General features: G+C 37.1%; 5 protein-coding genes and 1 long non-coding RNA gene across 6 annotated transcripts; all 6 read right to left on the bottom strand.

Moving 5' to 3' along the window:
• Positions 1–4,841: 4,841 nt before the first annotated feature.
• LOC121420781 (cell adhesion molecule 2-like) lies at positions 4,842–14,296 on the bottom strand. Its single transcript, XM_041615416.1, has 5 exons — positions 14,209–14,296; positions 7,740–7,823; positions 6,897–7,247; positions 5,590–5,922; positions 4,842–5,199 (listed from the first exon to the last, which is right to left on the bottom strand). Exons 2-5 carry the CDS (start codon positions 7,786–7,788, stop codon positions 4,847–4,849), a joined length of 1,086 nt encoding a protein of 361 aa, XP_041471350.1. The 5' UTR covers positions 7,789–7,823; positions 14,209–14,296; the 3' UTR covers positions 4,842–4,846.
• A 275-nt stretch (positions 14,297–14,571) lies between these two features.
• On the bottom strand, positions 14,572–17,402 carry LOC121419588 (nephrin-like). The gene is made up of 4 exons (XM_041614044.1): positions 17,330–17,402; positions 16,349–16,678; positions 15,733–16,077; positions 14,572–15,008 (listed from the first exon to the last, which is right to left on the bottom strand). The coding sequence occupies exons 1-4, from the start codon at positions 17,400–17,402 to the stop codon at positions 14,668–14,670; spliced, it is 1,089 nt and encodes a 362-aa protein (XP_041469978.1). The 3' UTR covers positions 14,572–14,667.
• An 11,812-nt stretch (positions 17,403–29,214) lies between these two features.
• LOC121420780 (synaptogenesis protein syg-2-like) lies at positions 29,215–40,074 on the bottom strand. The gene is made up of 5 exons (XM_041615415.1): positions 39,892–40,074; positions 32,111–32,461; positions 30,772–31,104; positions 30,042–30,386; positions 29,215–29,741 (listed from the first exon to the last, which is right to left on the bottom strand). Exons 1-5 carry the CDS (start codon positions 39,938–39,940, stop codon positions 29,500–29,502), a joined length of 1,320 nt encoding a protein of 439 aa, XP_041471349.1. The 5' UTR covers positions 39,941–40,074; the 3' UTR covers positions 29,215–29,499.
• A 4,289-nt stretch (positions 40,075–44,363) lies between these two features.
• LOC121419933 lies at positions 44,364–46,892 on the bottom strand. The gene is made up of 3 exons (XR_005970667.1): positions 46,736–46,892; positions 45,268–45,351; positions 44,364–44,706 (listed from the first exon to the last, which is right to left on the bottom strand). It is a non-coding gene; the product is annotated as an uncharacterized LOC121419933 (long non-coding RNA).
• A 3,053-nt stretch (positions 46,893–49,945) lies between these two features.
• LOC121419587 lies at positions 49,946–62,966 on the bottom strand. The gene is made up of 6 exons (XM_041614043.1): positions 62,579–62,966; positions 61,469–61,801; positions 60,777–61,118; positions 51,544–51,669; positions 50,313–50,612; positions 49,946–50,028 (listed from the first exon to the last, which is right to left on the bottom strand). The coding sequence occupies exons 1-6, from the start codon at positions 62,964–62,966 to the stop codon at positions 49,946–49,948; spliced, it is 1,572 nt and encodes a 523-aa protein (XP_041469977.1).
• Positions 62,967–63,778: 812 nt separating this feature from the next.
• On the bottom strand, positions 63,779–90,009 carry LOC121419586 (synaptogenesis protein syg-2-like). The gene is made up of 3 exons (XM_041614042.1): positions 89,697–90,009; positions 66,882–67,223; positions 63,779–65,731 (listed from the first exon to the last, which is right to left on the bottom strand). Exons 1-3 carry the CDS (start codon positions 90,007–90,009, stop codon positions 65,424–65,426), a joined length of 963 nt encoding a protein of 320 aa, XP_041469976.1. The 3' UTR covers positions 63,779–65,423.
• Positions 90,010–104,257: the final 14,248 nt, after the last annotated feature.

Genomic DNA, 104,257 nt, shown 5'->3' with positions numbered 1-104,257 from the left:
AATGGGTAAAAGACAACAATCTTACTTTGAATACAAAGAAAACTGAATTTATGTTATTTGGTTCACAAATGAAATTGACTAAACTTGAGAAAAATATTTCCATTAAACTTAACCAACAGCAAATTTTACAGGTATACACTTACAGATACTTACGAGTTTGGCTAGATCCTTCATTAAATTGGAAAGAACATGTCACAAAAACAAGTAAAAAAATAGGATCGAGGATAGCATTACTTGGTCGTTCAAGAAAATACTTACCTCTGGAAGGATTAAAACTCCTTGCTAATGCATTGATTTTACCTTTGTTTGAATACTGCAGTAATGCCTGGTCAAGTTGTGCTCAGAACACAAAAGATATCATGATTAAACAACACAAGAAAATGGCCAGGATAATTTTGGGAACCAATTTAAGAACTCCTACCCAAATTAATTTAAGCAAACTGAAATGGGTTCCCATCGAAGATAGATGGAAATATTTTAAATGTAAAATGATACTTTCTGTTTTTCTTAATCAAAATCCAGCCTATTTGTTAAGTATCTTCAAAAATTTGAAACTGTACATAGTATTCGTACTCGTAGTGCACAAAGCACAGGATTGATTTTGCCCAGAGTTCGAACAGAAATGGGCAAAGTTTTTCTTTTGCTGGTGCATTCATTTGGAACAATTTACCTATTTTTTAGAAATGCTCAATCCGAATCCTCATTTAGTCTTCTATTTTGGCGTTATAACAGTCTTGATTTATAAACTGGCCCCTTGTGTTGTTCTTTTCTTTACAGTTTGTTTGTTTCAACTTATATTGTACACTGTTTATAGTCATGTTTGTTATATGTTTGTATTTTTGTTGTAGGGCCTCCAAGGACAACAGTATATCAATTATTGATGGAGATACCCTACTAAAAAAAGACTTATAAATAAATAAAGGAGATTATGTTTACTATATTTAGAACCGTGAGTAGAAGTGGAAGCAGTAAACTACTACCTTGCAATTCTCGTCAGGTTTGTCAAATTATACTACATGAATTTTTATTGAATAGTCTTACTATTTTATCAGTTCCATTTTTCCAATATTATTACTTGGTTCTAAAATCATTATGGGATAACAACTCACCGTAAACAATTAGTCTAACTGCTACCATTTTAACAAATAAGGCATCGTCTATATAGGATGAACACAGAATGTGCATTCCATGATTTTTGACATCTGGCATTATGGTTATGGTACTTTCAGTGTCAAACAAAGTGTCGTCTAAAACACTCCTATTACTTGATACATTTGCAGGGATCGAAGTCCTGTCAAGGTCGCCAACTAACCAAAATGATAGTTCGGTCGCTGGGAATGACCCGATGCTTTTACAAGTGATTGAAGTCGGTGAATCTTCTTGAACGTATAGGACTGCTGATTGGGACTGGTTACCTCCAGTTAGAAAGAGCAGCACACTGGCTGGCATAACTGTATGCATTAGAAAATTAGAAAAGAAGGGTGAGGGAAAGAGGGAGAAAGGTGGAAAGAAGTATTGTATGATATGAGACAGGCCCTTTTTGGAAAGCAGTTTAGAAACTTCATGATACCATGCAAATAACAAAAATCAGAAGACGATATGATTAGTCAATGAATGTACTCATTATCCCTGAACTGCTAAATAGTGCTTAGAAGCACCTGGTTCGAAGCAAAATGTCAGCTTATTCAAACTATTTTGGATTAACAGTGTATTACAAAAAACAGCAAGTATACTGAAAACCTAGGTTGAAATACATACCACGAATATTTAGAGTAACTAAGTATTTAATAGTCCTTTGTAGATCTTGGTGTGATACGATGCAGCTGATGATCTTTCCGTGATCGTTTCTGGTGGGTGTGATTGTCAAAGATTTACGAGAGATGTAATATCCGTCTTGAATATCATCAGACTGATCGTGATTAACAACGGTCACATCGTCTGGTATTAGCCATTGCAGAACTGCACGAGGCCTTGCCCGATTTGCTCCACAGGTGATGATGTACGGATCTCCAGCATTTATACTTATGTTAGCGTAGTTTAAGTATTGCCAGCCCGATTGGGTATCAGATACAAAGACCCTTGCTGGTGGAACTGGAGGAAAAGAAAGCGTTTTTATTCAGGATTAAAATCCAAATGTAATATTCTTCTAAATTCCTGTTCTTACATGTCTCATGCTTCAGTTATTCATATCATTAATTGGTTTTCTTGCAATCTTAATTAGTTTCTTTTGCATGTCTTTAACACTATAACTCACGAGTTTTCTTTGATACTAGGGACATATAATAGTTCAACAAATCTTCAGTAGATAGTGAATACCTATACGACTGCATTGTTCAAGTGCTACCCTTGACATGGGCAGTAATAAAGCTACAAGAATGCCCTCTTGAATGGCTTTCATCCCAAACTTTGTGTATCATTGAAGAATGTCAGTGGCATTGTGAAAAGCACTGCAATATTCGATTTATGTCATGTTCATATTATGTATTTCATATGTAATATTCTCTCCCAGAAATATTAATAATTGTATAGAGAGTAAAGTTTACTCCTATTTCAAAATAGAGTGGTGTGTCTTAACATTTCATGTAAAACTTATCTGTGAATTTTCCTTAAAAAAAAAACTCTCAACAAGAATTTATAGATAACGTTAACAAGAATTTCAACGTGTGTATATTCTTATAATAACAAGCAGATAGCATGGCCCTTGTATGAAATGACACTGACGAGATGAGGATGATGGGTTCCTGTAGCAATAAACTGTCCTGATAAGCATAGAAATACACTAAAAGCCACATTAGCAAGAAACGTATAATTAGACCAATCCTGAAAGTGTGCAGGGATTTGATTTCAATATTTGTGTTTAATTGGTGATGAAAAAATATGGCTTCCGACTTCGTTATTACCTGGATTTAGTGCTTCCAAGTGTTCATTTGCTGAACGTTGTCCATCTGTGTTAAAAACACCGCATGTGTATCTTCCATTGTCACCAGTGGTCAAATTGATTATTGTAAGGGATGTGCTGCGGTCATCTCCCAATATCTTGTACTTTGAAGGATCGGAAATAGAAGTTGTACAGATACTCATACGAGTGCATGATTCATAAGCTACCTGGATACCCTCATGTCTCCATTGTACGGTGCGGCCAGTCGAAGGAGGCGAATAGATGCACGTCATCGTAAAATCTTCTCCTTTGACGGGTAGGGACAACCTTGATTGGAAAGAAATCGTTCCTGAAGACAAGGAAGAGGGCGAGCCTGCAAATGGATTGGGTAGGAATTCGTTTAAACAATCATTGTAATGATTAATTCATTGCTTATCCATAGTAATTTACAAGATAGCATCTGTTTTATAATATCAATAGGTGCAAAGTAAGCTCTTCAAGATTCGAACGGATATTTGACTCTAGGGGTGCAAATTTTCACTTTAGTTTTTTTTTGCTGCAGATTTCTTTGTTTATTCATTATACATTTCTACTCAGAAAAAAACTTATTTAGCTCTAGATGATGAATCATGAGCACATATTAATTAAACAGGCTTACAATTGGTCCTTGTTAAAGTTTATACAATTATTATCATGTTCCATGCCCTTTTGTCGGATTTTACCTTTGTGAACCTAATGTTTCCGTTTTTTATGCAGTTTATAAGTCCTCTCCAAATTCATAAGCTCATTAAGGGCATTCTGAGACAAATAGCAGAATTAAGAATGGAAGGAAGCGGGGGAGGGGGGGGGGGTTGAGGGGAGGGGGCCATTTGCAGACAGACTGAATGCAGTGGGTCAAAACCTCACTTCAAATTATCTTACATAATAAAATATTGTTTACTTTATTCATAGCCTATATTTACTACAAAGAGAAATGCTACGAGCCAATATGTAGGCCTATGGAGTTTAATCTTATGAAATCGACTTACCATTACCAAAGAAGAGAAGAGCAAACAAGCACCAAATATGGCATGCCATTTGAAATCAGAGTGATAGCATCCAATTCAATAATCCTGGTAACAAGTTAACATTCATTATCAAAATGTAAGACAGCTACAGTAGGTGAGACAAATTTCGTTTCTAGAAGACATCCACGGTGTGTCCCGAACACAGTGAGGCAATAGTGACGACAATGAAATTTGTTCGATTACTTTCAATCATCCATGCCGTTAAAGCACGTTACGAAAGAACGACATGATGTTTTAAGTTTTCAACGGTCGAAAATGAAAGTACGATGTTGTGTATATTAATCATATTAAGTGTATTGCGGCATTTCATTGATCTGGCGACAGAGTGTGCTCTTTCTCTTATCCGATATGAGGTTGAGATTTGCTTGACCTACTAATAACAAACAATGGAGTTTGATGGCTTCCAGAGAACCGTCAGGACACATACTCTTCAGGATGGGCTCCAAAACGTACACAATCATAGTTGACTCAGTGAAACTGTTCCTTAACACATTTAACTTAATAAGACCTTATTTACTGACTTCATCGCTGCTCCTTCTCAGAGGTCGACACCTTTACATTTTAATACATGCGTTTTATTATATCAGGTACTATAAAAATACATCGAGTATACTCCCAATCAAGACAAAATTGCGTTTGTCTATATTCACCGCCAATCTATTCTTCACTAATCTTTAGTTAAATGTGGCAAGATCATCACCGAGGTTGTTAACAAGAGTGTTCACATGTTTTCTATGTTTTTTTTTAATGGTACTTATTACTTGAGTAACTCTTGTCAACCCTCCCCATCCACAACAACAGACAAACCAGAATGATGAGACAGGTTTTATTTAAATATCCGTTTTGTTTTTATTTTTTTGCTCAATAATCCAACAATATGAGAAAAAAGCGTGATATTACATCATATAGACATATTAACAATTAGTCTAATTGCCAGTATATTAAAAAAATAAGCGTCGTCCATATTCGATGAACATGCAATGTGCATTCCATGGCTCGTGGCATCTGGTCTAATGGTAATGGTACTTTCAGTGTCAAACAAAGTGTCGTCTAAAACGCTCCTATTACTTGATACATTTCCATGGATCGGAGTCCTGCCAAAGTCACCAACTAACCACAATGATAGTTCAGTTGCTGGGAATGACCCAATACTTTTACAAGTGATTGAAGTCGGTGAACCTTCTTGAACGTATAGGACTGTTGATTGGGACTGGTTACCTCCAGTTAGAAAGAGCAGCACACTGGAAGGAGGAACTGTATGCATGGCAAAAGAGAAGAATCGTAAGAGAAAGTACTAGAACGAAGAATGAAGCATTGTGTGATATGCAGACAGGCCCTTTGTGGAAAGCAGTTTTGTAACTTAATGATACTGCGTGTAAATAAACAAGAGACGATCTCAATATAAAAAAAATAAAAATCGTGTGGACTGCGGAATGATGCTTGGAAACAGCTGGTTCGTCATTTTGTAGATATGCATGTAAATAGATTGAAATGGAGCTTAAATCGACGTAAAGTGTTAGCATATTTTGTCCAATGCTTAAGCTATTGTGGATGAATTGAGTGTTACACAATTTTGCAAAGACTGAAAAATCCAGGATTGATTTCAATACGTGTACACGTATTGACTCCCTGAAAGAGACATACCATGAACATTCAGAAGAACTGAGGATCTAAGACTCCTTTGTATTTCCGGGTGTGATGCGATGCAGCTGAGAATCTTTCCGTGGTCATCTCTGGTGGGTGTGATCGTCAAGGCTTTCCTGGAGATGTAAGATCCGTCTTGAATGACATCAGATTGATCCTGATGAACAACGGTCACGTCCTCTGGTACTAGCCATTGCAGTACTGCGGGAGGCCTTGCCCTATTTGCTCCACAGGTGATGCTTAATGACTCTCCAGCAGTTATACTTATATTGGCGTTGTTCAAGTATTGCCGGCCCGAGTGGGCGTTAGACATGAAAACCCGTGAGGGTGGAACTGGAGAAAAACACAGGACATTACAAATAAACACCCCTCATCCCAAATAGTTCCTTACCATTTCATTTTTTAAATAATTAATCCCTGAATGATTTTCTTGTTGGCGAGTATGAACTCATGCAAAATTTTCAAAGGGCTGAATAAACAAATAAATAATAAAAAGTAATAGAACAGTCATATTATTCATATTATGTTTAACCTTGCCACATACATTTATGCCCCGTCTATGTATTCATATTTAACAACTTCTTACAAATAACACGTCGGAAAGAGCCCGTTTTATGAAATGATACAGAAAGCAGGAGGTGACGGGGGTTATGTAAAACTAAAAATATCTACAATCACATCATCTTTCACATGTTTGGTGAACAAAAAGCATCGTCGATAGAATCTTTGATCATGAGCCTTTTCACGCGTTAATCTTGGATTCGTCTTTAGAATCACCGGAGCTTTCACACGGAAGATTTGTACCGTAATTTGGGTGAAAATTTACTGGAATTTCCCTTCAGGAGAAGAATTTGACTTCGTGATTGTGATTAGCGTTCGGGATTCTAGTTTGGTTTCACACTTGTTAAAAATCGGCATTACCCTTATTTTTCACTGGAATACTTGTTCAAATTACTGTTTTTTTTTACTGTTTTAAACTGCGAATAGTCATGAGCTCTAGGTAAAATGGGTTTGGGCTTTCACAACGATTTCTTTTCAGTGGGTAAGAATGATGGTACAATACTGGATGAGTAGGCCTACCCATTCGTAGATATTTGATTTTATAACATCGTGCTCATAGTGGTTAATGCAACTACTTCATAGGGATAGGTTTTTTCATCTTTCTGTAAGAACATGGTTATCATTTAAAAATTGCTAAGATTAAAATGTTATGCGTCGCAAAATAGCGTGCGTGCTTAAACAAAAACAATATTAGGTAGGTGGAATGAAATGTCCCCCATGCTGTCCAACCTCCCTTTTGTTCTTACCTGGAGTTAGTACTTTCAGTATTTCAGTCGTTGAACGTTCTCCATGTAGGTTAAATACATTGCATGTGTATCTCCCACTGTCACCAGTGTTCAAATTGATTATCGTAAGCGATGTGCTGCGGTCATCTCCCAATAACTTGTACTTTGTAGGATTTGAAATATTGGGTGTACATTCACTCGCAGTTGTGCACCACTCAGACGCAATTCGCGTTTCTTCGTGTTTCCACTTGACAGTGCGATCATTCGAAGGAGGGAAATAGGTGCACTTCATCGTAAAATCTTCTCCTTTGACAGGTAGGAACTGCCTTCGTTGAAAAGATATCGTGGCTGTAGACATGGTAGAGGGGGAGCCTGTAAATGGATTGGTAAGGAATATTGTCAATGATTGGTAATGATAGACGTATTGCTAATCCATAGAACTTTACAAGACCGTCATCTTTTTTAGACTAGTATCAAGAGCTGCAAATTGCACCCTTCAAGATTCACGTTCATATTTGACTCAAACGTGACAAAAGGGGTTCAAACTTGCACTTGTTCGCGTTTTGCTACAGGTTGCACCATTTTGCGAAGGATAACACCCTTCGTGCACCTTAAATGCGTAACACAGTCCATATTTTTTTGATCCTGCGAATGGCAAGCATGAATGGGAAAATATGTTTTTTGTCGGCAGTCTGCTTTGACCTTAAACTCACTGAAAATAATCATACAGTAACGGAAGAAGTCATTATTTCTATATTCTTAGTTTTATTAACAGCCTACCTTTACAAAGAGAAGGAAAAAAACCCGCTACAAGCCAATATGTATAGATTCAAGTTTATTCAAATTTAATCAAATTCGACATACCTTTGCCAAACACAAGAAGAGCAAACATGCACCAAATATGGTACGCCATTTTAGATCAGAGTGATAATGTCCAATCCAATGATCCTGGCAACAAAGAAACATTCATTATCAAAATGTAAGATAGTTGCAGTAGGTGAGACAAATTGTTTTTAAGACATTCCGATGTGTCTCAAACACATTGATGTAATAATGATGACGGTGAGGTTTATTCCTTACTTTCGCTAGCCTATGCCGTTAAGCACATTTCAAAAGTGCATGTACGACTTAATGTCTTAGGTTGTCAGCGGTCGAAAATGAAAGTGCGATATTTCATACATCATATATATAGCTGCATTTGTTCGGACGACAGAGTGTGTTCTTTCCCATAGCCGGTTTTATGTCGAGGTTGCTTAACCGAGCATACAATGGATTGGGAAGGCGTCCAGAGAACTGCCACGACGCATATCCTTCGGGATGACCTTATGCAATAACATCATCGCAACGCCATCTTACATGGCTTTTCCTTACATGCCTTGTTGATCTTCAGCTGGTGCAAACCATAACACCAACATGACCAACCATTGTTTGAATATTTGACACATGCGATTCTTATGAGATGACTTTGATAAATTTTAGAAAGGATCTCATTCATTTTACTTAATTTTTTTTCTATAGAAACATTGTATCCATTTGGTGACCCCTGAAAGTTAGATCAGGGAAGTCACGTCTACCCATATGTTTGCTAAACGCAACTGCATACCAGTCAGTTTAATATAAAACATTGTTTTTTTTTTATTCCTACCGAATTAATTTCTACTGTTGGCTGTGATGGCTTCTAGTACCAGCAGAGAAAAAAAAGAAAAGAACTGGGGAACATTATGATGAGATCTGGATATACGATATAGATTATAAACCTATCAGATATTACTGCAGACAACATGGAATTCCTTTTTGCGGTCTATGCGCTAAGGCAAATTACTAGAAAACAGGTATGTTGTTTGATAAATGTTTCCACATAGCAATGCATTGTATATTTGTAAATACAAATTCCGTCAATATATCGTGGTGTAATCCATTTAATCCACTAGAAGTAGAGGGTATACAGGGTAAGATGGCTCCCATCATGCTGTATTGGTGAATCCGATTCATGCTTTTGCCTTCTTATCTTTGGCTCTTTCAAAACAATTTAGTCTGAATTTGTATTTGCGTGTGTCCCGTCTCCTTCATTGCAGATTTTCATTTATTGTTATAAACTTAGTCATTAAACTGAACGGATCCAAAAACGTGCGCTTTGTTTCATTGTACCCGGGGTACCCGTCTCCCCTCTTATATGCACAACGGCTTGCTCTTTTTAAGTTACCTATGTTGTGTGAGCGCAGGAATGACCTTCTTGCGATTTGGACGCGGTCTCCTGAAATCTGATCGCCACCGTGTCATGCTACCGGTCACTCGTCAAAGCATCTCTAATCGTAGTTCAGGATTAAGAAATGCTCATCTACTCCACTTGCCACGTTGCAAAACCCAACGATACAAGAACTCTGCGATTCCCTCCTTAAAGGATACACACAAAGAAAATTCACGAAAGTGATGATTATAGACAAATTATATATGAATGGAAAGGTCTTGTCTTTTTATACACAAATATGTCACTAAAAAGTCTTACAGATGTTGTGGAAATGCAAGAAATGAAATTAATAGAGACCCTTCTCAGCCCCCCAGCCGCCCCCAGGCAGACATTCACGCGATCGAAAACAGTCGAGAATAATGACGTCACATGATCGACTACACACTATCTCTCTGTGCATAATAGTACACTGATACACCTTCCTGGTCTCTATTTTTCTTCGAATTTACCGTTTTCTTCATGTGTTGTGATATCCGATTTCGACATCTTCAGACTATAAGAGAACCAGAACTGTGTTACTTTGTCCATTTTTATTGAATTATGAACTGGAAAGACCGATTTTGTCCACTCGACAGTCTTCGTTGTGTTGCTCTGATTCCAAGCTGTACGGTCCCATTCACTTGCTGCCGATGCAGGTTACGCTGTTTGATCCAGTCAAAAGTCAAGGTAAGCATGTTTGGAAACTGTTCTGTACTTGTTCTGACGATGCATTCAGGTCAGATGACAGATACAGATCTGATATAATTTTAGAATCATGCATTTTGGCATGACTACTATTAAAATTAAAAAGTCTTTATTTTAGAAATAATGTTTTTGCACAATTCCAGCAGATTTTTCTTCACAAAGACTTCAGTCAGATTTCTAAATAAACTGGTCAGGACTCAGGCGATTAAATTATTTAGGAGCACTGGCATGGACCATGGCTGAAAATATGCTGTTTCAGAGGAATGTTTGGCATTATCGTAGTTTTTGTCACCAGTCCATTCACTGCCGTTTATTTCGTCAACGGCGGTGATCCACTCCCATTGACTTTGTACACAACGAGCGCACAAACACCAAATTTCACGATAAGGCCGAATGTTTTCACGATAAGGCCAAATGTTTAAGTTTTTATTATACACAGGTCTAGTACCCAATGCGTTTATGCTCAGGAGGGCCCTGTATCGTATACATCCAGATACACAGAATTATATCACCATAATGCCGATGTCATGAAGCAAGACAAATTTTCAGCAGTGGTTACCCTGATCATGCTGATTCCTGGCCAAAACTAGAGTCTGGTGTTTCTTTCTGATTAGAGTGCTTCTACATATGAATGCGTAGTGCCTTCAACATAAAACAATGAAGATAAATGCACTCTTTGTAATGACACAGAGTACCGTACCTCAAGTGATTCACTACCGCTAAGCGGTAAGTAGAGTGGGGCCTACACAAACATCACTTGAGCATTGAGGTAGAGCACCAGTGTTCTGAGTGGAATTTTTCAGGTGTCTAAACCTACTATTATTTGTTGTTGACCGGGAATTACATGCCACCGCACGTCGTCAATCATCAAGATAATGAAATTCATACTTTGATTTGATTATTTCAATTATTTATTTTTTCTCTCTTCTACACACAGATCTGCACACTTGCTGACTCTGGTGACTTCTGGTCTCTGATCGCTACTTCAATCTGGGAGATTCCATCATGTCCTCTTACTGATTTGGATATAGCCATTTTTTTCTTCACTCTGTCCAGGAGCTACGATGCAAGTTTTTGACTGATAATGATGCAACAGAAAATTTATCTTTATCGATCTTGGAAACGATTTTGAGCACAGTTTTGGAGAGAACTAAAAAAATTGACTTGGACAGGAATACAGCTTGTCGAAAATAAGAACACACAACTTAAAACGAAAAAAACAATTTTAATGTTATTAGGGCATTTTGCAATAAATTTTCTAATCAATCACACGTCCCAAATCAAGGGTAAGTCCTTTGATTAAAGACAAACATGTACATGTAGTTGAACTGCTATTGCAACTCGACCTTATTACGCTTGAATTTGAATTTAAGACTTACGCTTGATTTGCAATGGAACATAAGTTTCTTGCAGTGCCCCATATTTGTGTTTTGTTATCAGATATCTAACGTGCTGATTTTTCTCGAAAGGTACAATATATTTGTCCTTTTAAACGGTATTTGAATATGGCTACGCCTTTTATTTGTTTTCCACAATATTTATTGCATGTACATGTATGAACAGAAGTGAAATATTTATTGTGAAGCACTGAATGTTGTGTGCTGTTGTGTGATGGTTCATCATTTTTTTTTTGTTCTAAGACTGTAAGCCTGGTGGGTGTGAGGAAGTGGCCTGGATGAAAGAAAAGTGAACATGTGCCCAATTACAGATTTGCATATTTTAAGACAATTTTGTTTCTGGATAAATATTGCTATGCATTCCCTACATTAAGAGTAAAGGAGAACTCCACACAATCAAAAATTCATTTGAATTTAAAGAAAAATAAGATATTGCAGGAAATTTCATAAAAACTTTGATTCAAATTTATATAATTACTACTCTAACATTGAGAAATTTTGCCTAATTTATAAAACGATGATATGCTCATCTGTGTCGATGTGCAAATTACACTAACCGTTATGTCACACGCACTAAGTTCTTTTGTATTCTGTTGTTTGATATATTTACATGACATGTAGATTTGATATTTAATTTTCTATTTATTTTCTGAAAAATTTTCAGAGGGATTTTAATTCCTCCAAATAACATTTAGAGTTACAGTTCCGTAAATGTAACCTATTGTGTTCGGATGAAGAAATTCCTATACTCAAATCTGCAAAGAATTAAAAAACAAAATGCCACAAAAAAATTAGAAACGAATGTGATGTGAGTGACAACACTAATTTGCATATCATTGTTTTGTGACTGTTTTGAGTAAAAACAGCAAGGGAAATTACTCTATTCAAATAATTTTTAGTTGATGTGGACTTGACTTTTAACTCATCCTGTACCCCTCCCATCCCAAATAAGAGTAGAATCTAATCAAGAACTTGAAAATCAAAAGCAGCAATTAAATAAGATTCGATAAATACAGGTCTGAATGGGATTTCACAAGAAAAAAAGCTGGGTAGGGACGAGAAGGAATAAAAAAAAATAACCAAGTTAATCCGAGTTTTGAACCAGGGTCCTCGCACACGACAAAACGATGGCCAACACGTTTGGCCACAGACCATTCCCTACATTATGGTGTGCTTTTAAGATATATGAAACAAAGTCCGCTCGCCGCTGTGGGCTAATCATGTTTCGGCAATTCAACTGCAATTTCAATCATTTCGCGTTGGATATTGCCATGTTATTTTGTGGTTCCTGACTTTGTTACTTAATGAAATTTCATAATTTTTTTTTCAGTCGTGACGAAGAATGTCTATGCTTTATACTGATTATAATATCAATTTGTCGCAAGTGTGATTTCTAAGTGAAAATATGCTTTGTTTATTCAAATATATTTCTTGAAAAAAAAAAACATTTTTTCTAAGCTAAATATCGGTTACCAAAATACGTTAAATGTGCACTTTATTTCACTGTTCAGTAAATTCAAACTTTTATCTATATAACAAGACCAATCTTGTGAGGAATAAACAATTCTAAGAGCAAAAAACGCTGATTGGAAAGATCGTCTTCAATGGGCTGCTGTCAGCTCAGCTGCTCACGCTCATTGTGTGACGTCACTCAGCTGGAGCTCGCAAGAGGACCGATGGAAGGCAGAAATATGGCATGAAAATAAATCATTTTTGAGAGCTGATTTCTGCAAACTCTAATGACTATTTTGAAAAGTGAAGTTATATATCTGATTAGTAATACTTCCCCTTTACAATGATGACCATAAAAAGGCATTATAAAATACTTTGGATTCTTCGGGTGTCTCCTTTAACTAGAATGCTAAATTCCAACATGTAGTTTTATGCTATTAATCAGTATATTGTGTTTGCCAAGAATATCCATCTCTGTTTATCTCTAAAAAGTATATAATTGCTTTTTTTGAAATCACACACGTTTTTTATTTATTTCATATGCTTAATTACTAGATAAGTTAACACTTGATGTTTCTAACTATTGATAAATGAATAAATTCCGTATTCATAAACCTTTTTACATTAAAAGAAATCTTACTGCTATTAAACACCGTATACAATATCACAATTAAATACGAATATAAAATTCTTTAATTCCTGAGGATTTAAATATAGATGTTTCTTTTTTATTCACTTTTCATCAATTTTGATAACATCTAACTCAAACGTAGGCCAATTGGATATGCATGCAATATAATACTACATCATGTAGTTTATCTAGCTTTTCATGCCTTATGTGTTTGATGATTATGATAACGATATTGATCTCTATGCAAATGATAACTATTAAATGGTAATGATTATAATAATACATATAGTGACGATATTTTTATATACAGTGACAATAATGATATAATCTATAATGATACAATTTACCGTACTCTATGCCTCCTTTTCCGTATGTCAGATGTCTTACATTAGCATTAAAATATATATATTAAAAACATAATTCCATTTTTATTTCTCAATGTGAACCTTCCACTTTACGATTTAATTTTATATCCCAATCTTAACCTTCTCCCAACTTATAGATTTGTTTATTGAATTTAGTGCATGCATTTCAGTTATCATTACCATATTATAGCTTTTATAAATATCTTTGGAAATAAATTTGTAACGTGCTCACATCTAGAATTACCTTGAAAGTGCAATATACCAACGTCAATTAATTAATTGTTACGTTATATTATTTGACTACTTCATTTCACTTATGTAACAATGAAATTTATGTATACATTGTAATCTTCGTGTGTATCAGTCTCCCAACTGTTTTAACAAGGAAGTATTTTGTACAATAAACCGGAATGAATGAATGAAATTCATTATTTTACCCCCGGAATTCTTTAGCATTACTATCAAATGCATTGGTTTTCATTGTGTTGATATTCTGTTATCCATTTTGTGAAATATGCCAATAAAATGAAATAAAATGAAAGCTGATTCGACCTACCGACATTATTTATGCATGTCCAGCTCTGACGCACCTAGGTTCTCAGGCTGCGAGGATAGTCGAAGATGTCGTCTGGTTTTGATTGACTATGAACCAAAAAGTTGAATCGGGTCTCACTGCTGTTTAAAGTTAATTGATTTAAAAATAATTGATAGTTAGCTAAGTAGTCTATTTAAGTATAAAGTCTATAGACCAAACAGGTAGATTATATTTATCTTATTGGATAAATTCAATTAAGAATGAATTCAAAATGTTTGATCATTAGGTGTGTGTTTGTTAGACGAATAAATAAAGTGACACATATGCAGTTATGTCGTACATGAATAAGCTATAGGTGTTCGAAAAATCTATCAAGTTATACCGGAAAGATACTACACAAAAGTTACAAACATATCCTTACATTCTGCATCACTCTATGGACTTCCTTGCTTCAAAAATGTAATTGGAAAACATCGAAAATCATATTGATACGATACTGAAAAACAAGGCACCTGTTATGTATAAAACCATGCTATCATTCACAGACCAAGTGGTGGATAATGTAGGTAGAACTGCCAGGCATAGGAGATGTTTCCCATGGTCCAACCTCTTTGGTATGAAAGTCAAAGTACTTTCAGCGTCATATCGACCTGCATCATTTTCACTAATATTCAGGGATGAATGACCTGTCACATTTCTTGATCCTATGTACCAATAAATGCAAGGAGCTGGGTACCCATTGGCAACCTTGCAGATCACGGTGGCTTCTATCCCTTCTTTTAATTCAGCAGGTAAAGTCATAACGACCTCATCCGGTGGTGCTGTAGCATGTTAAGAGAAATGGAAAAGTGACACGTTCTATTAAAGCATGAAAATCATTAGTGGACATGGGTTATCTGCTTGATGAAGCTTTATTTTTACAGAAAAATACACATGTCGGCCTAATCAATTACCATATCTTGCTTTCCGAAAACGTCCGTTCTAGAAGATCATTAATATATCAACCTCAACGAAACGAAATCAAATTGTTAAATCAATGAATACCACACACACACGTGCGCACAAAAACCTCCTGGTATTTGTTTTTGAAAGTATTAGTTCCAGTACAAAGCATTTTTAAAAAAATGACCTTGTGCCGGCCGCACAGAAGCGTTGTTAGCCTAATAGAGCGCTAACAGTATGCCCAGTCACATCTTTCGGATTGTGGAGTCAAAACATATTTCAATGTGTACGCAATGCATTGATTAAAACATTGGGCATCTCTGCCACATTACCGGTTGTAATAGGGCATTTGTTAGCGCATTGTTCATGTCGTTAGCGCTAACACCGTTTCTGTGCGGTCAGCACTGTTGTGTTTTGCGTCTGTAATAAAAGGTAGAAAATGTGGAAAGATACGGGGTGAAAGGCTCGAGGTTCGAGCCCTGCTAATAATAGCTTAGGAACTATTTAAGTAAATGTCCCGACACGTCTGTAAAATGCCAACAGAGACATACACATATATGCATGTATATATATATATATATAAGAGATGAAATATCCACGTACCATATGTTGATATTGTAACAAACTGTCGTTCGACAAAATCTTCACCTAGATAAACATAGCACCAGAGAATCAACCCTTGATACTTCCTATACAGATGCAACTTGAAAGTACTTTTGGTATCAAACAGACTGCCGTCTACAGGATTTCGAGTCTTCGACAGACTTTCATTTCTAGGAGGAATATCAGGGTCGTCAATGCTCCATGTCAGTTTAACTGCCGGTCGTGATCGAATACTTTGACAGGTGATTGAAGCCGAAGAACCTTCTTGAACATAAATAAATGTTGGTGATGTCCGGTAGTCTTTGCCATTTCCAGATTGAAAGATTGTCGTGCTAGATGGAAGAACTATATAGGAAAGGTAAAATAAAGATGGGGGAATCTGCGATGTACGGTATGTCAATTTGAATCGGTCTGTGCTTAAAGCAAATACCATTTCATGTCTTGTGTAACGATGGATAAGGGTTAAATTTTATAGGAGAACATGGATTGAATTACAAAAAATACAGACTAATTTGAACAGGACAATATCATTTGCTAATCTCAGCACTGCTCAGGAAAATGTCATGAAAATCACTTTTGTTTTTGGTTTTCTTTTTCATGAATTACGTTAACATACCGTGAACATTTAGGAATACAATACACTGACGATCACTCTGGAGTGTTTGGTGTGACGCAAAGCAGCTGATGTGCTTTCCTTGATCATTCACAGAGGGCGTGATTGTAACAACCTTTTGAGACGTGTAGCTGTTGCCTTTAACGACATCGGTCTGATCTTGTTGGTTGGAAGTAAGATCATCTGGTACAATCCAGTTAAGGATTGCAGGAGGTCTTGCTTGCGATGCTGTACATGTTAGCACATTTGGCTCCCCGGCCAGTATCGTTCTAGTGGAGTTATCGGAGCAAAGACGGCTTGATCTATCGGTAACTATGATTACTGAAGGCGAAGCTGTGAAAGAAGATTGAAAAGGAGGTACTATTAGAGCTATACACAATTATTCACAATTTAAATAGGTTCAATGTGTGTGGGGTGTGTGTGTTTATTGATTTCTTAGAAAGATGAGCTTCACAATCCGGATGCCAATGAACACACGTCTTTTCACGACTGTTGAAGAAACAACTCTTGAATTATCTTTTTTTTTGTAACATCATGGGCACTGACAAAGAGTGTGACATTTTCTTTCATTTTTGAGAGCTACGCTCCTTTCAAAATATGCGATTTGATTTCTACAGCATATATATTATTCATTATCTATTCTTGAAGTATGTTACATTGAATAAAAGTACGTATATACATGTATTTGTGGATGTCGATAAAGCTTTTATCTAATTATGAATGAACACATTACATATATTATATAATAAAAAGTATTTCATGGTTGTAAGGGTTGTGTGCTGATGAATTCGTTTAGCTTTGTTAGTTTATTTCCTTTCTTAGCGTTCAGTTAAGCAGAGTTTAATCGCGTTTCACATACTTCAGTAATCTGTATGATTAATTATTTTCTAAATATCGTGCATGTACTATTTCTAGTCTAAAGATTTCATTGTTCAAATTGGATTGACTTGAATTTGGTCATTATTTTTTAAACTATTACTGCACCTGGTAGTAATGGTGTTACGAGCACGCTCCTTGATACTGTAATGTAGGGAAAGCAGTTTGGCGAACAGAACATTTGTAATGGCCGCTATCTTCACCAACCAGTTGTTTTATCGTAAGATTAGCACTGGAGTCGTCTGCCACCAAGCTGAATTTCCATTGGTCTAGAACAGTAAACCCACAGGACCGATCTTCCCTACAATCACATGTTGCCAGTGATTCACCATCCTTCTGCCACGTGATCTCCATATTTCTGGCTTGTAGTGTGTACGTGCACACCAATGTAAAATCCTCGCCAATCACTGGAAGATACTTGCCTCTGTTGATCAACACACCAAACCCTTCTGTTTCTGTGAGATTGAAAGATAATATTTTGGAAATTAAGATATTTCATTTGGCGTCATTTCTCCTGGACTTATGCAATCAAAACATTTTGCTTTAAGTGAGTTTAAGGGGCATCATTATGAATTATTCATTTGTTAATATCACTGATCATTCAATCGTTTCATCTTCTTTTATTTCTAATCCACTTATCGATTTATTTCACTATTTATTCATTTAATGACTGTAATGCATCATTAATTAATTGAGGCCACGAGTATCTATTCAGAAGGAGGGGTGTTGCAAATATCACCAGATGCTCACCATTTAATAATGGCTGGGAATATTTTTGTCCTTTGGTCATCCTCTAGAGGAATCGAAGGATATTGTTCTCCAAAAAATGTCAGTAAGCCGCTTTGCATATGGAATGTGAGCACATGAAGATGTGTAGTAATAGCCATGTAAAGGTACTTACAATGTACACATAGAGAACCTTTTATAAATTACGGTGCTCGTTTAATCGTTAACGGAAAATGGGTCAAATACAGATATACCGACGTAAACCTACCACAACTGAAGAGCGTTAGAACAAGAACCACAGTATGTTCAAAAGCGCTTGTCATATCGAACCTGACTGTACGAAGACTTGCTTTCAAAACGACATGAAATCCAACAAAGGCAAATATACTCTTATAAAGTCAAACTTGATGAGACTCCCAGATGGTATACACTTTTGGGGAAAATCGCTGGTATTGTGTCAAACGAGTGCTACTGGTTTCCTTTTCAACTGATTCGGTTTCGTGATGTGCTGTTTAACATTTATGACTTGAGTGATATGGTCCAAGAGGTCGCCATTTCCCTTCGCAGCACGATCGTATAGATTACTGCTATTTCAAAATGTTCGAGTTAGACGTTGACAGCTGGTGCTGGTGATAAACTATTTTTTTTTCAAAATTACAATCTGAAATAAAGCACACACACTAGAAATAACATCAGCATCAGCGGCCGCGGAAACGGGGGACGGGCTGATGGGAATTCAGCCCCCGCGCTTTTTCCCAAACCGTGAACAAAAACGTAAAAATTACCATATAATTATGATTCTTTGTATGGATGCAGAGTCCCCCCCCCCCCCCTTCAAAACCGTTCCGCGGCCACCGATCATGCTGATCATTAGCAGTTTAAACTTCAATGGATCAGATAGGTGTCCATGTTTGGATTTCAATATTGGATAATATATGGTTAGAATTTTAATGATCAATGTCAATCATGTTTTTAGACATAAATAGTTAACAGAAATCACCCGTTAGATTTTTTTAATATTTGTAATAATCGTATTGTCAATGAACATTACAGGGCAGTTAACATTTGGAGTGTATACAGCCACATGCATGCGACCACACGCGTGTGGTTATATCCAATACTAGGCACCGCTGAGGATACCGCTACACGCGTCACTTGCACCTATACTCTGCAGCGGCAGTATCGCAAGCGCGTGAAATGACCAATGTGTATTTTGGTATTTCTTGCGACGGTACATGTTGCAAAACTTCATCACAAAGGTTTTGTCTCTCGATTTCTTGGACATACAAACAATTCTCACTAATAAGTTCCCTGTCACCTGCTTGCCGATCAGGTGAGAATGAAATGAAAATATTATATGTTGGCCTAGCATCTATGTCAACATCAGTGAAATCGGGAGATAAAACCTTCATGATGAATCTTTGAGAAAGATATATTTTCTTAATAGGTCAATCCAATGACCTAGCAACCTGCCCAGTTTCACTAAACATCGTTTAAATCTAATCCTATATTGTAACAGATTCCGTTACCTGAAGCACACGGCCAAGTTGTGTCATTGCTCTCTTGCACACAGTTCGGTGGTTAGAAATTTTGACGTAAAACGTAAAATTTATTTTGAATGGTTGATGCCGCAGTAAGGGATTAAATCCTAATTCCAACCTGATGAAGTTGTTTGGTTGAGTCAGACAATAAACTCAGCGCTAAGATCCAAAACTCCAAAATTATTATTATTTGTTAATTGCTATTAACCCTTTTATTGAAGGGCAAATTTGATCAGATATTCTCAGTTCTGCACATTTGTAACACTGGTATTTTCTTTCTTTGCTACACACATTAAACAAAATTTAAATGTCTCTTAAATTCATTTACAAATAAATTAACTATATTTAGTATTATGTTCGCCAATTCAAATGTTAAACTTTATTTATTTCTGGGTGATTAACAAAACACAAATGTAGTATGACTGCTTGCTGAATGCATCGTGTTCTAAAATATTTTTCAATTTTATAAAAAATAGATGGATCTGTGTAATGATTATTAAATTTCTTTCTCCAGTTCAAACCTAGATGCTAAACTTGATTAAACCTTATATCTATATTAATTGAAAGAGAAATTTTCTATGAATCAGTTACTTAAATATATTTCCTCAAAAAACTGCTTGGCTTTCAGTGTAAATAGGCAGTCTAGGTGTACATACATGTCTCTGCCCCCCCCCCCCCCCCACACACACACCTTGATAAAGAAGAATGACTCCTACCCCCTGTGCTGCCACGGGTAATTGCTCCTAGTAAACTAAATACGTCTTTAAAGGCGTCTATGATTACTGCTTCCATATGTTAACATATCAATTAACAATGCGTTCAGCACGTGCCCAAAGGCGCCAAATTCAAGTTGCTTGCCTTCGAAACACAACTACGCCACGCACGACTGTATGCTTTCCTTTACGGGATGCATTCATATACACGTATGCGGCGTTTTCATTTGAACTACTTCACTCGGCCTACATAATTTTGACACGTTAATTTCATTACTTAAGAACCATATTTCAGCATGACACTCGGCTTATCTGATAACATAACTAATAGACTTTAAGATAAACAAATTCTACTCACGTCATTGGGCTCGTATTACCAAATTGAAGAAATTAAGCAACAACTATTGGCAAGTGACACGCTTCCCATGATCAGTCATAATAAAATGCGCCCTCAATCGGTACGCGAAATCTAATAAAAATCGATTACAAGATAAAACATAAACAGTATCACAACAAATTGAGAAACTACAACAACTTCCTCCGTACGCGACATCCATCTTGTGACAAATAAAAACTAAAATGAAAACAGAATAATATTTCACTTGCCCCTTTCACTTATTTTCATTTTTTACTGTTTTTTTTTTCTTGGTCGTGATTTTTTATTTATTTTCATTTATTTTATTTATTTATTTTTTTTGGGGGGGAAGGCGCATTTCTAATTTCATATCAACGTCAGTGGACAATTGACTAAACCAATCATGTACATAACATTTTCCCTTTGAACTGAAGGTAAAAGATAAAAAATGAAAATGTTTTAGATATCTTGCGATTATAAAGCTTGTGCATTTTTTTTTTTTTTTGGGGGGGGGTCAGGTTCATTTATTACTCATCTCTGCCGATACTATAAATAAAATGCTTATACACCAGAAAAGATAATGGCAAGTGCAAAGTATAGATAATCGTAAAACTGATTATAAGGTACAATGGTCACCACGGTCATGACGGTATGGCGGATGTAAGGATAGTAAAGAAATTCCGAAGGCAAAACGAGAAAGGAACTTGCATAATAAAAAACAAGAACAAACACATAGCACATAAAAGGCAAATCAGACAAATAAATGCCTAATAAGCCGCGAGGGGGGGGGGGGTAAAGGGGGTGGACACATAAAGGGTTTATTTTCAGCGGAAGGAAACTCGCTTAACTTCGAGCCATTATTCATAGCCGAAATTTTCAGTATGGCCTAAACAAGGATCTGTCTCGGCTGGACAAATACATTTTTGTATTAATAATTTCAAAAATTTCTCATATGTTTATTGTTATTATTATTATTATTGCTCTACTCTCCTCCATACATATTAACAGTTGATTTCAATATAGAGTGATTTAGGAGGTGATTGTCACCTCCCTTAATCGTAATTTATTTTCTTGAGATATAAGCCTTTATCCATTCTATTCTTGCAGTTTCATGATTGTGGTGGCGTCATAATAAGTGATTGTGACAATGATGTCCTCACGCGATGTTTTTTCTTATTATTTTTCTTATTATTATGATAATTATGCTGTTTTGTGCGCGGTCCTATGACTACCACAATCATGAATGTTATTATTTCAGTTCTTGTCACTGCGAAATGTGTTGTATTCCTGAAGAAGACGTGTGTTTAACGTCGAAAATTTGGACTTCAAAATAAACTCAGTTAAACTAAGTGCAATGCATTACCACTTTGCCTCATTAATTTATATATATATATATATATATATATATATATATATATATATACAGTGCCGGCCGCGGGAAACGTCACAGTGCCCCCTAGGGCGGACGCGGTAGCCCGTAGCGGGCATTTGAGGGGAGCGGACGCGGGAAGACGCCCGCGTCCACTCCCCTAGAAAATTATTGCCCTAGGGAACCGCCCGCGTCTATCCCCGGGGCACTGTGACGTTTCCCGCGGCCGGCACTGTAACACTAAAACTTTTCGAAAACTATCTTTCAAATCGGAAGCAAAAGGTAATAAGAGGCTGATAAAAGAAATAGAAAACTAAGAGACTGAGAGAAGGGGAAAGGGGAGAAAGAGAATAGAGGGGGGGGGGTGAATTGTGATTTCGTTTTATCATTTCCAATTCATATAACAAAATATATTCGAAGGAAAATATTGTTTTACTGAAATGAAATAATTGAAACAATGTCTAGACCCTAAATGATATCCAACTAATCTATCAATATAAAACTGCAGTTCGTAAAAATGATAGGTTAATCTTTACTTCGACGATCATCATATAAGTGTATCAAGGATATTAATATTCGTTTTAAACCCATCTACAACTTTTTATAAAATTGCGCGTAATAAATGCGTTGGACAAGTAATCTTTACTTTGATTATGTTAATTATTATTATCTTCCCAATCCGAATATCTACCGATGTAACTACCACCGCAATCGAGAGCAGATAATGTAATCAGATGTTTTAGCAAAAAGACAAACTTGTTAAATCTGCAACATTGGGGTAAATTTATACTTTTTACAGGGTGGGGGTTTTAAAGACCCGATTTGAACCGAATTGAAAAGAATATCCTTATTCATTGTTGTTGACGCATCAGATAATTAATACCCCCCCCCCCAATTTCTAAGAACATCCTGTCATAAATTGGGAAGCGGATGTGATCAAAGGAGAGGGGTCGGCGTGGACGGGGAGCAAGACTCTCCCAGACTGCACAATAACAAAAGAACCAAATAAAAAAAATCGATGAGCACAACCAGTTTTGCTGGGGTTCGCTTTTTGCGCGTCTACTTTTTATGATGTGAGAAAGAACAATTTTCCCCGATATGAGAGGGTTTTTTTTGCTCCCCCCCCCCCCGGCCCCCTATATACCCCGCTTATTATGATAAAGGTTTATAAAATATCAATACCGAAATGAGATAAAATGACAATAAGTGGGGCTCTTGCCTTCCGTGCATGATGTGATGTCGAAAGAACACACCAACGTCGGATCGTAATCGACAACCCCCTTTAAAGAAATCAAAGAAAGATCGTGGCACAAAAAGGAGGCGGTGAAATATCATGAGTCGACCTCGCGCATGACCGATGTCATAAACACGTCGTAACGTTGTATCGTAATCAACGATCATTGTGACTATTCCAGCGAAAGGAAATGATAAATGAGCACTGAAAAAATGTCAAGACTCGGGGAAGGCCTTCGTCCGAGAGTATATGCATGTATCTATATGTCGAAAAGTTTAGATTCATTGCGATAATAGCTTCGACGTTCCAGCCAAGGTGACCAGATTTCACAAAATTAATAAATACGGGACAATCGGCAAAGCACTACATAGGATCGACCGAGCCAGGCCAAAAAAAATCAACAAAAAAAAAGGCCACACAATGTTAGACTTGTTAACAAAATATATCAAGAAAGGGAAGGGAGGGTTAGTGGAAGAAAGAAGGAAGCAAGAAATGAATTGAGAGGAAAGAAAGAAAGAACAAATTAAGGAAAATTCAAAGGAAAAAGTATGATTAAAACGTTGAAAGAAAGAATAAAGGACAGATAACGGTTTCTGTCATTACTTGAAATGAATAAAGAAAGAAATAATTAAAATTAAGGAAGGGAAGATGAATGAATGTGTGAAAGAAAAAATATATTAAGAGAAAAGTAAGAAAAAAGAGAAAGAAAGAAGGGAAGAACGAAAGAAAAATGATTCCTTCATTATTTGAAAGAAACAAAGACAGAAGAAAAACGGAAAGGAAACAGGGAAGGAAAGAAGAGAAAGAAATAATAAGGGAAAAGAATTAAAAGGGAAACAGAAATAAAAGAATAAAAGAAAAGAAAACAAATAACATCTTGAATAAAAAATTCAACCTACAATAGATCCCGATCACGCTACAGTGCCGGCCGCGGGAAACGTCACAGTGCCCCCTAGGGTGGACGCGGTAGCCCGTAGCGGGCATTTGAGGGGAGCGGACGCGGGAAGACACCCGCGTCCGCTCCCCTAGAAAATGAGTGCCCTAGGGAACCGCCCGCGTCTATCCCCGGGGCACTGTGACGTTTCCCGCGGCCGGCACTGTAACACTAAAACTTTTCAAAAACTATCTTTCAAATCGGAAGCAAAAGGTAAGAGGCTGATAAAAGAAATAGAAAACTGGGAGCCCGGACTGAGAGAAGGGGAAAGGGGAGAAAGAGAATAGAGGGGGGGGGGGGGGGGGGGGGGTGAAGAAGAGAAAGAGGGAAAAGGTAAAATGGAGAAGGGATAAGGAAGGGGGAAATTAAAACAAGAAGAACCTAGAGAGAAAGAAAACAGAGGTGATGAAAAAAAGCGAAGGTGAGATAGAAAGAAAAGAGGGAAGGTGGAAGGCAAATAAAAGAAAGAAGGATAAAGAGAAGGAATAAAGGGTGAGAAATTAAAAAGGAAGGGAAAATTGAGAAAGATGAAATAGCGGGGATAAAAGTTACTGAAGGCGAGAAAGAGAGAGGGAAAGGGACTAAGAAAAGAAACAAGGAAAAGGAAAGAAAAGGATGCGACTATTCTTATCAAAATACTGGAACCCCTCTCTAATTTTCATCATTTTTTATCCCCTTCCTGATTTACCTTTATCTATCTCAACCACTAGCTCTCATCTTTTCCCGATGTTTATCTGTGGACATCATTTTCATATGCACCTCTCATCATCAAATTTATTTTCATTTATCGTTTAGTTCTTTCTCAATCCCTCTCTAAAACTACTCTTTCTCTCTTCCCAACATATAATGCTATGTTAAATTAAGCTACTTATACATTTCTATAGAATACAATAAACTGTTGTTTCGCAATATAACGGAGGGGGTATTACAAAAGAAGGGGAAGGGAAAGCAATAGAAAATAAAGGGGAGAAACAAATCAAGGAGTGAAAGGGGGCACAGAAAAGGAAGGGTGGAAAAGGGAACAGAAGGGATAAAGGAAAGGGAAAAAGAAGGAAAGGGAAAACATATATAGAGGGACAGCAGGAGGGAAAAGAGAAAATATGAAGGGGAGCAAGAAGGAAAAGAGTGAATAAATGGGGGGGGGGGTAAAAAGGAGGGGAAAGGGAGAGAAAGAGAAAATATAGCGGGGGATATCGAGCGTGATGATTAAAGGGATTTTCGACTATATTGTATAGAGGTGAACCCGGACGGGCTTTTATTCTTCAACTTGGCTCGACTAACTCCTTTGTTCCCGAAAAGAAGTTAGGTTTGATAGTTAGCGTTTGCGTGAGCACCCGCTAAAATTCTTAATAAAAGAAAAGAAGGGTTTGTATAGCTCCATTCTTGCTTTGTTGGCAAGTGATAATTAACTCGTTAAGTACCCATTCCATACAACACGTCATAGTAGCTTTCAAAAACATACTTTTGCTTGGGTTTAAGCATTTAAGCTAAATGCGTTAGGAAAGTTTTTAATAGTTACATATATGCAAATAGTTTTGTTGTTCTGCTCTGGAGCACATTGAGCATCTAATCAAGATGGAAAGTGCGATTTACAAATCTCATGTATTATTATTTTTATCTTCCATATAACACTGAATTATGTATTGTACCAAGCTGTGGTTTGGTTTTGTGATTTGGCTTTATCATTTCCAATTCATATAACAAAATATATTCGAAGGAAAATATTGTTTTACTGAAATGAAATGATTGACACAATGTGTAGACCCTCAATGATATCCAACTAATCTATCAATATAAAACCGCAGTTCGTAAAAATGATAGGTTAATCTTTACTTCGACGATCATCATATAAGTGTATCAAGGATATTAATATTCGTTTTAAACCCATCTATAACTTTTTATAAAATAACGCGTAATAAATGCGTTGGCCAAGTAATCTTTACTTTGATTATGTTAATTATTATTATCTTCCCAATCCGAATATCTACCGATGTAACTAACACCGCAGTCGAGAGCAGATAATGTAATCAGATGTTTTAGCAAAAAGACAAACTTGTTAAATCTGCAACATTGGGGTAAATTAATACTTTTTACAGGGTGGGGGTTTTAAAGACCCGATTTGAACCGAATTGAAAAGAATATCCTTATTCATTGTTGTTGACGCATCAGATAATTAATACCCCCCCCCCATTTCTAAGAACATCCTGTCATAAATTGGGAAGCGGATGTGATCAAAGAAGAGGGTCGGCGTGGACGGGGAGCAAGACTCTCCCAGACTGCACAATAACAAAAGAACCAAATAAAAAAAATCGATGAGCACAACCAGTTTTGCTGGGGTTCGCTTTTTGCGCGTCTACTTTTTATGATGTGAGAAAGAACAATTTTCCCCGATATGACAGGGTTTTTTTGCTCTCCCCCCCCCGGCCCCCTATATACCCCGCTTATTATGATAAAGGTTTATAAAATATCAATACCGAAATGAGATAAAATGACAATAAGTGGGGCTCTTGCCTTCCGTGCATGATGTGATGTCGAAAGAACACACCAACGTCGGATCGTAATCGACAACCCCTTTAAAGAAATCAAAGAAAGATCGTGGCACAAAAAGGAGGCGGTGAAATATCATGAGTCGACCTCGCGCATGACCGATGTCATAAACACATCGTAACGTTGTATCGTAATCAAAGATCATTGTGACTATTCCAGCGAAAGGAAATGATAAATGAGCACTGAAAAAATGTCAAGACTCGGGGAAGGCCTTCGTCCGAGAGTATATGCATGTATCTATATGTCGAAAAGTTTAGATTCATTGCGATAATAGCTTCGACGTTCCAGCCGGGGTGACCAGATTTCACAAAATTAAATACGGGACAATCGGCAAAGCACTACATAGGATCGACCGAGCCAGGCCAAAAAAAATCAACAAAAAAAAAGGCCACACAATGTTAGACTTGTTAACAAAATATATCAAGAAAGGGAAGGGAGGGCTAGTGGAAGAAAGAAGGAAGCAAGAAATGAATTGAGAGGAAAGAAAGAAAAAATTAAGGAAAATTCAAAGGAAAAAGTATGATTAAAACGTTGAAAGAAAGAATAAAGGACAGATAACGGTTTCTGTCATTACTTGAAATGAATAAAGAAAGAAATAATTAAAATAAAGGAAGGGAAGATGAATGAATGTGTGAAAGAAAAAATATATATTGAAAGGGAAGAACGAAAGAAAAATAATTCCTTCATTATTTGAAAGAAACAAAGACAGAAGAAAAAACGGAAAGGAAACAGGGAAGGAAAGAAGGGAAAGAAATAATAAGGGAAAAGAATTAAAAGGGAAACAGAAATTAAAGAATAAAAGAAAACAAATAACATCTTAAATCAAAAATTCAACCTACAATAGATCCCGATCACGCTAGTTTAAAAACATAATGGTCTATCACAAGATAATCGAAGTACATGTACATGTAAACATAGTGCAATGTACGTACCCTCGGATTTCCGAGGGTAAGTGCGGGCACGGCCAATATTATATAGCACGCGGGAAACCGCGGGCCCGTCTAAACGCCCTAGACTGCTCCCCTTGAATACCCTCGGTTAGACGCGAAAGCCCCCTAGGCTGTTTGCGTGCTCGGGCGTGACGTTTCCCGCGGCCGGCACTGTAGTTTAATAAAATAATGGTCTATCACAAGATAATCGAAGTACATGTACATGTAAACATAGTGCAATGTACGTACCCTAGGATTTCCGAGGGTAAGTGTCGGCACGGCCAATATTATATAGCACGCGGGAAACCGCAGGCCCGTCTAAACGCCCTAGTCTGCTCCCCTTGAATACCCTCGGTTAGACGCGAAAGCCCCCTAGGCTGTTTGCGTGCTCGGGCGTGACGTTTCCCGCGGCCGGCACTGTATATATATATATATATATATATATATATATAATCAAACTAAATAGAGAATAGTCAAAGAATGCTCAAATATTGAAATATTTGAGCATTCCTTGACTATACTTCATTTAGTTTGATTATTATTTTCTTTCCGTGACGGGGGACATTCTTCGTTATTTCATCGTATATATATATATATATATATATATATATATATATACATATATTTAAGAGGTCATTATGACTTATATAGATATATGAATATAATGAATGTACGGACACTTTCTACTTCCCCGCCAAAAGGTCTATCTTTTTATCGGGTGTCCCAAAAGCACATTTCGTCCTGTCATTATGCAAATTTTCCCTCGTCCCTTAAAGTCTGCTTCGGCATATACATGTAGCTAATTTTGAGACATTGGCTCCTCTTTAATTTTACGATTTTATTTTACTAAACCAAATATGATTATATATGTCCAAATTTTTCACCACACATCTAATCGAATGAGTTGCCAAACCTGTTATGCACGTATGATTATTCACATTTATGTTTGATTTGATTTTTCTTCTACATAACAATATAATATAACATACATAGAACAAGCATATATAGACAATAAATCAGGTATAAATCATTTAGCATAAAATCAATAGTAATGATAAATTAAGAGCAAAATAAATTTATTCATGATTTTTTTTAAATAAATCACGAATCGCCAATGAATATAAATTATCTCTTATTCCGTGACTTATTGACCATGTTGGATTTTGTTTTTTCAAGTCCTTGCAAAGATGGTAAATACGTAGTTTTCATAGCTTCTTAACAAATAAAAAAAAGATTGTTCTTTGTTGTTCAGGGGTTTTCCGGCGTTGGCACACTATTTATGGTATTTGTAAGATTTAGAAAGTGTATTTTTTTCTTTGAAATGATTAACATGACGTCATAGACGTTGAGATTTAGAATTATTGGTTGAATAAATAATCTGAAATTGAATGGGTTTGTCAGTCATTAGGTCAAAATGTAGAGACTACGAAATAAAAATAACAAAAAGATGAAAATATGCATCTTGAATTTTTAGAAAAACTTTCACCCTTCATTATAAGAGTAAGGTAGCCTGTATAACAAAGGCGATTTTTTGGGGTTGGGTTTCTTTTTTGGTGTTTTCAAGATTTTGCCATTTTCATATTTATTAAGTGCATAGCCGCACGTAGCGTCCTCCCCCCCCCCCCCCTCACAAAATTTTCGAAAGTGACACATTTTTACTGACTCCAATTTTCACAACATTTACGAAAAGTGTGCGCGAAATGCCAAAAAATGTCTCCATGACAAGCTTGGTCGCTTTGCTCCCTTACTCCCGACCTTCTTTGAACAAAATATGCGTGTGGACATGATAAAGCGTGTTTAAACATAGCGATGGGGCATTGTTGAATTGAACTGATGTCATCCATCCACATTTCTTTGACGATTATAATTTCATTTACCCGTTTTCTTATTATTGCAATATCTGAATAATCCGCCAAAAATTATTGTTTCATTAATGACATCGCCCCTCTTGGTCAAACATCATCGGTATCAGAGTCAGAGTGCTTTCAGCATCATATCGACCAGCTGCATTCAATGAAGTCTCCAGCGATGAATTATCTGTCAGGTTTCTTGATCCGATGTACCAATGGATGAGAGGAGCAGCATATCCATTAAGAGCTCTACAGGTTATGTTGGTCTCTGCACCTTCAAACATGTCACCTGGGATAGATATTGTGACATCGACCGGTAGCCCTTCATAGAAACATAAAGCCATTGGTCATAGTTAAACTTCAGCTGAAGAAATAAGCATGGTCTTGAACATATCCCGGACAGTTTATGGGGGAATAAAACAAAATAAACGTTAAATCGTCAATAACAGCAATAAAGATTTCGTTTCATAAAGAACTACAGGGGAGAAATTACATTGCAATATACATTTCAGGTTTGCAAATTATACTACATAAATTTCCATCGAATGATCATACTCTTTAAACAATTTACCGTGAAAAATATTGATTGTTAGACTAAAATCATTGAGGGATAACAGCTCACCGTAAACAACTAGTCTTGCTGTCAGTAATTTAACAAAGAAGGCATCGTCCATATACGAGGAACATACAATGTGCATTCCATGTTTCGTGGCATCTGGTCTTATGGTAATGGTACTTTCAGTGTCAAACAAAGTGTCGTCTAAAATACTCCTATTACTCGAGACATTTGCAAGGATCGGAGTCCTCTCAAAGGCATCAACTATAAGCCAAAATGATAGTTCAGTTGCTGGAAATGACCCAATACTTTTACAAGTGATTGAAGTCGGTGAATCTTCTTGAACGTATAGGACTGTTGATTGAGACTGGTTACCTCCAGTTAGAAAGAGCAGCACACTGGAAGGAAGAACTGTAAATATGGCAAGATATAGAATAAGAGTAACATAAAGAGGGATAAATAAAGTATTTGAATGCTAGACAAACATGCCATTTTGTGAAAAGCGGTTTTGGAATTGAATGATGTTTAAATAAATGAGAAATTGTGTACAATATCATATCACCATGATTACTGCAAAATGATGTTTAGAAACAGCCTGTTCGTCTTACATTTAAACGGACTCGGGGACTAGAAAATGGATCTGAAATGCACGTGATATTGCAGCATTATTGGTTCAATTATTAGGTTATTTTCCATAAATGGAATATTAAGAAACTTAGCAAGGACTAAAAATCTAGGATTGTTTAGGCTCATGATGACATCAATACACGTATATGATTCCATGAATGTTACATACCATGAACATTCAGACTAACTGAGCGTCTAATATTTTTCTGTAGTTCTGGGTGTGATATAATGCAGCTAAGAATTTGTCCGTAATCGTTCCTGGAGGGTGTGATTATCAAAGTTCTTCGAGAGATGTAAGATCCATCTTGGATGACATCCGACTGATCGTGATGAACAGCTGACACGCCCTTAGTTGTTACCCATTGCAGTACCACAGGAGGCCTTGCCTGATATGCTTCACATGTGATACCAAACGGCTCTCCAGCAGTTACACTTATACTGGTGTTATCCAAGTATTGCCAGCCCGATTGCGTATCAGTCATGACGACCCTTGATGGTGACACTAAAGACAAAAAAGGGTATATTTAAAACTCATGTCCAACAAGTCTTCTCACTTTGCTATTCATATGCTTCGATGATTAATATAATTGACTGGTCATTTTTTGTAATCTTTATGGCGTTCTTATGCAGCATCGTATAACATACTGATTACTTAACACTTTGCTTTGAGGTAAGGGAGATCAAACATTTCAACGCATAGATCTCAATTGCTATCTTAAGTAGATTGTGAAGAACTACTGGATTGCACTGGCGCTGTCCATGGCATGGACAGAGGTAAGGACACGAGAATACACTCTTGACTGGGCTTCATGGAAACTATATACTTTATACTAGAAATTTTTCCAAGAGACAGGAATGATTTTATTATACAGAGTGAAGTTTATTTCTATTTCAAAATAGTCGTGTATCTTTTCACTTAAGTATGGCTTATCTGAGAATTTTCATCAGAAACACACTGCTCAACAGGAATGTGTAACGACAGACATTTAGTCGTATAAAAATAAACGTGTTATAGCTAGCAAATAGGAATCAGCGGCATTGCACAAGTATGAAATTACGGTAGTAGGATGGGGATTTTGGGTTGGCTGTTGCCTTAAATTTTCCACATAGAAATGCACTAATATCATCCACGATGATGAATGTCTTGCAAGATTTTGAAAATATGCAGGACTTTGATTTTGATATTTTTGAAATTCGCAAGGAAATATAAAATATTCAGAGATGTTGGTAGAAATCACGTTTTTATTTCATCTCATTTCTTTTATATATTTTTAAGCGTTTCATAATGGTGATTTACCAATAAACGAAAATAAATGGAATTATCTTGTATTTTTCATCAGAAGATTGCAAAATTTATTGAGTGTGTAACCTTTTGACTTTGAATTAAATTTCATAGTATGATCTTTCATTTACGTTGTCTTTTATTTTCTTTCATCTTTCATTAACCCGATCTAAGTAACATTGAATTGAATGTCGCTTACATGTTTTACACTCTCCTTTGTTCTTACCTGGATATAGTACTTCCAGTATTTCATTCGCTGAACGTTGTCCATGTAGGTACAGTACATCGCATGTGTATCTCCCATTGTCACCAGTAGTCAAATTGATTATTGTAAGCGATGTGCTGCGGTCATCTGCCATTAACTTGTATTTTATAAGATTGGGAATGTTAGATGTACAGCTACCCGCAGAAGTGCACGATTCATAAGCAATATGGCTGCCACCGTGTGTCCAATGTACCGTACGATCATACGTAGGAGGCGAATAGATGCACGTCATCGTAAAATCTTCTCCTTTGACGGGTAGGGTCTGACTTGGTTGAAAAGAAATCGTGGCTCTAGATATGGTAGAGCGGGAGCCTGTAAATGGATTGGGTAGGCATATTTTCAATTATTGGTAATAACAGACGAATTGCTAATTCATAGTATACTTTACAAGATGGGTATCAATTTTAGGTTATCAAGAGGTGCAAAGTTGCACCCTTCATGATATTTAACCCAAAGGATGCAAAATTGCACTTTTTCGAGTTTTGCTGCAGATTTGTTTAATCAATTTTTTGTTTTAGCTGTATACAGAGAAACCAATCCGATAAATAATGAATACGATCTAAGAGCTGGTTTATATTCGGGCACTTTTAATTATATCATACATAAATTATCATATTGATTATATACATGTACGTGTACATTTCATCTTTTGCTGAATCCACCCTTTGTAAACGTATTTTTATTTATGTATTTATTGTAGTTCATAGGTCATCTATAGATGGATAGGCCTATTATGCACATCCTCATATGATATCCAGAAATGTAAAAAAGTTTCTTTTATGATGGAAAAATGAATACTTACAGACAGTATTGTGCCATAACATCACTTCACATGGTCTTACAAGATCCTGGATGACTTCCTCGTGTAATATTATTTATTCCATTCATAGCCTTTATTTACTACAAAGAGAAATGCTACAAGCAAATATGTATGAATTTAAATCTTTTGAATTCGACTTACCATTAACAAGGAAAAGAACAAACAAGCACCAAATATGGTATGCCATTTCAGATCAGGGTGATACTGACCAATCTAAAATCCTACTAACCAAGAAACATTCGATATCAAACTATAAGAGAGTTGCAGTTTACGATACGAATTTCGTATTTTAGGAGACATCATCGATGTGTACCAAACACGTTGAAGGAATATGATGACAATTTGTTCGATCACTTTCAGTCGTCCATGCCAGTAAACACATTACAACAGTACGACTGAATGTCTTGTCAATGGTCGAAAATGAAAGTACGATGCTATGTCTATAGATTATATTGACTGTATTGCTGCATTTCAATGATCTAGCGATAGAGTGTGCTCTTTCCCCTATCACAATTGAGGTTGAGCTTTGAGGATTCCGTGCAGAAAAATGTCACGACACGACTCTTAGGGATGGGCTCCAATACACAATAAATCCGAGATACTTCAGAGAACATGTTCCGAAAGCATATTGATCCTAATCAACACCATTAACATGCCACTGTAGCCAATCGGCTTATAATAATACACAAAAACTCTTTTAGAGCTACAAGCAATCTTAGACATTGGGACTTAAAGTACTGCTAATCAACCAAACTTCGAAATGAGTTATGCCACCACTTGTCTTTTGAATTATACATTGACGTCATGTAGCGCCGCCATCTTAGAGGCTGGTGTATTTGCTTTACATGCATTGTTGCTCTGCAGCTGGCCATCTTTGACAACTCAATTTACGTGTATTCCTCATTATCCTCTGAGGGAGGAAGCTATGATACTGTGACGTAAAATACATGTACATAACATCTATTCCAACGATGTGACATGTTCACCCATCTTTTCCCATAACCCTATCTACAAAAGCAACACTCCTATAACACACGTGTGAGATCATTTTTTTAAGTTTGTGACCCAAGGTTATTTGCGAAAAATATTCATAGGAATCCGCAGCTTCCAAGGTCCAAAGTACATCATTGCTACATATCGAAAGGATGTTTATTCATTTAACTTCCAATTCATTAAATAAAAGTTCAAATAATATCTACATCCTGTCCACAACTAAAATAAACCCAAGGGATCTATTTTTTTATTATTATTATCACTAAGTGCTTTTCCTACGTTTCCCCAAATTGCACCACAGTAATCAAACATGCTTTGTATCAAACTCTTATAAAATACCAGTGCTGTGGTTTACTTATGTAGTCTGAATCTCTTGAATGGGTACTGTTAAGTGACGTCTTGTTTATTTTTTTCTCTACGATTGTTACATTACCTAGGAATTTGATTCTAATTCCTAGGTATTCCATTTTAGTTACTATTTTGTTTACATTAGTGCCAGTAAAAACATTGGGTACTTCTGTCTGTTTTAACTATCTGATGTCCACTCCGAACTCGCATGTATCTATATGAAACGTTAGTCTATTCTTCGCTAGCAATTTTTAAACTGTAGCAAGATCCTCATTTAGATTATCAACACGGGTGTTTACTTTATTATTTTCTATTTATATTTTGATAACGGTACTTACAACGTTTCGTTATTTTTGTTAACACATTCTCCTGCACTCGGATCATAGAGCTTGATTCTTTCATAACCCTGCTACTGCACAACATCATAATAAAAATGATGAAACGGGATTTTAACGTTCTTGTCGTTTTTTTTATTATCAATTCAGCGATATGAGAAACAACATGGTATAACATCACACAGACATATACATACATGTAGACCACTGTTGAAATAAAGAGACTACACTTGTATTATGAACACTGATATGCTGACCCTTGGTACAGACCTGACGTTTAATGTTTAACATAGAATTTCTAATAAGATGCATAAGATTCACCGCATGGATGGTGAATGATTCATAGAAGTATTATATTTCATATTAATTGGTAGGGGTACTCACTAAACAGCATAAAATTTGATGTTTGACTGGAAATTGAAAGATTTTATTAGCAGAGTCAGTTTCTTTGCGACTAGCAAATAATTACTTTGATCGGTATCGTTAACAAATTGGATACACAACCTCAAAAATCAAATAATTATAATAATGTGATAATAATATATAATGATTTATATAGCGCAGAAACTATGTGCATATATTCTACTGCCCTGCAATTAAGAGCCGGTGAAATGCTTTAGAACAAAATCAGAAAAGGGGGTAAAAAGATGTATGGGAATTATTTAAACAGATAGGTTTTTAGTTTGAACGTTTCTACTGATGGACAGGATCTTATTACATACGGCAAACCATTCCATTATTTTGGGGCTGCACAGGCAAATGCACCATCTCCAAATTTTTGATTTTTGTATTATGAGTGGGGATATGAAGGAGCAAATTATCATGAGAACTGTGCAGGTTGTGAGAGTGTCTGTGAACATTTCTTTGTAAAAGCTCAGAATAATAACTAGGGGCTTGGCAACTTAGTGCCTTGTATACGATAAGTAAAATCTTGAATGATATTTGTTGGCGAACTGGAAGCCAGTGAAGATCCTTTAAGACAGGGGGATCCTTGAAAATCTAGATTGACTACAAATCAGCCGTGCACATGCGTTCTGTACTCGCTGAAGACGCCCAATTTGAGACGAGGGGAGCCCATACAGCAAACTGTAACAATAATCTATCTAACTAATAATGCATGCATGGACAATTATTTTCATGCTTTGAATAATGATACATTGAAAGTTCAAAATATTGTGTATTTCTTATACAGAAGTAAAAAGAAATAAGTAAAACGTTTCAATATATGTTAATTTTGCGTGTCAGACACTATTCTGTATCTAGAGGGCAGAGACCCTAAATGTATCTCTTCAGGGCATTATTAAGGTTAATGTTAAAAACTACGAAACAGTAAATTAATAATCAGTTAAAACGTGCACTTTGGAAATTTCGAACAACTCTCCCAAATCACCTCTTCAATGTGATAGTAAGGCACCCTGCATAACAATGGAGATTATGTTTACTATATTCAGAACCGTGCGCAGAAGTGGTAGCAGTTGCTCCCCCTCCCCCTTTGAAATTTAGAAAACCTACATTGTATTAATATTTTTAACAGACTTCAACAAAACTGAAATCCTTCATTTTCATTTTAAACATGTCAAAATCTTCCTAAGACAAGTTTCCTCCTCTCTTCTTTCGAGTTTTTCCGAAAAATTGTATGCGTCTTGCCCCTCTCCCCGGAAAGAAAAAAAAATCTACAGCCATGATAAACCGTGCCATAAGAATGACGATGAATCATAGCTGACTGGAATTGTTGTATTCCAATTAAATTTCGTTGTCGATATTTTTCTCATCCATCCCTTTCTGTAATTCCTTAATAATCTGCCATATAATAATGTGTCATTACTGCCGATGATCTCCCAAGCTTGCATAAGTTAATCACAGACCACACAGTGGATAACATATGTTGAACTATTTGACAGAAAATACGTTTCCCATGATTAAACTTATTTGGTGTAAAGATCATAATGCTTACAACATCATATCGTTCAGCGCTGTTGACCGAGATCTTAAGTGATGAGCTATTCGTAATATTTCTTGATCTGATGTACCAGTGTAGCAGCGGAGCCGGGTATCCGTTACGAGCTCTACAGGTTACGTTAGTCTTTCTGCCTTCGAGCATATCACCTGGGACAGTCATTACTACTTCGTCTTGCAGCCCTTCATAGAAACATGAAACCATATTTGAAAATTAATCTTTCACCTTAAGAAATAAGCATGGTTTTTATCAGAGCCCGGACAGTTTATTGGGGAATCGAATGAATTAACGTTTAATTATCAATAACAATGATGAGCATTCCTTTCATTGAGGCATTTGAGTAAACTACTACCTTGCAATTCTCGTCAGGTTTGTCAAATTATACTACAAAAATTTTTATTGAATAGTCTTAGTCTTTTATCAGTTCCATTTTTCCAATATTATTACTTGGTTCTAAAATCATTATGGGATAACAACTCACCGTAAACAATTAGTCTAACTGCTACCATTTTAACAAATAAGGCATCGTCTATATAGGATGAACACAGAATGTGCATTCCATGATTTGTGACATCTGGCCTTATGGTTATGGTACTTTCAGTGTCAAATAAAGTGTCGTCTAAAACACTCCTATTACTTGATACATTTGCAGGGATCGAAGTCCTGTCAAGGTCGCCAACTAACCAAAATGATAGTTCGGTCGCTGGGAATGACCCGATGCTTTTACAAGTGATTGAAGTCGGTGAATCTTCTTGAACGTATAGGACTGCTGATTGGGACTGGTTACCTCCAGTTAGAAAGAGCAGCACACTGGATGGCATAACTGTATGCATTAGAAAATTAGAAAAAAAGGGTGAGGGAAAGAGGGAGAAAGATATGATATGAGACAGGCCCTTTTGGAAAGCAGTTTAGAAACTTCATGATAACATGCAAATAAAATAAAAATCAGAAGACGATATGATTAGTCAATGAATGTACTCATTATCCCTGAACTGCTAAATAGTGCTTACAAGCACGTGGTTCGACGCAAAGTGTCAACTTATTCAAACTATTTTGGATTAACAGTGTATTACAAAAAACAGCAAGTACTGAAAACCCTGGGATGACAACATCGTGTATATGTATGAAAGTTTTCCCATGTAAAATACATACCACGAACATTCAGAGTAACTAAGTATCTAATAGTCCTTTGTAGATCTTGGTGTGATACGATGCAGCTGATGATCTTTCCGTGATCGTTTCTGGTGGGTGTGATTGTCAAAGATTTACGAGAGATGTAATATCCGTCTTGAATGTCATCAGACTGATCGTGATTAACAACGGTCACATCCTCTGGTATTAGCCATTGCAGAACTGCAGGAGGCCTTGCCCGATTTGCTCCACAGGTGATGATGTACGGATCTCCAGCAGTTATACTTATGTTAGCGTAGTTTAAGTATTGCCAGCCCGATTTGGTATCAGATACAAAGACCCTTGCTGGTGGAACTGGAGGAAAAGAAAGCGTTTTCATTCAGGATTAAAATCCAAATGTAATATTCTTCTAAATTCCTGTTCTTACATGTCTCATGCTTCAGTTATTCATATCATTAATTGGTTTTCTTGCAATCTTAATTAGTTTCTTTTGCATGTCTTTAACACTATAACTCACTAGTTTTCTTTGATACTAGGGACATCTAATAGTTCAACAAATCTTCAGTAGATAGTGAATACCTATACGACTGCATTGTTCAAGTGCTGCCCTTGACATGGGCAGTAGTAAAGCTACAAGAATGCCCTCTTGAATGGCTTTCATCACAAACTTTGTGTATCATTGAAGAATGTCAGTGGCATTGTGAAAAGCACTGCAATATTCGATTTATGTCATGTTCATATTATGTATTTCATATGTAATATTCTATCCCAGAAATGTTAATAATTCTAAAGAGAGTAGAGTTTACTCCTATTTCAAAATAGAGTGGTGTGTCTTAACATTTCATGTAAAACTTATCTGTGAATTTTCCTTAAAAAAAAACTCTCAACAAGAATTTATAGATAACGTTAACAAGAATTTCAACGTGTGTATATTCTTATAATAACAAGCAGATAGGTAGCATGGCCCTTGTATGAAATGACACTGACGAGATGAGGATGATGGGTTCCTGTAGCAATAAACTGTCCTGATAAGCATAGAAATACACTAAAAGCCACATTAGCAAGAAACGTATAATTAGACCAATCCTGAAAGTGTGCAGGGATTTGATTTCAATATTTGTGTTTAATTGGTGATGAAAAAATATGGCTTCCGACTTCGTTATTACCTGGATTTAGTGCTTCCAAGTGTTCATTTGCTGAACGTTGTCCATCTGTGTTAAAAACACCGCATGTGTATCTTCCATTGTCACCAGTGGTCAAATTGATTATTGTAAGGGATGTGCTGCGGTCATCTCCCAATATCTTGTACTTTGAAGGATCGGAAATAGAAGTTGTACAGATACTCATAGGAGTGCATGATTCATAAGCTACCTGGATACCCTCATGTCTCCAATGTACGGTGCGGCCAGTCGAAGGAGGCGAGTAGATGCACGTCATCGTAAAATCTTCTCCTTTGACGGGTAGGGACAACCTTGGTTGGAAAGAAATCGTTCCTGAAGACAAGGAAGAGGGCGAGCCTGCAAATGGATTGGGTAGGTAGGAATTCTTTTAAACAACCATTGTCAAGATTAATTCATTGCTTATCCATAGTACTTTACAGGATAGCATCTGTTTTATATCAGTAGGTGCAAAGTTGCGCACTTCAAGATTCGAACGGATATTTGACTCTAGGGGTGCAAATTTTCACTTGTTTTAGTTTTTTGCTGCAGATTTCTTTATTTAGTTATTATACATTTCCATTTAGAAAAAAACTTATTCAGCTCTAGATGATGAATCATGAGCACATATTAAATAAACAGGCTTACAATTGGTCCTTGTTAAAGTTTATATAAATTATTATCATGTACATTTCCCTTTTTCGGATTGCACCTTTGTGAACCTAATGTTTCTGTATTTTATGCAGTTTATACGTCCTCTCCAAATTCATAAGCTCATTAAGGGCATTCTGAGACAAATACCGGAATTAAGAATGAAAGCGGGTTTTTTTTTGAGGGGGACCATTTGCAGACAGTCTGAATGCAGTGGGTCATAACCTCACTTCAAGTTATCTTACAGAATAGAATATTGTTTTTTATTCATAGCCTATATTTACTACAAAGAGAAATGCTACGAGCCAATATGTATGCCTATGGAGTTTAATCTTATGAAACCGACTTACCATTACCAAGGAAAAGAAGAACAAACAAGCACCAAATATGGTACGCCATTTGAGATCAGAGTGATAGCATCCAATCTAATAATCCTGGTATCAATGAAGCATTCATTATCAAAATATGAGAGTGTGAGTGTTGCAGTAGGTGAGACAAATTTCGTTTCTAGAAGACATCCACGATGTGTCCCAAACACAGTGAAGCAATAGTGATGACAATGAAATTCGATTACTTTCAATCGTCCATGCCGTTAAAGCACATTACGAAAGAACGACATGATGTCTTAAGTTGTCAACGGTCGAAAATGAAAGTACGATGTTATTTATATTAATCATATTAAGTGGTATTGCGGCATTTCAACGATCTGGCGACAGAGTGTGCTCTTTCTCTTATCCGATTTGAGGTTGAGATTTGCTTGACATACTAATAACAAACAATGGAGTTTGATGGCTTCCAGAGAACCGTCAGGACACATACTCTTCAGGATTGGCTCCAAAACGAACACAATCATAGTTGACTCAGTGAAACTGTTCCTTAACACATTTATTGTGTGTAGAGTTCATATTGATCCTAATCAACACCGCTTACTCTTAACATACCACTGTGCCACTAAGTGATACGCAACAAATTATCAACTTGTAACCAATCTGACACTTTGCGAGTTAACTCCTCGTCAGACCCCCTCCCCCCACACACACACATACACACAACTTTGAAATTACTTATTACATCACCTGTCATTTAACTTGATAAAGACCTTATGTACTGGCGTCATCGCAGCTCCATCTAGAGGCTGATACCTTTACCTTTTAATACATGCGTTGGTGATCTGCATCTTGCGCTTCTCTGACATCTCCGTTTACGTGTATTATTCCTGTCAAGGTGTAATCCTAATTTCTCGTTGTTTCATTTAAGTTACTCTTTTGATTACATTAGGTCCTAGGAAAACGTTGGGTATACTCCAAATCAACAAAAATTGCGTGTGTCTATATGCACCGCCAATCTATTCTTCACTAACCTTTAGTTAAATGTAGCAAAGTCATCATTGAGGTTTTTAACAAGTGTTCACATTTTTCTATGTATATTTTGAAATGGTACTTAGCGGGGTGTTTTATTACCATGAACACATTCTCACGCAATCTATTCAAAGCAGGAATTACTTGAATCATTCTTGTCAACCCTGCTCATCCACAACAACAGACAGAACAAAACTATGAAACGGGTTTTGTCCCTTTTGTTTAAATGTTTGCTGAATCAATCCAACAATATGAGAAAAAAATATAAACATCATATGCCATATGCATAGACCACTGTTGAAATGAAGATGCAACAACTGTATTGTCACCACGGATATACTGGTAATTAAATGTTAGACATGGATTGATAGATATCTAGTGAACTCGTCTGCCTAGTGCATAGAGGATAAATTATTGAAAATTTAACTGGAGTTCTTGGGGTACTCAGTTAACAATATGAAGTCACGTGTATGGTTGGAAACACTATTCAAGATTATAACAGCATGATCAGTTTCTGTGTGAACAGAAATAATTACTTTGAAAAACATTCCTAAGAAATTTCATGCGTTTTGACAACGACCCCCCCCCCCTCCCCGGCAAAAAAAAGTATGGGTACGGCCATGATAAACCTTGCTTTAATTATCGAAATGGAGCACTGTCGAGTGGAACTGTGGAATTTCATTTGAATTTCGTTGTCAATAATTATGTATATTTTTTCTTCATTATTCATTTTTTATAACTGAATAATCTGGTGATTTTGGGTTTTCATTACAGTCATCGTCCTGATCGAAGGTTGAAATTATATTTTCAAAACCTTTGTGTTATTCACGGAACACAAAGTGGATGAAGTAGGTTGAATTGCCTGACAGAGAAGACGTTTGCCGTGGTCAAACCTATTTGTTATGATGGTCAGAGTGCTTTCAGCATCATATCGATCAGCGCTATTGATGGATGTCTTCACAAATGAATTGCCTGTGACGTTCCTTGACCCGATATACCAGTGAATGTGAGGAGCAGGGTATCCATTAAGAGCTGTACATGTTATGTTGGTCTCAGAGCCTTCGAGCATATCACCACGGACAATAATTGCGACATTGTCTGGTAGACCTTCAGACAAAACATAAAAAAACTATTGGTCATAGTCAAACTTCAGCTGTAGAATTAAGCTTTTTTTTCTTTTTTTACATAGCCCGGACAGTATATTGGGAATCGAACAAAATTATTTTAAATCATCACTAACAGCAAAAATGATTTTATTTATTAAAAAACAGATGAGTATCTATCTTTTAGATCTTTTCAGGTTTGGTTAGGCTATTCTAGATGAATTTTCATTGATGATCTTTTATCAGTTCTACCGTTAACAATATTGACTCTAGGTTTTAAAGTTATTGAAGGAAACAACTCACCGTAAACAAATAGTCTAACTGTCAGTACTTTAACAAAGAAAACATCGTCCATATACGATGAACATAAAATGTGCATTCCATGTTTAATGGCATCCGGTCTTATGGTTATGGTACTTTCAGTGTCAAATAAAGTGTCGTCTAAAACGCTCCTATTACTTGATACATTTGCGTGGATCGGAGTCCTGCCAAAGTCACCAACTAACCACAATGATAGTTCAGTTGCTGGAAATGACCCAATACTTTTACAAGTGATTGAAGTCAGTGAACCTTCTTGAACGTATAGGACTGTTGAGAGTGACTGGTTACCTCCAGTTAGAAAGAGCAGCACACTGGAAGGAGGAACTGTATGCATGTCAAACAAGAGAAGAATCGTAAGAGAAAGTACTAGAACAAAGAAGGAAGCATTGTATGAAATGCGGACAGGCGCTTTGTGAAAAGCAGTTTTGTAACTTAACGATACCGCGCGTAAATAAACAGGAGATGATCTCAATAAAAAGGTAAGAAATAAAGAAAATTGTGTTCACTACGGAATAATGCTTGGAAACAACTGGTTCGTCAATATGTAGATAGGCATGCAAATAGATTGAAATGGAGTCTAAAATGACGTAAAGTGTTAGCATATTTCGTCCAATGTTTAAGCTATTGTGGATGAATTGAGTGTTACGAAATTTTGCAAGGACTAAAAATCTAGGATTTAAATCAATACGCGTTCACGTAAGAATTCATTGAATGATACATACCATGAATATTTAGTAGAACTGAGGATCTAAGACTCCTTTGCATTTCAGGGTGTGATGCGATGCAGCTGAGAATCTTTCCGTGGTCCTGTCTGGTGGATGTGATCGTCAAGGCTTTTCGGGAGATGTAAGATCCGTCTTGAATAACATCAGATTGATCCTGATGAACAACGGTCACGTCCTCTGGTACTAGCCATTGCAGTACTGCGGGAGGCCTTGCCCTATTTGCTCCACAGGTGATGCTAAACGACTCTCCAGCAGTTATACTTATATTGGCGTTGTTCAAGTATTGCCGTCCCGATTTTGCGTCAGACATGAAAACCCGTGAGGGTGGAACTGGATAAAACACAGTACATTAGAAATAAACACCCTCATCCCAAATAGTTCTTTACCATTTCAGTTTTTTAAATGATTAATCACTAAATGATTTTCTTGTTGGCGAGTATGAACTCATGCAAATTTTTCAAAGGGCTAAATAAACAAATAAATAATAAAAAGTAATAAAACAGTCATAATGTTATTTATATAATGTATAACCTTGCCACATACATTTATGCCCCGTCAATGTATTCATATTTATTAACTTCTTACAAATAACACGTCGGAAATAGCCCGTTATATGAAATAATACAGAAAGCAGGAGGTGACGGGGGTTATGTAAAACTAAAAATATCTACAATTAAATCACCTTTCACATGTTTGGTAAAAAAAAAGCATCGTCGTTAGAATCTTTGCAGTTTGATCATAGGCCTTTTCACACTTTTATCTTGAATTCGTCTTTAGAAGCACTTGAACTTTCACACAGAAGATTCGTACCGTAATTTGGGTAAAATTTTACTGGAACTTCCATCCGGAGTCGAATTGGACTTTGTGATTGTGATTAGCGTTTATGATTACAGTTTGGTTTCATACGTGCTAAAAAAAAGGCATTACCCTTAATTTTTACAGCAGAATCCTTATTCAAGTTTATTTTTTTTACTGCTTAAACAGCGAATAGTCTCGGGCTCTAGGTATAATGGTTTAGGTATTTCATTACGATGTATTTTCAGTGGGTAAGAATGATGGCACAAAATTGGATGAGTAGGCCTTCGCATTCGTAGATATTTAATTTTTTATCATCGTGCTCATTGTAGTTTATGCAAATTCTTCGTAGGGAAGAGTTTTTTCTCTGTAAGAACATGGTCGTGATTAAGACATTGCTACGATTAAAATGATGTTATGCGTCGCAAAATAGCGTGCGTGCTTAAAAGAAAAATCTTAGCTAGGTGGAATGAAATGTCAACCATGCTGTCAAACCTCCCTTTTGTTCTTACCTCGATTTAGTACTTTCAGTATTTCAGTCGCTGAACGTTCTCCATGTAAATTAAATACAGTGCATGTGTATCTCCCATTGTCACCAGTGTTCAAATTGATTATTGTGAGGGATGTGCTGCGGTCATCACCCATTAACTTGTACTTTGTAGGATTTGAAATATTGGGTGTACATTCACTTGCAGTTGTGCACCACTCAGACGCAATTCGCGTTTCTTCGTGTTTCCACTTGACAGTGCGAACATTCGAAGGAGGGAAATAGGTGCACTCCATCGTAAAATCTTCTCCTTTGACAGGTAGGAACTGCCTTCGTTGAAAAGATATCGTGGCTGTAGACATGGTAGAGGGGGAGCCTGTAAATGGATTGGTAAGGAATATTGTCAATGATTGGTAATGATAGACGTATTGCTAATCCATAGTACTTTACAAGACCGTCATCTTTTTTAGACTAGTATCAAGAGCTGCAAATTGCACCCTTCAAGATTCTCGTTCAAATTTTACTCAAACGTGACAAAAGGGTTCAAACTTGCACTTGTTCGAGTTTTGCTACAGGTTGCACCATTTTGCGAAGGATAACACCCTTCGTGCACCTTAAATGCGTAACACAGTCCATGGTCTTTAGATGGATATATGCCCAGGAAGCGCATTCCGAGACAGACGTGAACAACGCAATTAAGTGAAAGAAAATATTTTTTTGATCCTGCTAATGGCAAGCATGAATGGGAAAATATGTTTTTTGTCGGCAGTCTGCTTTGACCTTAAACTCACTGAAAATAATCATACAGTAACGGAAGAAGTCATACTTTTTATATTCTTAGTTTTATTAACAGCCTACCTTTAAAAAGAGAAAAAAAACGCTACAAGCCAATATGTATAGATTCAATTTTATTCAAATTTAATCTAATTCGACATACCTTTGCCAAAAACAAGAAGAGCAAACATGCACCAAATATGGTACGCCATTTTAGATCAGAGTGATAATGTCCAATCCAATGATCCTGGCAACAAAGAAACATTCATTATCAAAATGTAAGATAGTTGCAGTAGGTGAGACAAATTGTTTTTAAGACATTTCCGATGTGTCTCAAACACATTGATGTAATAATGATGACGGTGAGGTTTATTCCTTACTTTCGCTAGCCTATGCCGTTAAGCACATTTCAAAAGTGCATGTACGACTTAATGTCTTAGGTTGTCAGCGGTCGAAAATGAAAGTGCGATATTTCATATATCAAATATATAGCTGCATTTGTTCGGACGACAGAGTGTGCTCTTTCCCATAGCCGGTTTGATGTCGAGATTGCTTAATCGAACATACAATGGATTGGGAAGGCGTCCAGAGAACTGTCACTACACATACTCTTCGGGACGACCTTAGGCAATGATATCATCGCACCGCCATCTTAGAGGGCTTTGCCTTACATGCCTTGTTGACCTTCAACTAACACAAACAATAAAACCAACCATTGTTTGAATCTTTGACACATGCATTCTTATGAGATTGATTTGATAGACTTTAAAAAGGATTTCATTCATTTTAATTCGTTTTTTTTCCGAAATATTTGTTTTCATTTTGATTCCTTTTATGCATTTTGTGAACCCCTTAAAATCGGACCAGGGGAGATCACATCTATCTGTATATTTGATAAGCGCAACTGCATACCAGTCAGTCTGTCTAATCTAAAACAATATATTTTTTTGGTTCATTCCTACCGAATTCAACAACCGAAGTTTCTACAACTTCCTGATTGTAATGGCTTCCACTACTAGCAGAGAAAAGAGAAAAGAACTCGGGAACATCAAGTTGAGATTTAGATATGCGATACGGGAAATCACAAGAAAACATGTAGGGTAAAGAATATCCAGGATACAACCTCCGACTGCAGGAACAATTTGGGTGAGAAGCAGCACAAGAGAGCAGAAGCAGAAGCGCAGTCTTTAAAAAACGTTGAATCTACGATCGCGTCCGCCGAGGCCTCAATAAGTAAGCATCTCCTGGCAGTCAACGATAACTTTTAGGTTGCTTCCGAAGAAAAGTTAAAGAGAGCACGGAAAAAGAGAACAGAATGATCAAAGTAATCATCGATGAAGAGGAGCCGGTAATCTCTACTACAAGAGGAAATAGGAAGGAAGGTGTCGACATACATGACATATGGAAGGTTTTAAACAGCAAAGCGAGAGAGAATCATCGAAAGCCGAGAAGAAATTTTCCTTTTCAGATGTGATGACAATTAGCGAAATCATTTCTAAAAGGATCAAGGATATTACTAGCCGAATTATGCATGAAATTTATACATTGAAGAATATTTAGTAGACTGTCATACAAATTACCAAACGGGATAAAAGATTGGTGAATATAATAATAAATTGAATCAAACTCACCAGGTACTAACATTTTCTGATGAAACATTTTGAATGTGCATCAAGACGCTGGCAACATCCTTAACAGAATATATCGTGAGATTAAGAGAGTGAATATTGTAGAGGGAGAACTTGGAGAATACTATGGTAGAATTGATGGGTACATCGGTAAATGGGAGCTTGTCAAGTCAAGCCATATATCGTCGGTCGTCGAGAAACCGGGAATTCGTGGATTTATCAGTGATGAAGAGGTGTTCGTGTGGGAGGAGGACAGTAACGCCATGTATGCTACAAATATCATCACAGGAATCACTAATTAATCATCGATGAAGATCGGAGCATGTATATCACATCGCTAATAATAATAATAATAATAAAGGTATATTTACCCAGGGTAGCCGCTTCAGTTCCGAAAACTGTTCTCCCAGCGGGCCTGCTGTTATCGCTGCAGTTGTAGTCTATGAATAGTGGAAACCAGGTGGCCGCCTGGATGAAGCATTGTCGAATGGAATTGTTAAAATTGTTAAAATTCATTTGAAATTCGTTGTCAATAGCATTTTTTTTTAATTAACCAGTTTTTTAATGCATCAGTCTCTACGACAGAAAGGCCAAATGTGATTAAAAACGTCAGTGTATGTCTACCTGTCCAAAGGATGACAGCTTTGCCGGTAATAATTGGCAGAACGTTGATGTTGACAGAAATGGGATGATCCTCGCCAATCAATCCAAGCAGTGCAATATCAATGTCATCAGCCTAACCGATTCGAAAAGAACAAGTACCATCGCAATACAGAGTACCCAAGCATTTGGTGAAATAAACGTCTTGTCAACAAGTGATATCGTTTTGAAGTCGGATTTGGAGGAATTTTCTGTCGTGTCACAATCGGGGAAAGAGAAATTTGTCTTCCACTGCGCTGACTGGTTGTATGCACGTAGTCACGTGGAGAAACTCATATATATATATATATATATATATATATATATATATATCATTCAGGCAAGGATCATTGTGAAGTATGAGGGATCGGAGCGTGATTATAACCTCAATCCGTGTCTTTGTACCTCTTCTGGTTAGCTTGTAAAGGCTGTGATGGCGACAAAAAAAATGTTCATCGTTTAGTTCATCATTGCCTCTGAACGACAAGCTTATTGACTGATCGCTGGCCTGATTTCTTTGAATGATTGCACTGTTCTTAGTGTATGGTGAAACGTTAAAAAATGATTCCCATGACTGATCGCCAGGTTTCAGGTTACACTGCTCAGTAAGGTTACTTTCATTTGTTATGAATATCATCATAATCAAATATACTATCTCGCCTATATGACTTATATGTTACTGGGGTAAAGTTTCTTTGATGATTTGTTTAGATCCCGCCATGTCTATACTATGTTACCACTTGCCTTTTGATTCAATTTGCTTCAAAATCATGAATTTCACTCTTTAAAATGATAATGTAAAATGTATAGCCAGGTATAATATTTCATAAATACTTCCACATAGTAATGAATGCATTATATTGTAAATATGAATACAGTCAATATATCGTGGTGTGATCCGTTCTTTAATCCACTAGAAGTAGAGGGTATACAAGGTAAGATGGCTCCCATCATGCTTTTTTTGGTGAACCTGATTCATGCTATTGCCTTCTTATCTTTGGCTCTCTCAAAACATTGTAGTCTGAATTATTGTATGTGTGTGTCTCCTTCATTGCTGATTTCATAATATTTTCACAAGCTCTGCTTTTTATGAAAGTTCATTTACATTTCACTACTCAGTTATTGTTATAAGCATATACAGTCATTCATTATTTTAACACACTGCCTTCTGTATCATAATCATTAAATGCAATGTTTTGTATTGTGTTTACATTCTGTTATTTATTTTGTGAAATATTACAATAAAATCTGATTCGACCTACTGACATTGTTTCCGCATGTCCAGTTCTGGTGCATCTAGGTTTCCAGGCAGAGAGGATAGACGTAGATGTCGTCTGGTGTTGATTGACGATGAACCAAGAAGGTGAATGGGGTCTAACTGCAGTTTGAAATTAAATAATCTAAGAATAATCGATAGGTAGCAAAGTAGTTTATCCTAATAGGTCTATAGATACAACATGACGATTATATTTATTTCATTAATAAAAGTCAATTACGAATTCATCAAAAAGACGATATCTCAACTGGTCCAGAAACACAGAGACTTACACAAATGTTACAGACATATCATAACATTCTGCAAAACTCTATGGAGTTCCTTACTTCAAAAATATAATTGGAAAACATGGCAAATGACATTGATATGATATTGAACAACTAGGCACCTGGTATGTTTAAAACCATGCTATCATTCACAGACCAAGTTGCGGATAATGTAGGTAGAACTGCCAGGCACAGGAGATGTTTCCCATAGTCGAACCTCTTTGGTACGAATGTCAAAGTACTCTCAGTATCATATCGACCTGCCCCATTTTCACTAATATTCAGGGATGAATGACCTGTCATATTTGTTGATCCTATGTACCAGTAAATGTGAGGAGCTGGGTACCCATTAGCAGCCTTGCAGATCACGGTGATGTTTATCCCTTTTTTTAATTCAGAAGGGAAAGTCATAACGACCTCATCCGGTGGTGCTGTAGCATGCTAAGAGAAATTCAAAAAGTGACATGTTCTATTAACGCATCAAAATCATTAGCGGACATGGGTGATCTGCTTGATGAAGCTTCATTTAGAAAAAAAAACATGTCGGCCTAAATAATTACAATGTATTGCTTTCCAAAACGCCAATTCTACAAGATCATAATCATTCTAGAAGATCAACCACAACGAAAAGACATCCAATTGTTATATCGACGAATACCACACACACCTCCCTGGTTATACGGCTTAGCAACTTTTTAGTAACTGCCCCTGACACGTCTGTAAAATGCCAACAGAGACATACATATGTGCATAAAGAAATATACACTTACCATATGTTGATATTGTAACAAGCTGTCGTTCGACAAAATCTTCACCCAGATATACAAAGCACCAGAGAATCAACCCTTGATACTTCTTATACAGATGCAACTTGTAAGTACTAAAGGTATCAAACAGACTGCCGTCTGCAAGATTTTGAGTCTTCGACAGACTAATACTTCCAGGAGGAATATCAGGGTCGTCAATTCTCCATGTCAGTTCAACTGCCGGTCGTGATCCAATACTTTGACAGCTAATCGAAGCCGAAGAACCTTATTGAACGTAAATAACTGTTGGTGATATCTGGTAGTCTTTTCCATTTCCGGATTGAAAGATTGTCGTGTTAGACGGAAGAACTTTATAGGAAAGGTGAAGAAAAGAAGGAAGAATTTTCGATATACTGTATGTCAATTTGAAAGAGTTTGGGCTTAAAACAAATACCATTTTATGTCTTGTGTAGTGACGGAGAAGTAATATGGGTTAGATTTTATGGGAAAACATTTCGTGGTTTACAATAAATAAAGACCATCATAATATAATTGCTAATCTGAGGAAAATGTAAGGAAAATCACTTTTATTTTTTTCATTTTCATCAATTTTGTTAACATACCGTGAACATTTAGGTAAACAATACACTGACGATCAGTCTGGAGTATTTGATGTGACGCAAAGCAGCTGATATGCTTTCCTTGATCACTCGCAGAGGGCGTGATGGTAACAACCTTCCGAGACGTGTAGCTGTTGCCTTTAACGACATCAGTCTGATCTTGATGGTTGGAAGTAAGATGATCTGGTACAATCCAGTTAAGGACTGCAGGAGGCCTTGCTTCCGATGCTGTACATGTTAGCACATTTGGCTCCCCGGCAATTATCGTTCTAGTGGTGTTATCGGAGCAGAGACGGCTTGATCTATCGGTAACTATGATTACTGAAGGCGGAGCTGTGAAAGAAGATAGAAAATTCATGAGGGGTATATTATTACAGCTATACTCAATTATGCACAATTTAAAAATGTTCAATGTTTGTGGGGTGTGTGTGTTTATTGATTTCTTAGAAAGATGAGCTTCACAATCCGGATGCCCATGAACACATGTCTTTTCAACGACTGTTTCAGAAACAAGAACTTTGAATTATTTTTTTTTGGGGGGGGAGTCACATCATGGGCTACGATCTACGATTTTATTTCTGCGTCAAATTTATTATTCATTATCTATTCTTGGAGTATGTTACATTGAATAAAAGTACGTATATTTGTGGATGTCGATAAAGCTTGAATCGAATTATGAATGGACACATTCCTATTATTGTAAATAAAAAGTATTTCTCTCCTAAAACAAGTGTAATTGATTACCAGTAAACTAGTGAGATCGACGATATAGACAAAATAAATAGTGAACGAAATGTTTTATTTTTTTGCATTGTTTTTGTCATAATTGTTACGGCTATGTGCTGATGAATTAGTTTAGCTTTGTTAATTAGTTTGTTTCTTGATCGCGTTTCACGTACTTCAATAGTCTGCATGTTTTTTTTTTCTTAATATTTATAGCCGTGATGAAATATTGTAATGTATTTTTAGTTTAAACTTTCATTGTTGAAATTGGATTGACTTGTCTTTGATCATTATATCTTAAACAATTACTGCACCTGGTAGTAATGGTCTTACGAGCATGCTCCTTGATGCTGTATTGTGGGGAAAGGCAGTTTGTCGAACAGCACATCTGTAATGCCCGCCATCATCACCAACCAGTTGTTTTATCGTAAGATTAGCACTGGAGTCGTCTGCCACCAAGCTGAATTTCCATTGGTCTAGATAAGAACAGTAAATCTACAGGACCGATCTTCCCTACAATCACATGTTGCGAGTGATTCACCATCCTTCTGCCACGTGATCTCCTTATTTCTGGCATGTAGTGTGTACGTGCAGACCAATGTAAAATCCTCGCCAATCACTGGAAGATACTTGCCTCTGTTGATCAAGACACCAAATCCTTCTGTTTCTGCGAGATTGAAAGACAATATTTTGGAAATGAAGATAATTCATTTGGCGTGATTTCTCCCGAATTAATGCAATGACAATAAATTCATTTCAGTGAGTTTGTAAGGGGTATCATTATAGATTATTCATTTGTCAATATCACTGCTCATTCAATCATTTTCCTTTTTTTCTTATCACTTATCAATTTATTTCACTATTTATTCGTTTTATAAATGTTTTAATGCATTATACATTGATTAATTAAGGCCGCGTGTTTCTATTCAGAAGGATGGGGTGTGTAAAAATCACCAGAATCCATGACCGGGAATATTTTTGTCCTTTGGTCACCCTCTTACGAAATCGAAGGATTCTGTTCTTCAAAATATGTCAGTAAGTCGCTTTACATATTGAATATGAGCACATAAAGATGTGTTGCAAAATAATATTGTCATATAAAAGTACTTATAATATACACACAGTGAACCTTTTGATACGGTGCTCGTTTAATTGTTAACGGAAAATGGGTCAAATACAGATATACCAACGTAAACCTACCACAACTGAAGATGGTTAGAACAAGAACAACCGCAGCATGTTCAAAGGCGCTTGTCATCATATCGAATCTGACTGTACGGAGACTTGCTTTTAGAACGACTTAAAACTCCAACAAAGGCAAATATACTCTAATAAAGTCAAACCTGCAGGATACTCCCTCTTCCTATACACTCAGGGGAAAAATCGCTGGTATACTCAAACGAGTTCTACTGGTTTCCTTTTCAACTCCTGATTCGGTTTCGTGTGCTATTTAACATTAATGAGTAATATCTAGAGCATGTATGGTCCAAGAGGTCGCCATTTCCTCTCGCATCGCGATCGTATAGGGCACACGAGAGTAATTCATCTGCGCGCAAAGCATGTCGGACAGGCGTAAGTAAAGATCACATGACTTTATTGATTAAAACAATTCATTAAAATTAGATCAAATGTTTGTATACCAAAAGAAAAACGATAGAGATAATGTTCATATTCTTTCATTATCAAGGCGTTTCGGGTGGCTAGACTGCATTTTTGGATTTCATTCTAATTATTATTACCCACAATGCAGTTCTGGTTTTTCTGGCAATGAACCGGCCGAAATTATGGCTAGTCTTATTTCAGGCCATTCAACTTTTGATTGAGCTGGGCAAGTACCTGATTAACATATCAAGTCTTAATGTACTGTTAATTGTGACTAATGTCAGTGAATTAAAGCAAAATCTATCAAGGATTGATTTTTAATGATTTTTTGATGAGCTATGATATAACACGTGAGTGAATGGGGGTCTGTAATACTTATGTGTGCCCTATAGCGCGACTACACTTCTACACTGTCGTTGCTATGGCTGGGCGTCGTCTGCTAGAAATCGGTGGTGAGAATGCTTCAAACAGTTTTATGCAAAGTGATAGGTTTGTTTAACAACAGTTGATAAGTCTATAGCTCGGCATTAAGTGCATTTATCGCTTACGATGCTGGAATGACGCTTTCAAATGTATATTAAATGCTTATTATCATTTATCACGCAGAATTACATGGGAACAGAAAGCCCTAGACAGAGGAGCATGGCGAACAGCTGTACATAAGGGTGCTGAAGCATGTGAGGCCAATAGGACCATAGTGGCCGTAGCCACTGTAGCAACAACCAATATTCCCTGTCCACACTTCCAAAGACTATTTAGGGCACAGATTGGCCTGACTAGCCATCTGCAGACCCATCAAGCTAATGATTAAGCCCCAGGATGATTTGATGGTCCTCGTCGCATCGACAGACAAACAAGACTTCGATGATTAATATAATTGACTGTTTTATTTTTGCAATCTTTATGACGTTCTTATAAAGTTTTGTATAACATATTGATAGCTTAACACTTTGTTTTGAGTTAAGGGAGATCGAACAATTCAACACATACATGTGTAGATCCCAATTGCTATCTCAAGTAGATTGTGAAGAACTACTAGATGTACTGGATTGCACTGGCGCTGTCAATGGCATGGATAGAGGTAAAGCCACAAGAATGCCCTCTTGACTGGACTTCAAAGTGATTTATGTACTTTTGGAGACTATCAATTGCATTTTTTTTTTCAGTTTTATTTTTCATTTATGTTAAACTTTTTTTCCAGAGACAGTAATAATGTTATCATACTGAGTGAAGTTTATTTCTATTTCAGAATAGTCGTGTGTCTTGTTATTTAAGGTATGGCTAATCTTATTTTTTTTCATTAAAAGACATACTATTCAACAGAAATGAGTAACAATCATAGACATTTATTCGTGTAGAAATAAACGTCTTATAGCTAGCAAATAGGAGACAGGGCCATGTACATGTCTGAAATGACGGTCGTAAGATGGGGATGGTGGGTTGACTGTTGCAATAAATTGTCTGCATAGACATACACTAAAATAATCCACGGTGATGAATGTCTCGTAAGAAGGATTTTGAAAGAATGCGGGACTTTGATTATGATATTTCTGAAATTCGCAAGGAAATATAAAATATTCAGAGATGTTGGTAGAAATCGCATTTGTATATCATCTTATGACTTTACTTTGATGAGCACTGTAATAGATTTGTTTTTCAGTGTTTCAGAGTGGTAGGTGATTGATACCAATAAACAAAAATAAATCACAATATTAATTATTAAGTGTCTAGCTTGTTGATTGTCTAACTTTTGAGTATAAATTATATTTTATAGTAGGATCGTTCATTGACATTGTCTGTTGTGTTTTTTGGTTATTAGCCAAATCTAAGTCAGACTGTATTGAATGTCGCTCATACATGTATGCTTTACACTCCCCATATTCTTTACCTGGATTTAGTACTTCCAGTATTTCATTCGCTGAACGTTGTCCATCTAGGATAAAAACATCGAATGTGTATCTCCCATTGTCACCAGTAGTCAAATTGATTATTGTAAGCGATGTGCTGCGGCTATCTCCCATTAACTTGTATTTTGTAAGATTGGGAATATTAGATGTACAGCTACTCGCAAAAGTGCACGATTCATAAGCAACCTGGATACCATTGTGTCTCCAATGTACTGTACGATCATTCGAAGGATGCGAATAGGTACACGTCATCGTAAAATCTTCTCCTTTGACGGGTAGGGTCTGCCTTGGTTGAAAAGAAATCATGGCTGTAGACATGGTAGAGCGGTATCCTGTAAATTGATTGAGTAGGAATATTTTCAATTATTGGTAATAACAGACGGATTGCTAATTCATAGTATATTTTCCAAGACGGGTATCAATTTTAGAGTATCAAGAGGTGCAAAGTGGCACCCTTCATGATATTTAACCCAAAAGGATGCACACTTGCACTTTTTTCGAGTTCTGCTGCACATTTGTTTAATCTTTTTGTTTGGAGGGGTTACCTTTATACAGAGAAACCACTCGATAAGTAATCTTAGAGCTGGTTTACATTCGGGCACTTTCAATTATATCATACACAAATTGTTATATTGATTATATACATGTACGTGTACATTTCACATTTTGCTGAATCCACCCTTAGTGAACCTAACATATATTTGTATGATGTAATGCAGTTCATACGTCATTTATAGATGCATAGGCCATTATACGCATTCTAAGACGAAATCAAACAATGCAATTAGGAACAAAAGAGAGGTTTTTTATGATGGGAAAATGAATTCTTACAGACAGTATTGGGCCGCCATGACCTCACTTCAAATGATCTTCCAAGATACAGGATGACTTCCTCGTGTAATATTGTTAATTTTATTCATAGCCTTTATCTATTACAAAGAGAATTGCTACAGGCCAATATACAGTATATGTATTTAAATCTTTTAAATTCGACTTACCATTACCAAGGAAGAGAAGAACAAACAAGCACCAATTATGGTACGCCATTTGAGATCAGGATGATCAAGTAACATTCAATATCAAATTATAAGAGTTGCAGTTTGCGATAAAAATTTTGTTTTTTAGGAGAAATCATCGATGTGTAGCAAACACGTTGAAGGAATATGATGACAATTTGTTCGATTACTTTCAGTCGTCCATGCCGTTAAACACATTATAACAGTACGACTTAATGTCTTAATTTGTCAGTGGTCGAAAATGAAAGAACGATGTTATGTCTATAGATTATATTAACTGTATTGCTGCATTTCAATGATCTAGCGACAGAGTGTGCTCTTTTCCCTATTATATTTGAGGTTGAGCTTTGAGGATTGCGTGCAGACAAATGTCACGACACATACTCTTTTAGGGATGGGCTCCAATACACAATAAATCCGAGATACTTCAGAAAACCTGTTCCGAAAGCATTTATTTCGTTTAAAATTCATATTGATCCTAATCAACACCGTTAACTTTGAACATGACACTGTAGCCAATCTGCACAAAATAATACACAAAAACACTTATACAGCTACAACCAATCTGAGACATTGGGACTTAAAGTAATGCTAATCAACCAAACTTCGAAATGACTTATGGCACCACTTGTCTTTTAACTTAAGAACTTATACATTGACGTCATGTCGCGCCGCCATCTTAAAGGCTAATGAGTTTGCTTTGCATGCGTTGTTGATCTGCAGCTGGCGCATCTCTAACAACTCCGCTTATGTGTATTTCTAATATCCTCTAAAGAAGAAAGCTATGAGAATGTGACGTAAAATATATAACGTTTATCTTAACAATGTGGCATGATCACCCATTTTCGCCGACAAACCTATTTACAAAATCAACACTCCTAAAGCTGGCTTGTGTGAAATCATAATTTACCTTTGTGACCCTAGGTTGTTTGGCAAAAATATTCGTAGGAATCCGCTTCCAAAGTTCAAAGTCCATCATTGCTACACATCGAAACGATTTTATCCCTTTAACTTCTAGTTCATTACATATAGGTTCAAATTTACAGGTTCTCCTTGGTCTATACATCCATTCCACATCTAAAATAAAACCAAGGAATCTATTTTGCAGCTTTGTGGGTTTTTTTTCTAAGTTTCCCCAAGTATATCACACTAATCAAACATGCTTTGTATCAAACTCTTATAAAATATCAGCGCTGTGGTTTAGTTATGAATGGTCGGATTAATTTGAGTTGGTACCATTTCAGTGAGTTTTTTTAATTTGATTATCAATGTAGCAATATGAGAAACAAAAGGAGTAATATCACATGACATGAACATAAACATATACAACTATTGAAATAAAGAGAGTACAATTGTATTATAAACACTGATATGCTGACCCTGGGTACAGACCCGACGTTTAATATTTAACATAGAATTTCTGATAAGAAGCATAAGGTTCACCGCATGGATGGTGAATAATTCATAGAAGTATTATACGTCCTATAAATTGGAAAGCATTAATTATCATGTTTGATTGGAAATATTTTTTTAAAGATTTTACCAACATGATTAGTTTCTGTGCGAATAGAAAAAATGCATTGATAAAAATTGTTGAGAAATGGGATACACAACCTAAAAATCAAATAATTGAAATAATGATACGTTGAAAGTTAAAGGTTTTGTCTACACATGTACAAAAAGACACTATAAGCCGTTTGAATATATTTTAGTTTTGCATGTCAGACATTTTTTCTGTAAAATGTTCCAACCTAGAGGACAGAGCCTAAAGGTATCTCTTTACGTCGTTATTAATGTTATTGTTAAAAACTATTTTATTAATTTGTAAAAACCATTCAACATCCATAAATAAAGAAGAACATTTATAACCCAGGACCAAGGTTTACAAATAAAGTTCCTCAGGCAGGGTGACACAGGCTATAGGGTACAAATTAACAGAACAGTAACAAATACATGAGTGGATTTGGTATACGTTCAGTACAATTCGAACATTTCAAATGACCCAGAGTTCTATACCACTGAAAAAAAGGGAAAAAAAGAAAAAAAAATCTTGACTTACTTGCAATTATTTGAAATTATGAAAATACATAATGACTACAGAATAAAGGTAAATTATACATATGGTACCGATAGATACTGGAAAGGAGGGAAAATAGGACACAGCCTTAGATAGGTGGTCATACATATAAGTTAGCTTAGATATCTTAAGTGAAATAACACGTCGCTTGAAAACATTTAATACAAATGAGTGGAATGAATAATCACATTCCACTCTTGAAATATCTTTCGTAGAATAACATTTCAATATTTAATAAGGGATGTGATTATTCAGTTTAACATAAGGCAAGATAAGGGTGAATTATTTCCGTCGCTCAAAATACATTTTAGTATAGTGCGGTAATATTATGGTAATTATATAGTAAGATATTTCTAATCTAGCAGTAAATATAACACTAACAACATGAGAATACGTGTGGTCGCGTTGAGGAAATTATTGATTTTTACGTGTTAGTGGCGTCGAATAACCTGATTCACTTTGGAAATTTACAGATAGATAATTATTTACTCGTGGTTGCTATTATTTACATCTCAAAATATTGGTATGATTGCCATAAAGGTTCCGATCTGCTGTTGAAAACAACATAGGGACCCAGGAGAATTGATTTCAGGACTTCATCTCTGAGGTTTGCATATTTCTTCCCCAACTTACATTCCTTCATAACTGTAAGAAGACGTTTTTTGTTTTCCGGGGGTTATGAGGCCCCTAGATCCGATCTCGAGACAGATGAGTAGGGAGTTCTACCCAGCTATTTCGATATCGGAGATAAGACCTGCATAGCGGTCACATTTCCTTTGATGGGCTTCGTTGATGTTCCTTTCAAATGGGACCGTAAATTCAATTATAACGACCCTTTTCTGTTTATAATCCAAAAAGCAAATGTCAGGTTTTTGTTGGGTGGGCATGACTTCTGGGGGGATTGTTCTGCCGTTTATGTTAACTCCCTCTAGGTCAGCGAAAATTCTGACATCTTTCGAGTTAGAATTCTTTTGTTTCATGAGTGAGACTAATTTGTGAATCACATTGTGACGCCATGCGTACCTATCTAACATCTTTTCACAGAGGTTGAGAATATGGTGGAGAGTACCTTTAGCTTGGCAAAGATTGCACTTATCGTTAAGGCGTTTGCCCCAACGATACAAGTTCTTATTACTCGGCAAGCTATCAATACAAGCATTAACAGCAAACTTTAGGACCCCCTGAGTCCAAAGATTATCGATTCTCATGACAAATCTACGTTTTCCATGTGTAAAATCTTCAAGTAGTCTCCCTGAACTAGGAGGGGTTCAATTTCTTCTTTTTTTTCCATTTTTCACTAGTCTGTTCCTTTAGATTTTGTTTAACCTTTTGTTTAGTTTTTTGCCAGTTAGACTGTACACTCTTAACATAAATTTCATGGGCATCACCGGTTGTTGAGGATTTCCGCGACCAATTACCTTCCCTCAATAGTTGTTGATCAAGGGCATGGTTAACATGCATGTCGCCAAATGTTCTCGACCTACTATATGCAAGGCAATGACAAGACCGGTATAATTCGGAAATGGTCGGGATATCAAGGCCTTCTGGGGCATGCACCAAGGCGTTATTTGCACCTCGTCGCGGTATACCCAACCATTTCTTCAGATATTTGTCTAGCAGGGCATCAAGGGATTTAAGCTGAGTAGTGTGGAGATCGTGAACGGTAAGTGCAAATCTCATGGATGGAAGCGCGTAATTACTAAGTATTCGCACTCTATATTCGTTTCTAATATTTACACTATCAATGTTTTAGAGATTGGTGTTCAGTTTTTCAGTTAAGAATTTCAATGTATCTTCTGTCTTCATTGAAAAGGTAATATGAGAACCGAGAAACTTGACAGGGTCATTTATAATGGAGTCGATTAGTTCGTTACCTACAGAGAAATCCACAACAACCGGTTTGCTACTTGATATTGAAAGAGAGCGGCACTTTCGAACTTTCATCCTAAAACCCATACTATTTAGCAAATCATCTATTTCAGTAATTAGTTTTTGATGATGTCTTTTATTTCCGGTAATCAAGTTGAAATCATCCGCATAGGGTGTTGAGATTATTCGCTGACCTGCAAAGTCGTAGCCATACTTCTGTTTCTGAGCTTCTAGATATTCCAAGATAGGGTTAAAATACATAAGAAATACGATTGGGGAAAACAATAAACGAATAATCGGTAAAAACTTTTGACTTTTCAAACAATTTATCTCAAAGTACCCCTTCAATATGAAAGTAAGTCACACTGTGTAACGATGGCGATTATGTTTACTATATTCAGAACTGTACGCAGAAGTGAAAGCAGCCCCCCCCCCCCAGAAATTTAGAAAAACCTATATTTTCTTAATGACACATTTTTTGTTAACTTCACCAAAACTGTGGACGAAATTCATCATTTTCACTCTAAAAATGTCAAAACATTCAGAAGACAGGTTGCCCCATTCCTTCTTTCAAGTTTATTTTTCAAAAAAAAATATACGTCTTGCCCCCCCCCCTCCCTGGAAAAAAATATATCCTTTACAGCCATGATAAACCGTGCCTTAAGAATGGCGATGAGGCAGAGCTGATTGGAACTGTTATATTCCATTTAAATTACGTTCTTGATATTTGTTTCATTCATCCGTCTCTGTAATTCCTAAATAAACTGCCATAAATAATCTGTCATTACTGCCAATGGCCTCCTAAGCTTGGTGAGAAGATCAGAGTGATTACAGCATCATATCGATCAGCGCTGTTGACCGAGATCCTAAGTGATGAGCTATTCGTAATATTTCTTGATCCGATGTACCAGTAGATGAAAGGAGCCAGGTATCCATTACGAGCTGTACAGGTTACATGTACTTTAGTTTCTCTTCCATCGAGCATATCACCTGGGACAGTCATTAGTACTTCGTCTTCTAGCCCTTCAAAGAAACATGAAACCATTTTTTAAAGTTAATCTTTCAGCTAAAGAAACAAGCATGTTTTTTTAACAGAAACCGGATGAATGTTAAATCATCAATAACAACAATGATGATCATTCGTTCCATTAGGGCATCGGAGTAAACAATACCTCGCAACATTCTCGTTAAGTTTGTCAAATTATACTACATGAACTTTTATTGAATGATCGTACTATTTTATCAGTTCTATTTTTCCAATATTATTACTAGTATATAAAATAATTATGGGATAGCAACTCACCGTAAACAATTAGTCTAACTGCGACCACTTTAACAAATAAGGCATCGTCTATATCGAAGGAACACAGAATGTGCATTCCATGATTTGTGACATCTGGCATTATGGTTATGGTACTTTCGGTGTCAAATAAACTGTCGTCTAAAACACTCCTACTTCTTGATACATTTGCATGGATCGAAGTCCTGTCAAGGTCGCCAACTAACCAAAATGATAGCTCAGTTGCTGGGAATGACCCGATGCTTTTACAAGTAATTGAAGTCGGTGAATCTTCTTGAACGTATAGGATTGTTGATAGTGACTGGTTACCTCCAGTTAGAAAGAGGAGCACACTGGTCGGTAGAACTGTATCCATGGCAAATTAGAAAAGAAGGGTGAGAGAAAGAGTGAGAAAATAAAATGGAAAGAAATATTGTATGATGTGCGACAGGCCCTTTTCGAAAAAAAAGTTCAGAAACCTCACGATACCATGCTAATAAAAAAAAATCAGAAGATATGATTTATAGTCAATGAATGTACTCAGTATCACAGATCTGCTAAAAGGTGCTTAGAAGCAGCACCTGGTTCGATGCAAAGTGTCAGCATATTCAGACTATTTTGGATTAACAGTGTATTACAAAAAAAGCAAGTACTAAAAATCTAGTAATAACAACATCATGTATATGTATGAAAGCTTACCCATGAAAAATACATACCACGAACATTCAGAGTAACTAAGTATCTAATAGTCCTTTGTAGATCTTGGTGTGATACGATGCAGCTAATGATCTTTCCGTGATCGTTTCTGGTTGGTGTGATTGTCAAAGATTTCCGGGATGTGTAATATCCGTCTTGAATGTCATCAGACTGATCCTGATGAACAACGGTCACACCCTCTGGTAATAGCCATTGCAGAACAGCAGGAGGCCTTGCCCTATTTGCCCCACATGTGATGTTGTACGGATCTCCAGCAGTTATACTTATGTTAGCGTAGTTCAAGTACTGCCAGCCCGATTGCGTGTCAGACACAAATACCCTTGCTGGTGGAACTGGAAGGGAAAAAGTGGCATTTTTTTCAGGATTAAAATCCGAGTGTAACAGTTCTTCTTACTGCCTATTCTTATGCTTCATTTATCAATATCATTGATTGGTTTTCTTGCAACCCCACATAGCTTCTTCCGCGGGTTATTCGCAAAAAGAGTTTTAAAATATAACTTATGAATTTTCTTTGATACTAGGGACATCTAACAGCTCAATGAATAGATCCCAATAGCTATCCTCAGTTACTCTGGCGTTGTCCTTGGCATGGGTAGTAGTGATGCTACTGGAATGGCCTCCTAAATTGCCCTTATCACAAACGATGAGTACTATTGAAGAATGTTATTGGCAGTGTGTAAACACTGCAATTTTCGATTTCTGTCTTGTTCATATTTTATTTACCATATATATTAAAGAGAGTGAAGTTTACTTCTATGTCAAAATAGAGTGGTGTATCTGTCCATTTCAGGATTGGCAATCTGTAAAGTTTCATAAATAAACCAACCTCTCATCAGGTATGTATAGCCAACGTTACCAATAATTTAAATGTGTGTATAACCTTATTATAACAAGCAGATAAGTAACATGGCAATTGTATGAAATTACACAGGCGAGATGAGGATGATGGGATCCCTGAAGTAATAGACTGGATAAGCGTAGAAATACACTAAAATCTACATTGTTGAGAAACGTATTATCAGAACAATCCTGAAAGAGTGGAGGAATTTGATTTTGAAACTTATTTTTATTTGGTTATGAAAAATATGTTTTTTAACCTTCGTTAGTACCTGGATTTAGTGCTTCCAATTGTTCATTCGCTGAACGTTGCCCATCTAGGTTCAAAACATCGCATGTGTATCTCCCATTGTCACCAGTGGTCAAATTGATTATTGTAAGGGATGTGCTGCGGTCATCTCCCAATAACGTGTACTTTGTAGGATTAGGAACAGAAGTTGTACAGCTACTCATCATAGAACTGCACAATTCATAAGCTACCTGGATGCCCTTGTGTCTCCAATATACTGCACGATAATTTGAAGGAGGCGAATAGATGCACGTCATCGTAAAATCTTCTCCTTTGACGGGCAGGGTCTGCCTTGGTCGGAAAGAAATCGTGGCTGAAGACAAGGCAGAGGGGGAGCCTGCAAATGGATTGGGTAGGATCTTTTCTTTCATTATTGTGATAATAAATGTATTGCTTATCCATAGTACTTTACAAGATTGCACCTGGTTTAGAATATCAATATGTGCAAGGTTGCGTTCTTCAAGATTCGTACTGGTATTTGACTCAAAGGGGAACAAATTTGCACCTTTTCTAGTTTTGCTGAAGATTTCTTTCTTCAGATATTTTACATCTTTATACAAAAGAAACGTAGTCAGCTCTAGATGATAAATCGTGGGCGCAAATAAAAAAGGATTTACAATTGGTCTCTCTTAAACAAAGTTTATATGAATTATCATGTATATTGCACTCTTTGCTGCTTGCACCTTTTGTGACCTCATGTTTCTGTATTTTATGCAATTTAAACGTCATCATCAGATGCATAGGCTCATACAGAGACAAATAGCGGAATTAAAAATGGAAGAAATATTTTTTAATGAGAAAACAACCATTTACAGACATCTGAATGTAGTGGGCCGTATAACCTCACTTAAAATTATCTTACAGAATAGCGGACGAAGTTCTATTGTAATATTGTTTATTTTATTCATAGCCTATATTAACTACAAAGAGAAATGCTACGAGTCAACATGAATGGATATTAATCTTACTCGACTTACCATTACCAAAGAAGAGAAGAGAAAACAAGCACCAAATATGGCATGCCATTTGAGATCAGAGGGATAGCATCCAATTCAATAATCCTGGTAACAAGATAACATTCATTATCAAAATGTAAGACAGTTACAGTAGGTGAGACAAATTTCGTTTCTAGAAGACATCCACGATGTGTCCCGAACACTGTGAAGCAATAGTGATGACAATGAAATTTGTTCGATTACTTTCAATCATCCATGCCGTTAAAGCACATTACGAAAAAACGACATGATGTCTTAAGTTGTCAACGGTTGAAAATGAAAGTACGATGTTATGTATATTAGATATATTAAGTGTATGGCGGCATTTCAATGATCTGGCGAGAGAGTGTGCTCTTTCTCTTATCCGATTTGAGGTTGAAGTTTGCATAACCTACTTACATCAAACAATGGAGTGGGATGGCGTCCAGAGAACCGTAACGACACATGTGCCCAAACGAACACAATCAGAGGTAACTCAGTGAAAGTGTTCCTGAACACATTTATTGTGTGTAAAGTTCACCCTATTGATCCTAATCGACACCGCTAACTCTTAGCATGCCACTGCCGTTAATCGGCACTCAAATAATACACAACAAATTATCAATTTACAACCTAGCCACTCCATGCCATAACTTTTTTTCAACATGTTTTTATTAGGATTTCATTTAAATGAATTACATAAACTGCAGATAACCCCCCTACACATACACACAACTTTGAAATTACTTATTACATCACATGTCATTAACTTAATAAAGACCTTATTTACTGGCGTCATCGCAGCTCCATCTAGAGGCTGATACCAATTTAATGCATGCGTTGGTAATCTGCAGCTTTCACTTCTCTGACATCCACGTTTACGTGTATTGCACCTGTCAATGTATAGTCATGATTTCTCGTTATTTCATTTAAGTTACTCTTTTGATTACATTTGGTCCTAAGAAAACATCGGGTATACCCCAATCAACCAAAATTGCGTGTGTCTATATGCACCGCCAATCTATTCTTCACTAACCTTTAGTTAAATGTAGCAAAATCATCGTTGAGGTTGTTAACAAGAGTGTTCACTTTTTTCTATGTGTATTTTGAAATGGTACTTGGCGGGGTTTTTTATTACCATGAACACGTTCCCACGCAATCTATTCATAGCAGGAATTACTTGAATCATTCTTGTCAACCCTGCCCATCCACAACATCAGACAGAACAAAACTATGAAACAGGTTTTATCCCTTTTGTTTATATTTTTGCTAAATCAATCCAACAACATGAGAAAAAATACATGTATATACATCATATGCCATATGCATAGACCACTGTTGAAATAAAGATGCAACAACTGTATTGTCACCATTGATATACTGGTCATTAAATGTTAGACATGGATTAATAAATATCTAGTTAAATCGTCTGCCTAGTGCATAGAGGATCAATTATTTACGGAAGTGTTAATCCTCATCACAATTTTTAACTGGAGTACTTGGGGGTACTCAGTTAACAATATGAAGTCACGTGTATGGTTGGAACAATATTCAAGATTATAACAGCATCATCACTTTCTGTGCGAACATAAAATAATTACTTTGAGAAACATTCCTAAGAAATTTCATGCGTTTTGACCCCCCCCCCCCCCGGGAAAAAAATATGGGTACGGCCATGATAAACCTTGCTTTAATTATCGAAATGGAGCATTGTCGAGTGGAACTGCGGAAATTCATTTGAATTCCGTTGTCAATATTTATGTATATTTTTCTTCATTGTTCATTTTTTTATAACTGAATAATCTGGTGATTTTCGGTTTTCATTACAGTCATCGTCCTGATCTAAGGTTGAAATTATATTTGCAAAACCTTTGTGTTATTCACGGAACACAAAGTGGATGAAGTAGGTTGAGTTGCCTGACAGAGAAGACGTTTGCCGTGGTCAAACCTATTTGTAATGATGGTCAGAGTGCTTTCAGCATCATATCGATCAGCACTATTAATGGATGTCTTCACAGATGAATTGCCTGTGACGTTCCTTGACCCGATATACCAGTGGATGTGAGGAGCGGGGTATCCATTAAGAGCTGTACATGTTATGTTGGTCTCAGAGCCTTCGAGCATATCACCACGGACAATCATTACGACATTGTCTGGTAGACCTTCAGACAAACATAAAAAGCTATTGGTCATAGTCAAACTTCAGCTGTAGAATTAAGCTTCTTTTATATTATACATAGCCCGGACAGTATATTGGGAATCAAACGAAATAATTTTAAACCATCACTAACAGCAAAAATGATTTTATTTATTGAAAAAAAAAACACATGAGTAGGGAAGGCGGGTAAGTTGTGACAGTTTTTGCTCTTTGCATGTTAGAATTGATATGATTAATAATCTTGTCGAAATAAGTACCTTGCCTTGAAATCTAATTCTTCTGAAATATTTTCCACCTATATATAACTTTCTATCCCCACACTGAAAGTCATCGTGACCTTTGAAAAAAACGATGTCAAATGGCTCAACTTGCCCCATATATGGGGTAAGTTTGAGCCACCTTCTGGGGTAAGTTGAGCCACAAAAACTATGTACAAAATGTATGAGGGGAGAACCAGCATGTCAATTTTTTTAAAAGTCTTTTCACTTGCTAATTTTCTATAAATGCTAACATCCTTTAAAAGGAAAAGAGCAGTCATGTAAATTTGCTCCTTTTAGCCAGCATTTCAATCGATTTTTATGGTTTGTTTGTTTTTAAGATACATTACCATAGGAATTACCATGGCTCAACTTGCCCCATGCTGTTTGGCTCAACTTACCCCAGTCCGAACTTAGTGCGATAATTTTGTATCCACACATTTATTATGCATCCATCATATAAAAGACTATGACAAGAATGAAGATCCATACCTGGACTTATAATGTTGTTATCATGTCTTTATTATATTTAAAGACATGTGTGTTTATAAAGCACTTATCTATTTCACACTCTTTTTTACTTTTTTGGCTGAAATTCATATTTTTCCCTCTAAAAAACTACTTTTTATTTCAAAGTTGAAAACAATATGGTGGGGTTAGGGGTTATGCTATAGGTCATCAATACATGACACCACCACAATGTCTGACTCATTCATTTTTGGCCTGGGGCTGGTGGCTCAACTTGCCCCTATGCTCAACTTACCCCGCCTTCCCCTAGCTATCTTTTAGTTCTTTTCAGGTTTGGTTAGGCTATTCGAGATGAATTTTCATTGATGATCTTTTATCAGTTAACAATATTGACTCTAGGTTTTAAAGATATTGAAGGAAACAACTCACCGTAAACAAATAGTCTAACTGTCAGTACTTTAACAAAGAAAACATCGTCCATATTCGAGAAACATACAATGTGCATTCCATTGTTCGTGGCATCTGGTCTAATGGTAATGGTACTTTCAGTGTCAAACAAAGTGTCGTCTAAAACGCTCCTATTACTTGACACATTTGCGTGGATCGGAGTCCTGCCAAAGTCACCAACTAACCATAATGATAGTTCAGTTGCTGGGAATGACCCAATACTTTTACAAGTGATTGAAGTCGGTGAATCTTCTTGAACGTGTAGGACTGTTGAGAGTGACTGGTTACCTCCAGTTAGAAAGAGCAGCACACTGGAAGGAAGAACTGTATGCATGGCAAACAAGAGAAGAATCGTAAGAGAAAGTACTAGAAAGAAGAATGAAGCATTGTATGATATGCAGACAGGCCCTTTGTGGAAAGCGGTTTTGTAACTTAATGATACTGCGTGTAAATAAATAAGAGATGATCTCAATATAAAAAAATAGATAAAGAAAAATCGTGTGGACTGCGGAATGATGCTTGGAAACAGCTCGTTCGTCCTTTTGTAGATATGCATGTAAATAGATTGAAATGGAGCTTAAATCGACGTAAAGTGTTAGCATATTTTGTCCAATGCTTAAGCTATGGTGAATGAATTGAGTGTTTTGCAAGAACTGAAAATCTAGGATTCCCTGAATGACACATACCATGAACATTCAGAAGAAATGAGGATCTAAGACTCCTTTGTATTTCCGGTGTGATGCGATGCAGCTGAGAATCTTTCCGTGGTCATCTCTCGTGGGTGTGATCGTCAAGGCTTTCCGGGAGATGTAAGATCCGTAATGAATGACATCAGATTGATCCTGATGAACAACGGTCACGTCCTCTGGTACTAGCCATTGCAGTACTGCAGGAGGCCTTGCCCTATTTGCTCCACAGGTGATTCTAAACGACTCTCCAGCAGTTATACTTATATTGTCGTTGTTCAAGTATTGCCGGACCGAGTGGGCGTCAGACATAAAAACCCGTGAGGGTGGAACTGGAGAAAAACACTGTACATTACAAATAAACACCCTCATCCCAAATAGTTCCTTACCATTTCATTTGTTTAAATAATTAATCCCTGAATTATTTTCTTTTTGGCGAGTATGAACTCATGCAAATTTTTCAAAAGGCTAAATAAACAAATAAATAATAAAAAGTAATAAAACAGTCATAATATTATTTATATTATGTATGACCTTGCCACATACATGTATGCCCCGTCAATGTATTCATATTGATTAACTTCTTACAAATAACACGTCGAAAAGAGCCCGTTATATGAAACGATACAGAAAGGAGGAGGTGACGGGGGTTATGTACAACTAAAAATATCTACAATCAAATAACGTTTCACATGTTTGGTGAAAAAAAGCATCGTCGATAGAATCTTTGCAGTTTGATCATGGGCCTTTTCACACGTTAATCTTGAATTCGTCTTTAGAATCATCGGAACTTTCACACGAAAGACTCGCACCGCAATTTGGGTGAAATTCTACTGGTATTTCCCTCCGGAGTAGAATTTGACTTCGTGATTGTGATTAACGTTCGTGATTCTAGTTTGGCTTCACACGTTCTAAAAAAAATCGTCATTACCCTTATTTTTCACTGGAATCCTTCTTCAAATTATATTTTTTTTAAACTGCGAATAGTCACGAGCTCTAGGTAAAATGGGTTTGCGCTATCATAACGATGTATTTTCAGTGGGTAAGAGTGATGGCACAATACTGGATGAGTAGGCATACGCAATAGTATATATTTAATTTGATATCATCATGCTCATTGTGGTTAATGGAACTACTTCGTAGGGATGGGTTTGTCATCTTTCTGTAAGAACATGGTCATGATTTAGAAATGCTAAGATTAAAATGATATTGTGCGTCGCAAAATAGCGTGACTGCTTTAAAAAAGAGCTTAGCTAGGTGGAATGAAATGTTACCCATCCTGTCAAACCTCCCTTTTGTTCTTACCTCGATTTAGTACTTCCAGTATTTCAGTTGCTGAACGTTCTCCATGTAGGTAAAATACATTACATGTGTATCTCCCATTGTCACCAGTGGTCAAATTGATCATTGTAAGGGATGTGCTGCGGTCATCTCCCAATAACTTGTACTTTGTAGGATTAGAAATATTAGGTGTACATTCACTCGCAGTTGTGCACGATTCAGACGCAATTCGCGTTTCTTCGTGTTTCCACTTGACAGTGCGAGGATACGAAGGAGGCCAATAGATGCACTCCATTGTAAAATCTTCTCCTTTGACGGGTAGGGTCTGCCTTGGTTGAAAATAAATCATGGCTGTAGACATGGTAGAGCGGGAGCCTGTAAATGGATTGGTAAGGATTATTGTCAGTGATTGGTAATGATAGACGTATTGCTAATCCATAGTACTTTACAAGACCATCATCTATTTTAGACTAGTATCAAGAGCTGCAAATTGCACCCTTCGAGATTCGCGTTCATATTTGACTCAAACGTGATAAAAGGGTTCAAACGTGCACTTGTTCGAGTTTTGCTACAGGTTGCACCATTTTGCGAAGGATAACACCCTTCGTGCACCTTAAATGCGTAACACAGTCCATGGTCTTTGGATTGATACGTGCCCAGGAAGCGCATTTCGAGACACTGAAAATAATAATACAGCCAATATGTATAGATTCAATTTTATTTAAATTTAATCAAATTCGACATACCTTTGCCAAAAACAAGAAGAGCAAATAGGCACAAAATACGGTACGCCATTTGATATATGAGTGATAGTATCCAATCCAATAATCCTGGCAACAAAGAAGCATTCAATATCAAAATTGAAGATAGTTGCAGTAGGTGAGACAAATTTTTTTTAAAGACATTTCCGATGTGTCTCAAATACATTGATGTAATAATGATGACGGTGAGATTTTTTCATTCACTTTCGCTAGCTTATGCCGTTATGCACATTTTAAAAGTACATGTACGACTTAATGTCTTAGGTTGTCAGCGGTCGAAAATGAAAGTACTATATTTTATTTATCAAATATATAGCTGCATTTGTTCGGACGACAGAGTGTGCTCTTTCTCACAGCCGGTTTGATCTCGAGGTTGCTTAACCGAGAATACAATGGATTGGGAAGGCGTCCAGAGAACTGTCACTACACATACTCTTCGGGATGACCTTAGGCAATGATATCATCGCACCGCCATCTTAGTGGGCTTTGCATTACATGCCTTGTTTATCTTCAACTGACGCAAACCATAAAACCTACCATTGTTTAAATCTTTGACACATGCATTCTTATGAGATTGATCTGATAGACTTTAAGAAGGATTTCATTCATTTTAATTCGGGTTTTTCCGATTTTTTTTATATTTTGATTCCTTTCTTGCATTTTGTGAACCCCTTAAAATTGGACCAGGGGAGATCACATCTATCTGTATATTAGATAAGCACAACTGCATACCAGTCAGTCTGTCTAATCTAAAACAAAATATTTTTTGTTTCATTCCTACCGAATTTAACAACCGAAGTTTATACAACTTCCTGATTGTAATGGCTTCCAGTACCAGCAGAGAAAAGAGAAAAGAACTCGGGAACATCAAGTTGAGATTTGGATATGCGATATAGATTATAAACCAATCAGAAGTTACTGCAGACAACAAGAAATTATTTTGTTCAGTCTATGCGCTACAGGAAATCACAAGAAAACATGTAGGGTAAAGAATATCCAGGATGCAACCTCCGACTGCAGGAACAATTTGGGTGAGAAGCAGCACAAGAGAGCAGAAGCAGAAGCGCAGTCTTAAAAAACGTTGAATCTACGATCGCGTCAGCCGAGGCCTCGATAAGTAAGCATCTACTGGCAGTCAACGATAACTTTTAGGTTGATTCCGAAGAAAAGTTAAAGAGAGCACGGAACAAAGAAAGCAGGATGATCAAATTAATCATCTATGAAGAGGAGCCGGTAATCTCTACTACAAGAGGAAATAGGAAAGAACGTGTCGACGTATGGAAGGTTTTAAACAGCAAAGCGAGAGAGAATCATCGAAAACCGAGAAGAAATTCACCTTTTCAGATGTGATGACAATTAGCGAAATCATTTCTAAAAGGATCAAGGAGATTACTAACCGAATTATGCATGAAATTTATACATTGAAGAATATTCAATATACTGTCATACAAATTACCAAACGGGATAAAAGATTGGTGAATATAATAAATTGAATCAAACTCCCTAGGTACTAACATTTTCTGATGAAACATTTTGAATGTGTATCAAGACGCTGGCAGCATCCTTAACAGCATATATCGTGAAATTAAGAGAGTGAAGATTGCAGAGGAAGAACTTGTAGAATACTATGGTAGAATTGATGGGTACATCGGCAAATGGGAACTTGTCAAGTCAAGCCATATTCCGTCGGTCGTCGAGAAACCGGGAATTCGTGGATTTATCAGTGATGATGAGGTGTTCGTGTGGGAGGAGGACAGTAACGCCATGTATGCTACAAATATCATCACAGGAATCACTAATCAATCATCGATGAAGATCGGAGCATGTATACCACATCGCTGACGTGGTAGTCTATGAATAGTGGAAACCGGGTGGCCGCCTGGATGAAGCATTGTCGAATGGAATTGTTAAAATTGTTAAAATTCATTTGAAATTCGTTGTCAATAGCAATTTTTTTTTTTAATTAACCAGTTTTTTAATGCATCAGTCTCTACGACAGAAAGGCCAAATGTGATTAAATACGTCAGTGTATGTCTACCTGTCCAAAGGATGACAGCTTTGCTGGTAATAATTGGCAGAACGTTGATGTTGTCAGAAATGGGATGATCCTCGTCAATCATTCCAAGCAGTGCAATATCAATGTCATCAGCCTAACCGATTCGACAAGAACAAGTACCATCGCAATACAGAGTAACAAAGTATTTTGTGAAATAGACGTCTTGTCAACAAGTGATATCGTTTTAAAGTCGGATTTGGAGGAATTTTCTGTCGTGTCACAATCGGGGAAAGAGACATTTTTCTTGCACTGCGCTGACTGGTTGTATGCACGTAGTCACGTGCACGTGGAGAAACTCATATATATATATATATATATATATCATTCAGGAAAGGATCATTGTGAAGTATGAGGGATCGGAGCGTGATTATAACCTCAATCCGTGTCTTTGTATCTCTTCTGGTTAGCTTGTAAAGGCTGTGATGGCGACAAAAAATGTTCATCGTTTAGTTCATCATTGCCTCTGAGCGGAAAGCTTATTGACTGATCGCTGGCCTGATTTCTTTGAATGATTGCACTGTTCTTAGTGTATGGTGAAACGTTAAAAAATGATTCCCATGACTGATCGCCAGGTTTCAGGTTACACTGCTCCTGATGCTCAGTAAGGTTACTTTCATTTGTTATGAATATCATCATAATCAAATATACTATCTCGCCTATATGACTTATATGTTACTGGGGTAAAGTTTCTTTGATGATTTGTTTAGATCCCGCCATGTCTATACTATGTTTCCACTTGCCTTTTGATTCAATTTGCTTCAAAATAATGAATTTCACTCTTTAAAATGTAAAATGTATAGCCAGGTATAATATTTCATAAATACTTCCACATAGTTATGAACGAACGGTATATTGTAAATACAAATACCGTCAATATATCGTGGTGTGATCCGTTCTTTAATCCACTAGAAGTAGAGGGTATACAAGGTAAGATGGCTCCCATCATGTTTTTTTTTGGTGAATCTGATTCATGCTATTGCCTTCTTATCTTTGGCTCTCTCAAAACAATGTAGTCTGAATTATTGTATGTGTGTGTCTCCTTCATTGCTGATTTCATAATATTTTCACAAGCTCTGCTTTTTATGAAAGTTCATTTAAATTTCACTGCTCAGTTATTGTTATAAGCATATACAGTCATTCATTATTTTAACACACTGCCTTCTGTATCATAATCATTAAATGCAATGTTTTGTATTGTGTTTACATTCTGTTATTTATTTTGTGAAATATTACAATAAAATCTGATTCGACCTACTGACATTGTTTCTGCATGTCCAGTTCTGGTGCATCTAGCTTTCCAGGCAGAGAAGATAGACGTAGATGTCGTCTGGTGTTGATTGACGATGAACCAAGAAGGTGAATGGGGTCTAACTGCAGTTTGAAATTAAGTAATTTAAGAATAATCGATAGGTAGCAAAGTAGTTTATCCTAATAGGTCTATAGACACAACATGACAATTATATTTATTTCATTAATAAAAGTCAATTACGAATTAATCAAAAAGACGATATCTCAACTGGTCCAGAAACACAGAGACTTACACAAACGTTACAGACATATCATAACATTCTGCAAAACTCTATGTAGTTCCTTACTTCAAAAATATAATTGGAAAACATCGCAAATGACATTGATATGATATTGAACAACTAGGCACCTGGTAAGTTTAAAACCATGCTATCATTCAAAGACCAAGTTGCGGATAATGTAGGTAGAACTGCCAGGCACAGAAGATGTTTCCCATAGTCGAACCTCTTTGGTACGAATGTCAAAGTACTCTCAGTATCATATCGACCTGCCCCATTTTCACTGATATTCAGGGATGAATGACCTGTCATATTTGTTGATCCTATGTACCAGTAAATGTGAGGAGCTGGGTACCCATTAGCAGCCTTGCAGATCACGGTGATGTTTATCCCTTCTTTTAATTCAGAAGGGAAAGTCATAACGACCTCATCCGGTGGTGCTGTAGCATGTTAAGAGAAATGCAAAAAGTGACATGTTCTATTCAAGCATCAAAATCATTAGCGGACATGGGTGATCTGCTTGATGAAGCTTCATTTAGAAAAAAATAAACATGTCGGCCTAAATAATTACAATGTATTGCTTTCCAGAACGCCAATTCTACAAGATCATAATCATTGTAGAAGATCAACCACAACCAAAAGACATCCAATTGTTATATCGACGAATACCACACACATCTCCCTGGTTATACGGCTTAGCAACTTTTTAGTAACTGCCCCTGACACGTCTGTAAAATGCCAACAGAGACATACAGATATGCAAAAAGAAATATACACTTACCATATGTTGATATTGTAACAAGCTGTCGTTCGACAAAATCTTCACCCAGATATACAAAGCACCAGAGAATCAACCCTTGATACTTCTTATACAGATGCAACTTGTAAGTACTAAAGGTATCAAACAGACTGTCGTCTACAGCATTTTGAGTCTTCGACCGACTAATACTTCCAGGAGGAATATCAGGGTCGTCAATTCTCCATGTCAGTTCAACTGCCGGTCGTGATCCAATACTTTGACAGCTGATCGAAGCCGAAGAACCTTCTTGAACGTAAATAACTGATGGTGATGTCTGGTAGTCTTTTCCATTTCCAGATTGGAAGATTGTCGTGTTAGACGGAAGAACTTTATAGGAAAGGTGAAGAAAAGAAGGAAGAATTTTCGATATACTGTATGTCAATTCGAAAGAGTTTGGGCTTAAAACAAATACCATTTTATGTCTTGTGTAGTGACGGAGAAGTAATGTGGGTTAGATTTTATGGGAGAACATTTCGTGGTTTACAATAAATAAAGACTTATCTAAACATCATAATATAATTACGAATCTGAGGAAGATGTCAGGAAAATCACTTATTTTTTTCATTTTCATCAATTTTGTTAACATACCGTGAACATTTAGGTTAACAATACACTGACGATCAGTCTGGAGTATTTGATGTGACGCAAAGCAGCTGATATGCTTTCCTTGATCACTCGCAGAGGGCGTGATGGTAACAACCTTCCGAGACGTGTAGCTGTTGCCTTTAACGACATCAGTCTGATCTTGATGGTTGGAAGTAAGATGATCTGGTACAATCCAGTTAAGGACTGCAGGAGGCCTTGCTTCGGATGCTGTACATGTTAGCACATTTGGCTCCCCGGCCATTATCGTTCTAGTGGTGTTATCGGAGCAGAGACGGCTTGATCTATCGGTAACAATTATTATTAAAGGCGAAGCTGTGAAAGAAGATAGAAAATTCATGAGGGGTATATTATTACAGCTATACTCAATTATGCACAATTTAAAAAGGTTCAATGTTTGTGGGGTGTGTGTGTTTATTGATTTCTTAGAAAGATGAGCATCACAATCCGGATGCCCATGAACACACGTCTTTTCAACGACTGTTTCAGAAACAAGAACTTTGATTTTTTTGGGGGGGTCACATCATGGGCTACGATCTACGATTTTATTTCTGCGTCAAATTTATTATTCATTATCTATTCTTGGAGTATGTTACATTGAATAAAACACATTCCTATTATTGTAAATAAAAAGTATTTCTCTCCTAAACAAGTGTAATTGATTACCAGTAAACTAGTGAGATCGACGATGTATATACACAAAATAAATAGTGAACGAAATGTTTTTATTTTTTTCACGTTTTTTGTCATAATTGTTACGGTTATGTACTGATGAATTAGTTTAGCTTTGTTTATTAGTTTGTTTCTTGATCGCGTTTCACGTACTTCAATAATCTGCATGTTTTTTTTTTCTTAATATAGCCGTGATGAAATATTGTAATGTATTTTTAGTTTAAACTTTCATTGTTGAAATTGGGTTGAGTTATCTTTGATTATTATATCTTAAACAATTACTGCACCTGGTAGTAATGGTCTTACGAGCATGCTCCTTGATGCTGTATTGTGGGGAAAGGCAGTTTGGCGAACAGCACATCTGTAATGCCCGCCATCATCACCAATCAGTTGTTTTATCGTAAGATTAGCACTGGAGTCGTCTGCCACCAAGCTGAATTTCCACTGATCTAGAACAGTAAACCCACAGGACCGATCTTCCTTACAATCACATGTTGCCAGTGATTCACCATCCTTCTGCCACGTGATCTCCTTATTTCTGGCATGTAGTGTGTACGAGCAGACCAATGTAAAATCCTCGCCAATCACTGGAAGATACTTCCCTCTGTTGATCGACACACCAAACCCTTCTGTTTCTGCGAGATTGAAAGATAATATTTTGGAAATTAAGATATTTCATTTGGCGTCATTTCTCCTGAACTTATGCAATCAAAACATTTTGCTTTAAATGAGTTTAAGGGGCATCATTATGAATTATTCATTTGTTAATATCACTGATCATTCAATCGTTTCATCTTCTTTTATTTCTAATCCACTTATCGATTTATTTCACTATTTATTCATTTAATGACTGTAATGCATCATTAATTAATTGAGGCCACGAGTATCTATTCAGAAGGAGGGGTGTTGCAAATATCACCAGATTCTCACCATTTGATAATGGCTGGGAATATTTTTGTCCTTTGGTCATCCTCTAGAGGAATCTAAGGATATTGTTCTCCAAAAAATGTCAGTAAGCCGCTTTGCATATGGAATGTGAGCACATGAAGATGTGTTGTAATAGCCATGTAAAGGTACTTACAATGTACACATAGAGAACCTTTTATAAATTACGGTGCTCGTTTAATCGTTAACGGAAAATGGGTCAAATACAGATATACCAACGTAAACCTACCACAACTGAAGAGCGTTAGAACAAGAACCACAGTATGTTCAAAAGCGCTTGTCATATCGAATCTGACTGTACGAAGACTTGCTCTCAGAACGACATGAAATCCAAGAAAGGCAAATATACTCTTATAAAGTCAAACTTGATGATATTCCCAGATGCTATACACTTTTGTGGGGAAATCGCTGGTATTGTGTCAAACGAGTGCTACTGGTTTCCTTTTCAACTGATTCGGTTTCGTGATGTGCTGTTTAACATTTATGACTTGAGTGATATGGTCTAAGAGGTCGCCATTTCCCTTCGCAGCACGATCGTATAGATTACTGCTATTTCAAAATGTTCGAGTTATACGTTGACAGCTGGTGCTGGTGATAAACTATTTTTTTTTCAAAATTACAATCTGAAATAAAGCACACACACTAGAAATAACATCAGCATCAGCGGCCGCGGAAACGGGGGACGGGCTGATGGGAATTCAGCCCCGCGCTTTTTCCCAAACCGTGAACAAAAACGTAAAAATTACCATATAATTATGATTCTTTGTATGGATGCAGAGTCCCCCCCCCTTCAAAACCGTTCCGCGGCCACCGATCATGCTGATCATGATCATTAGCAGTTTAAACTTCAATGGATCAGATAGGTGTCCATGTTTGGATTTCAATATTGGATAATATATGGTTAGAATTTTAATGATCAATGTCAATCATGTTTTTAGACATAGTTTACAGAAATCACCCGTTAGATTTCTTTAATATTTGTAATAATCGTATTGTCAATGAATATTACAGAGCAGTTCACATTTGGAGTGTATACAGCCACATGCATGCGACCACACGCGTGTGGTTATATCCAATACTAGGCACCGCTGAGGATACCGCTACACGCGTCACTTGCACCTATACTCTGCAGCGGCAGTATCGCAAGCGCGTGAAATGACCAATGTGTATTTTGGTATTTCTTGCGACGGTACATGTTGCAAAACTTCATCACAAAGGTTTTGTCTCTCGATTTCTTGGACATACAAACAATTCTCACTAATAAGTTCCCTGTCACCTGCTTGCCGATCAGGTGAGAATGAAATGAGAATATTATATGTTGGCCTAGAATCTATGTCAACATCAGTGAAATCGGGAGATAAAACCTTCATGATGAATCTTTGAGAAAGATATATTTCTTGATAAATAGGTCAATCCAATGACCTAGCAACCTGCCCAGTTTCACTAACACATCGTTTAAATTTAATCCTATATTGTAACAGATTCCGTTACCTGAAGCACACGGCCAAGTTGTGTCATTGCTCTCTTGCACACAGTTCGGTGGTTAGAAATTTTGACGTAAAACGTAACATTTATTTTGAATGGTTGATGTCGCAGTAAGGGATTAAATCCTAATTCCAACCTGATGAAGTTGTTTGGTTGAGTCAGACAATAAACTCAGTTCTAAGATCCAAAACTCCAAAATTATTATTATTTGTTAATTGCTATTAACCCTTTTATTGAAGGGCAAATTTGATCAGATATTCTCAGTTCTGCACATTTGTAACACTGGTATTTTCTTTCCTTGCTACACACATTAAACAAAATTTAAATGTCTCTTAAATTCATTTACAAATAAATTAACTATATTTAGTATTATGTTCGCCAATTCAAATGTTAAACTTTATTCATTTCTGGGTGATTAACAAAACACAAATGTAGTATGACTGCTTGCTGAATGCATCGTGTTCTAATATATTTTTCAATTTTATAAAAAATAGATGGATCTGTGTCATGATTATTAAATTTCTTTCTCCAGTTCAAACCTAGATGCTAAACTTGATTAAACCTTATATCTATATTAATTGAAAGAGAAATATTCTATGAATCAGTTACTTAAATATATTTCCTCAAAAAACTGTTTGGCTTTCAGTGTAAATAGGCAGTCTAGTGTACATACATGTCTCTGCCCCCCCCCCCCACACACACACCTTGATAAAGAAGAATGACTCCTACCCCCTGTGCTGCCACGGGTAATTGCTCCTAGTAAACTATGAAAATACTTACCATGATTTTCTTATTTACGAGATAACTGGATATACCCATTTGATTTGCTAGTTCATTACAATGAACCTGCGTGCCGAATATAGAGTACACAACTTTTCCTGCGCGCGCGCTGCATCTCCCTATCAACGCACTATCCCAAGATCATCGCGCAATTTGGCGTCCATTTCCTCTCATGAGCCTGCGGGCAAGACATGTTGTCACACAAGGCGAGGGGTAGGAGGGAGGGTTCAAATGGGTATATCCAGTTATCTCGTAAATAAGAAAATCATGGTAAGTATTTTCATAATTTACTATCAATAACTGGGATATACCCATTTGATTTGCTAGACCAACACGGATTCAACGTGAAGGGAGGCATGTCTAGACTAAGAAGTGCGTAAAAATAGGGAGATGAAGACACGAAGGCCGTTGCCTTAAGGACAGGGGAGGCAAATAAGGCCTCATGTGGAGAAGTCCTTAAGAACAAGGGGAGAAGGAAAGAGGAGCGTCAAGAGGCGGTCCTCAAGAAGTCGTGAACGACGATTCCAAGAAAGAGCCCAAGAAGAATGATACTAAGTATCATGGGCCCTCGGCCTAGTGTCAGGAGAACAACATCACCAGCTGACTAGATCGTAAGATTCGGAATTTGTTGAAAATTCCAACAAGAATCGTGATCGGAAAGCTGAAGCTTTTAAGGCTCAGTAGGTGATCAATCGATCAATCTGAGAAGGCGAGATATCTCAGAAGCCTTCGCGTGGGAGAAAGCGACCAGAATTTGATATCTGTCTCAAATGCGTGAGAGCAGAACATCTGCAGAATTCTGATAGAGAGCTGTGGCAGAACGTTTCTAGCGGTCCGAAAGGGACCAGGAACGACGGAGAGTAGGGTTTAAGAAAAAACCACTCGTAAGGCAGTCAAGAGTCGAGAAAGCGACTGAGTGCCATCCTGTGAAAAGAAATACCGCAGACCTGCTGTCTATGTAGAACAGAGCAGTCTGGTCAAAACAGCTCAACCGGGCGTGTCAGAGAAACAGCGCGGTACACATCACGACAAAACAAGTGTGATAGACCGAGTGATCGAGAGAGAACTCAGGATTCCCTTTCTCACGTACTGATTGAAGCACCCGCCTGAGGGTGCAGCGCCCGCGGTCTAAGAGGTGGCTTGGCTCAAGCCCAAGCCACCATCGCCAAGAGAGCCCGTAAGGCTAGGCTGCGATGGATGTCCGCTGGGCGGGGGAATCCCTAGCAGCAGCAAGCGTACGCCAGAGGGAGTTGGCGAAAAAAAATCTCTGTCATGATCTTACGTGTAAACGACAATCAAGAGATGCTCTAAACGAACAGACATCGCCAGATATGATACCTCAACAGTTACATTCCCAACGGAATCGAATGAGGTATCAACGGCCCTGTCCTATCAAGTTAGGGACGGAAACTGGCTAAGAGTGTCGAAGTTCTCGCTTGAAGAAACAAGCGAAGAAGTAAGGAGACTTGAGGAAGTAATCACAAAAATTTCCATCAGTCTGCGGTGAGAACCAGTTGTTTATGAAAACAGCCACAAGGCCTGGTTTCTCAGGTGATCGTAAGAGCAAGCACTGCCGGCGCCGGTTGCGGGAGCGTGGAACAGTCCGATATCGGTAAGATAAGGAGTTCCAAAAAGCTGCGGGGGGCGGCAAAAATGACGCCCTAAGCAGCGGGGGATGAGAATCTAAGTTTCTAAAAGAAGAACTCCAGTGAAGTAAATCACTTACATGGAGAGACTCATCCACAGTCAGCCCGAGTGAAGGCGGGTCGTAGTGATCGTGGTTAGGAAGGCATAAGCATACATCACCCACGGTTACATCATCCTCGGTCGCGCGGTGACCATGGCCACATGCATTGCATGGAAGGAGGATGAAAGCAGCATGCGAGGCGACTCGAGTGTGCCGAGTGAAAAAGTTTCTAAGTAAGAAGACGATTCGATAAACGGGCACGGTAAAGACATCCACCGTAGACCACTCCACACAAGGAGGGAACGGCGGAGACGCCCGCAAGTTTGACCCACATAGAGGGCAGTCTATAAGATAGACTGTTAGAGCTCGACCGATGGTCTGGCGGTGTACAGTTTGGTGTGAACTCGCCGACCCGGTACGGTGGGTGTGCCCAGAAAGTAGGCACAGAATGCCGACAGAGAATCCTGGGGCTTTAAACACGCTTGAACGCACGTACATAGCCAACAATCTCATGAGATGTACGGCGGTTACTTTCCTCCGAGATGATGTTTACCCAACCGGGAAAGACTCGGGGAACAGCTGTGAATGTCAACAGGAGGGATATCTAGCATATGAAAAGCTGATTCCCTCCAGGTATTCGGTGGGGGTGCTGCCGGCGGTGTCCGGGGGGACGACCGGTGATGGCAGCTCGGGCAGGGCTCGTACGAGCCGCCCGAATACGAGACAAATATGGTTAACATAACCATAATGCACCGGGTGGTGAAGGCATAGCGATTATTAAGCACAGGAGAACTTTTAATTGCCGTGACATTCAGATCCGATATACATACTCATAAGCTCGGAGAGCTATGAGATAGTGAGACATACCGCTGAGCGGTGATGGTGCACATATCGGAGTCGCCCTCTCTTCAGCGGCGATCGCTGGAGGACGGGTGTCTGTACTAGCCCTGACTCTGGCCTTGCAAGGGTAGGAGCTAAGTAAGACAGGGCACCCTTTCGAATAGAAAGGTTCAGGCCAGAAAACGACGGTCCCGTCGCCTGGGCGGACGGTCCGCGGACGTGATAGGTTGCCCTCTCAAAGCAGCCAAAAATTCTCACGAGAGAAGTGCGGCATGCGGTATGTAAGAGATTCTTACCTCCAATCTACGGGCCCGCTTAGGGGGTAGAATGGAGAGAGTTACCGCTCAAGGAGTCGTCGCCGTACGTGAGCTTGACGTAGAGGGCGAATTCGGGAGTACCTGCATAATAAGGGGGAATACCCATGCAGGTATAGTAACTCGCCGATGGTTCCCCGGAGTGCGGGTTGGCGAGAGAAGTCTCAATCCGCTCAATACCCGACACCGGCAATAAGACCGCGGCGGTCTTATAATGACGGAGAACACGAGGGTAAGAACCCGTAATGCTCGGGGACGCATAGATGCAGCCTGAACGGATGCAACGTCCAGCCGTCGGTCACCGAGAGCTTGCCGACATACTGATGCTTGAAAGCCGTATGTCGGAAGCACCTGCATAGAAACGGGGGTTACCGTGTAGGTGAACAGCGTTTCAATAAATGCCCGGTGTGAGAGGACAGGTGATTGCTTGAGCCGCACAGTGCTTAGCAAGGCGGCTGAAGCTGATATGAAGCGTGGGTGAATTACCCGCACTGCTCATGGGAGTATGTGCGACGCCTGACCCACAAATATCGGGAGTCTGGTGACATAATGGAGGACAACGCCCGTATGTCGATAACACCTGTATGTTAGCGGGGATTTCCCTTGCAGGTGCGTGAGCCGGCGAATCATGATATTGCCGGTGACTCTCCGAGGTGCAAGATGGCGAATGTCTGCTTAACCTGCCCGGTGCTCGACACGGCGGTTTTAGCTGACAGGGAGCATGAGGATAAAAATTCGTGATGCTCGAGGGCGTTCTGTTGTTACATATGAAGTTACGACGCCTGGCCATCGGCACAAGAATCAGAAAGAAAGGTCTGCCCGCAACCTAGAATTTCTTCTTCTTTCTCCTCTTCTGTGCGGCCCCGCCGGGGGGCAGAAGAGGGTACAATTATCGGGAGTCTGGTGACATAATGGCGGGCGACGCCCGTATGTCGATAACACCTGCGTATTAGCGGGGATTTCCCTTGCAGGTGCGTGAGCCGGCGAATCATGATATTGCCGGTGACTCTCCGAGGTGCGAGATGGCGACTGTCTGCTTGACCTGCCCGGTGCTCGACACGGCGGTTTTAGCTGACAGGGAGTATGAAGATAAAGATCCGTGATACTCGAGGGCGTTCTGTTGTAACATGAAGTTACGACGCCTGGCCATCGGCACAAGAATCAGAAAGATAGGTCTGTCCGCAAAGCGGGATTAGAGACCAAGAATTTCTTCTTCCTCTTCTGAGCGGCCCCCGCCGGGGGGCAGAAGAGGGCACAAGAGACAGGGAGGGGGACGTGATATCTCGCATGAGAAAGTCACCCAATCTGATCAAGCCGTTCAGGCACATGAACGCAATTTCATGGTTCCACCTTAAAGGGCACGTGGACGCAATTCCACGGTTCCACCCTGATCAGTTAATCGTGATATTGACGGGGTCAAGCTCACGTGTCTCTAGCGACTAGGGGCTGGTAGCCCTTTGCTAATGCTCCCTGACGGAGGCTGACAAAGCATCGAGCCTAGTCTGTGCCAGGAAAAGAGTCCCACGCTCTTAACCTGGACTTGTCGGACCCGATAGCCGGTGGGTCAAGCAGCCCTGGAGGAGTGAGGTTTTCTATACTAGTACAACACTCCCCAAGTAGGTTCAGGTCCCGTCGAGGGAGCCTTGGCTATCACCTTTCAGGCACGTGGCCGCTGCGCCACGGTTCCACACTGAAACGCTCGGGCACGTGGACGCAGTTCCACGGTTCCACCCTGTTGGGCACGTGGACGCAACTCCACGGTTCCACCCTTCCTTTTCCAGGGCACGTGGACGCAAACCACGGTTCCACCCTAAAGAGCCCCACGCAAAGGGTCTCGCTCTCTTGCCCTCATACTCACCGCCGCTGATCACAGGGACAATACCATGTCTGGTTCTCTCCCAGCGGCAGGTTGGAGTCATCAAAAGATGAGTCGAAGAGCTCATCTATCTGGTAAGTTCTTAGCTGAAAAGAACAAGTAGGGGCGAAAACAGAGAGGGGGGTGGAGGGGTGGGTGGACAAGAAAGGTGTCAAAAAAAATCCATACCAGAAATTATTAATCAAATTAATAAGTCAGGTAAAAAAAAAAACAGGATCACCTTCTTAAACTTAGTTAAGAGAACAAGTTAAGATTTTTTTTTTTTTTAATTAATAACACGAGCGGGCAGGGCTCGACATGACGTTAATTAATTAAAAACAGAAAATGTCTAAGTCCAAGACGAAGAGCAGGATCAGCTAAGAAAAAAAAACATAAGGATTTTTTTTTTTTTTGACAAGGGTCGAAAAGAAACAAGTAATAGGCGACACAAGGACGCCCTAAGCTGATCTGTTTTTTTTTATAAAATAATTATTAAAATTAATTAATAATTAAACAATTAACCAAAAGGTTAATCAACAATTGATCAATTAATCAATTAAGAATAAAAGATTGATTGGAACCTAAGAGAACAATCAACCAACTCAAAACAAGAACAACAACAAGTTGAAAACAAGTTTGAGAGAAAGAAGGGCGATTAATTAACAATTAATCGAAGGTTGAAAAACAATAGATCAATTAATCAATTGAGAATAAAAGATTGATTGAAACACAAGAGAACAATCAATCAACTCAAAACAAGAACAACAACAAGTTGAAGACAAGTTTGAGAACAAGGGCGATTAATTAACAATTAATCGAAGGTTGAATAACAATTGATCAATTAAGAATAAGATTGATTGAAACACAAGAGAACAATCAATCAACTCAAAACAAGAACAACAACAAGTTGAAGGCAAGTTTGAGAACAAGAAGGACGATTAATTAACAATTAATCGAAGGTTGAATAACAATAGATCAATTAATCAATTAAGAATAAAGGATTGATTGAAACACAAGAGAACAATCAATCAACTCAAAACAAGAACAACAAGAAGTTGAAGACAAGTTTGAGAAAAATAAAGGGCGACGCCCCTACCTGTCCAGCATAGCCTAAGCTGTGGAGAGGAAAATAAAATTAATTCAATTCAAGACGAGGCAAAGGAGCAAGTCAAGAATTAAAAGAATCACATAATTAATTAATAAACTAATTAATTCAATTAATAAACACAAGAACAAAGGATTGATTGAAACAAAAGAACAATCAACTAACTCGAAACAAGAAACAAAGAACCTGAAACGAGACTGAAATACGACGCTCCTGACGTCCTACAGAACCTATCTGTGGAGAAATAATTCAAATAAATTCACGACGAGAGTCGTATAAACGAAGAAGTCAGTGAATAAAAAGAATTAAAGGAATTAAAAAGGAGCGAAGTCAACGCCCGCGACACGCAGGAAGGCGCGGAGCTATGGGGCGGAGAAGTGAAGACAACCCGCCTGTTGAGAAACGTATCTTAAAAAACAAACTCACGAACAAAAAACGTGAAAATAAATATCACGGAAGCTCCGCGCGACGGGATAATCTTATAACAATCTTAAATTAAATAAATAAGATTGAAATAAGGGAAGAATGCACAATAAAGGTATCCAAAAAGCAAACAGAAATGCAATTTTTGGAGTGTACTTAGCTTTGCGACTGAACTCGACCGCAGGCGAAAGTAAAAGAGGAAATGGACGCCAAATTGCGCGATGATCTTGGGATAGTGCGTTGATAGGGAGATGCAGCGCGCGCGCAGGAAAAGTTGTGTACTCTATATTCGGCACGCAGGTTCATTGTAATGAACTAGCAAATCAAATGGGTATATCCCAGTTATTGATAGTAAATTAAATACGTCTTTAAAAGGCGTCTATGATTACTGCTTCCATATGTTAACATATCAATTAACAATGCGTTCAGCACGTGCCCAAAGGCGCCAAATTCAAGTTGCTTGCCTTCGAAACACAACTACGCCACGCACGACTGTATGCTTTCCTTTACGGAATGCATGCATATACACGTATGCGGCGTTTTCATTTGAACTACTTCACGCGGCCTACATAATTTTGACACGTTAATTTCATTACTTAAGAACCATATTTCAGCATGACACTCGGCTTATCTGATAACATAACTAATAGACTTCAAGATAAACAAATACTACTCACGTCATTGGGCTCGTATTACCAAATTGAAGAAATTAAGCAACAACTATGGGCAAGTGACACGCTTCCCATGATCAGTCATAATAAAATGCGCCCTCAATCGGTACGCGAAATCTAATAAAAATCGATTACAAGATAAAAGATAAACAGTATCACAACAAATTGAGAAACTACAACAACTTCCTCCGGTACGCGACATCCATCTTGTGACAAATATAAACTGAAATGAAACCAGAATAATATTTCACTTGCCCCTTTCACTTATTTTCATTTTTTACTGTTTTATTTTTCTTGGTCGTGATTTTTTTATTTATTTTTATTTTCATTTATTTATTTTTTTTGGGGGGAAGGGCGCATTGCTAATTTCATATCAACGTCAGTGGACAATTGACTAAACCAATCATGTACATAACATTTTCCCTTTGAACTGAAGGTAAAAGATAAAAAATGAAAATGTTTTTAGATATCTTGCGATTATGAAGCTTGTGCATTTTTTTTTTTGGGGGGGGGGGGGTCAGGTTCATTTATTACTCATCTCTGGCGATACTATAAATAAAATGCTTATACACCAGAAAAAGATAATGGCAAGCGCAAAGTATAGATAATCGTAAAACTGATTATAAGGTACAATGGTCACCACGGTATGGCGGATGTAAGGATAGTAAAGAAATTCCGAAGGCAAAACGAGAAAGGAACTTGCATAATAAAAATCAAGAACAAACACATAGCACATAAAAGGCAAATCAGACATATAAATGCCTAATAAGCATCGAGGGGGGGGGGGGTAAAGGGGGTGGACACATGAAGGGTTTATTTTCAGCGGAAGGAAACTCGCTTAACTTCGAGCCATTATTCAAAGCCGAAATTTTCAGTATGGCCTAAACAAGGATCTGTCTCTGCTGGACAAATACATTTTTTTAATAATTTCAAAAATTTCTCATAGGTTTATTGTTATTATTATTGCTCTACTCTCCTCCATACATATTAACAGTTGATTTCAATATAGAGTGATTTAGGAGGTGATTGTCACCTCCCTTAATCGTAATTTATTTTCTTGATATATAAGCCTTTATCCATTCTATTCTTGCAGTTTCATGATTGTGGTGGCGTCATAATATGTGATTGTGACAATGATGTCCTCACGCGATATTTTTTTCTTATTATTTTTCTTATTATTATGATAATTATGCTGTTTTGTGCGCGGTCCTATGACTACCACAATCATGAATGTTATTATTTCAGTTCTTGTCACTGCGAAATTTGTTGTATCCCTGAAGAAGACGTGTGTTTAACGTCGAAAATTTGGACTTCAAAATAAACTCAGTTAAACTAATAAACTAAGTGCAATGCATTACCACTTTGCCTCATTAATTTATATAAATATATATATATATAATCAAACTAAATAGAGAATTATTATTATTATTACTTATTATTTGTACTGCGCTTTTCCCATTAGGCCCAAAGCGCTTACAATGAATAAGATGTACTATTTTAAAACTACAAAGTGTTAAAGAGATGAGTTTTCAATGACTTTTTGAAGATTGCTAATGATGTAGACTGTCTAATTATTAGTGGCAGGTTGTTCCAAAGGATGCTCAAATATTGCAATATTTGAGCATTCCTTGACTATACTTCATTTAGTTTGATTATTATTTTCTTTCCGTGACGGGGGACATTCTTCGTTATTTCATCGTATATATATATATATATATATACATATATTTAAGAGGTCATTATGACTTATATAGATATATGAATATAATGAATGTACTGACACTTTCTACTTCCCCGCCAAAAGGTCTATCTTTTTATCGGGTGTCCAAAAGCATATTTCGTCCTGTCATATGCAAATTTTTCCTCGTCCCTTAAAGTCTGCTTCGGCATATAGCTAATTTTGAGACATTGGCTCCTCTTTAATTTTACTATTTTATTTTACTAAACCAAATATGATTATATATGTCCAAATTTTTCACCACACATCTAAATCGAATGAGTTGCCAAACCTGTTATGCACGTATGATTATTCACATTTATGTTTGATTTGATTTTTCTTCTACATAACAATATAATATAACATACATGTAACAAGCATATATAGACAATAAATCAGGTATAAATCATTTAGCATAAAATCAATAGTAATGATAAATTAAGAGCAAAATAAATTAATTCATGATTTTTTTTAATAAATCACGAATCGCCAATGAATATAAATTATCTCTTATTCCGTGACTTATTGACCATGTTGGATTTTGTTTTTTCAAGCCTCTGCAAAGATGGTAAATACGTAGTTTTCATAGCTTCTTAACAAATAAAAAAGATTGTTATTTGTTGTTCAGGGGTTTTCCGGCGTTGGCACACTATTTATGGTATTTGTAAGATTTAGAAAGTGTATGTTTTCTTTGAAATGATTAACATGACGTCATAGACGTTAATTGAGGTTTAGAATTATTGGTTGAATAAATAATCTGAAATTGAATGGGTTTGTCAGTCATTAGGTCAAAATGTAGAGACTACGAAATAAAAATAAACAAAAAGATGAAAATATGCATCTTGAATTTTTAGAAAAACTTTCACCCTTCATTATAAGAGTAAGGTAGCCTGTATAACAAAGGCGATTTTTGGGGGGTTGGGTTTCTTTTTTGGTGTTTTCAAGATTTTGCCATTTTCATATTTATTAAGTGCATAGCCGCACGTAGCGACCTCCCCCCCCCTCACGAAATTTTCGAAAGTGACACATTTTTACTGACTCCAATTTTCACAACATTTACGAAAAGTGTGCGCGAAATGCCAAAAAATGTCTCCATGACAAGCTTGGTCGCTTTGCTCCCTTACTCCCGACCTTCTTTGAACAAAATATGCGTGTGGACATGATAAAGCGTGTTTAAACATAGCGATGGGGCATTGTTGATTTGAACTGCTTTTATCCATCTACATTTCGTTGACGATTATAATTTCATTTACCCGTTTTCTTATTATTGCAATATCTGAATAATCCACCAAAAATTATTGTTTCATTAATGCCATCGCCCCTCTTGGTCAAACATCATCGGTATCAGAGTCAGAGTGCTTTCAGCATCATATCGATCAGCTGCATTCAATGAAGTCTCCAGCGATGAATTATCTGTCAGGTTTCTTGATCCGATGTACCAATGGATGAGAGGAGCAGGATATCCATTAAGAGCTCTACAGGTTATGTTGGTCTCTGCACCTTCAAACATGTCACCTGGGATAGATATTGTGACATCGACCGGTAGCCCTTCATAGAAACATAAAGCCATTGGTCATAGTTAAACTTCAGCTGAAGAAATAAGCATGGTCTTGAACATATCCGGACAGTTTATGGGGGAATAAAACAAAATAAACGTTAAATCGTCAATAACAGAAATAGAGAGTTCGTGTCATAAAGAACTACAGGGGAGAAACTACATTGCAATATACATCTCAGGTTTGCAAATTATACTACATGAATTTCTATCGAATGATCTTACTCTTTAACAATTCTACCGTAAAAATATTAATGTTAGAATAAAATCATTGAGGGATAACAGCTCACCGTAAACAACTAGTCTTGCTGTCAGTAATTTAACAAAGAAGGCGTCCTCCATATACGAGGAACATACAATGTGCATTCCATGTTTCGTGGCATCTGGTCTTATGGTAATGGTACTTTCAGTGTCAAACAAAGTGTCGTCTAAAATACTCCTATTACTCGAGACATTTGCAAGGATCGGAGTCCTCTCAAAGGCATCAACTATAAGCCAAAATGATAGTTCGGTTGCTGGGAATGACCCGATGCTTTTACAGGTGATTGAAGTCAGTGAATCTTCTTGAACGTATAGGACTGTTGAGAGTGACTGGTTACCTCCAGTCGGAAAGAGCAGCACACTGGCCGGCAAAACTGTAAATATGGCAAGATATAAAATAAGAGTAACATAAAGAGGGATATATAAAGAAGGAAGTATTGAATGCTAGACGAACATGCCCTTTTGTGAAAAGCGGTTTTGGAATTGAATGATGTTTAAATAAATGAGAAATAGATATTGTGTACAATATCATATCACCATGATTACTGCAAAATGATGTTTAGAAACAGACAGTTCGTATTATTACATTTAAATGGACTCGGGGACTAGAAAATGGATCTGAAATGCACGTGATATTGCAGCATTATTTGTTCAATTATTAGGTTATTTTCCATAAATGGAATATTAAGAAACTTAGCAAGGACTAAAAATCTAATATTTTTTTAGGCTCACTGTGACATCAATACATGTATATGATTTCATGAATGTTTCATACCATGAACATTCAGACTAACTGAGCGTCTAATATTTTTCTGTAGTTCTGGGTGTGATGTAATGCAGTTAAGAATTTGTCCGTGATCGTTCCTGGACGCTGTGATTATCAAAGTTCTCCAGGAGATGTAAGATCCATAATGGATGACATCCGACTGATCGTGATGAACAGCGGAGACACCCTTAGGTGTCACCCATTGCAGTACCACAGGAGGCCTTGCCCGAGATGCTTCACATGTGATACCAAACGGCTCTCCAGCAGTTACACTTATACTGGTGTTGTCTAAGTATTGCCAGCCCGATTGCGTATCAGTCATAACGGCCCTTGATGGTGACACTAAAGAAAAAAAAGGATATATCTAAAACTTGTGTCTAACAAGTTTCCTCACTTTGCTATTCATATGATTCGATGATTAATACAATTGACTTTTTTTTTCTTTATGACGTTCTTATACAGTATCGTACAAACAAAAATTGATAACTTAACACTTTGCTTTGAGATAAGGGAGATCAAACAGTTCAACGCATAGATCCTAATTGCTATCTCAAGTAGATTGTGAAGAACTATTAGATGTACTAGATTGCACTGGCGCTGTCCATGGCATGGACAGAGGTAAAGCCACTGGAATTTTCTCTTGACTGGACTTTATAAAAACTATGTACTTTTGAAGAATATCAATTGCATTTTTTATGTTTTATTTTTTATTTATACGAAACTTTGTTTTCCAGAGACAGTAATAATGTTATCATACAGAGTGAAGTTTATTTCTATTTCAGAATAGTAGTGTGTCTTGTTACGTAAGGTATGGCTAATCTGATTTGTTTCATTAACAAACATACCAATCAACAGGAATGAGTAACGACAAACATTAATTCGTATATAAATAAACGTCTTATAGCTAGCAAATAGGAGACAGGTCCATGTACATTTCTGAAATGACGGTCGTAAGATGGGTATGGTGGGTTGACTGTTTCAATAAATTGTCCGCATAGACATACACTAAGATAATCCACGGTGATGAATGTCTCGTAAGAAGGATTTTGCGGGACTTCAGTTTTGATATTTTTGAAATTGGTAAAGAAAGATTAAACATTCAGGGATGTTGGTAGAAATCGCATTTGTATATCATCATATGTTTGATGAGCATTGTAATAGAATTGTTTTTCAGTGTTTCAGAATGGTAGGTGATTTACCAATAAACAAACATGAATCACAAGATTACTTATTGTGTCTAGCTTGTTGATTGTCTAACTTTTGAGTATAAATTATATTTTACAGTAGGATCGTTCATTGACCTTGTCTTTTATGTTCTTTCAATTTTTATTAGCCAAATCTAAGTAAGACTGTATTGAATGTCGCTCATATGTTTTACACTTCCAATATCCTTTACCTGGATTTAGTACTTCCAGTATGTCATTTGCTGAGCGTTGGCCATCTAGGTAAATTACATTGCATGTGTATCTCCCATTGTCACCAGTAGTCAAATTGATTATTGTAAGCGATGTGCTGCGGCCATCTCCCATCAACTTGTATTTTGTAAGATTGGAATTTCAGATGTACAGCTACTCGCAGAAGTGCACGATTCATAAGCAACCTGGCTGCCTTCGTGTGTCCAATGTACCGTACGGTCATACGTAGGAGGCGAATAGATGCACGTCATCGTAAAATCTTCTCCTTTGACGGGTAGGGTCTGCCTTGGTTGGAAAGAAATCGTGGATGTAGACATGGTAGTGCGGGAGCCTGTAAATGGATTGGGTAGGAATATTTTCAATTATTGGTAATAACAGACGGATTGCTAATTCATAGCATATTTTCAAAGACGGATATCAATTTTAGACTATCAAGAGGTGCAGAGTTGCACCCTTCATTATATTTAACCTAAAAGGATGCACAATTGCACTTTTTTCGAGTTCTGCTGCAGATTTGTTTAATCATTTTTTTTTACCTGTATACAGAGAAACCATTTCGATAAATATTGACCACAATCTAAGAGCTGGTTTACATTCGGGCACTTTGAATTATATCATACATAAATTATTATATTGATTATACGTCATGTACGTGTACATTTCGTCTTTTGCTGAATCCACCCTTCCTCGTGTAATATTGTTTATTCTATTCACAGCCTTTATTTACTAAAAAGAGAAATGCTACAAGCCAATATGTATGTATTTGAATCTTTTAAATTCGACTTACCATACCAAGGTACCAAGAGAAGAACAAACAAGCACCAAATATGGTAAGCCATTTGGATCTGGGTGATACTGACCAATCTAAAATCCTAGTAATAAGGAAACATTCAATATCAAAAGAGAGTTGCAGTTTGTGATACAAATTTCGTTTCTAGAAGACATCATCGATGAGTGCCTAACACATAGAAGGAATATGATGAGAATTTGATCGATTGCTTTCAGTCGCCCATGCCGTTAAACACATTACAACAGTACGACTGAATGTCTTGTCAGTGGTCGAAAATGAAAGTACGATGTTTTGTCTATAGATTATATTGACTGTATTGCTGCATTTCAATGATCTAGCGATAGAGTGTGCTCTTTCCCTATCACAATTGAGATTGAGCTTTGAGAATTCCGTGCAGAAAAACGTCACGACACGACTCTTAGGGATGGGCTTCAATACACAATAAATCCGAGATACTTCAGAGAACATGTTCCGAAAGGATATTGATCCTAATCAACACCATTAACATGCCACCGTAGCCAATCTGGGTAAAATAATACACAAAAACTCTCTTAGAGCTACGAGCAAATCTTAGTCATTGGGACTTAAAGTACTGCTAATCAACCAAACTTCGAAATGACTCATGACACCACTTGTCTTTTGACTTAAGAACTTATACATTGACGTCATGTAGCGCCGCCATCTTAGAGGCTGGGTATTTGCTTTACTTTACATGAATTGTTGCTCTGCAGCTGGCCATCTTTGACAACTCAATTTACGTGTATTCCTCATTATCCTCTGACGGAGGAAGCTATGATACTGTGACGTAAATGCATGTACATAACATCTATTCCAACGAGGTGACATGATCACCAATCTTCCCCGATAACCCCGTCTACAAAAGCATCATTCCTATAAAACTTGTGTGAAATCATTTTTTAAGTTTGTGACCCAAGGTTATTTGCGAAAAATATTCATAGGAATCCGCAGCTTCCAAGGTCCAAAGTACATCATTGCTACATATCGAAAGGATGTTTATTCATTTAACTTCCAATTCATTAAATAAAATTTCAAATAATATCTACATCCTGTCAACATCTAAAAACCCAAGGGATCTATTTTTTATCATTATGATCACTAAGTGCTTTTCCTTCGTTTCCCCAAATTGCACCACAGTAATCATGGTAATCAAACATGCTTTGTATCAAACTCTTATAAAATACCAGTGCTGTGGTTTACTTATGAATGTAGTGTGAATCTCTTGAATGGGTACTGTTAAGTGATGTCTTGCTTAATTTTTTTTCTCTACGATTGTTACAGTACCTAGAATTTGATTCTAATTCCTAGGTATTTCACTTGAGTTACTAATTTGTTTACATTAGGGCCAGTAAAAACATTGGGTACTTCTGTCTGTTTTAACGATCTGATGTCCACTCCGAACTCGCATGTATCTATATGAAACGTTAGTCTATTCTTCGCTAGAAATTTCTAAACAATAGATTATCAACACGGGTGTTTACTTTATTATTTTCTATTTATATTTTGATAACGGTACTTACAACGTTTCGTTATTTTTGTTAACACATTCTCCTGCATTCGGATCATAGAGCTTGATTCTTTCATAACCCTGCTACTGCACAACATCATAATAAAAATGATGAAACGGGATTTTAACGTTCTTGTCGTTTTTTTATTATCAATTCAGCAATATGAGAAACAACAGAGTAGTATAACATCACACAGACATATACATAGACCACTGTTGAAATAAAGAGACTACAATTGCATTATGAACACTGATATGCTGACCCTTGCTACAGACCTGACATTTAATGTTTAACATAAAATTTATAATAAGATAATATTCACCGCATGGATGGTGAATGATTCATAGAAGTATTATAATTCGTCTTAATTGGTAGGGGTACTCACTAAACAGCATAAATTTGATGTTTGACTGGAAATTTAAAGATTTTATTAGCAGAGTCAGTTTATTTGCGAATAGAAAATAATTACTTTGATCAGTATCGTTAACAAATTGGATACACAACCTCAAAAATCAAACAATTATAATATGATGATAATATATAATGATTTATATAGCGCAGAAACTATGTGCTCATATTCTACTTCCGTGCAATTAAGAGCCGGTGAAATGCTTTAGAACAAAATTAGAAAAGGGGGTAAAAAGATGTATGGGAATTATTTAAACAGATAGGTTTTTAGTTTGAACGTTTCTACTGATGGACAGGATCTTATTACATACGGCAAACCATTCCATTATTTTGGGGCTGCACAGGCAAAAGCACCATCTCCCAAATTAATTTTGTATTATGAGTGGGGATATGAAGGAGCAAATTATCATGAGAACTGCGCAGGTTGTGAGAGTGTCTGTGAACATTTCTTTGTAAAAGCTCAGAATAATAACTAGGGGCTTGGCAACTTAGTGCCTTGTATACGATAAGTAAAATCTTGAATGATATTTGTTGGCGAACTGGAAGCCAGTGAAGATCCTTTAAGACAGGGGGATCCTTGAAAATCTAGATTGACTACAAATCAGCCGTGCACATGCGTTCTGTACTCGCTGAAGACGCCCAATTTGAGACGAGGGGATCCCATACAGCAAACTGTTACAATAATCTATCTTACTAATAATGCATGTATGGACAATTATTTTCATGCTTTAAATAATGATACATTGAAAGTTCAAAATAGTGTGTATTTCTTATACAGAAGTAAAAGAAATAAGTAAAACGTTTCAATATATGTTAATTTTGCGTGTCAGACACTATTCTGTATCTAGAGGGCAGAGACCCTAAATGTATCTCTTCAGGGCATTATTAAGGTTAATGTTAAAAACTACGAAACAGTAAATTAATAATCAGTTAAAACGTGCACTTTGGAAATTTCGAACAACTCTCCCAAATCACCTCTTCAATGTGATAGTAAGGCACCCTGCATAACAATGGAGATTATGTTTACTATATTCAGTACCGTGCGCAGAATTGGTAGCAGTTGCTCCCCCTCCCTCCCTTGAAATTTAGAAAACCTACATTTTATTTTTTTTCACAGACTTCAACAAAACTAAAATCCTTCATTTTCATTTCAAACATGTCAGAACCTTCTAAGACAAGTTTCCTCCACCCTCCTTTCGATTTTTTTCCGAAAAATTGTATGCGTCCTGCCCCTCTCCCCGGAAAAAAATATCTACAGCCATGATAAATCGTGCCATAAGAATGACGCTGAATCATAGCTGACTGGGATTGTTGTATTCCAATTAGATTTCGTTTTCGCTATTTTTCTCATCCATCCCTTTCTGTAATTCCTTAATAATCTGCCATATAATAATGTGTCATTACTGCCGATGATCTCCCAAGCTTGCATAAGTTAATCACAGACCACACAGTGGATAACATATGTTGAACTATTTGACAGAAAATACGTTTCACATGATTAAACTTATTTGGTGTAAACATCAGAGTGCTTACAACATCATATCGTTCAGCGCCGTTGACCGAGATCTTAAGTGATGAGCTATTCGTAATATTTCTTGATCTGATGTACCAGTGTAGTAGCGGAGCCGGGTATCCGTTTCGAGCTCTACAGGTTACGTTAGTCTCTCTGCCTTCGAGCATATCACCTGGGACAGTCATTACTACTTCGCCTTGCCGCCCTTCATAGAAACATGAAACCATTTTTGAAAATTAATCTTTCACCTAAAGAAATAATGCATGGTTTTTATCAGAGCCCGGACAGTTTATTGGGGAATCGAATGAATTAACGTTTAATTATCAATAACAATGATGAGCATTCCTTTCATTTAGGCATTTGAGTAAACTACTACGTTGCAATTCTCGTCAGGTTTGTCAAATAATACTACAGATTTTTTATTGAATAGTCTTACTCTTTTATCAGTTCCATTTTGCCAATATTATTACTTGGTTCTAAAATCATTATGGGATAACAACTCACCGTAAACAATTAGTCTAACTGCTACCATTTTAACAAATAAGGCATCGTCTATATAGGATGAACACAGAATGTGCATTCCATGATTTGTGACATCTGGCATTATGGTTATGGTACTTTCAGTGTCAAACAAAGTGTCGTCTAAACACTCATATACTTGATACATTTGCACGGATCGAAGTCTGTCAAGGTCGCCAACTAACCACAATGATAGTTCAGTTGCTGGGAATGACCCGATGCTTTTACAAGTGATTGAAGTCGGTGAATCTTCTTGAACGTATAGGACTGTTGATTGAGACTGGTTACCTCCAGTTAGAAAGAGCAGCACACTGGCTGGCATAACTGTATGCATTAGAAAATTAGAAAAGAAGGGTGAGGGAAAGAGGGAGAAAGGTGGAAAGAAGTATTGTATGATATGAGACAGGCCCTTTTTGGAAAGCAGTTTAGAAACTTCATGATACCATGCAAATAAAAAAAATCAGAAGACGATATGATTAGTCAATGAATGTACTCATATCACTGAACTGCTAAATAGTGCTTAGAAGCACCTGGTTCGACGCAAAGTGTCAGCTTATTCAAACTATTTTGGATTATCAGTGTATTACAAAAAAACAGCAAGTACTAAAAACCTAGGATGACAACATCATGTATGAAAGTTTTCCATGTTAAAATACATACCACGAACATTAAGAGTAACTAAGTATCTAATAGTCCTTTGTAGATCTTGGTGTGATACGATGCAGCTGATGATCTTTCCGTGATCGTTTCTGGTGGGTGTGATTGTCAAAGATTTCGGGATGTGTAATATCCGTCTTGAATGTCATCAGACTGATTCTGATTAGCAACAGTCACATCGTCTGGTATTAGCCATTGCAGAACTGCAGGAGGCCTTGCCCTATTTGCTCCACAGGTGATGTTGTACGGAACTCCAGCAGCTATACTTATGTTAGCGTAGTTCAAGTATTGCCAGCCCGATTGGGTATCAGACACAAAGGCCTTGCTGGTGGAACTGGATCAAAAAGGCATTTTTATTCAGGATTAAAATCCAAGTGTAACAGTTCTTCTAACTTTCCTATTCTTATGCTTAAGTAATTAATATCATTTATTGTTTTCTTACATTCTTAATTAGATTCTTTTGCGTGTCTTTTAACCTACGATTTGTCTTTGATACTAGGGACACCTAACAGTTCAACGAATAGATCCCAAAAGCTATCTTCAGTAGATAGTGAATACCTACGACTGCATTGATCTGCCGTTGCTCTTGGCATGGGTAGTAGGAATGCCCTCCTTAATCGCCTTTATCACAAACTTTGTGTAACATTGAAGAATGCAAGTGGCATTGTGAAAAGCACTGCAATATTCTGTCATGTTCATTTTATATTTTTCATATGTAATATTTTCTCGCAGAAACATTAATAATTGTATAATAGAGAGTGAAGTTTACTCCTATTTCAAAATAGAGTGGTGTGTCTTAACATTTCATGTAAAGCTTATCTGTGAATTTTCATAAAAAAACTCTCAACCATGAATTTATAGAAAACGTTAACAAGAATTTCAACGTGTGTACATTCTTATAACAAGCATATAGGTAGCATGGCCCTTGTATGAAATGACACTGACGAGATGAGGATGATGGGTTCCTGTAGCAATAAACTGTCCTGATAAGCATAGAAATACACTAAAATCCACATTCATGAGAAACGTATAATCAGAACAATGATGAAGGAGTGCAGGAATTTGATCACGAAATTTGTCTTTATTTTGGTAATTAAAAATATCGCTTTCCCCTTCGTTATTACCTGGATTTAGTGCTTCCAACTGTTCATTCGCTGAACGTTGTCCATCACGGTTTAAAAACACACATGTGTATCTCCCATTGTCACCAGTGGTCAAATTGATTATTGTAAGGGATGTGCTGCGGTCATCTCCAAATATATTGTACTTTGTAGGATTGGGAACGGTAGATTTCAGCTATTCGTAGAACTGCATGATTCATAAGCAACCTGGATGCCCTCATGTCTCCAATGTACGGTGCGGCCATTCGAAGGAGGCGAGTAGATGCATGTCATCGTAAAATCTTCTCCTTTGACGGGTAGGGACAACCTTGGTTGGAAAGAAATCGTTCCTGAAGACAAGGAAGAGGGCGAGCCTGCAAATGGATTGGTAGGTATGAATTCTTTTAAACAACCATTGTAAAGATTAATTCATTGCTTATCCATAGTACTTTACAAGATAGCATCTGTTTTATATCAGTAGGTGCAAAGTTGTGCTCTTGAAGATTCGAACGGATATTTGACTAGGGGTGCAAATTTCACTTGTTTTAGTTTTTTTGCTGTAGATTTCTTTATTTAGTTATTATACATTTCTATTCAGAAAAAACTTTTCAGCGCTAGATGATGAATCATGAGCACATATTAAATAAACAGGCTTACAATTGGTCCTTGTTAAAGTTTATATAAATTATTATCATGTACATTGCCCTTTTTTCGGATTACACCTTTGTGAACCTAATGTTTCTGTATTTTATACGTCCTCTCCGAATTCATAAGCTCATTAAGGGCATTCTGAGACAAATACCGGAATTAGAATTGAAGAAAGCGGGGTTTTTTTAAGAGGGGACATTTGCAGACAGTCTGAATGCAGTGGGCCATAAACTCACTTCAAATTATCTTACAGAATAGAATATTGGTTACTTTATTCATAGCCTATATTTACTACAAAGAGAAATGCTACGAGCCAATATGTAGGCCTATGGAGTTTAATCTTATGAAATCGACTCACCATTACCAAAGAAGAAAAGAGCAAACAAGCACCAAATATGGCATGCCATTTGAGATCAGAGTGATAGCATCCAATCCAATAATCCAGGTAAAAAGTTAACATTCATTATCAAAATGCAAGACAGCTACAGTAGGTGAGACAAATTTCGTTTCTAGAAGACATCCACGATGTGTCCCGAACACAGTGAAGCAATAGTGATGACAATGAAATTTGTTCGATTACTTTCAATCATCCATGCCGTTAAAGCACATTACTAAAAAACGACATGTCTTCAGTTGTCAACGGTTGAAAATGAAAGTACGATGTTATGTATATTAAATATATTAAGTGTATGGCGGCATTTCAATGATTGGCGAGAGGAGTGTGCTCTTTTCTTATCCGATTTGAGGTTGAAGTTTGCATAACCTACTTACATCAAACAATGGAGTGGGATGGCGTCCAGAGAACCGTAACGACACATGTGCCCAAACGAACACAATCAGAGGTAACTCAGTGAAAGTGTTCCTGAACACATTTATTGTGTGTAAAGTTCACCCTATTGATCCTAATCGACACCGCTAACTCTTAGCATGCCACTGCCGTTAATCGGCACTCAAATAATACACAACAAATTATCAATTTACAACCTAGCCACTCCATGTCATAACTTTTTTTCAACATGTTTTTATTAGGATTTCATTTAAATGAATTACATAAACTGCAGATAACCCCCCTACACATACACACAACTTTGAAATTACTTATTACATCACATGTCATTAACTTAATAAAGGACCTTATTTACTGGCGTCATCGCAGCTCCGTCTAGAGGCTGATACCAATTTAATGCATGCGTTGGTAATCTGCAGCTTTCACTTCTCTGACATCCACGTTTACGTGTATTGCACCTGTCAATGTATAGTCATGATTTCTTGTTATTTCATTTAAGTTACTCTTTTGATTACATTTGGTCCTAAGAAAACATCGGGTATACCCCAATCAACCAAAATTGCGTGTGTCTATATGCACCGCCAATCTATTCTTCACTAACCTTTAGTTAAATGTAGCAAAATCATCGTTGAGGTTGTTAACAAGAGTGTTCACTTTTTTTTCTATGTGTATTTTTGAAATGGTACTTGGCGGGGTTTTTTATTACCATGAACACGTTCCCACGCAATCTATTCATAGCAGGAATTACTTGAATCATTCTTGTCAACCCTGCCCATCCACAACATCAGACAGAACAAAACTATGAAACAGGTTTTATCCCTTTGTTTATATTTTTGCTAAATCAATCCAACAACATGAGAAAAATACATGTATATACATCATATGCCATATGCATAGACCACTGTTGAAATAAAGATGCAACAACTGTATTGTCACCATTGATATATACTGGTCATTAAATGTTAGACATGGATTAATAAATATCTAGTTAAATCGTCTGCCTAGTGCATAGAGGATCAATTATTTACGGAAGTGTTAATCCTCATCACAATTTTTAACTGGAGTACTTGGGGGGTACTCAGTTAACAATATGAAGTCACGTGTATGGTTGGAACAATATTCAAGATTATAAGCATCATCACTTTCTGTGCGAACATAAAATAATTACTTTGAGAAACATTCCTAAGAAATTTCATGCGTTTTGACCCCCCGGGAAAAAAATATGGGTACGGCCATGATAACCTTGCTTTAATTATCGAAATGGAGCATTGTCGAGGAGAACTGCGGAAAATTTGAATTCCGTTGTCAATATTTATGTATATTTTTTCTTCATTGTTCATTTTTTTTATAACTGAATAATCTGGTGATTTTCGGTTTTCATTACAGTCATCGTCCTGATCTAAGGTTGAAATTATATTTGCAAAAACCTTTGTGTTATTCACGGAACACAAAGTGGATGATGAAGTAGGTTGAGTTGCCTGACAGAGAGACGTTTGCCGTGGTCAAACTATTTGTAATGATGGTCAGAGTGCTTTCAGCATCATATCGATCAGCATTATTAATGGATGTCTTCACAGATGAATTGCCTGTGACGTTCCTTGACCCGATATACCAGTGGATGTGAGGAGGGGGTATCCATTAAGAGCTGTACATGTTATGTTGGTCTCAGAGCCTTCGAGCAATTCACCACGGACAATCATTACGACATTGTCTGGTAGACCTTCAGAAAAACATAAAAAGCTATTGGTCATAGTCAAACTTCAGCTGTAGAATTAAGCTTTTTTATATTATACATAGCCGGACAGTATATTGGGAATCAAACGAAATAATTTTAAACCAACACTAACAGCAAAAATGATTTTATTTATTGAAAAAAAAACACACATGAGTAGCTACTCTTAGTTCTTCTTTTCAGGTTTGGTTAGGCTATTCGAGATGAATTTTCATTGATGATCTTTTATCAGTTAACAAATATTGACTCTAGGTTTTAAAGATATTGAAGGAAACAACTCACCGTAAACAAATAGTCTCACTGTCAGTACTTTAACAAAGAAAACATCGTCCATATTCGAGAAACATACAATGTGCATTCCATTGTTCGTGGCATCTGGTCTAATGGTAATGGTACTTTCAGTGTCAAACAAAGTGTCGTCTAAAACGCTCCTATTACTTGACACATTTGCGTGGATCGGAGTCCTGCCAAAGTCACCAACTAACCATAATGATAGTTCAGTTGCTGGGAATGACCCAATACTTTTACAAGTGATTGAAGTCGGTGAATCTTCTTGAACGTGTAGGACTGTTGAGAGTGACTGGTTACCTCCAGTTAGAAAGAGCAGCACACTGGAAGGAAGAACTGTATGCATGGCAATAAGAGAAGAATCGTAAGAGAAAGTACTAGAAAGAAGAATGAAGCATTGTATGATATGCAGACAGGCCCTTTGTGGAAAGCGGTTTTGTAACTTAATGATACTGCGTGTAAATAAATAAGAGATGATCTCAATATAAAAAATAGATAAAGAAAAATCGTGTGGACTGCGGAATGATGCTTGGAAACAGCTCGTTCGTCCTTTTGTAGATATGCATGTAAATAGATTGAAATGGAGCTTAAATCGACGTAAAGTGTTAGCATATTTTGTCCAATGCTTAAGCTATGGTGAATGAATTGAGTGTTTTGCAAGAACTGAAAATCTAGGATTCCCTGAATGACACATACCATGAACATTCAGAAGAAATGAGGATCTAAGACCCTTTGTATTTCCGGGTGTGATGCGATGCAGCTGAGAATCTTTCCGTGGTCATCTCTCGTGGGTGTGATCGTCAAGGCTTTCCGGGAGATGTAAGATCCGTAATGAATGACATCAGATTGATCCTGATGAACAAAGGTCACGTCTCTGGTACTAGCCATTGCAGTACTGCGGGAGGCCTTGCCCTATTTGCTCCACATGTGATGCTAAACGACTCTCCAGCAGTTATACTTATATTGGCGTTGTTCAAGTATTGCCGTCCCGATTGGGCGTTAGAAATGAAAACCCGTGAGGGTGGAACTGGAGAAAAAACACAGTACATTAAAAATAAACACCCTCATCCAAATAGCTCTTTACCATTTCAGTTTTGAAATGATTAATCACTTAATGATTTTTTTGTTGGCGAGTATGAACTCATGCAAATTTTTCAAAGGGCTAAATAAACAAATAAATAATAAAAAACAATAAAACAGTCATAATATTATTTATATTATGTATAACCTGTATTCATATTTATTAACTTCTTACAAATAACACGTCGGAAAGAGCCCGTTATATGAAATGATACAGAAAGCAGGAGGTGACGGAGGTTATGTAAAACTAAAAAATATCTACAATTAAATCACCTTTCACATGTTTGGTGAAAAAAAAGCATCGTCGATAGAATTTTTGCAGTTTGATCGTAGGCCTTTTTCACACGTTAATCCTTAATTCATCTTTAGAATCACTTGAACTTTCACACAGAAGATTCGTACCGTAATTTGGGTAAAATTTTACTGGAACTTCCTCCGGAGTCGAATGGAATACTTCGTGATTGTGATTAGCGTTCATGATTCAAGTTTGGTTTCACACGTTCTAAAAAAAGGCATTACCATTAATTTTTACACCGGAATCCTTATTCAAGTTTATTTTTTTTTACTGCTTAAACAGCGAATAGTCTCGGGCTCTATTAAAATTATTTAGATATTTCATTAAGATGTATTTTCAGTGGGTAAGAATGATGGCCAAATACTGGATGAATATTAGGCATACGCATTCGTAGATATTTAATTCTATATCATCACGCTCATTGTGGTTAACTACTTCGTAGGGATGTTTTTTTTTTAAATTTCAGTAAGAACATGGTCATGATTTAGAAATTACTAACATTAAAATGATGTTATGCGTCGCAAAATAGCGTGCTTGGTTAAACAAAAATCTTAGCTACGTGGAATGAAATGTCACAAATGCTGTCAAATCTCCCTTTTGTTCTTACCTCGATTTAGTGCTTTCAGTATTTCAGTCGCTGAACGTTCTCCATGTAGGTTAAATACATTGCATGTGTATCTCCCATTGTCACCAGTGTTCAAATTGATTATTGTAAGGGATGTGCTGCGGTCATCTGCCAATAACTTGTACTTTGTAGGATTTGAAATATTGAGTGTACATTCACTTGCAGTTGTGCACCACTCAGACGCAATTGGTGTTTCTTCGTGTTTCCACTTGACAGTGCGAACATTCGAAGGAGGGAAATAGGTGCACTCCATCGTAAATTCTTCTCCTTTGACGGGTAGGAACTGCCTCCGTTGAAAAGATATCGTGGCTGTTGACATGGGTAGAGCGGGAGCCTGTAAATGGATTGTGTAGGAATACTGTCAATTATTAGTGATAGCAGAAGTATTGCTTCTTCATAGTACTATACAGGGTGGGCATTTATTTTAGACTCTCAAGGGTTGAAAAATTGCATCCTTCTAGATTTGCGTTGATTTTTTACTCAAACATGTCAAAAAGGGTTCAAAATTGCACTTGTTCAAGTTTTGCTGCAGGTTGTACCATTTTGGGAAGGATTACACCCTTCGTGCACCTTACATGCGTAACACAGTCCATGGTCTTTAGATGGATATATGCCCAGGAAGCGCATTCCGAGACAGACGTGAACAACGCAATTAAGTGAAAGAAAAAAAATCTGATCCTGCTGATGGAAAGCACGAATGGGAAGACATTTTTTTGTCAGCAGTCTGCTTTGACCTTAAACTCACTGAAAATAATAATACAGTAACGGAAGAAGTCATACTTTCTATATTCTTTGTTTTATTAACAGCCTACCGGCCTTACAAAGAGAAGAAAAAACGGCTACAATCCAAATATGTATAGATTCAATTTCATTCAAATTTAATCAAATTCGACGTACCTTTGCCAATAACAAGAAGAGCAAAAGCACCAAATTCGGTAAGCCATTTGAGATCAGAGTGATAGTATCCAATCCAATAATCCTGGTAACAAAGAAACATTCAATATCAAAATTCAAGATATTTGCAGTAGGTGAGACAAATTGTTTTTTAAGACATCCCGATGTGTCTAAAACACATTGATTTAATAATGATGACGGTGAGATTTATTCGCTTACTTTCGCTAGCCTATGCCGTTAAGCACATTTCAAAAGTGCATGTTCGACTTAATGTCTTACTTTGTCAGCGGTCG

Source organism: Lytechinus variegatus, chromosome 8 (assembly GCF_018143015.1).
Source record: "Lytechinus variegatus isolate NC3 chromosome 8, Lvar_3.0, whole genome shotgun sequence".
Lineage (NCBI taxonomy): Eukaryota > Metazoa > Echinodermata > Echinoidea > Temnopleuroida > Toxopneustidae > Lytechinus > Lytechinus variegatus.
The sequence above is the reverse complement of the archived record's forward strand: the minus strand, read 5'-3'. Positions and strand labels throughout refer to the sequence as shown.

Excerpts from the sequence above, each read along its gene's own strand:
- LOC121420781 (XM_041615416.1), bottom strand. The coding sequence starts at position 7,788 with ATGGCGTACCATATTTGGTGCATGTTTGCTCTTCTTGTGTTTGGCAAA. Across the intron at positions 5,923-6,896 it reads ACTGAAAGTACTAACTCCAG|TTCCACCCTCACGGGTTTTC; the intron begins GTAAGAACAAAA and ends GTTTTTCTCCAG. Across the intron at positions 5,200-5,589 it reads AGTTCTTCTGAATGTTCATG|TTCCTCCTTCCAGTGTGCTG; the intron begins GTATGTCTCTTT and ends CCATGCATACAG.
- LOC121419588 (XM_041614044.1), bottom strand. The coding sequence starts at position 17,402 with ATGTTCTGTTCGCCAAACTGCTTTCCCTACATTACAGTATCAAGGAGC. Across the intron at positions 16,679-17,329 it reads CGTAACACCATTACTACCAG|CTTCGCCTTCAGTAATCATA; the intron begins GTGCAGTAATAG and ends CTTCTTTCACAG. Across the intron at positions 15,009-15,732 it reads TGTTACAATATCAACATATG|CACCACCGGATGAGGTCGTT; the intron begins GTACGTGGATAT and ends AACATGCTACAG.
- LOC121420780 (XM_041615415.1), bottom strand. The coding sequence starts at position 39,940 with ATGGCGTACCATATTTGGTGCTTGTTTGTTCTTCTTTTCCTTGGTAAT. Across the intron at positions 31,105-32,110 it reads ACTGGAAGTACTATATCCAG|TGTCACCATCAAGGGTCGTC; the intron begins GTAAGAACAAAG and ends TTTTGTCTTTAG. Across the intron at positions 29,742-30,041 it reads AGCAAGACTAGTTGTTTACG|GGCTACCGGTCGATGTCACA; the intron begins GTGAGCTGTTAT and ends GTTTCTATGAAG.
- LOC121419587 (XM_041614043.1), bottom strand. The coding sequence starts at position 62,966 with ATGAAAGAAAAGATCCTACCCAATCCATTTGCAGGCTCCCCCTCTGCC. Across the intron at positions 61,119-61,468 it reads AGTTACTCTGAATGTTCGTG|TTCTACCGACCAGTGTGCTC; the intron begins GTATGTATTTTT and ends CCATGGATACAG. Across the intron at positions 51,670-60,776 it reads AGTTAGACTAATTGTTTACG|AAACAGAAGGATTTGGTGTC; the intron begins GTGAGTTGCTAT and ends TCAATCTCGCAG.
- LOC121419586 (XM_041614042.1), bottom strand. The coding sequence starts at position 90,009 with ATGACTGATACGCAATCGGGCTGGCAATACTTAGACAACACCAGTATA. Across the intron at positions 67,224-89,696 it reads AGTTAGTCTGAATGTTCATG|TTCTTCCTTCCAGTGTGCTG; the intron begins GTATGAAACATT and ends CCATGCATACAG. Across the intron at positions 65,732-66,881 it reads AGTTAGACTATTTGTTTACG|GTCTACCAGACAATGTCGTA; the intron begins GTGAGTTGTTTC and ends GTTTGTCTGAAG.